At 43.8% G+C, this 143,420-nt stretch overlaps 6 protein-coding genes and 2 pseudogenes across 6 annotated transcripts; 4 read left to right on the top strand and 4 right to left on the bottom strand.

The window, feature by feature from the left end:
- Nucleotides 1–4,478: 4,478 nt before the first annotated feature.
- On the top strand, nt 4,479–6,672 carry GIMAP5 (GTPase, IMAP family member 5). The gene is made up of 2 exons (XM_068972464.1): nt 4,479–4,521; nt 5,792–6,672. The coding sequence occupies exons 1-2, from the start codon at nt 4,479–4,481 to the stop codon at nt 6,670–6,672; spliced, it is 924 nt and encodes a 307-aa protein (XP_068828565.1).
- A 10,583-nt stretch (nt 6,673–17,255) lies between these two features.
- Nucleotides 17,256–41,527, bottom strand: LOC138079791 (GTPase IMAP family member 8-like). Its single transcript, XM_068972463.1, has 7 exons — nt 41,375–41,527; nt 38,928–38,976; nt 37,133–37,992; nt 26,784–26,983; nt 26,423–26,561; nt 20,924–21,002; nt 17,256–18,206 (listed from the first exon to the last, which is right to left on the bottom strand). The coding sequence occupies exons 2-7, from the start codon at nt 38,968–38,970 to the stop codon at nt 17,350–17,352; spliced, it is 2,178 nt and encodes a 725-aa protein (XP_068828564.1). The 5' UTR covers nt 38,971–38,976; nt 41,375–41,527; the 3' UTR covers nt 17,256–17,349.
- Nucleotides 41,528–43,835: 2,308 nt separating this feature from the next.
- On the bottom strand, nt 43,836–56,810 carry GIMAP2 (GTPase, IMAP family member 2). The gene is made up of 4 exons (XM_068972462.1): nt 56,775–56,810; nt 47,189–47,249; nt 46,264–46,299; nt 43,836–44,845 (listed from the first exon to the last, which is right to left on the bottom strand). The coding sequence occupies exons 1-4, from the start codon at nt 56,808–56,810 to the stop codon at nt 43,836–43,838; spliced, it is 1,143 nt and encodes a 380-aa protein (XP_068828563.1).
- Nucleotides 56,811–74,814: 18,004 nt separating this feature from the next.
- LOC138080419 (GTPase IMAP family member 7-like) lies at nt 74,815–75,705 on the bottom strand. The gene has a single exon (XM_068973411.1). The coding sequence runs from the start codon at nt 75,703–75,705 to the stop codon at nt 74,815–74,817; it is 891 nt and encodes a 296-aa protein (XP_068829512.1).
- Nucleotides 75,706–91,364: 15,659 nt separating this feature from the next.
- Nucleotides 91,365–98,569, top strand: LOC138080112 (GTPase IMAP family member 6-like). Its single transcript, XM_068973053.1, has 3 exons — nt 91,365–91,508; nt 92,994–93,078; nt 96,472–98,569. The coding sequence occupies exons 1-3, from the start codon at nt 91,494–91,496 to the stop codon at nt 97,248–97,250; spliced, it is 879 nt and encodes a 292-aa protein (XP_068829154.1). The 5' UTR covers nt 91,365–91,493; the 3' UTR covers nt 97,251–98,569.
- Nucleotides 98,570–107,005: 8,436 nt separating this feature from the next.
- Nucleotides 107,006–113,259, bottom strand: LOC138080286 (GTPase IMAP family member 4-like). The gene is made up of 4 exons (XM_068973241.1): nt 113,240–113,259; nt 111,852–111,946; nt 110,512–110,565; nt 107,006–107,916 (listed from the first exon to the last, which is right to left on the bottom strand). Exons 3-4 carry the CDS (start codon nt 110,549–110,551, stop codon nt 107,006–107,008), a joined length of 951 nt encoding a protein of 316 aa, XP_068829342.1. The 5' UTR covers nt 110,552–110,565; nt 111,852–111,946; nt 113,240–113,259.
- A 2,425-nt stretch (nt 113,260–115,684) lies between these two features.
- LOC138079789 (sulfate transporter pseudogene) lies at nt 115,685–116,790 on the top strand (annotated as a pseudogene).
- A 163-nt stretch (nt 116,791–116,953) lies between these two features.
- On the top strand, nt 116,954–117,806 carry LOC138079788 (sulfate transporter-like; annotated as a pseudogene).
- Nucleotides 117,807–143,420: the final 25,614 nt, after the last annotated feature.

Here is a 143,420-nt window from a genome sequence, read left to right as displayed (position 1 = left end):
TAGAACATAATGAGCTCAGACAGTAGCCCTCTGGTGATACTAGCTTGCTTATGTCTTGTGTTTGCGCAAAAGAATTTTCACATATGCACCTAGTGGCTGCTGCGTGCATGTCTGTGTTAGTTGCTCAGTCATGTCTGGTTTTTTGCAATCCCATGGACTGTAGCCCACCAGGCTCCTCTGTCCATGGGATTCTCCAGGCAAGGATACTGGAGTGGGTTGTGATTCCCTTCTCCAGGGGATCTTCCCTACCCAGGGAACCTGGTCTCCTGCACTGGAGTCAGACTCTTTACTGTCTAAGCCACTAGGACCTATAGAATTTTCTGCACATTGCTGGGAGGAGGGTCTGACCTGCTCCCTCAAGTCATAGGATGTCCTTTGAAAAATGGGCTGAAAAATTGCCTTGCGATTTTAATCTAACTTGATGTCTGTTGCTTCTCTCTCTCTCTCTCTTTTTTTGGATGTAAAAATTTTTTTTATTGGAGTATAGTTGATTTACAATATTGTGTTAGTTTCTGCTGTACAGCAAAATGAATCAGTTATACATATATCCACTTTTTTAGATTTTTCTTCCATATAGTTCATTACAGAGTATTGAGTTCAGTTCCCTGTGCTGTATACATTAGGTCCTCATTTGCTATATATACATATATACATGTCAATCCAATCTCCCAATTTGTTCCTCCCCCCACACCACCATCCATCTCCAGAGTTTTCCCACTGGTAACCACATAAATTCAGATTTTTAAAGGTCAAATCCCTTATCTTTAAAATGTTGGTGGCTAACTTTTATTTATTTACTTTTTAACTTTCTTACTTTGTATTAGGGTATAGACAATTAACAATGTTGTGACAGTTTCAGGTGAACAGTGTAGAGACCCAGTCATACAATCACATGTATCCATTCTCCCCCAAACTCCCCTCCCATCCAGGCTACCACACAACACTGAACTGAGTTCCATGGACTCTATTGTAGATCCTTGTCGGCTATCCATTTAAAACCTAACAGTGGGTACCTGTCCATCACAAACTCCCCAACTATGTGTTGCTTGTTTCTGTTGCATGCACTGCTTAACTGGAAGAAAAATTTCTACTTTCAAGAGGGGAGGAATTTTTAGGGACAGGATTCAAGATGATCTGCTCAGGTAAAGCATTTGCTTTGTTTCTGAGAAAGAAATACAACTTGCTGATTAAAAAATGACTTGTCTCCCTCATTAACCAGAATGGGGTCATGAGGGTGTTATTCTGGAGGATTATCCTGCTTGGCTCCCTGTGATGGTAACAGTGTCTCACCATGCTACCTTGTCTGTGATTCTGAATCAGCATGTCACCCTCTCCAACACTCTCCCATGGGGCCAGTAGGGGGAGATTCTGAATGCTTTTGACAAAGAGTAAGATAATCTGGCTTCCCTGGTGGCTCAGATGGTAAAACGTCTGCCTGTAATGCGGGAGACCCAGGTTTGACCCCTGGGTCGGGAAGATCCCCTGGAGAAGGAAATGGCAACCCACTCCAGTATTATTGCCTGGAGAATTCCATGGATTGAGGAGCCTGGTAGGCTACAGTCCACGGGGTCGCAAAGAGTCGGACACGACTGAGCCACTTCACTTCAAGATAATCTGCCCAGGTTTTGGTCCATTTCAGGCCCTGAAACTGAATCAGTTTCACAATTTTTGCAAGGGTGCCTCTATCTTTGCTGTCCCCATGTGCTCCTTTCAGCTCTGCCCAGTGGAAACGTGGTGGCAAGTGGGGCTATCCAAGCATGGTAGAAGGAATCACCTTCTTTCCCAGTCTCCAGAAGGACTGCTAGGTCACTTCAGTCGTGTCTGACTCTGTGTGACCCCATAGAAGGGCAGCCCACCAGGCTCCCCTGTCCCTGGGATTCTCCAGGCAAGAACACTGGAGTGGGTTGCCATTTCCTTCTCCAGTGCATGAAAGTGAAAGTGAAAGTGAAGTTGCTCAGTTGTGTAGCACTTAAATGGATGAATGAAGGGATGATGGCTTTAAAATGAGGGAGCTGGGTTGTTGGCAGGAGGAAGCATGATGATAGTGATCTTGGGAGGGGACTGATGGGCACAGGGGTCTTCAGGGGACAGAGCAGGGGAGAGGTGCAGCTGGGACGTGTTGGCAGCCTTCTTTCCAGAGGTGTGGCCATTTGCACTAAACTAGAGAGAAGAAACAAATCTTCAAAAAGTAGTTGAGAAAGATGGTTCTTGAGGAGGCCCCCCCCCCCCACTTTCCCCACCTTTTTTTTTAATTTCCCTTTCTGCTCAGGCTAGGCTCAAAGAGAGCAGCAATTTAAGCCTCTCATTCTTGGAAGAGATGGCTGGCTACCAGTTGCTTAGTCACATATATCATGTGAGTAGCTCTGCTTGACCTGTTCCCAAGCGACTTAGGGGCAGCTCGAGGGAACCAGTCTCTTCCAGCACGCAGGGCAAGTGGCATTCTCTGGTCCTGCCTGCATTCTAAATTGGCCAGGAGACACAATGAAGGAGTTGCCATCTCTCTCTGATATCCCTTCAACACCAGTCCTGGGTGAAGGCAGCTTCATGTCATTGCTGTATTACCTACCCCCTGAAGCCTCAGTTTCTTTATATTTAAAAGATGTGGACAGTGTCATTTGATTTCTCTATGAGTCCAGGTGTATCATCTCGAGCCTCCTCCCCTCCAGTTCCCCTTTCTGCAGCTCTTTCAGCATCACTTTCTCTGCCCCTCATCACTCTAGTCACTTACCTGGTACCTGTGTGGTACTCTCAGCTGCTCGGGAGCCCCTCCTCAGTGGTCCTCTCTGGAGATCACCATTCAAGATGACCCAAGGGCAATACGTGAGAAAATAGAGCATCTTGGTTTCAAGATCATCAGCACAGAAAACAAGCTGATACCTAAAAAAACACCCAGTTCTCCCATTTGTCACCCCTATGCAATATGTTTAAAAATCCTCCTTGAAAAGATCCAGCCAAAATGAGAATTATTTTCAGATTTGTTCCTTTTCCAAGTTTCAACAGAGAGAATTAGCTGAACTGATGTATCAGTTTTCTCTAGAAAAACAGAACCAATATGATATATGTATGAAGAAATTTATTTGAAGGAATTGGCTCACACAATTATGGGGGATGGTAGGTCTGAAATTTGCGGGCAGACTGGCAGGCTGGAAACTCAGGCAGGAGGTGACAATGAAGTCTTGAGGCAGAATTGTCTTTTGGTTTGAAAAATACAATACCATTAGAACGAATTACAAAATGTTATCAGGAAACTGACAGAAGCTGAATGTTGACCTTCAAATGAAAATAATTTATTTATTAAATTATTTTTCCTTCAAAGGTAATCATTGCAGCCAATTTCACAGATGGTTAGATAATATTCTATATGGTGTGATCCCACGGATGGTGGAGGAAATTCACTTATTCCAAAACGTTATTATTATTATTATTTTTTGATTCATCTGTTGTAGATGCTGAAATTCCACAATTAGAGATTCATTCTTTAGCATTAACTCCTTGAGCTTTAGAAAATAAAAGTTTGCATCCAGCAAGGTCCTGATGTAGTTTTGGAAAGGGTTGTGAAGAACTTTCCCAGTAATGAAGCTTGAGTAGTCATCCTTAGGTGGGGCCTCAATGGACCCCCTCACTGAGCACAAGAAGTAGGAGGTGGGAAAAAGGAGAAAGATCAAGAAAAAGGCATATGGGGGAAGGCGAAAGAAGGAGAGTGGGCAGGAGAGAGATGGCCCTGAGGGAGTTACTGGTCAGGACTGTTTGAGCTGAGAACATAGAAGCATAGATCTTTGGTACCATAACAACTGGTCTGAACCTAACAAATCAGGTGTTCCCTCTGTTTACTGAATGTATGGTCCACCCTCCTACCCACCTGGACTCATGACCATCTCTTACTTCTGCCATGAGCAACTCATCCCAGTTTGCCTGGGACTCTCCCAGTTTCAACACTGATACTCCTTTGATCAGGGGATCCTCTCTGTCTAGGGCAAACTGGGATGATTGGTGACCCTCTACACCACCATCACCATGGAAGAACTTAGGCAAGAGCTTCTTTTGTGAATTTACCAAAGGGAGAAACTTTGCCAGGCAATCTTGAGTTTGGAACTCAGGACAGGACTGAGACCCTCAAGGGAGAGAGCCAGGATGCCAGGAAATGACCAGGATGCTAGGAAATGGTCTTCTGGGTTGACAGCACGTTTTTCAGTGCATCTTGTCAGTAACTAAATACCGGTGGTGGGAAACCACGTGTCAGTGCCCTCGTGTTGGGACTGCCTATATCCTCTTCACTAGGAACCTCAGTCTAGTGCCAAGAGTGGCTGAGGGTCAGCAGACTTCGGTTTTAGTCTCAGCTCATCCATCAGATTATGTTGACCTTCAGTAGTAGTTCTTCCCCCACTTCAGTCTCCTAGTCTATAAAATGTGGTGTTCTGTGCTGGATGTCACATCCAACTTGTCTGAACAATCCTTGCCTGTTCTCTCCCTAGAACAAAATGGAAGGGCTTCGGCAGGGTGGAGGAGACAGCTGCACCACAGGTAAGGTCTGGAGGAGCCCTTCATGACACTGGGGGGCCATGGGCTCAGCACTGGGGCAGGCAACTTCCCACCTGGAGTGCAAGGTACAAGACTAAAGACACCTGAAGACAAAGAAAATGCATTTCCCCAGGAAATGGAACTTACTAGGCTATTTGCTGTCATATTCTCCTTAGTGAGTATATGTTTTTTTCATAGAAAACCAAGCCATGTGATAAAACAGAGACCAGACAGGGATAGGAGGAGTTGAAAGTATGGGACAAATATTTAATTCAGTGGTTGTAGGAAGCTCGGAGCATCAAAAAGACTTCTGGGTGGGAACTGAATAAGGAGAAGGTTCTGGAAAGGTTGGAAAAGTCCAGCATCCTGGAAGGATCAATCCTAAAGACTTTGGCCATCCTGGGTGATTTATTCTACCAGCCCTGTGTGAGCTCCCTTCTCTCTATGTAAGAATACTCTGAGCCCAGGCCCGAGGTGAGAACTGAGGGTGTGACAGCCAAATTGATCCAGATGTGCTAGTCCTCTGAGATCTTTTCCTTTTTTTCTTTTGTTCTCTTCCTCCTCAAGAGGCATGTATTACTCTTTTTGTCAGTTAAAACTGCTAAAACAAATAGAGACTGGGTGGTAATCAAGAAATATTTATTTCTGACTGTTCTGGAGTTTGGGAGGTCCAAGGTCAAGATGTGGGGGATTTGGTGTCTGGGGAGAAGCCACTTCCTGGTTGCTGTGTCCACATCTGATGGAGAGAGAGTAGTCTCTTTCTTTTCTTTGTTGTTGTTCAGTCACTAAGTGGTGTCTGACTCTTTGCGACCTCAAGGACTGCAGCATGCCTGACCTGGATAGGGTTCCCTGTTCTTCACCATCTCCCAGAGTTTGCTCAAACTCACATCCATTGAGTCAGTGATGCCATTCAACCATCTCATCCTCTGTCACCCCCTTCTCCTCCTGCCCTCAGTGTTTCCCAGCATCAGGGCCTTTTCCTGAGTTGGGTCTTTTCCAAAGAGTTGGCTCCTTGCATCAAGTAGCCAAAATATTGGAGCCTCAGTTTCAGCATCAGTCCTTCTAATGAATATAGTCCTTTCTTTCTTAGAAGGAAACTAATTCCATTATGGAGTTCCATCCTCATGCCCTCATCTAGACCTCACCACCCCCCAAAGATTTGACCACCAGTGACCATCACGTTGAGGATCAGTGTTTCACATATGAATTTTTTTGGGGGGGAACACATTCAGTCCATAGAGATTGCACATTAACTTTTCATGTGCTCTGACAGGTGGAGGAGGAGAGAGCTTAAATCCAGGATCATCTACATTGAGGATCATCCTGGTAGGGAAAACAGGCAGCGGGAGAAGTGCCACCGGGAACAGCATCCTCTGCCAGCCCGTGTTTGAGTCCAAGCTGGGGGCCCAGTCGGTGACCAGGAAGTGTCAGAGGGCAACAGGCATGTGGAATGGGAGGACCATCCTGGTGGTGGACACGCCCCCCATCTTTGAGGCCGAGGCCCAGGATCAAGAGGTGTATGAGAATATCGGAGCCTGTTACCTGCTGTCGGTGCCAGGGCCCCATGTGCTGCTGCTGGTGACCCAGCTGGGGCGCTTCACTGAGCAGGATGTGGTGGCCGTGACCAGGGTGAAGGAGGTCTTTGGGGTAGGAGCTGAGAGACACATGGTCATCTTGTTCACCCGCAAGGAAGACTTAGAGGGTGGATCCTTGGATGAGTATGTGGCAAACACAGACAACCTCAGGCTGAGGAGCCTGGTCCGGAAGTGCGGGTCGAGATACTGCGCCTTCAACAACCGGGCCTCCGGGGATGAGCAGAGAGAGCAGCTGGCCGAGCTGATGGCCGTGATCGAGGGGCTGGAGTGGGAGCACCAGGGCGCCTTCCTCACCAATGAGCTCTTCTTTGATGCACAGATGCTCCAGCAGATGGGGGGTGGCGCCCATGGAGAAGGTCAGAGGCACTACCTGGACAAGGTACGGCTCCAGGTTGCAAAGCAAAAGCAAGGCCTGAAAAAGGCCAAGAGAAACTGGGTCTTCAAGACAGTCTTCCAACTCAGAGCCTGGATCGTTGTGAATTATGAGCTTTGTGTTTGTCTTGTTTGGTGCAGTTTACTTTTTCTTCTTATTCTGCTGATCATCCTGTACCATCTTTAATTCTGTGTGATATCTGTGTGGCAGAGCCATTTCTCAAATATCACCTCATGGATTCATTGTTTAACTCAGAAATAAAGTCTCCCGGTCTGCCGAGGACATGGTTTGTTGTCTCTGCAGCTCCCATGACCCTCTTTCCTTGTAGATTTCTGGCTTGGTTCATGCCTCCACTGCTTCCTTGGTGGTCATGTGCTTCAGAGCAAGACAACAACAGAGTTTCAGGGATGCCTGGCTGGTGTGTGCACCATCCCACTTACTTTGCAGTGACCAGCTCAGTCATGGGCCTGAGACCAAAGTTGGGCCAATGGGAAGTGAGTAAAAGTCTGCAGAGGTGGGGCCAGGAGGCATCTCCTTGCCCAGGAGAGACCCCCATAGAGAGACAGTCTCTTCTTCCTCAGGACACTATGGGATCTGAGTGCAAGGTGTGGAAAGACAGCAGCCATGTGAGGTTGAAGGCAAAATGTTAGGGTTCACAAAAGGCTCATAGCATATAGTTAAAATATGGCCCATTGTGGTGCCCTGACAAACAAGTGATGAAGTCACAGTGGCCACATTGCCTGGGTGGGCGACCTATTTTTCCTGAAGGCAGTATCCTGTTTCTCCCTGCTGGTCCCCATTTCTCAAGACTATGTGACCCCTTAACTGTGAGACCCCTTCAACTGCGTGACCACAAGACCCCAGCTGCGGGCTAAAGATAAACTAAGGCCCCCTCCCTTCAAGGCACAATTACCCACCAATAAGTATAAGAAAGGTTGTCTGTAAAAGGAGGGCACTGGTTTTTCTCTAAAGCCAGTTACTTTCTTTCTTTCTTTCTATAATGAATCTTTTTCTGCCTGAATGCCTGGCTTACTCTCTTTTTCTTTGTATTCGCCTTGCATTCCTGGTGCCGAAACTCAGGAGGGAAGACCCACCATGGCTAGGTGGGCTCCTCTCCTGAGCCCATCTTTGGTGGTTCCCTCCCTTGGACCTCATTGAGAAGCTGGGACGAGCCCCCGGGACGGGATTCTCCACTTGCCTTGCTGGACTGACTTCCACACCCTGGTTCAAATTTCATTGGCTGCACGGGTGGGTGAATTTGGCTCTCTTGGATCCTCTTTCTCTGGTCTGGTTTTTGAAGCCCTAGCACTAGGTGGAGGATCCCCATGGCCCTTGGGCTCTGGTCTCACTTTGAAATAAGGGATATCCATTTCAAGGTAGACCCTGTCACTGTCTTGAGAAGGCTGTGAGAATGGGGATGCCTTTCCTTCCGAACTTTCTTCTCGTTTTTCACTCACCCTGGTTTGCCCTCCTTCCCTTTCGATTGTAACAGGAATTTCTCAGTCCCAACCTACAAAGCTATGGTGTTTTCAGTAGTCATGTATGGATGTGAGAGTTGGACTGTAAAGAAAACCGAGAGCTGAAGAATTGATGTTTTTGAACTGTGGTGTTGGACAAGACTCCTGAGAGTCCCTTGGACTGCAAGGAGATCCAACCAGTCCATCCTAAAGGAAATCAGTTCTGAATATTCATTGGAAAGACTGATGTTGAAGCTGAAACCCCAATACTTTGGCCACCTGATTCAAAGAACTGATTCATTGGAAAAGACCCTGATGCTGGGAGAGATTGAAGGTGGGAGGAGAAGGGGATGACAGAGGATGAGATGGTTGGATGGCATCACCGACTCAGTGGACATGAGTTTGAGTAAACTCTGGGGGTTGGTGATGGACAGGGAGGCCTGGTGTGCTGCACTCCATGGGGTCACAAAGAGTCAGACACGACTGAGCGACTGAACCGAGCTGAGCTGAACTGAATCTACAAAATCTACCCTTTTAGGCTGCCTTCTCCGAAATTTAAAAACCTTGGGTTTTCAAGGAGAAACAAAGCCAAAGAGACTTACTTATTATTCTCACACTGTATGGCCACAATATTGACTGGAAAATAGGTCCCAGTGGCAAGAAAAAGGAACTCTCAATTACAGTACTTTATGGGACCTCAGTAACTTCTGCCGCCACAATGCAAGTGGTCACAGATCCCTTCTGTTCAGGCTTTCTTCACTTTCTGCCCTTGGCCCTCTCTCTGTACTTCCTGTTCTACTTCTCAGATACTTTTAGCCCATTCTGGGCCACATCCCCCTAAACTATATTTCCTGATCCTTGTTGGGATTTTCCCTCCTATTCTTTTGACCCTTCTGACCACAGTGCATCTCCTATCCCCTCTAATCCTATCGTAGCAGATCCGGTTCCATGTTCCCCCTCTCCTCTTGCCTTCTGAACCTCCCCCACCCCTACTTCTGAAAAGGGCTCTGGGATTTCAGCTCCACCTCCACTTTCTATGACCAGAGTCTCAAGTCCCCATCCCGACCTCTCTAAATCCCCTCCTCAATCCTGGCTGCATGGCCTTAAAGAAATAGGACTCTGAATCCCTTCTCACTCCCTTTCTTCCCTTGCAAGAGGTGGCTGGTACAGAAGGCATTGTTTGGGTACATGTCCCATTCTCGCTTTCCATCCCATTCTCCCTCTCTGATTTATCTCAAATCGAAAAATGTCTTGGCTCTTTGTCCTCTGACCCTGACACTTATTTAAAAGAATTTAAATACCTCACCCAGTCTTATGACTTGACCTGGCATGATATTTACATTTTACTCTCCTCTATCCTCCTCCCAGAAGAAGAATGAGTCTAGCAAGCTTCTTGAGCTCATGCCCATGAAGTGCATCAAACTGATGATACTAATCCTGTAGGCTCAGCTGCCATTCCCAGGGATGACCCTAACTGGGACTACCAGGCAGGGCGTCTGGAGTGAACAGCCCATAATCATATGGTGACTTGCCTTATTGCAGGCCTCCAATAAGCAGGACATAAAGCTGTTAACTTTGATAAATTCAGAGAAATAACTCAAAGGCCAGGTGAAAATCCAGCATAATTTCTAGCTAGATTAACAGAAGCCCTGAAAAAATATACAAAATTAGATCCAACTTCAACAGAAGGTACTATTGTCCTTAATAGCCATTGATGGCATCACCAACTCGATGGACATGAATCTGAGTAAACTCCGGAATTTGGTGATGGACAGGGAGGCCAGGCGTGCTGCAGTCCATGGGGTCGCAGAGTCGGACATGACTGAGCGACTGAACTGACTGACTAAACTGACACATTTTATTTCCCAATCATACCCAGACATTCAAAGAGAGCTAAAAAAGGCAGAGGAAGGCCCTGGAACCTCTCAACGAGATCTTTTAAATTTGGCTTTTAAAATTTTCAATAACTTGGAAGAACAGGCAAAACTAGAAAATGCTCAAAGAGATCAGGCCTCAGCCACTGCCCTACATGGCTCCAAACCTCAATCCTCTGACAGAGAAAAGAAATAACCTAGGCCCTGTTACAAGTGTGGTAAAGAAGGGCACGGGGCCTGCTCATGCCCAAAGCCCAGGCCCCCTCTGGGTCCAAGTCCTAATTATGGCATAAAGGGACATTGGAAGGTAGATTGCCCTAATCCCCCTCTAGGGGTCCAGACATTGCCTCCTGGTCCCAAGGAGGAGTCCTTGGACCCAGCTCTGCCTAGCCTCGGACTCATCACTGAAGACCAAAGGTGCCCAGGGCCCCAGGCCCCAACTCTCATCACCTCTATGGAGCCCAGGGTGACTCTCACAATGGCAGGTAAGCAGATCTCTTTTCTTATCAACACAGGGGCCACCTATTCTGCCATGCCTGCTTATTCCAGAAAAAGCCTCTCAGATCTCTGTTGTGGGGGTTGATGTTTAGTGTCCACACCACAGATTACCAAACCTCTGCCTTGCACACTTCAAAATACCTCATTCTCTCATTTTTTTCCTCATACTCCAAAAATGCCCCACTCTAATCCTTGGAAGGGATCTACTCTCCAAATTCAAGGCTTTCCTCACTATTCCAAATCTTTCTCCCCGACCTGGCCTGGCTACTGCTCCTCAAACCTACTATTTCCTCACCTCCCCCATTACCCTCCTTCTCCATAAACCCTACAGACTGGGATACTGATAACCCCTCCATCGCCTCCCACCATACTCCCGTTTATATTCATCTAAAAGATCCAACAAAGTTTCCCAGTCGACCTCAATACCCTATTTCCCAAATACATCAACAGGGATTAAGCCCATCATCTCTAAGCTGCTGCTTGTGCCCTACTCACTCTCCTTATAACATGCCTATCCTGTTAAAAAGCCAAATGGCTCCTACCGCCTGGTTCAAGACTTGAGACTTATTAGTGCTGCTGTTGTCCCCATTGACCAAGTAGTCCCAAATCCCTATACTCTTCTTTCCCTTATTTCTCCTTCTACCAACTATTTCACCATCCTGGACCTCAAGGATGCACTTTTCACCATCCCTTTACACCCAGACCCTCAAGATCTTTTTGCTTTTACCTGGACTGATCCAGACAGTCATTGCTCCCAGCAATTAACCTGGACTGTCCTTCCCCAAGCATTCTGTGATAGTCTTCATTTCTTTGGCCAAGCCCAGCCTCAGACTTAACCTCCCTCAATCTTGCCCCAAGCTCTATCCTCCAATACATAAATGATCTTCTCCTTTGTAGCCCCTCACTTATACACTGTCAGTGACATACAACTCCTCAACTTCCTAGCTGATCGGGGTTATCAAGTATCCCCTCCACTTCCCCTTCCTGAGGTCACCTATCTTGGAGTTCTCCTGTCACCAACAAAGAGACATATAACTACTGGTAGAAAGACCCTTATATCTGCCCTAATCACTCCCTACATCAAAAATGGAAATTCTGTCCTTTGGGGGCTTGGCTGGGTATCTACACCTCTGGATCCCCAGTTTTGCCCTCCTAGCACAACCCAGGGGGATCTTTCGGAGACTCTTGAGCCTAAGTCAAACACCTGTTCAGCCTTTAATGCTCTAAAACGAGCTATTCTGTCAGCCCCAGCTTTAACACTGCCTGATCTTTCTCGCCCTTTTATACTCTACACTACTGAGAGACATACAATTGCCCTAGGAGTCTTAGGACAGATGCAGGGCCTTTCCTTTGCCCCCACTGGTTATCTGTCAAAACAACTGGATACCACCATGCAGGGATGGCCAGCCTGCGTGCGTGCTCTTGCCGCAGCTACACTTCTCACTCAAGAAAGCAAAAAACTTACTTTGGGGACACCCACAGTCATTTGCTCACAACATGACCTTAAGGACTTAACTCTCACACAAGACCATAGCTCTTCTATCACCTTCTCGTATCCAACTAATTCATGTCACCCTCCTAGAATCTCCCGAGTTCTCTTTTGAATGCTGCCCTACTCTCAACCCCACCACCCTCATCCCTAATTTTGCTGAACCTCCAAGTCACACTTGCAATGAGACATTAGAAGACTTGATGCCTCATTTCTCCCATATCTCTTCAGCCCCTTTCAATAACCCTGATCTCACTTGATACATCTCTATTCCTCCTAACAACCAAACCTTCCTTATCAGACTAATCCACAACCGAAACAAACAAACAATTCAATTCATTCTCTTATTGATATACGTAGGAAGACCAGCGGGAATTGGAACAGGGACTGCAGGGCTCACGACCTCTTTAAACTACTATCACAGCCTCTCTAAGGATCTTACTGAGAGCCTAGAAGTAGCTGCTGGCCTTATCACTCTTCAGGGCCAACTAGATTCCCTGACAGCTGTGGTCCTTCAAATCAGAAGAGGATTAGACCTTCTCACAGCAGAAAAAGGAGGCCTTTGTCTTTTCATAGACGAAACCTGTTGCTTCTACGCCAATAAGTCAGTTCAGCTCAGTTCAGTCACTCAGTCGTGTCTGACTCTTTGCAACCCCATAAATCGCAGCATGCCAGGCTTCCCTGTCCATCACCAACTCCCAGAGTTTACCCAAACTCATGTCCATCGAGTCGGTGATGCCATCCAGCCATCTCATCCTCTGTTGTCCCCTTCTCCTCCTGCCCCCAATCCCTCCCAGCATCAGGGTCTTTTTCAATGAGCCAGCTCTTCGCATGAGGTGGCCAAAGTATTGGAGTTTCAGCTTCAGCATCAGTCCTTCCAATAAACACCCAGGACTGATCTCCTTTAGGATGGACTGGTTGGATCTCCTTGCAGTCTAAGGGACTCTCAAGAGTCTTCTCCAATACCACAGTTCAATAAGTAGGGTGTTGCAAAACAGGCAGCAAGGAATCTGACAAATAGGGCCTCAAGAATACATCATCATCTTAGTAAATTATGGGAAAACTGGCTAAGCAATTGGGATTGGATGCCATGGGTCCTACCTTTACTGGGCCCCCTTCTCATATTAACCCTTATTCTGCCTTTCGGCCCCTGTCTAATGTGTTTTTTTTTTTTTCTCCAGGACTGCCTATGAGCCTTCACCAGCCAGACTGTTCATGAGCTACTTCTAACTCACTTCAATTATCACACGCTTTGAGCCCACTCTGACTTCCCTTAACCCACATTCCAGCCTATTCTTATCTTACCCCATGACAACACCCCAAACTTTTGCAGGAAGGAGGTCCCCTTCCAGGGTCTGAAACTAGGCTCTTGTCTAACACTTGGAAATGAATTGTCCAAGGAGACACATGTGCTGACAAAGCAAGAGATTTTATTGGGAAAGGGCGCCCAGGTGGAGAGCAGTAGGGTAAGGGAACCCAGGAGAACAGCTCTGCCACATGGGTTTCAGTCTTGGGTTTTATGGTGGTGGGATTAGTTTCCTGGTTGTCTTTAGCCAATCCTTCAGACTCAGAGTTCTTCCTGGTGGTGCAAACCTTGTTCAGCTAAGATGGATGCCAGGGAGAAGGATTCTAGGAGGAGGTTGGAAATGTGGTGTCTCCTTTTGACCTTTCCTGAACTCTTCCAGTTGGTGGAGGCTTATTGGTTCTGTGTTTCTTACCAGGACCTCCTGTTGTAAAACAACTCATGCAAATGGTGCCTGGCCAGGGTGGGCAGTTTCAATCAGTGTGTTTCCCCTAACAAAACCAGTGCAAAGCAGATACAGAAGACTGACCTTCAGCTCATACCCTATATCAAAAAGGCTGGAATGTTAGGGTTCACAAGAGGCTCATAGCATATAGTTAAAATATGGCCCATTGTGGTGCCCTGACAAACGAGATGAAGTCACAGTGGCCACATTGCCCGGGTGGGCAACCTGTTTTCCCTGAAGGCAGTATCCTGTTTCTCCCTGCTGGTCCCCGTTTCTCAAGAGTACATGACCCCCCAACTGTGAGACCCCTTCAACTGTGTGACCACAAGACCCCAGCTGCGGGTTAAAGATCAACTAAGGCCTCCTCCCTTTGGGGCACAATGACCCATCAGTAAGGTATAAGAAGGGTTGTCTGTTAAGGGAGGGCACTGGTTTTTCTCTAAAGCCAGTTACTTTCTTTCTTTCTTCCTATAATGAATCTTTTTCTGCCTGAATGTCTGGCTTACTCTCTTTTTCTCCATGGTCACCTTACCCAACACTTCAAAGCTGAGCAGAGTAATGGAATCAACCCTAGCCCCTGAATCAACCAGCCCTGAAGCCCGCCCCATCTCTGATTTCTGATTATGTCAGCCAATAAATTCCTTTATTACTTAAGACATTGGAGTTTGGGGTCTCTTTTATCTGCATTTGAAAACATTTGAACTGATAAAGAGTTCTTCATATCTCTTTAAAAGAAATCCTGAAATTTATCAGAACACCCGTGTTTTCATGCTTCCTGCCAAAAAAGTGAATCGAGAATAAATAAATGAATTTCTCTTTTATCAGGTGACAGGGAGGACCTCTGCCTATATCTAAAGCTCTCACTTCAAGAAATGGAAGTTCACTGCATCCCAAGAATGTGAAAAACCCCTGGAATGAATTATTCTGAAAATGACAAAAGGAGGGGCAGAGGAAATGGGATGATCCCCAGGTGGGTTTTTCTGTGCTTCCTTCACCTTTTGAGGGAGAATCAGTGCTCATGTTTGAACACTTTCCAAGAGATCACGTTGGGGAACATCCATGTGTGAGTCAAGGTGGAGCGCGACCCTGTCTCCTTCTCTGCTGCAAAATATTCCTGGGTTCACCCTCCAGCTTTACTCCCCTAGAAAGTCAACAAAGGTGGAATGCCATCTGGCTCACTGAGAAACGCTGCTTCTGGGGTGAGAGATGCTTTCTCATTGCGGGGAGGCCTGGGAACCGACCATCTGCATCCCTGGAGGGAAGCCATCCTCCAGCAGCCCTGCTCCCAAATACTTTCTTTAGTGAGTTTCCCTGGTCCAGTGCCTTCCCTGGAGGGAGGAGGAGACTGCCCAGCCCAGAGGGCTTCACGTTAGACTCCACCAGATCTGAAGTCTCCGCCTTCCTCTACTCAGCCCAGTCTCCTCTGAGGCCCGGGCAGTGGGGGGAGCCAGGGTCCCCGGGAGGCCGACAGAAAGCTAGCTCCTTCCCAACCTTGATATCAGTGCTACTCTGTGTCAATTCACCCTCTCGGTGTCCCAATTTCTGTCGTGTCCTCTCCATCCCCACACCTCCCATTACAGCTCAGGCCCCGATGGATGGCTGAGATGGAATTCTTTTATTCTGAGTGTGATGCCATGTACCTAAGCTCACACTTATTTAGTCCAACCACCACATTGCTGCAGCTTGATCTTCCTGAAATTCCTAACATGCTTAAAATCCTCGGGGAGAAAGCCCTTGAACCCACCCAGCCAGGTCCCTCCCTACCTCTTCCAGTGATTCTCAGTCTCCTCCCTGACCCAGCATTACTGGTTGGGGCACAGACTTGGATTACTGTGATACCGAATGGCTTGCCTGCTCTCTCTGCCTGAAGTCAGTCCTGGAAGGAGGGGCCGGCACATTTCTAGAAGCACCGGCCCCACCCTGGCCAAGGCGCCTCTGCCCCCCAAGCCTGTACTCTCCTTCTGGTTGACATCCCACCGTGGACAAATTTCTCTCACACCCATTTTTAGTTTAATTTATTCATTGGCCGCACTGGGCTTTCGTTGCTGCCCAGGCTTTCTTTAGTCATGACCAGCAAGGGCTACTCTGGCTTCCCTGTGTGGATGCTCACTTCTGGCTCACCCTCATTTTTATATGCCTTCCTCCCTCTACCACACAGGTGCCTTTAGCCTTACTTCTCTCAGATCCCTGGTGCCCAGCAGAGACCCCAACATTGGGCACTCAGCTACATGTGGGTGGAGCGGGACTGGATGAAGTCAAGGAAGGGAGAGGCCAACTTGGGTCAGACAGTGTGGGAAGACCACACTGAGGAGGAGGTCCTTGGTCTGAGAACTCCGAGTTGCTTGGTGTTTCAAGGGTTTGGGGAGCTCACACATAACACTCCTTGCACAGATTGGAATTGGTTATGGAATAGCACTGTTGAGATAAACCACACCTTTATCACCAGTGGGGACATGGACAATGAGCTTGGGCATCACAGAGAGTTCATCATTTACCTACCCAGTCACAGGCTGCCTATGTGACCGTGGGTCTCCCCTACAGGGTATGAAGGCATGGGCAGCTATCCCATAGAAGTTGGGAAGGGGTCACCAAGACCCTTCCTCATCTGATTTCCTCTTTCCACTGATTTGGTGGCCTCCACTCAGACTTCACTCCAGTGTCTGCCTGCTTCTCTTTTCTACAATGTGCAATGCCACCTTTCCCCTAAATTTCTACAGATATCACACGTGATTGTGCTGACCCAGGGTTCAAGATGTTCCACTACATCCCAGCTCAACCCATGATGGAAAATCTCCTCTAAAACAGGAGTGGGCAAACCACAGCCTGCAGAGCAAATCAAGGCTGAGGCCAGTTCTGTATATAACCTGTGAGCTGAGGAGGGCTTTTACATTTTTTTTAAAGGGTGAATAAATCAAAAGAAACAGAATGTTTCATCACCACATATGAAAAGTTCATGCGATTCAAATTTCTAAACTTGTAGGGAATGCAGCATTACAGGTCACTTCCTTCTTGTCCAGAGTGGCTTTCTTGCTCAAGAGGACGGTTGAGTGTTGAAGGAGACCAGATGGCTGGCTAAGCCTGACTTCCTACACTTATCATCTGGCTCTCATCCAGCCCTGCTCTAAGGATTTCCGGTTCTTAATTTCCCAGTGGCTGACTATTGGAGATCTTCCTCCCCACCTCATCTCCAGGGTCTTCTTCCTTTCTCCCCTAGCCTCTTCACATCCCAGAGATGTCCCAGAACATCCTAGTCTTTCTCTCTTGTGGAGTGTATAATTTTTTTTTTTTACAACCTACAAGGAAGTCAGAGTGTCTTTCATATAAAATAAGCCATTTCAACTGTAAAAAGTAGGTCCCCGGTAAGATGCTCGCTCACACAGCATGTCAGTCCACTCACTTTCCTTTATGCAAACTCCTCAATACTTCTTGATGATGTACATTTAGTTTATTATTTGCCATCACCATTTTTAACACAACAGAAAGGGAATTTTTTCCCCCTTTGGATTTTATTTACCTAGAAAGCAACTGAAGGAAAGGGATGGCATGTCTGATGCAAGGAAGCAAAATTGTAAGTGAAATTATGTAAAAAGCAAATAAAGTTCCTGATCAACATAGATATCAGTTCAGTTCAGTCACTCAGTCGTGTCTGACTGTTTGCAACCCCATGAACTGCAGCACACCAGGCCTCCCTGTCCATCACCAACTCCCAGAGTCCACCCAAACCCATGTCCATTGAATCAGTGATATATTGACTCTGAAAAAAATGGAAGCTGACAGCAGATGTCATCTGAAAATGCTCAGCCTTGATGGGTATTACACAAAATAATTACAATGGCAAGAAAAATCAAAAGGCACAGGACAAGAAGAACAAATATTTTGACATGAGAAACAATCCAGGCTTTGAGTCGGAGGAGCGCCTTAGAGGCACAGTTTCTCTCAGCCTCTTTCAGGTCTTGCTTTTGCTTTGCAACCTGCAGCCGTACCTTGTCCAGGTAGTGCCTCTGACCTTCTCCATGGGTGCCACTCCCCATCTGCTGGAGCATCTGTGCATCAAAGAAGAGCTCGTTGGTGAAGAAGGCACCCTGGTGCTCCCGCTCCAGCCCCTCGATCACGGCCATCAGCTCGGCCAGCTGCTCTCTCTGCTCATCCCCGGAGGCCCGGTTGTTGAAGGCACAGTACCTCCGCCCGCACTCCCGGACCAGGCTCCTCAGCCTGAGGTTGTCTGTGTTTGCCACGTACTCATCCAAGGATCCGCCCGCCAAGTCCTCCTTGTGAGTGAAGAGGATGACCATGTGTCTCTCGGCTCCTGCCCCAAAGACCTCCTTCACCCTGGTCACGGCCACCACGTCCTGCTCAGTGAAGCGCCCCAGCTGGGTCACCAGCAGCAGCACGTGGGGCCCTGGCACTGACAGCAGATAACAGGCTCCGATATTCTCATACACCTCTTGATCCCGGGCCTCGGCCTCAAAGATGGGGGGCGTGTCCACCACCAGGATGGTCCTCCCATTCCACATGCCTGTTGCCCTCTGACACTTCCTGGTCACCGACTGGGCCCCCAGCTTGGACTCAAACACGGGCTGGCAGAGGATGCTGTTCCCGGTGGCACTTCTCCCGCTGCCTGTTTTCCCTACCAGGATGATCCTCAACGAGGAGGAGGGTTCAAAGCCCTGATGTTCTATTCCACCTGTTAAAAAAAGAATTTTCTTGTTTTACCATCGTAGTGATTCTTTTTTTTCTCCTTAATTTAAAATTTTTATTTACTCTTGGAGTAGATAACGAGCTGGCTTAAAACTCAACATTCAGAAAACTAACATCATGGCACCAGTCCCACCACTTCATGGCAAATCGATGGGGAAACAATGGAAACAGTCAAAGACTTTATTTTCTTGGGCTCCAAAATCACTGCAGATGGTGACTTCAGCCATGAAATAAAAGATGTTTGCTCTTTGGAAGAAAAGCTATGACAAACCTAGACAGTGTGTTAAAAAGCAGAGACATCACTATGCCAACAAAGGTCTGTTTAGCCAAAACTATGATTTTTCCAGTAGTCTTGTATAGATGTGAGAGTTGGATCATAAAGAAGATTGAGCACCGAAGAACTGATGCTTTCAAACTGTGGAGAAGACTCTTGAGAATCCCTTGGACTGCAAGGAGATCAAACCAGTCAATCCTAAAGGAAATCAACTCTGCATATTCATTGGAGGGACTGATACTGAAGCTGAAACTCCAATACTTTGGCCACCTGCTGCAAAGAAGAGCTGACTCAGTAGAAAAGACCCTGATGCTGGGAAAGACTGAAGGCAGGAGGAGAAGAGGACAACAAAGGATGAGATGGTTGGATGACATCATGGACTCAGTGGACGTGAGTCTGAGTAAAGTCTGGGAGATGGTGAAGGACAGGGAAGCCTGGTGTGCTGCAGCCCATGGGGCCTCAGAGGAGGACATGACTGAGCGACTGAGCAACAACAAGATGGTGAGCACTGTTGTTTCAGTTCCCGGTGTGCAGCAGAGTGAGTCAGTCATTCCTATGTGTGTATCTTTTCTTTTTCAAATTCTTTTCCTATTTAGATTATTTAGAATATTGAGCAGAGTTCTCTGTGCCATACAGTAGGTCTCTGGTTGGTAAAGTTAGTGATTCATAAGATTTTTCTGTCACTGACCTTTCATGGTATCTCATGAAAGCTATGGACCTCTCTCTGCCCAACAGTGATATGAAAATCGTACAGAAGTTTGCGTACAACTTTGGGTGGCTCTTGACTGGTAGGAAGCCCACACTGGGAGCCCAAGCTTGGACCCATAGCCAAGAGCCAGAACGGCTACACTATGAAGGATGCTCCAAGGACTTCTTCAGGACCAACGAAAATACAGGTTTTCGGAAAGAAAAGTGATCCTTTGCTTTTCCCATGACGTTACTTAGGCCAGTTTCACGCTAATCTCAGGTGAAATTACAAGGAGATGAGGATAAATCATAAATGAGAAAATATTATCATCTGCTTTTCACCCACCAGTTCCCAGGCACGCAGACTGCTCATTACAGTCATTTGAACCCTGGGAGTAAAGGAAGTCTCAGATGTTAGAGTCTCAGTGACCTCTCACTGAGGACCAGCTGAATGTCCCTGGGTTTCTGCTCTTAGGGTAGGGATTTGAATATTGGAAAGTGAGCCTACGGAAGGCCTGTGGTTAATGTCAGAGACAGAGTCTGACAGATGACCCTGGATGGGTGGCTGAAGAAGAGATGATAAGAACATTAACAATACATATTTTGGAAAGATAATTGATGTGGCTGATAGAATTATAGGAAATTATAATAAAAGTGGTGTTGGTGAGGGTCACTCTGTACCAACAGCTAAGTCTTCTAGGGATGAAGAGAGTGAGAATGCAAGGATTTCTGGAGTTCTTATAAAGCCCAAATGAATTAAATTCATTCTAGGCTCCTAAAATCTGTTATTTTACTCGTTTTACTCTGTGTTGGTTCTGCCTTTCCTTAAGTATTCTGGATTTTTTTCAAACATGATTACTAAATCTCTGTGGGGGAACTTTGGGTTTCCCAGGTGGCACTAGTGGTAAAGAAGCAGCCTGCCAATACAGGAGATGCAAGAGACCCAGGTTTGATTCCTGGGTCAGGAAGATCCCTGGAGGTGGGCATGGGAACTCACTCCAGTATTCTTGCCTGGAAAATCCCACGGACAGAGGAGCCTGGATAGCTACAGCTCCAGAGGGTCGCCAAGAGTCAGACACAATTGAAGTGACTTAGCACACACACATGGGGAACCTGCCCTCTTTTCAGCTGAGCACAGGTAGGGAAAAACATTTCCACAATTTGGTTCCAAATCTCCTGACTTCTGACTTGAAGTTTTGTTTCCACATTTCCCATACATCACTGCGCAGAGCAGAGCTTCACACTTGGGTGTGTGGGCTGTGCCGATGGTAGGGAAGATAAACAACAAGATGAAAGTGAAAGTCACTAAGTTGTGTCCGACTCTTTCCTACCCCATGGACTATACTGGGGTTGCCCTTGTGGCTCAGCTGGTAAAGAATCCGCCTGCAATGCAGGAGACCTGGGTTTGATCCCTGGGTTGGGAAGATCCCCTGGAGAAGGGAAAGGACAATACAGTCCATAGAATTCTCCAGGCCAGAATAATGGAGTGGCTAGTTATTCCATTCTCCAGGGGATCTTCCCAACCCAGGGACTGAACCAAGCTCTTTCTCATTGCAGGTGGATTCTTTACCAGGTGAGCCACCAGGGAAGCCCAACGAACATGATAGCTACCTTTTTCTTCTGCAGTTTAAAATAATTGGGTTTCTCTTCTGTCTCAATATTTGAGGTCAGGGAGTGGAGGAGGGAAGATAGTGATTTTCCCCTGGTGCCCAGAGGGCTTGAGAATTTGGAGGGTTTCTTACCTTCAGCCATGGTTCCATATCTGCCCCTCTGAGGCCCTTCCATTAGCTTCTGGGATAAAAAGAAGAAAGGAATTAAAGCAAGTGTCCTTATAGGAGTTGGTCCAACCAGTCCATTCTGAAGGAGATCAGCCCTGGGATTTCTTTGGAAGGAACGAGGCTAAAGCTGAAACTCCAGTACTTTGGCCACCTCATGCGAAGAGTTGACTCACTGGAAAAGACTCTGATGCTGGGAGGGATTGGGGGCAGGATGAGAAGGGGACGACCGAGGATGAGACGGCTGGATGGCATCACTGACTCGAGGGACATGAGTTTGAGTGAACTCTGGGAGTTGGTGATGGACAGGGAGGTCTGGCATGTTGTGATTCATGGGGTTGCAAAGAGTCAGACACGACTGAGAAACTGAACTGAACTGAACTGAACTGAACTGAAGGCCTGAGAACACCTCCAATTTAGACAGCCAAAAATAATTATCTTTACATGAATCATTTCCATTGCTAACTTTCTAACTTATATTTTGCTTTCAGTTATCCATATATAACTTTAAGCAAGCCAGGGGATGCTAGGTTATGTTAACATAGTGAACTCTTGCTATTCTTCCTCCTACAGGAAAGCAAGAAATGTTTGAATATGCATCAGTTGTTTATCTCCCTTCAAGCTGAAAAGGCATGAAATAAAGAAAGCCTTCTTCTAGGAATGAGAAGCTGGACTTTTTATTATTTTATTATTGTTATTATTAGAATCAAGGTAGGCAAGTTGCCTTACTGTAGGCAAGTTGCCTTACTGTAGGTAAGTTGACTACTGTAGGCAAGTTGCCTTACTGTAATTATTTTATTATTATTATTAGAATCAAGGTAGGCAAAGTTGCCTTACTGTAAATGAGTAGTTGTTTGTTTGAAGTACTGGGCATTTCCAGTCCCAGAAACTCTTTGTATCAGACGGACATCCCAGTGGCAAAGGGGAAAGTACAATATACCTTCCAGTTGGAGTGTGGAATTGGGGTCCAGGGCTCCTTTGAGGATGGACATGAGAGGGAGAAGGGGAAGAGGGCCAAATATGGTCATCATCCTCCCTTCCTCTGAGCAGCTGGGGGAAGAGAAACTAGAACCATAACTGGGGGACAGAAGCAAGATTAGGGACAAATTCAGGATAAAGTCATTGCCTGCTCAGTTTTAAATCAAATGTCTTTAAATCAATAGCCACTTTAAAAAATCCCAGTCGATGTCACCAGAAATTGGCAAAACTGTGGAGATAAAGGTTTCATTCAGCTGAGGCATGCGGTTGTGTCATTCTTCTTGGTGCTAGAAAAGATAAGCGTCCATTAGAAAAGGCAAGCCTGCAATGTGCAACTATAATTAAGATGAACTCTGAGCCTGTATTTTATTTAGTCAATTTGAAAGATTATGCAGTCATGAAACAAACATTTTAAGGAGAGAAATACACAGAGGAATGAAATGAATGCCCACTATTTGCAATGAACAAATCTCAGTATTTTGGCATTGTTATTGCTGCTATTCTGTTGGACTGAAAACATTAAAAGAACTTTACACATATAGCTCCATTTCTTTATTTTTTGACTCCTCCACTTCCCAGTCTCATTCTCACTCTTCCTTTCAGAGGTAATCAGTATTCCGAGATGTTTATGTCTCTTTCTCAATTGTGTATTTACACTTGTACACACATCGGTCTATAGTTAAGATATAGTACTTTTTGGTATTTTAATCTTTTATGGAAGTGGCATTATTTATGTAACATTTTATCCAATTCTTTCTTAACAAACATGTGGAGTTCCACATACATCCTTGCTGCTACCAAGAGTGCTGCAGAAGAGTCCTGCACACATCTTGTGCACGTGACAATCTCTGGGATGGACAGCTTCCACCTGACTAGACGCTGCCAAGTCCCACTCCAGGACACTTCTGCTATCATGCTGGCAGCAGCCACATGTGAGCATCCCTTAAATCTTCACTTACACTTGGTAATGCCAGATTTTTAATTTTTTGGTTACCCTTTGGAGCATACATTAAAATCTCTTATGTCTTAATTGGTTTAAACTTGCATTTTATTGATTCGCATTGAATTCAGAACGGTTTTCATAACTGATTTGCTTATTTAGCTTGATTCTGGTATTCCTACCTTTTTTACATTTTTCTATTCACTCAGTCTGGATGCATAGATATGGTCCCCATTAGGGAAACCATCCCTTGTCACACTGTCAGAATATATTAAGATAACTTCCTTCCTTTCCCTTTCTCCCACACCCCTTTCCCTTCCTTCACCCCCAGAAGAGCATTTTCCTCACCACTTTTCCCACATGCTGTCCTTGCCTCTGATAAATTATACTCAGTTCAGTCACTCAGTCCTGTCCAACTCTTTGTGACCCCATGAATCGCAGCACGCCAGGCCTCCCTGTCCGTCACCAGCTCCCGGAGTTCACTCAGACTCATGTCCATCAAGTCGGTGATGCCATCCAGCCATCTCATGCTCTGTTGTCCCCTTCTCCTCCTGCCCCCAATTCCTCCCAGAATCAGAGTCTTTTCCAATGAGTCAACTCTTCACAGGAGGTGGCCAAAGTACTGGAGTTTCAGCTTCAACATCATTCCTTCCAAAGAACACCCAGGACTGATCTCCTTTAGAATGGACTGGTTGGATCTCCTTGCAGTCCAAGGGACTCTCAAGAGTCCTCTCCAACACCACAGTTCAAAAGCATCAGTTCTTTGGCACTCAGCTTTCTTCATAGTCCAACTCTCACATCCATATATTACCACTGGAAAAACCATAGCCTTGACTAGACGGACCTTTGGTGCCAAAATAATGTCTCTGCTTTTGAATATGCCATCTAGGTTGCTCATAACTTTCCTTAAGCGTCTTTTAATTTCATGGCTGCAGTCACCATCTGTGGTGATTTTGGAGCCCAAAAATATAAAGTCTGATACTGTTTCCACTCTTTCCCCATCTATTTGCCAAGAAGTTTTGGGACTGGATGCCATGATCTTCGTTTTCTGAATGTTGAGCTTTAAGCCAACTTTTTCACTCTCCTCTTTCACTTTCATCAAGAGGCTTTTTAGTTCCTCTTCACTTTCTGCCATAGGGTGGTGTCATCTGCATATCTGAGGTTATTGATATTTCTCCCGGCAATCTTGACTCCAGCATGTGCTTCTTCCAGCCCAGCATTTCTCTTGATGTACTCTGCGTATAAGTTAAATAAGCAGGGTGACAATATACAGCCTTGACGTACTCCTTTTCCTATTTGGAGCCAGTCTGTTGTTTCATGTCCAGTTCTAACTGTTGCTTCCTGACCTGCATATAGGTTTCTCAAGAGGCAGGTCAGGTGGCTTTTGCTAAAACTGAACAAATTCTCTGACATTGTTTCTACCTCAGATGAGATTTTCTATATAATGGAATCAGTATATCAGTGTGGTAAAAATGATGAAGATAGTGGTGACAATGTTGATGAACTTTACCATCATAATAATCCTCTGTACATTTATTTTAAATTTAAAGTTTCTTTTATGTCCATTATTTTAATTGTTCTTCAAAATTCCCTATGATGTGACCAAGATAGGTATTAACTTTTCTATTAAAATATTGGGAAACTGAACCTTAACTGATCTGCCCATGATCACACAACTGCCATGGGGCTAAGAGCAAAAAATGACAGATTTGCCTGGATATTCTCTTAGATTTATCAGGGCAGAAAAGCAATTATAAGGTCAACCAGCCTCTTGGAACATCACATACCATGTTGCCATCTCTGATCAAGACAAAACTGAAGCCAGCAGGCTCGAAGCTTGCCCTAAAGCCAACAAAGAGAAGTGTGTTGCAAAATTTTGGGTGCACTTAAAAAAAAATTCAAACATAAAATTGCAGGGGACAGAAGTTGCTCAGAATGGAAGGATTTCAGTTTTAAATGATCTGGTGTTTTTCTGTGGCTTGATGATCAGTGTGATCCAGATGGAGCTCTGTGGCTGCCACAAAATGCCATCAAATTTCTGGTTGGTGAGCAGAGGTGCAGCACCGTCCTCTTGAACCATCTTCTGAGTGGGTCAGGCTGCCGGGGAGACACATCCCACTGAAGAATGGAATTTTTGGGGATGGGGTGGATATTAATAAGTACCAAAGTGTCCAGAGACTAGTCAGAAAGGATATTAATGGAGATGCTGAAATGACAGGATATTAGAAGGACTGAATCAAGCCTAGGAAGACATCCGGAAGCATTGTAAACCTGAAGCAATGTGACATGTGTCAGTCGCAGAGTAGACAAAAGTGGGGAAATGAAGAATGGAGGCAGATTTCTTCTCCACAAAGAAAATCTTAATCCTCCTCAAATGGGGTCAGGAATCATGATAGAGACGATGTGCAAGCAGAGATTACAAGGGTATCTGACAGGAACAGCAGGAGGAGCTAACTTAGGGAGGAAGCTGAAGCAAATGAACATCATATACCTTCTGATCTTTAAATTGGACGAACCTGATGTTATCTTGACAATACATTATTTTATCAAACCACGAGAAAGCGGGCTCTCTCATTATGCTGTTTCTGGAAAGGTAAAAATATTTTTCATTTTCCTCATTCATGAGGCTCTCCTTCCTGGTGTGCCCCAGTCCCTCTGTTTCCTGGCATCACTGGTTTCACAGTTTAGCATCATAATTTCATAACACAGCTCTTACAGGGGGTTGACAGCAGACCAAGGATGGTTCCTGTACACGCTGGTGTCTCTTTGCCATAGAATTGAGTTCTACATCATGTCGCAGGAAACATGTGGTATCTCTGGGGGAGAATGGGGTGGCTTTCAGAAGATCAAGGTCTTGGAACAATGTCCACTGAGAGGTTTCATTGGGAACACGTGACTCAGCGAGGGTACTCGTCCTGTGGAGCCCTACGAATGGATTCCTGCCCCCTGCCATCTCTGGGAGGTGGTGCTTGTCAGGGATGGGCCGGGGGTGGTATCGGAGAAATTAAGAAGGTAAAACTTAAGATGTACGTTCTACCTATCTTGTGAATTCACCTTGTGAATTTGAGTTTTTCTCATCTATCAAATGAACTATTTGTGAAGCTCTATGGAAGTTTCACAAGCTATGAACTATTTGTGAAGACTATTAGTGAAGCTCTATGAAACCCTGTGAAGCTTATGAAAATCAAAGGAGCTAAGAAGTAAGCCACAACACGGAAAAGATCGCAGCCCTGTGGAAAGCGATGGGCTGTGAACGCGGAGTGAGCGGTTCCCAAACCCGCTTCAGTCACACTGGAAATCCGCCGTTGTCCATAACGCTCTCCATTGGCGCCGGGTTTCACTGACAGAGGAGCCCAGAGGCATGGAACCGGTGTGAGGTCGCACCAGAAGTCAGTAGCCCTGATTCAACTGCTGGCTCCAGACGCCCTCCCCAGCCCCAGCTCCCCTCCTGCTTTGCTCCTCGCCGCCCACCCCCCGGCCTCCCCAGAACCCCGGGACCCCCGCCAGGGTCCCCTTACCAGGCGCGGTACTGCGGGCTGGGTGCGGGCGGGTCGGCGAGAGCGCGCGGCCGAAGGCTGCAGGGCACGGCTGTAGGATAAGAAGGCAAGTGGGGCTGACGGAGGGCGCCCCCTGTCCCCTCCGGGCGGGGAGAAACTGCTGCCCGCCGAAACCCGAGAGCACTGGGTTCAGAGCGTGGCCAGCCCCCGCCCCCCAACCTCTACCCGCCAACCCCCACTGCACCCAGGGATGCTTCCTGTCGGAGACCGCGAGCGGCTCGCCCCCTCTCATTTCCTCTTTAAGACGTGAGAGAAGAAAAGAAGTGATGTTTGGATTGTGAGAGAGCAAAATACGGACCCCCTCCAACTCTCCGTCCCTCACCCCCTCGTTGCTAAAGCCCACTGGTTGCCTCCGTGGGAGTGTTGGGTTTTCGCGGAGAACTTCTTTACCCTCAGCGCAAAGCTGGAGCAAGGTGCAGAACAGGATAGAATGGAACCCTCTTCCTTTCCAGAAACTCCGCAGAACTGGGAGGCAGAGAGCCACTGTCCTTGTCTTTTGTTTTTGGGGTTGGAGTGTCTGTTCTTAGAGAGAGAGAGAGAGAGAGAGAGAGAGAGAGAGAGAGAGAGAGAGAGAGAGAGGGAGGGAGGGAGGGAGGGAGGGAGGGAGGGAGGGAGGGAGGGAGGGAGGGAGGGAGGGAGGGGGAGAGAGAGAGAGAGAGAGAGAGAGAGAGAGAGAGAGAGAGAGAGAGAGAGAGAGTGTGTGTGTGTGATTTTTGAGGAGTGGTAGGCAGTTCTTTTTGACTGTGTGGATCACAACAAACTCTGGAAAATTCTTCAAGAGATGAGAATACCAGACTATCTTATTTGTCCCCTGAAAACTGATGTTTTTGAACTGTGGTGCTGGTATGTGGGTCAAGAAGCAACAGTTAAAACTGGGCATGAAACAACTGACTGGTTCAAAATTGGGAAAGGAGTACATCAAGGCTGTATATTGTCACCCTGTTTATTTAACTTATTCGCAGAATGTGCTGCGCTTTGCTTAGTTGCTCTGTCCTGTCTGGCGTTTTGCAACGCCATGGACTGAAGCCCACCAGGCTCCTCTGTCCATGGGGATTTCCAGGGAGGAATACTGGAATGGTTGCCATGTCCTCCTCCAGGAGATCTTCCCAATCCAGGGACTGAGCCCAGCTCTCCCTCATTGCAGGTGGATTCTTTACCATCTGAGCCACCAGAGAAGCCCAAGGATACTGGCGTAGGTAACCTATCCCTTCTCCAGGGGAACTTCCTCAGCTAGGAATTGCACTGGCGTCTCCTGGGTTGCCACGGTAAAGAGTCTGCCTGCAATGTGGGAGACCCGTGTTCGATCCCTGGGTTGGGAAGATCCCCTGGAGAAGGGAATGGTAACCCACTCCAGGATTCTTGCCTGGAAAATCCCATGGATAGAGGAGCCTGCTGGACTACAGTCCACAGCATCGCAAAAAGTCGGACATGACTGAGCAACTTCACTTTCACTTTCTCCTGCATTGCTGGCAGATTCTTTACTAGCTGAGCTACCTGGGAAGCCCTATAAGCAGAATACATCATGTGAAATGCTGGGTTGGATGAATCATAAGCTGGAATCAAGATTGCCAAGATGAATATCAACAGCCTTAGATATGCAGATGATGACACTCTAATGGCACAAAGCTAAGCGGAACTAAAGAGCCTCTTGATGAGGGTGAAAGAGGAGAGTGAAGAAGTTGGCTTAAAAGTCAGCATTCAAAAAACTAAGATCATGGCATCCAGTCCCATCACTTCATGGCAAATAGAAGGGGAAAAAGTAGAATCAGTGACAGATATTATTTTCTTGGGCTCCAAAATCACTGCAGCCACAAAATTAAAGGATGTTTGCTCCTTGGAAGGAGAGCTATGACAAACCCAGATAGTGTATTAAAAAACAGAGACATCACTTTGTCATTAAAGGTTCATATAGTCAAAGCCATGGTTTTTCCAGTAGTCATACATGGATGTGAGAGTTGGACCATAAAGAAGGCTGAGCACTGAAGAACTGATGCTTTTAAATTGTGGTGCTGGGGAAGACTCTTGAGAGTCTCCTGGACACCAAGGAGATCAAATCAGTTAACCCTAAAGGAAATCAGCCCTGAGTATTCATTGGATGGAAGGCCTGATGCTAAAGCTGAAGCTCCTATATTTTGGCCATTTGATGTTAAGAGCTGCTGCTGCTAAGTGGCTCAGTCGTGTCCGACTCTGTGCGACCCCATAGACGATAGCCCACCAGGCTCCCCCATCCCTGGGATTCTCCAGGCAAGAACACTGGAGTGGGTTGCCATTTCCTTCTCCAATGCATGAAAGTGAAAAGTGAAAGTGAAGTCGCTCAGTCATGTCCGGCTCTTCTCGACCCCATGGACTGCAGCCTACCAGGCTCCTCCACCCATGGGATTTTCCAGGCAAGAGTACTGGAGTGGGTTGCCATTGCCTTCTCCAGTTAAGAGCTGAGTCATTGGAAAAGACCCTGATGCTGGGAAAGATTGAAGGCGGGAGGAGAAGGGGACAACAAAGGATGAGATGGTTGGATGGGCATCACCGACATGAGTCTGAGCAAGCTCGGGGAGTTGGTGATGGACAGGGAGGCCTGGCATGCTGTGGTCCATGGGGTCACAAAGAATCGGACATGACTGAGTGACTGAACTGAACTGAACTGAAACTTAATGGGGGTAAAGAGTGAAAGAAATACAACATAAGAATTGGGCCAAGAATGAGGCTGAATATGAGATACTCCCTCATAGCTTAGTTGGTAAAGAATCCGCCTGCAATGGAGGAGACCCCTGGTTTGATTCTTGGGTTGGGAAGATCCACTGGAGAAGGGATAGGCTACCCACTTGAGTGGGTACCACATGGACTATACTGGGGTTTCTCTTGTGGCTCAGCTAGTAAAGAATCCGCCTGCAATGCGGGAGACCTGGGTTCGATCTGTTACGTAGTTGGAATAGAAAAAAAGAATCCAGAATGGTGGTGGCTAAGAGACAAGGAAGGGAAAAGCCTGATAAAAAAGAACAAAGGAAGGTCTGAGGACTGGAGTGAGGACCTCAGGTAGAACAAAGAGCACCCCTGGCTAGCCCAGTTTACGTAGCAGGCCCAGGGGAGGAAAAAACATAAGAGGAGCCAAAGGGCCCTGGGGGGTGGGTGGGGGTGGGGTTGTCTTTCCCTTCTTCCCCCTCTCTTTCTCTCCCTCCCTCTTTCTCTCTCTCCCCTTTCTCTCTGTCTCTCTCTTGCTCTTTCTCCCTCCTTTCTTCCCTCCCTTGCTCTCTCTCTCTCTCCTCTTCGCAATCTTTTGGGTCAGCATGCCCCCTCATGCCTGGAGGATGTATTTTCATTTATTTTCTAAATAAAACTTAGCTGTAACACGGAGCTGTGACACTGATCTGTCCGAGAGCTGTAACACGGTCTCTCTGACAGCTGAGACATGGTCTGTCAAAGGGCTTTAACGTCTGTTGCTTCAAATTTTTGTTGTGACGAGACAGAACGGAGGAAATTACACACACCCTTGACAGATCCCTGGGTCAGGAAGATCCCCTGGAAAAAGGAAAAGCTGCCCACTCTAGTATTCTGGCCTGGAGGATTCCATGGACTGTATCGTCCATGGGATCGCAAAGAGTAGAACACGACCAGGCGAATTTCACTTTCATAAGATATAAAATAAAACAAAATACTACATTACTTTGGAAGACAACTACTTTAAAAGAAAAAGTAAACAACAAATTTAGAAAAAAAACTTAAAATATTTATTGCTGAAATAAGCAAGCACAAATCCAGTTCTGTTAGAAAAGGCATATATTACCACTATCAGATGAAGGCAGGGCAGGAAAAAAAAAGTCTTGGGTCATAGTCTAGCTCTGGCTTCCTCAAGGACTTATAGGAATTCCTCTTCTAGGGCATTTAGCCCACATGGTATTCTCTGGAAGGAGTAGTGGCATCTGTCCAGCCAGGCTGATGAACACTGAATATTGTGCATAATTATTGAATATTGTACAACACTGAATATGGTACAAGACTAGGTAAGAGGGTATGCATTGTTTGAAATCTGCTTGAAAACCTCATCATGGCCAAAAACAACTCTCAGAAGTAAGCCAAAGATGAACCTCTCTGTGTAAAATGAAGCTGATTCAGGCAGTAGGGGCATGAAAATACGAAAGAAGCTGATCAACACACGAACAAGGAATTTTTGTGCATGAAGAGATATGAGAGGAGACCTATGTAAATGATATGAATATACATTCACTTAGAGCATTTTTGAGAAGTTATAGTGTTTTGATCCTGTGTTTGGTTAAGGAAGCTCTTTTTATATGACAGTAAGGAAAAATAATTTCAGGTTCTGATTTGCCACTTTTTGCCTTTAGAAAATCACTTGATTCTCAGTAGATTACTTTCCTCTGCAAATAAAAGGTTCTTAATGATTTTCCTCATGAATTGTTTTCCTCATTCCTACTGATTAATTATCCTTCATACTTCATGAGGTAGTTTTTATCATAAAATATTAAGCAATAAATTGTTATAGTATTCTCTCTACAATTATGTTTTCTATTTTATGGTCAATCTTGCATTCTTCTGCTTTACTGTCTATTTTGTATTTAGTTCAGTTCAGTTCAGTCGTTCAGTTGTGTCCGACTCTTTGTGACCCCATGAATTGCAGCATGCCAGGCCTCCCTGTCCATCACCATCTCCCGGAGTTCACTCAGACTCACATCCATCGAGTTGGTGATGCCATCCAGCCATCTCATCCTCTGTCGTCCCCTTCTCTTCCTGCCCCCAATCCCTCCCAGCATCAGACTCTTTTCCAATGAGTCAACTCTTCACATGAGGTTGCCAAAGTACTGGAGTTTCAGCTTTAGCATCATTCCTTCCAAAGAACACTCAGGGCTGATCTCCTTCACAATGGACTGGTTGGATCTCCTTGCAGTCCAAGGGACTCTCAAGAGTCTTCTCCAACACCACAGCTGCATCAATTCTTCTATGCTCAGCCTTCTTCACAGTCAAACTCTCACATCCATACACGACCACGGTATTACATCTGTATTATTAAATTATATATATTTAAACTTTTTTTGGCTGTGCTATGTAGCATGTTAAATAAGCAGGGTGACAATATACAGCCTTGACGTACTCCTTTTCCTATTTGGAACCAGTCTGTTGTTCCATGTCCAGTTCTAACTGTTGCTTCCTGACCTGCATACAGATTTCTCAAGAGGCAGGTCAGGTGGTCTGGTATTCCCATCTCGTGAAGAATTTTCCACAGTTTATTGTGATCCACACAGTCAAAGGCTTTGGCATAATCAATAAAGCAGAAATTGATGTTTTTCTGGAACTCTCTTGCTTTTTCCATGATCCAGCAGATGTTGGCAATTTGATCTCTGGTTCCTCTGCCTTTTCTAAAACCAGCTTGAACATCAGGGAGTTCACGGTTCACGTATTGCTGAAGCCTGGCTTGGAGAATTTTGAGCATTACTTTACTAGCATGTGAGATGAGTGCAATTGTGCAGTAGTTTGAGCATTCTTTGGCATTGCCTTTCTTTGGGATTGGAATGAAAACTGACCTTTTCCAGTCCTGTGGCCACTGCTGAGTTTTCCAAACTTGCTGGCATATTGAGTGCAGCACTTTCACAGCATCATCTTTCAGGATTTGAAACAGCTCTACTGGAATTCCATCACCTCCACTAGCTTTGTTCATAGTGATACTTTCTAAGGCCCATTTGACTTCACATTCCAGGATGTCTGGCTCTAGATCAGTGATCACACCATCGTGATTATCCGGGTCATGAAGATCCTTTTTGTACAGTTCTTCTGTGTATTCTTGCCATCTCTTCTTCATATCTTCTGCTTCTGTTAGGTCCATACCATTTCTGTCCTTTATTGAGCCCATCTTTGGATGAAATGTTCCCTTGGTATCTCTAATTTTCTTGAAGAGATCTCTAGTCTTTCCCATTCTGTTATTTTCCTCTATTTCTTTGCATTGATCGCTGAAGAAGGCTTTCTTATCTCTTCTTGCTATTCTTTGGAACTGTCTCAGAGTACATCATGAGAAACGCTGGACTGGAAGAAACACAAGCTGGAATCAAGATTGCTGAGAGAAATATCAATAACCTCAGATACACAGATGACACCACCCTTATGGCAGAAAGTGAAGAGGAACTAAAAAGCCTTTTGATGAAAGTAAAAGAGGAGAGTGAAAAAGTTGGCTTAAAGCTCAACATTCAGAAAACAAAGATCATGGCATCCGGTCCCATCACTCCATGGGAAATAGATGGAGAAACAGTGGAAACAGTGTCAGACTTTATTTTTTTGGGCTCCAAAATCACTGCAGATGGTGACTGCAGCCATGAAATTAAAAGATGCTTACTCCTTGGAAGAAAAGTTATGACCAACCTAGATAGCATATTTGGAGAAGGCAATGGCACCCCACTCCAGTACTCTTGCCTGGAAAATCCAGTGGACGGAGGAGCCTGGTGGGCTGCAGTCTATGGGGTCACTAAGAGTCGGACACGACTGAACGACTTTACTTTCACTTTTCACTTTCATGCATTGGAGAAGGAAATAGCAATCCACTCCAGTGTACTTGCCTGGAGAATCCCAGGGATGGGGGAGCCTGGTGGGCTGCCGTCTATGGGGTCACACAGAGTCGGACACGACTGAAGTGACTTATCAGCAGCAGCAGCAGCAGCAGAAAGCATATTCAAAAGCAGAGACATTACTTTGCCGACTAAGGTCCGTCTAGTCAAGGCTATGGTTTTTCCTGTGGTCATGTATGGATGTGAGAGTTGGACTGTGAAGAAGGCTGAGTGCTGAAGAATTGATGCTTTTGAACTGTGGTGTTGGAGAAGACTCTTGAGAGTCCCTTGGACTGCAAGATCAACCCTGGGATTTCTTTGGAAGGAATGATGTTAAAGTTGAAACTCCAGTACTTTAGCCACCTCATGCGAAAAGTTGACTCATTGGAAAAAACTCTGATGCTGGGAGGGATTGGGGGCAGGAGGAGAAGGGGAAGACTGAGGATGAGATGGCTGGATGATATCACTGACTCGATGGACGCAAGTCTGAGTGAACTCCGGGAGTTGGTGATGGACAGGGAGGCCTGGCATGCTGCGATTCATGGGGTTGCTGCGTACATGACTGAGTGACTGAACTGAACTGAACTGAACTGAACTGAACTGATGTGGGATCTTAGTTCCCAGACCAGGGATTGAATCCATGCCCCCTGCAGTAGAAACAGGGAGTCTTAACTTCTGAGGTGCCAGGGAAATTCTTAACTTATTACACTTAAAAAACTAAAAATTGTGTCTTCCATTTACTTATGAGTCTATGCTATGCTGTGCTTAGTCGCTCAGTCTTGTCTGACTCTGCAGCACCATGGACTGTAGCCTGCCAGGCTCCTCTGTCCATGAGGATTCTCCAGGCAAGAATACTGGAGTGGGTTGCTGAGCCCTGGTCCAGGGGATCTTCCCAACCCAAGGATCGAACCCAGGTTTCCTGCATTGCAAGTGGATTCTTTACTGTCTGGGCCACCAGGGAAGTCCCACTTATAAGTCTATATAGCTCTAAATCTAAGAATTAGAAATTAGCAAATTTAGAGAATAAATACAACTTTGTACTTTGTAAATATATTTGATGACTAATCATACAGACCTTTTATTACTGCTAGCACCCAACTCTGTGGAATAGAATAATGTGGAATAGTTATTATTACAAATTCTAAATGTGGAGAATTCACAAGTGTGAAATTCATGTATTTCTGAGTATGAAATTTATTTATGAAGATTATTATTATGATATTTCCTCTACACTTTTCATTTCTGTATCATATTCTTTTGGAATTCAACCTACAAAGTGCTTTCTTTTGCATTAGTTCATCATACATATTAAGATTAATTTTAATATAACATCTCAAGAAAAGATGAAGCCCCTTGGCCACAAAGTCTCTGAGCAAGTTCATAGGGATGAGTTTTAGAACATAAGCCCTCCGCACATCTCCTGCTCTTTCTACTGTGCCCCACAGCAGTCCCACTAATACCCAAACAGGGCATTTTACCCACAATGTCAAGGCTTCTTCTGATCCTATACATTTCTAGATGCTACAGTTTGCATGAGAATTTGGCAGTCCTAATACTGACTTGATGGACGTGAATCTGAGTGAACTCCGGGAGTTGGTGATGGACAGGGAGGCCTGGCGTGCTGCGATTCATGGGGTCACAGAGTTGGACGTGACTGAGCGACTGAACTGAACTGAACTGAACACTCATATTTGGGGCTTCCCTGGTAGCTTAGATGGTAAAAAAAATCTGCCTGCAATGCAGGATACTTGAATTCAATCCCAGGGTCAGGAAGATCCCCTAGAGAAGGGAATACAACCCACTCCAGTATTCTTGCCAGGAGAATTTCAAGGACAGAGGAGGCTGGCAGGCTGCAGTCCATCAGGTCACAAAGAATCTCATACAACTGAGCAACTAACACTCATATTTGTCTTAAAAATTGTATTTACATCTACAAACAAGACAAATAACAAGTAATGATAGAAACTGGAGGGTATAGATGTACATTCAGATGTGAGAAAACGAAAAACTGAAAGAACAGCAGGTTAAATTCAGCCCTGTGGTAAGCAGTCTTGGCCCACAGCGCGTGCTCATGCACACGTGGCCCTGGATGGGCAAGCTGCAGACCTGGCGATCCCCGCCACAACGGCATTTTCCTGGGCACCTCAGGTTGTAGAAGGATTTTCTGTCTGGCTGACAGTCTCTGCATGGGCCCAGCAGGCAGCTAAAGAAGGAATTGATAATAAATTTTTTTCCAGCTAAACTTCACTAAGTCTAAGTCATTGCCCTCAGGCTCCCCAACTGCAGGCAGCCTTAAGGCCAGAGTTCATCCCGAGTCTCCCTCTCCCCAGAGCTTTACTCTGAGGTGGTATTGAAGCGCATGAGCATAGACTCCTGCTCCACGGAACTGGGATGGCCCTAGGGTGCCTGCGCACAACCTCACTCCTCCCACCCTCCATTATCCCTCTGGCCTGTTCCATGCCCCCCCCGCACATCACCCTCCCCCTTAGCACGCTTGAGCCCTGATAGTCTTGGGGTATCTGCATCCTGCCGCATCCACACCTCCTAACTAGGGCGTGGCTGATAGAAAGGCTTCCCTTTGAAGTGTTGTTTCAGAAATAAGGAAATGATAATGATAATGATTGTTTACACAATGTAAGGACAGGGTTCAAGGACTTAGGTGGGTTGACCCACCCCATGTAAAAACCCACAGCGGTGCAGCCACACCTAACCGCGAGTTCTCTGTGCCTCTCTGCTGACGCACCTGCGGCTTCCTGTCTTCTCTGAGACAGGAACTTTATTATTATTTGCATAAAAATCCAGATAGAAAACTACATTGAAGACATTGCATGTTATTTTCCCCAAATCTTACTTCATTTGGGACAGACATGAACCATAATACATGCTAGAAAATTTGAAATTGTGTTATTTTCAGTATAGTCACATTTAACTTCTTGGTTCTAAGTCATCGTACTGGTAAATAAACTGATGCATGTGTGCATGCTCAGTCATGTCCAACTCTTTGCAACCCCATGGACTGTAGCCCACCAGGCTCCTCTGGCCATGGGATTTTCCAGGCAACAATACTGGAGTGGGTTGCCATTACCTGCTCCAGGGTATCTTCCTGACCCAGGGATTGAATACACAGCTCGTGGGTCTCCTGCATTGCTAGGTGGATTCTTTTTGTGGCTCAGCTGGTAAAGAATCTGCCTGCTATGTGGGAGACCTGGGTTTGATCTCTGGGTTGAGAAGATCCCCTGGAGAAAGGAAAGGCTGCCCACTCCAATATTCTGGCCTGGAGAATTCCATGGACTGTATAGTCTCTGGGGTTGCAAAGAACTGGACAGGACTGAGTGACTTTCACTTGCAGTGTCACCTGGAATTAAACATTTACATGTTTGACTGTGACTTCTCTTTCCTTGATGATAATAAAAATCTGCAAGAACACTGAAGGGAGATAACTACCTGTAAGAACTAGAAAATATCAAGAAGAGTCTGTATAGGCTATGGTCTGAATGTTTGTGTCCACTCCCTCTCCCCTCAACATTCACACGTTGAAAACCTAGTCTGGAGAGGAGGATATTAGGAGGTAGTCTCATTGGGAGGATCTTAGTTTAGGAGGGTAGATTCCTCATGATTGGACTTAAGTGTTTTGTTCTAATTGAGTGTGAGGGCACAGTCAGAAGTTGGCATTCTGCAATCTCAGAGAGGACTCTCCCCCAAACCTGACCATGATCATGGACTTCCAGCCTCCAGAACTGTGAGGAATAAACGTCTGTTGTTTTTAAGCCACCCAGACTCTGTGTGTGTGTGTTTAAAATAGCAGTCCAAAGAGAGGAAGGCAGTGTCTAAACAAACAAACCAGCAAACTGACACACACAAGCTCAAAATAAAGAGTGGGATTCCTTGGCTAGGAATCCATTTTCTACCCAAAACTGCCAGTCATTTTACGATTTCTCACAGATGACCAATACCTCAAAATAACTAAACACATTTTTAAGGATGTTTTAAAGTGGTACAACTTTATTTTAAAACTATGTGCTGGAGTAAGCATGAAATTTCCGAAAACTCTGATTCCTTTGAAATCCCCCTTCAGATCTAAGTGTCCAGGTCCTTTCTTGCCAGGTGACCTGCAAGACTGAGGTCACACCGTCACCGCCTCGGGCCGGCGCCTGCAGAGCAGGTACAGCAGGACCAGGGCGCCCAGCAGGGCGGCCAGGCCCAGCTTACACCGGGTCCCCGGCCCCACCTTCGGCCACCGCCACAGCCCAGCCAGAGGCCAGCGCTCCGGCCACGACGGCGCGCGGGCAGCCAGTCGCTCCGCCACCCTGCGCAGCCTCTCCTCGGGGCTCAGCCCGCCCAGGGTCTGCGCCAGGCGGTACACGTCGTTGGTGTAGGGGGCGCCGCCATGGTCCCTCACCAGCTCCTCCACCAGCCTCATCAGCTCCCGGACCTGCGCCTCCCGCTCCCCGTCGGCCGCTCGGTTGTCGAAGGCGCAGCAGCGGCCCCCGCACTCAGCCACCAGCTCCCGGAGCGCGCGGTTGTCAGTGTCGCGCACGTACTGCTGCAGCGAGCCCCCCGCCAGGTCCTCCCTGCGGGTGAAGACCACGACGGCGCGCGCCGCGATGCCCGCCCCGAAGAGCGCCTTCACCCCTTGCCAGGCCCGCAGGTCCTGCGCGGTGAAGCGGCCGAGCTGGGTCACCAGGAGCACGGCGTGGGGCCCCGGGGCCGACAGCAGGTAGCAGCGGCCTCTCTCCTCGAAGCCCGGGTCTGCCTGGGCGACCTCGGGGCTGAAGAGGTCGGGGGTGTCGAGGACTTCCACGTCCCACGAGGCCCAGCGGCAGCTCCCCGTGGCGCAGGCCCTGGTCACCGCTGTGGCCGCGAGCCTGGAGAGGAAGTGCTTCCGCTGGAGGACGGTGTTGCCCGTGGCGCTCTTCCCGGTACCCGACCTCCCGGCCAGGAGGAGGCGCAGCCTGCGCTCCTGCAGGGCGGACCTGAACTCCTGGAAACCTGTGGGCACCGGTGGTCTGTAAGCTTCGGAACCTGAGAGCAACATGTCCCGGTCCCCGGGTCTCCTGGACGCCTTGCGAGCAAAGAACAGAGCGCTTCCACGATTGTGTTTGGGGCCAGACCTTTACTGAGTGACCTGGTGTGAGATTTGGGCACTCCAAGGGGTCTCTACCCTTCTGTTTCTCCCGTCTTTGGCGTCACACGTGCACCTGTAGGTGCTCCAGCAGCTGCTGAACGTCTCTCTAGAGGATGCGCCTTTGTAATACAGGCCATTACTTCGTCTGATATGATCTGTCATCCAGGCTGTGCAGAGCTGGTCCCCAATAACAATTTCTGTCTTATTTTCCCTGATACTGTCCCACTGGAGAAAGGGGTGGGGCAGTGGGCCCAGCCGGGAGGGCTATCTGGAGTCCCAAAGCCGGGGTTTGAATCATAGACCTGTCCTCTACCAGCCTTGTAATCTTGGGAGCTGCTTAATCTAAGTGTTAAACCTCTTCTGCACAAACAGAATCAATATTGTAGCGCTGTCCTCATAGGCTGTTGGGAGAATAAGACCAGGCCATCTCTCTTCCCTCCCTCCTCCTCCTCTCTTCTCCTCTCTCTTAAAACTGCTGTCTAATAACTTCCATCTTTCCATCCGTGTTCCCTAACACTTTCTACCTGGTGAATCATGTTCTCTCTAATATTCATGTTCTCTCTCTCTCTTATTCATTTTACTTTGGGAACAGAGCTGCAGGTTAGTCAAAGAACTTAATATCTCACTGCAGGGCGGGGGTACAGATCCAGGTGAAGTGCCAGCCCCAGGCCTCTTGCTGCTTCACCCCAGCGTCGAGTCACCTCTCGACTTCTCTCTGTTCAGTCTTGAATTAGCCCATTCCCCTACTACCTAGAGCTCACTCCTGGGGACAAACACTCATTGTGAGACGTGTTCTTACCATAGGCATTTTCTTCATCTCTTGGCATCTTCCGTCCTCCCATGATTACCTGAAAGAATCCCAGATACAATTTGTTCATTCACTCATTCATCAAATAGATGTAACTGTCTACAATGTCAGGTCAAGTCCAAAATGCTGGTGACCCCACTGTGAGAAGGTCATAGTCCCTGCCCTCCTCTGAGCATCGGAGTTTAGGGAAGGAGTAGCCTGGTCTGGGTTGGGATGATGCTGTGAGAATACCTGGTGAGCTTGGCTTTGTCTTCTCAGGGCCCCCAAATGCAAAGTGCAAAGGGGAGATGATAACACTTAATCCCACCCATGCCAATGAGTGAACTTCAAATGTTAATTTCTCCAGGTGATTCTATGTCAGGTGGTGCTAGTGGTAAAGAATCTGCCTGCCAATGCAGGAGATGCAAGAGATGCGGGTTCGATCCCTAGGTCAAGAAGATCCCCTGGAGCAGGAAAAGGCAACCCAATCCAGTACTCTTGCCTGAAAAATTCCTGGACAGAGCAGGCTGGCAGTTTGCCGTCCAAAGGGTCAGAAAAAGTCAGACACGACTAAGAGACTGAGCACCTTCGTCAGTGATGTAGGCTGTCAGAAACAAGATTTCCCAGGCGTTTCAGCAGCGAGGGTGGTGATGGAGGGTGGGCTTCAGAAAACCCCGAGAACAAGAGTTTGCTCACTGACAGAGGAAGTACCTTAGGGTCTCTGGCCTATGAAACAAGCAAGAAGAAAATTGGAAAACAGACATATTTCCCAAACTCATCCAGAGAGTTTCTGCTCTTAGATAACCACATAGTTTGGCTTCTCCTTATGTATCTAAATATGGGGAGACTGGGATGCTCCCCTCTGTTTCTTTATGTTCTGGCCCTCGAGTCTGAGGCTTCTCAAAGTACAATGATTACACCCGCTCAAACATCATTTAATACAATTAAACATTTTGTGGTCGTTTGCCTGATCACGCAAGCTTCTGAACATGAGCCCACAGTCTCTGCTCAGTCTACTTCTCCAGCCTCATTTCCAATGAATCCCACCTCGCCTGCCCCCTCTTCACCCCTGCCCCTAGTCAGCCACTCCAGACACAGATTTCAGCGCCCTTTCCCAACCCACCTCGGGCTTTCCCTCCCAGGACCCTTCATCCCACCCCACATTTCTGCCTGAAAGTCCTGTCTGTACTTCAACATCCATTTCAAATTCTACCTCCTCACATCGCCCACCTGTTTTCTGCAGGTAACTGTATTCAACCCCATTTGGCACCAACAGGGAAGGAAAAACGAAGGGAGAGGCTGGGTGAATAGCCCCTCTCTGGCCAAAGGACTCAGAGGGCAAGTTTGTCCCGAACTCAAGCTGAAGCTGTTTGTGTTTCTGCTGTCGCTCTCCTGCTGCCCCACGCAAAGCTTTCAGTAAAGTTTACCCCAGGACAAATCACATGATATGATTAGTTATTTTGTGTCTAGGCATCAACAAACTCCCATAATTGACATCAGAGCAGAAATGAAGAAAGAGCCACAAGATTCAAACCCTAGAAGAGTAGCTAAAGCAAGAGGTCCTCGCCAAAGATGGAAATGAGAAAGTGTGCTACAGGGAATCCACAGAACTCTCGAGTAGGTCACTGGGATTTCCAGATAGTTTGAAATGTGGGTTAAAACCATTTAAAATAACTTTTAAGAAGGCGATAAGCTCTTCCTAAAATCTGGGGTGATAAATAGCTCTTTTCTTTATTGTAAAGCATGTTGAATTCCTGTATTCTGAATACTCTGAAAATTCAAAGTTCACGTAACTCAGTGCCTCTCAAATATATTGTTTTTCAGAACTACTTGAATGTTCTTTAAAAATGTCGATTCTGGGGGGACCATGCTCAGAAATTCTGATTTATGAATCCAGTGTATCTGATATCATCAGTCCACACATCAGAGTTTGGAAATGAACTGTTTATTCAGACCCCTTCATTGTACAGATGAGGAAACTGAGGTGTTCCTACAGCAGGGGTGGGAGAGACTTGAATTAGGGAGCCAGCATGTCAGGGGTCATGAGGATGAGGGGTTGAAGACCTGGTTCCTAACCTCTTTAGTCTCTTGAGGGTCCCTTATTGTGGACATAAGGGAGAAGGGGAATCTGGGGCAGGGTTGAATTCTGATGGTTTCCTGACTCAGCACACTGTAACTTGCTCTGAAGTTAGATGGCTTTGGGGCCACAAGAAAGATATTTTGCCTGTGCTGAATGTTCAATCTGAGCAATGTTGAATGCCTTTTAAAATGCATTTTACTCCTAGACATGAGTACAGACTTTTCTTACTGTATGGGGGAAGTGTGGATGGAGACAGACATGTGGGCCCTCCAGACTGGGGACCATGCTCATAAAACTTTTTTGAACTTCCTCTATTGGAAACTTTGAACATCTTCACAAATCTGGACGCCCCATCTTACTGGGTCCGGCTGTTACTCACCTGAAAGGTGCCTGGTGGAGCCCGGGTGCTCAGACAGTAAATGCTCTCAGAACCATGTTCCTTCTGGTTGGTTGTAGCTCCTGCTCCCTGCGGGGCTCACCTTTCCTGGTGACAGGCTCTCACCGGTGATCCAAGAAGGCCCTGATCTCTGCTTTCCCTTCAGTTTTGAGTTGGCAGGCTGTTTCCTTCCACTCTGCATAGAGGAAGTCTTTGAGACTCACAGTTCCTGTGAGCCCAGAGGGAGGGTTAGGTGGTGGTGATGATTTAAAGAGACAGGAACATTCATTGTAGGCTCAAAGCATTTATCTCACAAAACCTCTCTCCTATTGTGACTAATCTGTGTTCTCTAGCAGGGCCCTCCCCCACCCCCATACCAAATATCTTCTTGTAGGACCCCAAGGCCTGAGTCTCTTTTTAGAACTGCTTAGTGATCTAATTTTCAGTTACTTTTTACCATGTAAGCATTTCCCCCATATAAAAAAAGTCCAGGGTGATTCCTGCTCCAGAACAAACACATGATAGCTTTTCTCAACAGCTGTCCATTGACTGGATATCCCTATGGCCAGTGCCCCTCTAGGGTCCAGTCTGTCAGAAAAATCCAGAAGCAGAGTTTTATCTGAGAAAGGATGTCTTCTCAGCTGTGGAAGGACTTGAAGCTAGCCGATGTATTGAGGATGAGGATGAATTGCTGTTGCTGTTTAGTCACTCAGTCATGTCAAACTCTTTGTGACCCCATGGATTTAGCCCACCTGGCTCCTCTGTCCATGGGATTCTCTAGGAAAGAATATTGGAGTGGGGTGCCATTTCCTCCTCCAGGGGATCTTCCCAACCCAGGGATCGAGCCTGTGTCTTCTGCATTGGAGGGTGGATTCTTTACTGCCGAGCCACCATGCGTTTACACTATTCCTAAGTTAGCATTATGTAGAGCTTAGTCTGGTCATCTGTGTTGGTAGCACTGATTCTAGTTATTCTGCCTTCTCTCATGAGCGTCATGAGAGTGAGGTCAGTAAAAGACCCAGTGGTGTGGTGAACAGGTACCAAAGGACTGGCCCTAGAACTGGTCAGCTCACCAATCCAACTCAAGCCTCTTAGAGTTGACTGTTGCTGGATGTGGGAAGGACGACTGTCCTGAGCCCTAACCTACTGGCTGGGACCTGCTATTTCATCTTTCTTTCCAGCCCATTTTCTCAGGTAGGAAAGAGACCCAAGGTCAACTGTTTTCTGTTCTTTTTTTTTTCCAGGTACAGTGTCTCTTGAGTGACTGACACCTCCATTTTTTCCATTCAGCATTATTGAAGCCCAGGGTCTCATTCTCCCAGTAGGCTAGTGGGGCCAGGACTAGTGTGAAGAAAGTCTGGTGTCCAGGGCACAGAGTTGAAGGAGACACACTGCCAAGGTTTCTCAAGTGCCAATCCTGCAGGTGAATGACCCCGGCAGTATTTCCTTAAGACTGAGGTGAATATGGCTCCTCACTGGCTTCACCCGAGTCCGAACGACATAGATGAGTCTTGACTAAGTCTTTGCTACGCAATGTATACCTTTCATGAAGATGCTTCCAGTGTTTCTTCGATAACTCCTTGCCTTTCAGTGTTCTCATGCACGCATGTGGAGTCTTCCTTCACCACCTGTGACTTTGCCTGAGGGTTTCCCTGGTTACGAGAGCGTGCTTTTAGCTCTACATCCTTCTTACTTTTTCCCGCCTCTCTTTTATGTGTACTGTTTGCTGCTTCCTTGGAGTTTTCCTAATTATCTAGTGAGCTCATCAGTCATACAGACTGTGTTTATTTTAATAAATTCTAGTTGCATTTAACAAGAAGATGTTAAATGTAAACTACTGTAAAATGCAAAATACTAGGTCCACTCTTGTCTGAAACATAAGCCTCTAGTATGTTTCAATGCTGACTGGGATTGGACACAAGGGATAAAGTCTAGTTGAGCTTCTTTTGATGCACATAAAACAGACTATTGATGTGTGTGTCTGTGTGTGATTGTTGAGCGTGAGTTGGTTGTGTCAGAGAAATAAGCCATATGTCCATTTACCATCTTCGGAGGATAAAACCATAGCATGGAGTTAAAGTCATGTGATCTTAGGAACTTTACAGCTCACTTGTTAATTTACTATACCTTGTAGAAATTTTACTGCCATTTTTGTTATATTCAGAAGCAATAGTGATAGTATAAAGAAGAAACGGAGTTTTCAGGAGCATAAAACTGACTTTAGATAGAGACTTGCAAATGAGAGGAATTTTATGTTTATAACTTTCAGAAGGTTTTGGTATTATATTTCAAAACAAACAGGAAATTTTAAAATCATTTGATTCATTAACAAATAGGATGAGGTTGAGATCTAAACAGTTCACAGAATCTCAAACATTTTGCGATATCAGACACTGACTATCTGGGGCGGGCAACTGTAACTTACTCAGGATATGACAGCGAATGAAGAGGCACTGATTGGTAACTATGACACAGGAGTCTTGCATTCCAGTCTACCGGTCTTTCTAAACATCATCACTAATTTTTTGGGGACGACTAACAGTAAACTCCAGAATAAACTGCACATACTAAAGGGTAAGCGGCAAAAGAAATCACACGTCCTGTGCAATACACAAAATAACTGAGTGAGCAATGCGGCAGACACCTGAGCACACCATACAATACACAGCACAGCTTGGATTAGGGCTTTTCTCAGGCAGTTCGCTTTGGCCACGATTGTACCACGTCTCTGAATTTCCATGTATTTTACAAAGCTCCTTTTGACATCTTGCAGTCTTTCCTCTGAGTGTACAGGCCCACAGTCTGACTGTGTTAGAAGGCTGTACAGCCTGTTAGTGTAGTGGTCACCCCTTTCCACTGTCCCCAGGCTCTCAATCAAGTCCATGAGCTCCTTCACTTGGTCATCCCGGATGCTCCCTGTAGCACGGTTGTCAAAGGCACACATTCGCCCCCCACACGCTGCCACCAGCTCGCTTAGGGCTCTGTTGTCTGAGCTTTGGATATAATCCCTCAGGGAGCCTCCTTCGAGGTCTTCCTTGCGGGTGAAGACAATAACTGTGTGCTTCATGGCACCCTCTCCGAAGATCTCCTTCACCCCCTGAACAGCCTGCTGGTCCTCCGTGGTGAATCGGCCCAGTTGTGTCACCAAGAGCAGCACGTGGGGACCTGGGGCAGAGAGCAGGTAGCACCTCTGCACCTCTTGGTACAGGGAGTCAGAGAGGTCCTTGCCGCAAAACATATCTGGTGTGTCAATAACCACCACTTCTCTGTCTCCCCAGCTGCCCCGACTCTCACTGCAAGTCTGCGTCAAGGACCGGGCACTCAGCCTGGACTCAAATGCTGGCTTCTGGAGGATGCTGTTCCCTGTTGCACTTTTGCCAGTTCCCGTTTTGCCCACCAGAATGATTCTCAGCTCTGATCCTCTGGCACAGTGAGCTGGGTGACTCTTTAAAGGTCCTGCTAAGAGCAAGTTTACTTAGAAGAGAAAGACAAATACCACATGATATCACTTATATGTGGAGTCTCCCCGCCAATAAAAGGATACAGATGAACTCACTTACAAAAAACAGCTATAGGGGCTTCCCTGATGGCCCAATGTAGAGGACGCAGGTTCAATCCCTGGTCGGGGAACTAAGATCCCACATGCTGCAGGGCAACTAAGCCCATGCGCTGCAAGAAAAGGCTGTGTGCTGCACCTAGCGAACCCTGCACAATGCACCGAAGAGTCCCATGTGCCGCAACGAACCTGATGCAGCATAAATAAATCACAGAAACCAGACGTGGACTCACAGACACCAGACGTGGACTCACAGACATGGAGCACAAACTTCTGGCTACTAAAATGGAAAGGGGCAAGGGAGGGATAAATTATGAGTTTGGGATTAAAATGTACACATTATTATATATAAAATAACAAACAAGGACTACTGCAGAGCACAGGGAGCTGTACTAAATATCTTGTAATAACCTGTAATGTAACAGTATCTAAAGAGAATATATTCGTGTTTGTGTGTATACCTAAATCACTTCGTTGCATGCCTGAAACTAACACAGCATTGTAAATCAACTATATTTCAATTTAAAAAAAAAGGAAAAAAGAGCAAACTTATTTTGTTATTACCATACTGTCATGCCAATGGAATATTTTTAATGATAAGGAAATATCTGGGAGAAGATACTCTCATAATAAATATATTGTATTTATAAAGTAGAAGCTGAGTCTATTATCAAACAAGATAATGATTTTAAAGCATCTAGCTTTCTCTAGGTCTGCAGGGCATTGTCATATTGGATCCAAGAAAACTGGGGGATGAGATAGAATTAGAAATGTATCTTGTCATTCAGCTTGTCTATATCACTCAGTTCTGGCCCCCTAAAAGGCAAATTTTCTGAAGATCAGAAATGTGTAGCCAAGATGGTGGTTCCATCTCCAGGTGGATAAGTAACCTGCCTGTTCCAGGGCCAGAGATGGTTCCTCTGACCTTGGCTGGGCAGAGATGTGGTCACGATCACCAGTGAAATGATTGGACCAGGGAAATTGAAATGAACAGTGCAAAGTTATTCCCTCTGATGAAGAAACAGTTGCTGGCTCATATTGTGATTCTAGAGGATAGCATGATTTTTATACAAACTAGGCACAGAATAGGGCTTCCTTGAGAGCTCAGTTGGTAAAGAATCTGCCTGCAATGTGGGAGACCTGGGTTCGATCCCCAGGTTGGGAAGATCCCCTGGAGAAGGGAAAGGCTACCCACTCCAGTATTCTGGCCTGGAGAATTCTATGGACCATGAAATCAATGGGGTCACAAAGAGTTGGACATGATTGAGTGACTTTCCCTTTCACTTCAGGCGCAGAGTAGGGTAGAAATGCCATGCACAGGAGGTCACTTACTCACCAGAGGGACTGCTTTCATTTTGGCCCATGGCTGTTCCTGAGAGACAGAGAGACCAGAAGTCAATTAAAAAATGGTCATTTTTGAGTTATGATGCACGAAGGAACCTTATATTTCTTGAGCATGTTCACAACCATGCCCCAGTTGTCTGCACAAAGCTGAGGAGGGGGGTGGAAAGAATTACGATTGCTGGTTTACAGAGAAATGTAGTCACTTGGTCAAAGTTCACTCAGTGAGTCAGAAGATTGGGTTCGTTTGTGGCCCCACTTGCTGCGTCTTACCCCCACGCCCACCTCTCCTCTAGGGTCCCTTCTCCGTGGGGAACTCCCCCCCGCCCCCCCTCTTGCTTTCCGTGGCGGCCTTCTTTTGTTTCCTTTCCAGGTCTGCCATGGTTGTCCGAGGCTGAGTCCTCTTTCCTTCCCTCCTCCCCACCTGCTCCCATCCTTAGTTCTCCACTTGCCGCCAAACCCCTGCCCTCACACCGAGGGACTTTCTGAGAGACTCAGTGAATTAAAAACGCGACTCGGGAAAGTGCACTCTTCTTCAAACCAGAAATGTGCTTTATTTGATCTGTTAGTTACTTGAATTTTCCTCTTTCCACAAGAAGCCTTGCCATTTAGTTCCCTTTCCTATGCAGAGGGAAGTATCTTAAAAACTGACAACCTGTACCAAGCTACATGGCACAGAAAACTCTTGTGTTAATGAGCAAGTTCTTCCCAGTTAGCCCTTTTGTGTAATGTTCTCTTTGCCACTATTGGGTAAACCAAATTCCAAGAAGATTACAGGTCCTGCAAACTGGCTTCACTTTAGCATCACTCTGTTTCCCTGAAAACAGGGCAAATTTGTTTAGACTTTTTTTTTTTCTTTTTCAAGCATTGCCTGAAAACTAGGAATGAACGGCACAGAACTCTCACAAGTGTGGGCTTACCTGAGTTATCGTTGAAAGAAACAGATGCCTCCTTGTTCAAATCTGCGGCTTGACAGTTCAGCTTCGAGAGAGAGAGAGAGAGAGAGAGAGAGAAAGCTGAAAATCTAGTCTGCTTCTTCCTCTCTTGAATCTCCAGTGAGCTTCTGTGCTGCAACAGAGCCCCTGCACCATGACTGTCTGAAATTCTCTTTTTAAAAATAAACAGTTAAAATGGCAAAATTTAATGAGCCATTTGTTGTCGTTTGTTGTCCTTGCCTCAGTTGAAAAAACAAACAACACTTGAATTGTTTAAAGTGGAATAAAAGGGCGGCTGACGATGCTGGGAGATTTAATTCCTTCCCCCATCCCAAGGCTGTGTCCCTACACTTACAAGTTTGCCTGAATGCAACCCTCCAAGGCCTCCCAGGAGAAATAACCTTATCCACACTTAGCAGTGACTGTTCTAAAGGCAAGTGCCACTGCAGGGGCAGAAAGTATGGGCATGGGGGCAAGGACAGGGCGCTGTGCAAAGGGAGAGTACAGAAAGGGGAACTGAGAGAGGGAGATGCCTGTCTGAACGCATTTGGAAATGACTCATTCGTGGTTTCTTTGCTTTTCCTTTGCTCAGCTACACAGTTCAGGGCAGACTCCCTGGGGGAGCAGTGATCCAGGCAGTGTCTACAATGATCTAGGCAATGTCTACAATAATGCTCTGAGTGTCTACAGTCAGGGGGAATAAACCAAAGGGTTAAATTTGAAATCACTCAAATGTTTTTATCTTTATTTCTGTGACATTCAGCGCAGTAGGGACAGAGGAAATGTGGGACTTCTTAGGCAGCCTTTAAACATCCCAGATCAGTAGTGATGCACTTCGCTTTCCCTACCAACTGTTGATGAGAAACGATTCCCAGGCCCGGACCTCATCATATGAGAGGCTGGAAAACACAGTGCAGCCGGGACCCAGGGGGACACCACTGTCCTTGTCACACACTATTATCACTGTTTTGAGTTCTTCCACATCCTTTACTTTGTAGTCTTCTATTTAATAACAGTAATCTCTTCCTAAAAACAAAACATTCTGTGTCAAAACACTAACAGGGACCTATTTCCAATTGTTTTATATGAAAACAAATATAATGCAATATCGAATTCAAAGCCCACTGATTTTCTAAATCATATGTAAAATTCAGTAAAGCACCTCTATAAAAACTTTCCATAGAATAAAAAAGTGTAAAATATTGCTATTTTGAATACCCAAAATGTTTTTGATTTATGAAAGAAAGGTATTGGATAATGTAAGTATCCTGACAAATAACTCAATTAAAAATGGGCAAAGGACCTGAATAGATATTGTTTCAAAGAAGACATACAAATGGCCAACAGGTACTTGAACACAGGCTCAGCGTCACTATTTATCAGGGGAATGTAAATCAAAACCATCCTGAGATTGCATCTCACACCCGTGAGGATGGCTATTACTACAAAGACAGGAGAGGAGTGTTGGTGAGGATGTGGCAAATTCATGTGTTGGTAACATGTATCACTCAATATGAATGTGGTCAAATTATTTTTCCATTGTTAAAGAACTATGTCTTTTTAATTGATATCTTCTCATATATTTGTTTTTTGTGCTGTGCATGCTTGGTAGCTCAGTCATGTCCGGCTCTTTGTGACTCCATGGACAGTAGCCCACCAGGCTTCTCTGTCCATGGGATTTTCCAGGCAAGGATACTGGAGTGGGCTGCCATTTCCTCCTCCAGGGGTTCTTCCTGACCCAGGGATCACACCCTCATCTCCTACATCTCCTGCATTGGCATGTGAATTCTTTATGACTGAGCCATGTGAGAAGCTCAGAATATATTTGTTGCTCATGGTTAAATTCTGTTAATCCTTTTGATATTGATTTGGAGAAGTTCTTTATGCAGTCAAAATGATCATTTTACCTCCTTTTCTTGGATTAAAAAAAATCTAATTTCATTTGCTGTTAGTTTATTGTGGCTAGTATCTAGAAGAACCCACAGTTTGTTGTGATCCACAGAGATGATAGAGGATGATGTAGTTGAATGGCATCACTGACTCAATGGACATGACTTTGAGCAAACTCAGGGAGATGGTGAAGGACAGGGAAGTCTGGCGTGCTGCAGTTCATGGGGTGGCAAATAGTCAGACACAACTTAGTGACTCAACAACAACAACAAAATCTAGAAGAATGTTCAATAATCACAATATAGTAGGCCTCCTTAACTTGTTTCTAACTTTTGTGGCAATAGCTTAATGCTTCCAGTTAAATAAAGTACAAGCTTTGAGATTGAGATGGAAGTTATTATAGTAAAAATGTAACCAATTATTTAGTTCAGTCTCTCAGTCACGTCTGACTTTTGCAACCCCATGGGCTGCAGCACGCCAGGCTTTCCTGTCCATCACCACCTCCTGGAGCTTACTTAAGCTCATGTCCATTGAGTCAGTGATGCCATCCAACCATCTCATCCTCTGTCGTCCCCTTCTCCTCCTGCACTCAATCTTTGCCAGCATCAAGGTCTTTTTCAATGAGTCAGTTCTTTGCATCAGGTGGCCAAAGCATTGGAGCATCAGATTCAGCATCAGTCCTTCCAATGATTATTCAGGACTGATTTCCTTTAGGATGGACTGGTTGGATCTTGCAGTCCAAGGGACTCTCAAAAGTCTTCTCCAACACCACAGTTCAAAAGCATCAATTCTTGGGTGCTCAGCTTTTTTTTATAGTCCAACTCTCACATCCATTGGAGAAGGCAATGGCAACCCACTCCAGTACTCTTGCCTGGAAAATCCCGTGGATGGAGGAGCCTGGTAGGCTGCAGTCCATGGGGTCACAAAGAGTTGGACACTTACTGAGTGACTTTGCTTTCACTTTTCACTTTCATACATTGGAGAAGGAAATGGCAACCCACTCCAGTGTTCTTGCCTGGAGAATCTCAGGGACGGTGGAGCCTGGTGGGCTGCCGTCTATGGGGTCGCACAGGGTCGGACATGACTGAAGCGACTTAGCAGCAGCCGCAGCTCACATCCATATAAGATTACTGGAAAGACCAAAGCTTTGACTAGACAGACGTTTGTTGGCCAATTATTAGATGCTAAATTTTTACCAAATTACTTTCCAACAGCTAAGGCCATGATTGGATTATGTTGCTCCATAGCTTCATAATACATTAAATTATATGAAAATATTTCCTCATATTGAATCTTCTTTGAACACCTAGGACAAATCTTTATCATCTAAGTTATTGCTGTATTTTATTTGATAATAGCTAATTTTGAGGTTCTGCATTCCTTTGTGAGTAATTTTATCCCTTTCTAAAACAAAGAGATTCTTTTTCTTTTGATTACCCTGGTTTTGGGGTCTCCTTTTCCTTCTGAACATATCAACCATGGTGTTTTCCTTGATTAGATACTTGCACTACAGAAGAATCTTGGTTCTGTCTTTTAAGAAAATAAGATTTTTACCATCACCACCTTTCTCCATCATCTCTTCTTTTCTTAGGCAAGTCTGACATTGAATGAAGATTATACAGCATAGCGATTATTTTTTTAATAAAAATGTCAGTGTGCATCAGGAATGTATAACAGATGAGTTTAACTGATTGGAGTGGGGTTGTCAGGAAAGACTTCTGAGAAAAAGTAACATTGTTTGAAAGTGAAAGTCAGTCAGTTGCATCTGACTCTTTGTGACCTCATGGACTATACCAGTTGGTGGAATTTTCCAGGCAAGAATACCGGAGTGGGTAGCCTATCCCTTCTCCAGCAGATCTTCCCAGATGAGGAATTGAAACAGGATCTTCTGCATTGCAGGCAGATTCTTTACCAACTGAGCTGTTGGGGAAGCCCAACATTGTTTGAGATGAACTTGAAAAGTGAGGGAGGTGGGGATTGGAGGTATTTCCAGGAATAAGTCACACCACATTCCAAGGCAAGTGACCACATGGAGTTCTCAGGTATTTAAAGGAAGCCAAGGATGGCTAGAACCCAGAGGCAGGAAGTCAGATTATGTAGAAATGAGGCTGGAGATCAAGGCAGGGATTTGTCAAGTTTTGGTCCTAAATGTTTTCTTGCAAAACAATGGAAACTCCCTCTGGGACTGACTTGGGGCTGTAGTGTCCTGGCCCCGAATATGAGTTGTGTGAAGAATGGGTAGGAAAGTCCTGTCCCTTGTCCTTCTTTATATGATCTGCATTTGGGGATCTTTCCTGGGGTCTTCCTCAATGTTCTCTTTCACTTCCCCTGCCTCCCCACTCACTTCACTCAGGGCGTGGAAACAGACCTATTGTGGTTCAGGTGAGCTGGAGAAGTACCCTGGCTGTGACTTCTGAGGCGAGCCCTCTGCCTCAACTATTTCCTGACACCCTCCCCCATGCTCAGGACTCTGTCAACCCTTCACTTTTTTCCAACCACTTCCTGCATAAAATGCTTTCTTGTTTCACCTCTTGTTCTAAGTTCAACTATGTCTTGAGAAGAGCTTGGTTTTGGGGCATTTCTTTTGAACCAAGAGAGAAAAATAACTGTTTGTTATTCTGTCTGCAAAAGGAAACCACAAGACCCAGAGCTACTCCTGAGGCAAGCTCCTTCCTCTGAGAGGAAAACCAATTTATCAGGTGTGATCCAAAGGGGCTGAAACCCCCTCTACCAAACACCACCTGCCTTTCCTCTCTTTCTAGTAAAGCTCTTCCAGGAGGTGCTTAGCAAAGAAAGCAGCATACAGGGAGAGAGACTGAGAAAGAAGTCAAACGGGGCTGAATACAGGTTGAAGGAGTTCAAACGAAGAGTTAAAGCTGCAAGTCCTCCAAACACCATTATATAGTCTGAAAGTTTTGGCTGTTGTAGCCTATGGCCCTTTACTCTCAGATGTACAGGGTATTTTAAAAGAGGTGGATACCTCAGATCTAACTTGCTGCCAGATCCTGGGTTTGAATATTGAAACTGTATTGAAGTATTCAACTCCATTGAAACTGTATTCAACTCCATTCAACTGTATTCAACTCCATTGAAACTGTAGGGATGGCTCTATTTGCTCTAGTTCTAACTTGCTGTCCTCACCTGCCCACCCCCACCTTCCATCAGTTTTAGTTTCCCAGGGCCCATCAGTGACCACGGATGACCAAAACACATCCTCTGTATACTCAGTGGGGTTTGGGAAACAGGCCATTTCAATTCCTGTTTGGTCACTGACCAGCTACGTGCTCTTAAGGCAAATCTGACCTTAATTTCTTTCATCTTCAAATGATAAAAAAACTTCAACTATTGACAGAATTATCAGAATTAAGTGGAAAAATGTATGGAAAGTATGCCACCCCAGTGCCTACCACTGTGATTTCTAAGCGTTAGCTTGCACCAGTGTGCCTGAAGAACTTGTGAAAACACAGAGGGCTAGGCAACATTCCTAGAGTTTCTGAATTAGGAGGATTTGGTGAAGCCTGAAATGTGGGAGTTCTAACAAATTCCCAGGTGATATGAGTGCTGTTGTTCTAAGGACCTTACTTTGAGGACGACTGCCCTAGGTCATTGTCATCATTTGCATTGAAGCTGGGTTACCATCATGTGCCCAGAACCAACTATAAACAGAAGTAGGAGTTTTATCCTTGAGGCACTTTTAGTTTCTGGTTTCTCCATACATGGGTCATCTAGGACATTTCCTGGTTGTCCAAATCACTCCTACATTTTCTTTGAGGTTCATTATAGATGAGACGGTCCAGGGCTGACTTTCTCACCCAAAGCCTTTACATTTCACATGTGCTTTGTCTATCCCCTTTAAGATATCCTGGTAGCTGATTTAATCTGAAGTGAAAGACCTTTTACAGAAAATGCCTTAGCCCTGTGGTGCTCAGATTTTTACCTTGCATCAGACTCACTTGGAGGGTTTGTAAAAACACAGATGGCTACACTCTAATCCCAGAGTTTCTGGTTCAGTAAGTTTGGGATGGAGCTCAAGACTTTGCATTTCTAACAAGTCTCCAGTTCAAGCTGATGCTGCAGGTCCATGGCCCACACTTTGAGAAGCCCTGGTCTATTATGCAGTAAGTCTGCAAAGTAGTTGATAGTAGCATTTTCCATGACTCAGGAGATGATCAGAGTAAGTAGCCATTTAGATAAACTATAGGTAGATTCAGATGTCTCTGATGTGCCTGTCATGTGTCAGAAGATGAGGTCAGGGAAAAAAGAAGAAACCTATATGACTTCCTTTCTACAGGTGTCTTCATATATTGATGAGGAGACAAGAACTGACACTGGTGGAATAGTGGCATCCAGGAGGCAGTGTCTGATTGATGGGAGGAGGGCTGATCAGTGATCTCAAGTTGTCACGTAGGAGGTCATGGAGATTTTCTCTAAAGGATGGGAGGATGGGATACATGGAGTGCTTTGGGGATAAACAGACAGGTGGGAGGAAGTGGCATGAATGGTGATTTGGAGGTAGAAGCATTATATGGGTGGGAAGAAGAGCACAAGTGAACTGTGTGAAACAGACACCACTACCATTTAATTACTTTGGACTAAACACTATGCACACGAGTTTGGGTGAACTCCAGGAGTTGGTGATGGACAGGGAGGCCTGGTGTGCTGTGGTTCATGGGGCTGCAAAGAGTCGGACAAGACTGAGCGACTGAATTGAACTGAACTGAACTGAAACACTGTGTTTTATATCTTCTTCTTACTTAATACTTACAGCCACACTGGGAAGTACAGATTATTATATCCATATCTACATAAGTAAAAACAAGGTTCAGAAAAGTGAATAACTTGAACAACTTAGAGAATAAGTGTGGGGTTAGAGCCAGGAAGGGGACTTTGAGGACCCCAGGCCTATTGCTGTGTCCCCAGGGCTATTGTGTGTAGCAAAATGTAAGGAGATGGGGCTGTGAAGAAAAGTTTGCTGCCTGAGGTAAATCTGTCAATTCCAGGCCAAGGAGTATGACCTGAGATCTACAATGGGGGTCTGTTGAGCAACAGACACAGGATAAAGCTGAGTTTCATAATCTTGATTTGGTAAGAGGAGATTAAAGAAGTGAAACTGAGACAATAGGAAGTTACCATCTATCCACTGAAATTCCTGTTTTTGTTTCCCTTATCCCTTTTTTTCTGACTCCACCAATCCTGGGTTACCCAGTATCAGTCTAGGTTTCTCTTCCACTTCCTCTCCTATCTTTCTTGCACAATGTCTTTTTTTAAACAAACAAAGAAAACTGAAGTACAGTTGATTTACAATGTTATCTTAGTTTCGTGGGGCTTCTTAAGTGGCTCAGTGAATCTGCCTGCTGATGAATCTCTTGCAGAGGACACGGGTTCAATCGATCCTTGGGTCAGGAACATCCCCTGGAGGAGGAAATGACACCCCACTCCAGTATTCTTGCCTGCAGAATCCCACGAACAGAGGAGATTGGCAGGCTACAGTCCATGGGGTTACAAAAAGTTGGACAGGACTGAGTGACTGAGCATGTATGTGCTTAGTTTCAGGTGAACAGCAAAGTGATTCAGTTATACATACATACGTATTCTTTTTCAGATTCTTTTCCATTATAGATTATCACAAGATATGGAATATAGTTTCCTGTGCTACAAGTAGGCCCTTGTTAGTTATCTATTCTATATATAGCAATGTGTATCTGTTCATCCCAAACTCCCAGTTTATCTTTCCCCTCTTTCCCCTTTGATAACCATGTGTGTTTTCAATGTCTGTGAATCCATTTCTGTTTTGTAAATGAGCTCACTTGTATCTTTTTTTAGATTTGACATATAAGTGATATTATGTGTCTTTGTCTGACTTGCTTCACTTAGTGTGATAATCTCTAGGTTCATCCATGTTGCTGCAAATGGCAAGATTTCATTCTTATTTAGGGGTGAGCAGTATCCCACTGTATATATGTGCCACATCATCTTTATCCATTCATCTGTTGATGGACTTTTAGGTTCACACAATGTCTTTTTAACTCTTGACCCCAGTTCTTGATCCCACTATACCAGGGAGTCTGAGAGACCCAACCTCACGAGAACACCCTTCCCTTCAGTCCTGGTTTGGGGTCCTGGCAGGTTTGAGAACTGGTGAGTCTGAGGGTCACAAAGAATACAGAGGCACTAGATATTCTGGAAAGGCTGCTCCAGACTCTGCCCAAGCTGCTCCTCAGAGACTTCTTCAACTGAAGTACACACACACACACACACACACACCACACAAACTCTGGTGCTTAGCCCCCAGCCCATTCCCAGCCTGTCCTGCTTTCAGGTCTTATTCTTTCTGAAGATTAGCATCCTTATGGAAGAATGTTTTTCAAAGGTTAATTTAATCTGGATACTGGCAAAGATGTTCTTTTTTTAAGAGACGAAGGACATTTCAGGGAGCAGACTGACTGTTAGGCTAGGGTGGTCAGAGATTGTTGCAAAACCTTTCTTATAAGCATGACCTACTGGCAGTGAGACACACTGACACAATGGCAGGAACTTGAATTCCTACCTAGAAAAAACTGTATTGTGGTTAACAAGGGGGGCTGTATTAACTCCAAAAGCCCTTTTTCTGCTGCATTAAAATATATAGGGGCTTTCCCCCAGTCTTCCCCTAAAATCATCTCTGCCTCTTCCTATTAAGACATTAGATCTTCCCTCTCTGAGTGTCCTTCAGTATTCATTATGCCTGTGGGTGACTTTAAGACTTTTGCATCAGCTCACAGTTGCTGGTTTGCTCCTGTGAGCCCCCTCAGCATTGGACATTCCCACTGTCATCTCAGCACTTGTGCCTCTTGTTAACACAAATAGAGTGAAAAAAAATGTGTTGAGATCAAAAGATGGAAGTTGTGGGCATCAGGCTGCCACTGTATTTTATGGGCAAGGCTCATAAAGTTTCTGAGCAGCATTTGTTTATGGTTAAAATGAAGGTTGTGGCCAATGGTCTGAGGTCTCTTCCTATGGTGACATTAAAGTTCCCCAATATTTCTTAGCATACCCAGTGAGCATGACAGTCCAGCTCACCCAAGAGCATGATCTCTTCCTCACAAACCCATAAATCCTCATAAAGCTGGTCAGAATGCACTTTTCACTTTGCAGGGCTGGCTCAGAGGACCAGTGCTCCCTGATGAGAGATCCTAAGTGGTGACCAGTCCAGGGGAGGGACAGTGACAAATCTGGGAAACTTACAATAAAGAGTCCTACCAGGGCAATGGCAATAAAAGCCAGCCTTCTGGGTCCTGGGGTTTTGATTCCTAGATTCATCTCAGAAATGTTGAGTTGGAGACAGAGGGTAAATTAAGTCATTTATACTCACCTTTTGGTACAAGCTTCCCTGATAGATCAGATGGTAAAGAATCTGCCTGCGATGCAGAAGATCCCTGGGTTTGATCCCTGGGTCAGGAAGATCCCTGACAGAAGGGAATGGCACCCCACTCCAGTATTCTTGCCTGGAGAATTTCATGGACAGAGGAGCCTGCTGGACCACAGTCCATGGGGTCGAGAGAGTCGGCTAAGACTGAACAACTAACACGTTCACTTTTTCAAACAAGGAGACAAGGGTGTACATGGCCCCTTCCAGGTAGCCCCAAGTTTCTCACTTCCCCACAAAGCACACTATTCACTTTAATAGCCCTTGAATTCTTACCGATTCCTTAATGTCGGTGATGGGAGCAGACTCCATCCAGGAGATCCTGGACAGGCATGGAAGAATCACCAGTCTAGTGATGTGCCACCAGCAAGGTTCCACACTAGGTCTGGACAATGTCTTCTACTGTCTGCAGTTCTCCCCTCTGCAAATTACCATCTTTGCTTGATGCAGATTCTCTATCACTCATCAAGGTTTGTACCTCTTTACTACTATGGATACTGTTGAAAGTTCAGAAACTACAGAAGTAAAACCAATGAATTGCTGAAATGGTCATTGTAAAGGTTTATTTTGCCCATACCAGAAAGACAGTTTGAAAGCTGGGAGCACTCAAAGCAGAACATGGAAGGAGCTCAGGGGTACGTTGTTACAAGACAGCTTAGGTTAGTGACAAGGCAGTGACTATTTTTCAAAGTGATGGTAATAATATTAGGATTTTCTTAAATGATGGGGAATTGGTGAGTGATTGCCTCATATCAGTTTTGGGGCACAGTTTAAGGTTTGCTTGTGAGTTCCAGAGACATAAGCAAGAAATGACCCAGTCCAAGTTAGTCTTTCAAGAGAAGATAAATTAAACTTTGTATGACAACACTGGTTTTGTCTGCCAGGGAATTTCTAAGGCTGGTCTATATTTGTTTTTGACCTTAACAGTATGATGAGGGGTTTTGTTTGTGCATCTCAGCATGTCCCCAGGAAGTCTGTGTGTACAAGTGAGGTTAGGGCATTTCCCAGAACCGTCTCACATAGTAGGAACGAAACTTGTCACTCTATCTGTGTGCAGCTACATTACTTCCTGTCTCTGCCACAGCTATTTTCTACCTCAACTCCTCCACCATTTTCCTTCCCCATCACAAAATGTTATGGTCATTTCACAGGAGAGAGTTAAAATGCTGGGCTATGTGCCTTTTACTCTTTGTGTGAGATGGGACTTAGAATGAGGGAGAGTGGGAAAGCTGGGGAGAAGAGAGATCTTACTATGGAAAGGACAATTGATCTCACCATAGAGATCTCATTGAACTGTTTTTTTTCCCCCCCCAAATCAGGAATGACACCTAAGGAGAGGGATCAAGACAGTAGAGTAAGAGGACGTGGAGCGCACCTCCCTCCTGCAACAAACACGTTAAAAATACATCTACATGTGGAACAATTAGCTACCTTTTGATCCTGCAACCTCACTTCTGGGCAGGTATGCAGAAAAGATGAAAACTAATTAAAAAAAATACACACACCACAGTGTTCATAGCAGCGCTATTTACAATAATCAAGGCACTGAAACAATCTAAAAGCACATCAACAGACAATTGGTTTAAATAGAATATAGATATTCTCAGTGAAATATTTGTTGTTACTGTTCAGCTGCTAAGTCATGTCCAACTCTTTGTGACTGCATGAACTGCAGCAGAGGCTTCTCTGTCCATCTTTATCTCCCTGAGTTTGTTTAAACTCATGTCCACTGAGTCAGTGATGCCATCCAACTATCTCATCTTCTGTCACCCCCTTCTCTTCTTGCCCTCAATTTTCCCCAGCATCAGGGTCTTTTCCAATGAGTCAGTTCTTCTCATCAGGTGGCCAAAGTACTGGAGATTTAGCTTCAGCATCAGTCCTTCCACTGAATATTCAGGACTGATTTCCTTTAGGATTGACTAGTTTGATCTCCTTGCTGTCCAAGGGATTGTCAAGAGTCTTCTCCAGCACCACAGTTTCAAAGTGTCAATTCTTTGGTCCTCAGTCTTATTTATGGTCCGACTTCTCACAGCCATACATGATGACTGGAAAAATCATAGCTTTGACTACACGGACCTTTGTTGGCAAAGTGATGTCTGCTTTTTAAAAAATACTGTCTAGGTTTGACATACATATTGTTCCAAGGAGCAAATTTCTTTTAATTTTGTGGCAGCAGAAATATTACTCAGCCATAGAAGTGAATGTAGTATTGCCATTTGCAGCAACATGGATAAAGCTAGAAATTATGATACTAAGTGAAGTAAGTCAGACAGAGAACGATAAAATTATAGGATATCACTTATATGTGGAATCTCAAAAATAATACAAATGAATCTATGTACAAAACAGAAACAGACCCACAGACATCAAAAACAAACTTATGATTACCACAGAAGAAACGGAGGGAATGTGTTATATTAGGAGTATGGAAGTAACAGATGCAAACCACTCTAGGTAAAACATATAACAAGGGTTTATTGTATAGCAGAGGAAACTATATTCAATATCTTGTAATAACCTATAATGAAAGAGAATCTGAAAAATTATGTATATATTTGAATCACTTTGCTGTAGACATGAAACTAAAAATATTATAAATCAACTAGACTTCAAAACTATACTTAAAAAAAAAAGAAGTAAAGAAACAAGACAAAGAGAAACAAAACAAACAAACAAAAGACTGACACCCAAGATCTCAAAGGGACCTAAGAATGTCACTGATGGGGAGCAGCGTAGAGCTACTAATTGACTTCAATTCTCATTAATTTATTTGAGTAGATTTTAAAAGAATAAAAATATAATCTATAATTTACAGCATAAAGGAGAGTTAAATAAGTTAAGTAATCTATAAGGCAGAAAGTAGGAAAAAAGAAAGAAATCAAAGTCCATATTTATTTATAATTTAATGCTGAAACACCTGAAGTTTTCCCTTTCAAGTTAGCAACAAGGCAAGGATGTCTTCTACCACTTCCTTTATCCAATATTACACTGGAAGTCTTAGCCAATGCAATAAGACAGGAAAAATTAGTTACAACAATTGGAAAAGAAAAAAGAAATCTGCTACTACTTGCAGGTGGTATAACTATCTGGAGATTCCCTCAGGTTGGTGGTGGCCCAATGATGAAACAGGATTATTTTCTTCTGAGTCTTCAAATACCACCAGGGCTTCATTCAGAGCAGGCATGGCAATGAGCATTTTAGACTCTTGTGGGCAAGCAGATGGCTACTTAGTTGGAATGAGTTCTTCTGCCTTCATTATGCCTATTAGCCTGAGCCAAAGTTGTGACTAGAAGGACCTGAGCTTAGCCTGTGGGAAAACAGGTAGAACAGGTGGGCACAGTTTAGTAAATGTATACCATCAACTGTTCATGTCAGGAGTTAGAGATGGAATCTGTCAGCCAAGTTTCTGGGTAATTATTTTTTTACTGGCAGTTTGGAATATAACTGTTCCCTTGGTATGTGTTTGTTCATGAAATAACACTGCAAAAATGGGCAAATGCTGACAATATGGACAAAACTGGGCAAAAATCACTGAAGAACAGAAAACAGGATCTCTAATAGTAAAGTGGGGCTATAGGGTGCAAATTTCCACTGTATATTCCAAATTGTCAATACCATCCAAGATCTAGTCCCTGGAATTGGCTTTGTGTTTCTGTGCATTGCTTGGTCAACTCAGAGAGTTGGAAGTACTATGTCCTATTAGATTTGGACTACTGCTAATAAAGTCTGGGTTAGGGAGAAGAAGGAAGTTCTTTCAGAGACTGTGACACCCGTTTGGGGGGATAATTGGAGATGGTTGCAGCCCAGTGTCCCTTCCCAGTACCCCACCAGAAGAGGAATACAAGGAAGGTACAAGCTGCACTAACTCCCCTGTCATAGTTGTGGAACCTGCACCAGGAGAGAGGAGATAGTGACACAAATTATTTAAAAGAAAAAAAGCAACACCTTTGCCATAGTTGACGTTCCTGTGTTTGAAGTCAAGCCCTGAGCCTTTGGAGTGGGAGAACAAACATTCAAATTATAGGGGTCCCAGAAGAAGAGAAAAATAAGGTTTTGAAGAGATTATAGTTGAAAATTTCCCCAAGATGGAAAAGGAAATAGTCAATCAAGTTCAAGTGGTGCAAAGAGTCCCACACAGGATAAACCCAAGAAGAAGCATGCCAAGACATGTACTAATCAAACTAACATATACTTAGCACAAATAAAGAATATTAAAAGTAGCAAGGGGAAAACAACAAGTAATATACAAGGAAAACCCCATAAGTTTAACAGCTGATCTTTCAGCAGAAACTCTGCAGGCCAGAAGGGAATGACAGGATATATTTAAAGTACTGAAAGGGGAAAAATATACAACCAAGATTACTGTACCCAGCAAGGATCTCAAAATTGATGGAGAAATAAAAAGCTTTTCAGACAAACAAAAGTTAAGAGAATTCAGTACCACCAAACTAGCTTGACAACAAATGTTAAAGGGACTTGTATAGTCAATAAAACAAGAGACGAAAAAGATATACAAAATCAATTCCAAACAAGAAAATGGCAATAGGAACATATATATCAATAATTACTTTAAATGTAAATGGATTAAATTCTCCAACCAAAAGACAGACTGGCTGAATGGATACAAAAACAAGACTCATATATATGCTGTCTACAAGAAAGCCACTTCAGACCTAAAGATACATAGACTGAGAGGATGGAAAAATATATTCCATGCAATGGGAGACAAAAGAAGTTGGAGTAGCAATCCTCATATCAGACAAAATAAACCTTAAAGAGTACAAAAAAGATCTTCACAACCAAGATAATCACAATGGTGTGATCACTCACCTAGAGCCAGACATCCTGGAATGTGAAGTCAAGTGGGCCTTAGAAAGCATCATTATGAACAAAGCTAGTGGAGGTGATGGAACTCCAGTTGAGCTATTTAAAATCCTGGAAGATGATGCTATGAAAGTGCTGCACTCAATATGCAAGCAAATTTGGGAAACTCAGCAGTGGCCATAGGACTGGAAAAGGTCAGATTTCATTCTAATCTCAAAGAAAGGTAATGCCAAAGAATGCTCAAACTAGCACACAATTGCACTCATCTCACATGCTAGTAAAGTAATGCTCAAAATTCTCTAAGCCAGGCTTCAGCAATTCGTGAACTGTGAACTTTCTCATGTTGAAGCTGGTTTTAGAAAAGGCAGAGGAACAAGAGATCAAATTGTCAGCATCTGCTGGATCATGGAAAAAGCAAGAGAGTTCCAGAAAAACATCTATTTCTGCTTTATTGACTATGCCAAAGCCTTTGACTGTGTGGATCACCACAAACTGTGGGAAATTCTTCAAGAGATGGGAATAGCAGACCACTTGACCTGCCTCTTGAGAAACCTATATGCAGGTCAGGAAGCAACAGTTAGAACTGGACATGGAACAACAGACTGGTTCCAAATAGGAAAAGGAGTATGTCAAGGCTATATATTGTCACCCTGCTTATTTAACTTATATGCAGAGTACATAATGAGAAACGCTGGGCTGGATGAAGCACAAACTGGCATCAAGATTGCCAGGAGAAATATCAGTAACCTCAGATATGCAGGTGACATCACCCTTATGGCAGAAAGTGAAGAGGAGCTAAAAAGCCTCTTGATGAAAGTGAAAGAGGAGAGTGAAAAAGTTGGCCTAAAGCTCAACATTCAGAAAACTAAGACCCTGGCATCCGGTCCCATCACTTCATGGGAAATAGATGGGGAAACAGTGTCAGACTTTATTTTCTGGGGCTCCAAAATCACTGCAGATGGTGACTGCAGCCATGAAATTAAAAGACGCTTAAGGAGAAGGCAATGGCAACCCACTCCAGTACTCTTGCCTGGAAAATCCCATGGACAGAGGAGCCTGGTAGACTGCAGTCCATGGGGTCGCTAAGAGTCAGGGACGAGTGAGTGACTTCACTTTGACTTTTCACTTTCATGTATTGGAGAAGGAAATGGCAACCCACTCCAGTATTCTTGCCTGGAGAATTCCAGGGACAAAGGAGCCTGGTGGGCTGCCGTCTGTGGGGTCACACAGAGTCAGACACGACTGAAGTGACTTAGCAGCAGCAGCAGCAAGGAAAGTTATGACCAACCTAGATGGAATATTCAAAAGCAGAGACATTACTTTGCCAAGAAAGGTCCATTTAGTCAAAGCTATGGTTTTTCCAGTGGTCATGTACGGATGTGAGAGTTGGACTGTGAAGAAAGCTGAGCACCGAAGAAGATTCTTTTGAACTGTGGTGTTGGAGAAGACTCTTGAGAGTCCCTTGGACTGCAAAGAGATCCAACCAGTTCATTCTAAAGGAGATTCGTCCTGGGTGTTCTTTGGAAGGACTGATGTTGAAGCTCAAACTCCAATACTTTGGCCACTTCATGTGAAGAGTTGACTTATTAGAAGAGACTCTGATGCTGGGAGGGATTGGGGGCAGGAGGAGGAGGGGGTGACAGAGGATGAGATGGCTGGATGGCATCACTAACTCGATGGATATGAGTCTGAGAGAACTCTGGGAGTTGGTGATGAACAGGGAGGCTTGGCGTGCTGCAGTTCATGGGGTCACAAAGAGTCAGACATGACTGAGCGACTGAATTGACTGAACTGACTGAACTGAAGAGATAAGGAAAGACACTGCCTAATGATCAAGGGATAAATCCAAGAGAAAGATATAACAATTGTAAATGTCTATGCACCCAACATAGAAGGAACTCAATATATAAGACAAACACTAACAGACATAAAAGGAGAAATTGACAGTAACACAATAATAGTAGGAGAATTTAACACCCCACTCACACCAATGGACAGATCATCAAAACAGAAAATTAATAAGGAAACACAAGTCTTAAATGATACATTAGATGAGATGGATCTCATTGATATCTTCAGAACATTCCATCCAAATGCAGAAGAATACACTTTCTTCTCAAGTGCATGTGGAACATTCTCCAGGATGGACCACATCTTGGGTCACAAATCAAACCTCAGTAAATTTAAGAAAATTGAAATCATATCAAACATCTTTTTGAACCACAATGTTCTGATACTAGATATCAATTACAAGAAAAAAATGTAAAAAACACAAACACATGGAGATTAAACAATACATTTCTATATAACCAACAGGTTACTGAAGAAATCAAATGGGGAAATCAGAAAATTTCTAGAAACAAATGACAGTAAAACATGACAACTCAAACCCTATGGGATGCAGCAAAAGCAGTTATATGAGGGAAATTTATAGCAGTACAATCCTACTCAAGAAACAATAAAAACATCAAATAGACAACCTAACTTTTCACCTAAAACAACTGGAAAAAGAAGAACAAAAAAACACCCCTCAAAGTTAGTAGTAGGAAAGAAATCATAAAGATCCAAGCAGAAATAAATGAAAAAGAAATGAAAGAAACAATCAGTTCAGTTCAGTTCAGTTCAGTCACTCAGGCGTGTCTGACTCTTTGCGACCCCATGATCTGCAGCACGCCAGGCCTTCCTTGTCTATCACCAACTCCTGGAGTCCACCCAAGCCCATGTCCATTGTGTCGGTGATGCCATCCAACCATCTCATCCTTTTTCACCCCCTTCTCCTCCTGCCCTCAATCTTTCCCAGCATCAGAGTCTTTTCCAATAAGTCAGCTCTTCACATCAGGTGGCCAAAGTATTGGAGTTTCAGCTTCAACATCAGGCCCTCCAATGAACACCCAGGACTGATCTCCTTTAGAATGGACTGGTTGGATTTCCTTGCAGTCCAAGGGACTCTCAGGAGTCTTGCCAACACCTCAGTTAAAAAGCATCAATTCTTTGGCACTCAGCTTTCTTCACAGTCCAACTGTCCAGCACATCCATACATGACCACTGGATAAACCATAGCCTTGACTAGACAGACCTTTGTTGGCAAAGAGATGTCTCTGCTTTTTAATATGCTGTCTAGGTTGCTCATAACTTTCCTTCCAAGGAGTAAGTGTCTTTTAATTTCATGGCTGCAATCACCATCGCAGTGATTTTGGAGCCCAGAAAAATAAAGTCAGCCACTGTTTCCACTGTTTCCCCATCTATTTGCCATGAAATGATGGGACCAGATGCCATGATCTTAGTTTTTTGAATGTTGAGCTTTAAGCCAAATTTTCCACTCTCCTCTTTCCCTTTCATCAAGAGCCTCTTTAGTTCTTCTTCACTTTCTGCCATAAGGGTGGTGTCATCTGCATATCTGAAGTTATTGATATTTCTCCCGGCAATCTTAATTCCAGCTTGTGTTTCCTCCAGCCCAGCATTTCTCATGATGCTCTCTGCCTATAAGTTAAATAAGCAGGGTGACAATATACAGCCTTGATCTACAATAGTAAAGATTAATAAAGCTAAAAGCTGGTTTTTTGAGAAGGTAAACAAAATTGACATAAAGAGAAAAGAATCAAATCAACAAAATTAGAAATGAAAAAGGAGAGGTTACAATATACAGTGCAGAAATACAAAGGATTATGAGGCTATTATGAACAACTATATGGCAATAAAAAGGATAATTTGGAAGAAATGGACAGATTCTTAGAAAAGTTCAATCTTCCAAGACTGAACAAGGAAGAAATAGAAATTATGAACAACCCAATTACAAGCACTGAAATTGAAGCTGTGATCAAAAATCTCTCAAAGAACAAAAGCCTATGACCATATGGTTGCACAGGAGAATTCTATCAAACATTTAGAAAAGAGTTAATGCCTATCCTTCTAAAACTGTTTCAAAAAATTGCAGAGGAAGGAACACTTCAAAACTCATTATATGAGGCCACCAGCACCCTGATACCAAACCAGACAAAGACAACACACAAAAAAAGAAACCTACAGGCCAATATCACTGATGAACATAGATGCAAAAATCCTGAACAAAATTTTAGCCACCAGAATTCAGCAACACATCAAAAAGCTCATACACCATGATCAAGCTGGGTTTATTCCAGGGATGCAAGGATTACTCAATATATGGAAATCAATCAATGTGATACACCATATTAACAAATTGAAAGATAAAAACCATATGATCATCTCAATAGATGCAGAAAAAGCCTTTGACAAAATTTAGCATCCACTTATAATTTAAAACACTTCAAAAAATGGGCATAGAAGGAACTTACCTCAACATAGTAAAGGCCATATATGATAAACTTACAACAAACATTATTCTCAATGGTGAAAAACTGAAAGCATTCCCCCTAAGATCAGGAACAAGACAAGGGTGTCCACTTTCACTACTATTACTCAACATAGTTCTGGAAGTCCTAGCTACAGCAATCAGAGAAGAAAAAGAAATAAAAGGAATCCAGATCAGAAAAGAAGCAAAGCTCTCACTGTTTGCAGATGACATGCTACTGTACATAGAAAATCCTAAAGATAGTATCAGAAAATTACTAGAGTGAATCAGTGAATTTAGCAAAGTTGTAGGATACAAAATCAATACACAGAAATCACTTGCATTTCTATATATTAACAATGAAAAGTCAGAAAGAGAAATTAAGGAATCAACCCCATTCACCATTGCAACACAAAGAATTAAATATCTAAGAATAAACTTACCTAAGGAGACAAAACAACTGTACACAGAAAATTATAAGACACTAATGAAAGAAATCAAATATGACATAAACAGACGGAGAGATATTCCATGTTCCTGGGTAGGAACAATCAATATTGTGAAAATGACTATACTATCAAATGCCATCTACAGATTCAATGCTATCCCTATTAAATTACCAATGACATTTTTTTACAGAACTAGAACAAAAAATTTCACAATTCATATGGAAACACAAAAGACCTTGAATAACCAAAGCAGTCTTGAGAAAGAATGCAGCTGGAGGAATCAAGCCTCCTGACTTCAGATTATACTACAAAGTTACAAGTTACAGTCATCAAGACAGTATGGTACTGGCACAAAAATAGAAATATAGACCAATGGAACAAGATAGAAAGTTCAGAAATAAACCCATACACCTATGGGTACCTTATTTTTTTACAAAGAAGGCAAGAATATACAATGGGGCAAACAGCCTCTTCAACAAATGGTGCTTGGAAAACTGGACATCTACATATATAGAATGAAATTAGAACACTTCCTAATACCATACACAAAGATAAACTCAAAATAGATTAAAGACCTAAAAGTAAGATGAGAAACTATAAAACTCTTAGAGGAAAACATAGGCAGTACACTCGATAGCATAAATCAAAGCAAGATCCTCTATGACCAACCTCCTAGAGTAACAGAAATAAAAACAAAAGTAAACAAGTGGGACCTGATTAAACTTAAGTGCTTTTGCAAAGCAAAGGAAACTACAAGCATGGTGAAAACACAACCCTCAGAATGGGAGAAAATAATAGCAAATGAAAGAACAGACAAAGGATTAATTTCTAAAATATACAAGTAGCTCATACAACTCAATACCAGAAAAACAAACAACCCAATCAAAAACTGGGAAAAAGACTTAAACAGACATTTCTCCAAAGAAGACATGCAGATGGCTAACAAACACAAGAAAAGATGCTCAACATCACTCATTATTACAGAAATGCAAATCAAAACTACAATGAGATATCATCTCACACCAGTCAGAATGGCCATCATGAAAAAGTCAACAAAGAAAAAATGCTGGAGAGGGTGTGAAGAAAAGGGAACACTCTTGCACTGTTGGTGGGAATGAAAATTGATATAGTCACTATGGAAGACAGTACAGAGATTCCTTAAAAAGCTAGGAATAAAACCACCATATGACCCAGCAATCTCACTCCTAGGCATATACCCTGAGGAAACCAAAATTGAAAAAGACACATGTATCCTATTGTTCCTTGCAGCACTATTTACAATAGCTAGAACATGGAAGCAACCTAGATGTTCATTGAGAGATGAATGGATGAGGAGGTTGTGGTACATATACATAACGGAATATTCAGTTGAGTTCAGTTCAGTCGCTCAGTCGTGTCTGACTCTTTGCAAACCCATGAATGGCAGCAGGCCAGGCCTCCCTCAGTTCAGTTCAGTTCAGTCGCTCAGTCGTGTCCGACTCTTTGCGACCCCATGAATCGCAGCATGCCAGGCCTCCCTGTCCATCACCAACTCCTGGAGTGGACTCAGACTCATGTCCATCGAGTCAGTGATGTCATCCAGCCATCTCATCCTCTGTTGTCCCCTTCTCCTCCTGCCCCCAATCCCTCGCAACATCAGAGTCTTTTCCAATGAGTCAACTCTTCCCATGAGGTGGCCAAAGTACTGGAGTTTCAGCTTCAACATCAGTCCTTCCAAAGAAATCCCAGGGTTGATCTCCTTTAGAATGGACTGGTTGGATCTCCTTGCAGTCCAAGGGACTCTCAAGAGTCTTCGCCAACATCACAGTTCAAAATCATCAATTCTTCAGCACTCAGCCAACGGGAATTTCCTGTGTGTCTCAGGAAACTCAAACAGGGACTCTGTATCAACCTAGAGGGGTGGGATGGGGAGGAAGATGGGTGGGAGGTTCAAAAGGGAGGGGATAGATGTACACTTTATGGCTGATTCATGTTGAGGTTTGACAAAAAACAGCAAAATTCTGTAAAGCAATTATACTTTAATTAAAAGTAAATAAAAAAGTAAAGTCTGGGTTAAAGGGCTTATTTTTTGATGAAAGACTTTAAGTTATTTATTTTTTGACTGCACTGGGTCTTTGTTGATTTGTACGGGCTTCTCTAGTTGTGGTGAGCAAGAGCTACTCTTTGTTGTGGTGTGTGGGCTTCTTATTGCCACGGCTTCTCCTGATGCAGAGCACAGGCTCTAGGCACACAGGTTTCAGTAGTTGTGGCATGCAGGCTCAGTAGTTGTGGTGAACAGACTTAGTTGTTCTGTGTCATGTGGAATCTTCCCAGACCAGGGATCAAACCCATGTCCCCTGCATTGGCAGGTAGATTTCTATCCACTGCATCACCAGGGAGGTCTTGATGAAAGCTTTTTTTTGCATCACTAGCCCATTTTCAGTGTTAGCTCACAGAAAAATTTTAGATTATTATATAGTGAAAATATCTTATTTGTAACACCTCCAGTCTGTTCTTTAAATTTATTTTTGAAGAGATATCATTTAAGAATTTTCAAAATAATTATTCAGCTGCTTTCAGTGCAGGGTTCTAACTTCTCAATATCACTTTCATTCCAGGCCTAAGGATGTCTTGTTGCAAATATTATTTAGAATGATAGTTGTTTTCTGGGGAATGAAAGAGAACAGAAAAATAAATACAAAAAGGCAAAATGGTTGTCTGAGAAGGCCTTACAAATAGCTGAGAAAAGAAGAGAAGCTAAAGGCAAAGAGGAAAAGGAAAGATATACTCATTTAAATGCAGAATTCCAAAGAATAGCAAGGAGAGATAAGAAAGCCTTCTTCAGTGATTAATGCAAAGAAATAGAGGAAAACAATAGAATGGGAAAGACTAGAGATTTCTTCAAGAAAACCAGAGATACCGAGGGAACATTTCATGCAAAGATGGGCACAATAAAGGACAGAAATGGTCTGGACCTAACAGAAGCAGAAGATATTAAGAAGAGGTGGCAAGAACACACAGAAGAACTGTACAAAAAGGATCTTCATGACCCAAATAACCATGATGATGTGATCACTCATCTAGAGCCAGACATCCTGGAGTGCGAAGTTAAGTGGGCTTTAGGAAGCATCACTATGAACAAAGCTAGTGGAGGTGATGGAATTCCTGTTGAGCTATTTCAAATCCTAAAAGATGATGCTGTGGAAGTGTTGCACTCAATATGCCAGCAAATTTGGAAAACTCAGCAGTGGCCACAGGACTGGAAAAGGTCAGTTTTCATTCTCAACCCAAAGAAAGACAATGCCAAAGAAGGCTCAAACTACTGCACAATTGCACTCATCTCATACACCGGCAAAGTTATGCTCAAAATTCTCCAAGTGAAGCTTCAACAGTCCGTGAACTGAGACCATCTAAATGTTCAAGCTGGATTTCGAAAAGGCAGAGGAACCAGAGATTAAATTTGCCAACATCTATTGGATCATAGAAAATGCAAGGGAGTTCCAGAAAAATACCTATTTCTGCTTTACTGACTATGCCAAAGCTTTTGACTGTGTGGATCACAACAAACTGTGGAAAATTCTTAAAGAGGTGGGGATACCAGACCACCTTACTTGCCTCCTGAGAAATCTGTGTGCAGGTCAAGAAGAAACAGTTAGAACTGGACATGGAACAACAGATTGGTTCCAAATTGGGAAAGGACTATGTCAAGGATACATATTGTCATGCTGCTTATTTAACTTATATGCAGAGTACATCATGTGAAATGCCTGGCTGTATGAAACACGAGCTGGACTCGAGATTGCCAGGAGAAATATCAATAATTTCAGATATGCCAATGACACAACCCTTATGGCAGAAAGCGAAGAGGAATTAAAGAGCCTCTTGATGAAAGTGAAAGAGGAGAGTGAATAAGCTGGCTTAAAATGCAACATTTAAAAAAAATGAAGATCATGGCATCTGGTCCCATCACTTCATGGCAAATAGATGGGGAAACAATGGAAACAGTGACAGACTTTCTCTTCTTGGGTTCCAAAATCACCACTATCATGGCTGCAGCCATGAAATTAAAAGACGCTTGCTCCTTGGAAGAAAAGCTATGGCCAACCTAGACAGCATATTAAAAAGCAGAGACACTACTTTGCCGACAAAGGTCCATCTAGTCATAGCTATTGTTTTTCTGGTAATCACGTATGGATGTGAGAATTGGACCATAAAGAAAACTGAGCACCAAAGAATTGATGCTTTTGAACTGTGGTGTTGGAGAAGACTCTTGAGAGTCTTTTGGACTGTAAGGAGATCAAACCAGTCCACCCTAAAGGAAACCAGTCCTAAATATACATTGAAAGGACTGATGCTTAAGCTGAAACTCCAATACTTTGGCCACCTCATGTGAAGAGTTGACTCCTTAGAAAAGACCCTGATGCTGGGAAAGATTGAAGGCAGGAGGAGAAGGGGGTGACAGAGGATGATATAGCTGGATGGCATCATCGACTCGATGGACAGGAGTTTGATCAAGCTCAGGGAGTTGGTGATGGACCCCCATGGGGTAGCAAAGAATTGGACACAACTGAGCGACTGAACTGACTGGTTGAAGGAGAACATATGAAAAATAGAAGCCTGGATTAGATGTCAACTCCATAACTAACTGTGTTACCTTAATATAGCATTTGAATTCATGTTCCTAATATGTTAACAGGAATCGTAATATCTAATTGGACCATATCACAGGGATTGCAGAAGAAACTTAAAATAATGAAAATAAGAGCATTTTCAAAAATATAAACTGCTTCATGAAGAAGGACAAGTAGGAAAGTGATAAAGACGATGATAGTCATTGCCATCATGATCATCTTCTGCAACATGGTACTTTGTGGATCCCAAAGTCCAGAGAAAGTAATCCAAGTTTGATGAAATTTTAGGAAACAGAATACCATTGACCATGGAGCAGGACACTGTAAAATGCATTGTATGGCTCTGTGATGAGAACTCCCATATCTTGGCCTGTGACCAGAAAACACCATAGGAGAACTTTCTAGAACATCTGGCTTATCTTTACATCTTCCTCTGTGAGATTCTATTTCTGAGGGCAATGCCTCATCTCCCAATCTTCACCCCTGCAAACCCAGAGCTCACAAGCTCCCTTTTGGTGTCTTGGTTCCCAAAGAGAGAGGGTGTGGAAACCATTGCTGGTGTCTTCCTGGCACACCTCAGGTAGCCCTTCTAGATGATCTGGCTCTGGAAGACAGAGGGAGCCTGGTCAGGAGGTCCTGAGGCTTTGGCCAGAAAAACCTGGATGCTGAGGACAAGAAGGGACCTTAATGCATCACTCAAACCTCAGCTCAAAAAGCCCTGGGGACCTGAAGCAGTGAGAGGAGAGGAGGCCCGGGGGATGTCTGTCAGGGAAGGGGTCCTGGTTAGACTGTAAGGAGGGATGGGGTGTGGGTGCAGTGGGGGCAGCCCAAAGAACAGGACCACACACAAGACGAGCATTTCACACATTTTTTTTTTGCCCATGGCTACTATTTGTCAGCAAGTTTATATCTCATAAGGGACATGGAGGGCATGGTGTCCACACAAAAGTCCTCATGAGCAAGGGGTTCCCTGCAGGAGTCAATGGAAAGTCCTGCCTCTGCTCATGGACTGGACAGGCTCTGTCCATTCCACCCTTCCCTCCTCTTTCCATTTTGTTCCATTTTATCACATTCCTTCACACCAGTATTCACTGCACACCTTCTATGTGGTCAGCTCTGGGCACTGGTGTTTATAAGAGGAGATCTCAGCCTAGTCGGGGGGAGAGTCTCAGCACAGGACATAGAGGGTAAAACAAAGCAGTGATTTGTGTGGGACCCAGAATGCATGAAACAGAAGTCAGGGGCTAGGGGAGGAGAGCAGCAGGAAGCCGGCCTGTGTTACAGGGACTGGCCAGGTGAAAAGGCAGCTGATAGTTCTTCAGGGAGTAGGGCCCTGCTGGGGGTTCTGAGAATCTCAGACTTGAATCCCACCCCACCTGCCTTTTCTGCTTCTCTGCACATCACCCTGCCCTGGCCCTGCAGGGAAGGCTGAAGGAAGACCACCCAGTTAGAACTGGTGTGAAGTTCAAGTCAGTGCCGTGTGTGGATAAACCAGGGCTCCCACCCCATTCTGTGCCTGCCCCCCTTCATCCCCTGTGTATGTCCTTAAACTACCTTTATATTTCCTGCTCATTGATAGACTTCTTACTGAAATTTTAAAGATGTAAGTGAAAATGGAGTAGAGGGAATTCATGTTTTATTAGAAATCAGAGCAGTTTGTAATTCTCTTAATGAATGAAACTAGATGGAGAACTGAATAACAACGAGATAAAACTTTTGGACTAAGCTACAGACAGTGTGTTAAAAAGCAAAGATATCTCTTTGCTGACAAGGACCTGTATAGTTAAGGCTATGGTCTTTCCAGTAGTCACGTACAGCTGTGAGAGTTGGACCATAAAGAAGGCAGAGTGCCAAATAATTGATACTTTTGAACTGTGGTGTTGGAGAAGACTCTTGAGAGTCGTTTGTAAAGCAAGAAAATCAAATCAGTCAATCCTAAAGGAGATAAATTCTGAATACTCGTTGGAAGGACTGATGCTGAAGCTGAAGCTCAATAGTTTGGCTGCCTGGTGTGAAGAGCCAACTCATTTGAAAAGACCTTAATGCTAGGAAAGACTGAGGCAGGAGAAGAGGGCAACAGAGGATGAGATGTTTGGATGGCATCCCTGATGCCATGGATGTGAACCTGGGCAAGCTATGAGTGATGGTGAGGGACAGGGAAGCCTGAGGTGCTGCTGTCCATGGAGTCTCGAAGAGTCGGACATGAGTTGGCAACTGAACAACAGCAACAGCAATATTTAGATGAAAATTCATAATCTTCAATATAAGAAGGCAATAAAAAAGAAGAGCAGAGTAAGACCAATGAACTTAGAAGAAAGGATATAATAAAGAAAGGAACAGAAATTAATGAAATATAAGACAGCACAAACAAGCATATCAAAATTTGAAAACTAAAGTTAATTCTTTGGAAGGACTGACAAAGTTCTGCTAATATTGATTGAAATACAAAGGACAGTGAACACAATAAAAATACTAAGCATTATAAAAAGGATTGCAGGTATATATTCAAGGAGATTAAAACATTTTTAAAAAGAATTCTGTGCCATAAATTTTGATGGCAATAAATTTGAAAATATAAATGAATAGATGATAATAAAAAAAGATAAATAAACAAGCTATAGAATTTCAGGTAGCAAAGAAAGCAATGGCATTATTAATTGTATGGGAAGAAATACTTTCTTGATATTTCCCAAATTGTGTCCTTTAAATATCTGATTCTTTTAAGTTTTTCTAGAAATCTAGACAAACAAATGGTAAACAAGACCATTGTGTTAAGAAACATATTAGAGATTATGCATGCATTTGCAACAATTACTTTTTTAAAACAAAGCTTTCTTTTGTTTTTGTCAAATTATTACCATCCTTCAAACTTGTCCCCGTTGAGCTATAGCCTGTGTTCTAACCCTCTTTCCACTTCTCACAACACATTTGAAACTTTTCCAGAAACATTGACTTTAGAGTTAGGGATCCTAAAAGAGAATTAGTCTTTTTATTTTATGGCTACCTCTTACAGCTTTACCATTTACCTGAATCACTTGACTGGGCATTTTTGAAAATTAAAATTCATTCTCAGGTCAAGCTATGATCTCTGGAAACAGTCAGGAGTTTTGCTTCAGACACACCACAGGCTTGGCAGGACAGGACTCCTGCACAGGTGTACTTTACTGGTCAGATCCGAGAGCCTCCAATGCCTGTGGCTGGACCTTTGGTTGGAGGTGACAGCTGGTCAGATAGGACTGGGCAGAGAGGGATCCAGGAGACAAATGTCCTCATCTAATTCTCTGGCTCCCATGGATCCTCTGTTGGCCTCCCCACTGGTGGTGTCTGAGAGAGAGTCAGAGAACATTGCACCCCAGGATGTGGTTCCTGGCAGGGCCAAAGGACCTAAAAGGGAAGAGAGTGGATCTGCAGGGGGAAATGGAACATTCTGGCACAGGGTGATCTAAATTTATAGGCAGAAGAACTTTAAGCCAGCACCTAGAAAAGGAAAGCAGAGACAAATAAGACAACCGATTTTGAAATGGGCCATTGAAATTATTGTTTATTTGAGGCTATTGCAAATGTTATTATTTGTCTCTTTGTTCATTTGTTGGATAAAATACATACTGAAATAGATTAAAAGGTCTATAGTCAAAAGTAAGTTTCCTCCCACCCCTGATTCCCAGAATCTGAAATTCCTTTCCCCAGTGGCAAGCAGAGTGGCCAATATTTAAAGAAATATTTTGTATATACACATAAACATACATTACACCTTGTACTAGTTATCTACTGCTGTGTAACAAATTACCCAAAACTTAGTGGCTAAAAACAACAAACATTTATCATCTCATCTCTCATAAACCAGAGAACAATGCTGCTGGGGAGGACTGGAAGCTTTGCTGATATTTACACAATATTTAAAAGGGGCCTGTGTAATGTGGTTCCAGGTAGTGCTAATGCTCAATGCAAGATGCATTTCAGCCTTGTAATTCCTTTCATTTGAGTCTTTGAACCATGTCCAATGAACCAGAGCTCAAACTAAGCAATTTTGTACTTGGTATTTGTTGGAGGGGAGGGAGGCATGGAGAGCAATAGGGAGTGAGCTGGAGAGATGCTTTGCTAACCATAGTAAACTGAAAAAATAGTTACTTCTTCAACAAAGGGAATATTCTTGAAAGGAGCTTCATAATTTCATCATATACATGGCTAAATATATTGTCTTGAGCCTCCTTCCAAATGTTTCTTAGTTTTTCTTCATATTCCATATTTAGTGATTTAATTTTGTTCTCTTTGTCCTGAATAATCTTCTTGCATGCTTGAGCACACTCCTTTTCCACTTTTTGGATTTCTATTATTAATTGATCAGCATCTCTTTTCAAGACTTCCTCCAGCTTTCTCAGGTTTTCAAATGTGCCTTTGTAAATGGGGTCAGAAAAGTAAGCCCCTTGGTTGTTCTGCACCATCTTGTCTATCAGCTCCACCAGCTCCTGCACCTGAGCTTCCTTCTCAGCCTCCTCTGTGCTTCTGCAGTTACTGATGGCATAGCAGCGGTCTCCACACTCCTGGAGGAGGCTTCGTAGGTTTACATCTGCATCCTTCAAAAAGTCGCTCAGGCTCTGGTCCTCCAGCCACTCTTTGTGAGTGAACAAGATGATCATATACTTCATGGCTGCTTCCCCAAACAAAGTCTTGACCAACTCCACAGTTTGCTGCTCTTCCCGTGTGTAGCGGCCCAGCCTCATGACCAAGATGATGGCATGAGGCCCGGGACAGGAGGCGAGGACACATTGGCTGATTTCCCTGCAGGTGGTGCTCAGACTCTCCCTGGTGTCAAAGAACCCTGGGGTGTCAACAACGAGAACGTCTCTCCCCTTCCATTTCCGGGATGCTTTCTGACAAGTTTTGGTAACAGCTTGCGCAGAAATCCTGGAGTCGAATACTTTTTCCCCGAGGATGGTGTTTGCAGTCGCACTTTTCCCACTTCTGACCTTCCCGACCAGCACGATCCTCAGACTGATGTCCTGGGCAACAGCCATGTCCACATCAGAGGCTGTGGAGTGAAGGCAAGTCAGCTATAGTTTACAAAGAAAAGAAAAAAAGTGTTTAGATTAAGTTGAAACCATTCCCAACCCTGATTTCTTACTCTACTGAATATATAAATCATTCCAAGTCTTCTAAGCCAGGTGAAGTATTTTCACAGAGGATTCCTTCTTTGATATCTTCTATTTATTATTCTAATTCCCACTAAATGCCTCTCCTGTGTTGCTGTGATGAAGTAGCATTTTCATGTTTAAAACTTTTTTTTTTAACCATAGTTTTTTTCCATTTAACAAAATAATATATACATTTTGTTTTCGAAAAACTCCAGGTTTAAAAATTGAATTCGAGAAATCCTGGGGGCAGTAGTTAGCATCCTATCCTATGAAAGAGTGCTCATTAAAAAGCACTAACAACCCAGACTCAAACAGAAAGAAAGCATGAATGGAGGAGACACAATGGTCCTGCATGGAGACTCTCAATATGGAAGAAAAACAACCACATGGTGAGATGTGTGAAAACTGTCCTGAAATTTGCACATGCCACATAGAGCTAACCTAGTCTTATTTTTCAAATTGCATGAAGGAAGATAAATTTGATGTTCTTATTGTAAAAGTACTCTAATATTTAGAAGCAATAATGGGTGCCTTATGATTTATTGTAACATAAAATGTTTGAAGTGGGTTTGATGGTCATCGGGCTACATGCTGCTGCTGCTGCTGCTAAGTCGCTTCAGTTGTGTCCGATTCTGTGCGACCCCATAGACAGCAGCCCACCAGGCTCCCCTGTCGCTGGGATTCTCCAGGCAAGAGCACTGGAGTGGGTTGCCATTTCCTTCTCCAATGTATGAGAGTGAAAAGTGAAAGTGAAGTCGTTTAGTCGTGTCCGACTCCTAGCGACTCCATGGACTGCAGCCTACCAGGCTCCTCCGTCCATGGGATTTTCCAGGCAAGAGTACTGGAGTGGGTTGCCATTGCCTTCTCTATTGGGCTACATAGTTGAGACAATAATTCTGTAGTGACTGAGGAAACAGATCTGCTATTGTTGAAATTTTAAATTACATACATCTATTGTGGGTAAATAGAGCTTATCAATATTGACCCTCACCAGATGGTCAATACTGAAATCAGATTGATTATATTCTTTATAGCAGAAGATGGAGAAGCTCTATACAGTCAGGAAAAATAAGACCTGAAGCTCCTTATTGCAAAATTCAGGCATAAATTGAAGAAAGTAGGGAAAACCACTAGACCATTCAGGTTTGACATAAATTAAATCCCTTGTGATTATACAGTGGAGGTGATGAATAGATTCAAGGGATTAGATTCGGTACCCAGAGTGCCTGAAGAACTATGGACAGATGTTTGTAACACTGTACATGATGTGTAACCAAAACCATCCCCAGGAAAAAGAAATGTAAGAAGGGCAAAGTGGTTGTCTGAGGAGGCCTTACAAATAGATAAGAAAAGTAGAGAGCCAAAAGGCAAAGGAGAAAGGGAAATATATACCCAACTGAATGCAGAGTTCCAGAGAATAACAAGGAGAGAGAAGAAAGCCTTCTTAAGTGAACAATGCAAAGAAATAGAGGAAAACAATAGAATGGGAAAGACTAGAGATCTCTTCAAGATAACTGGGCTTCCCTGGTGGCTCAGACAGTAAAGAACCTGTCTGCAATTCAGGAGACCAGGATTTGATCCCTGGGTCAGGAAGATTCCCTGGAAAAGGAAATGGCTACCCACTCCAGTATTCTTGCATGGAGAATTCTATAAGCAGAGGAGACTGGTGGGCTACAGTGGACTACAGTCCTGGGGTTGCAAAGAGTTAGATATGACTGAATGATTTTCACTTACAAGGGAATATTTCATGCAAAGAAGGGAAAAATAAAGGGAAGAAATGGCAAGGATCTAACAGAACAGAAGAGATTAAGAAAAAGTGACAAGAATACACAGAAGAACTATACAAAAAAGGTCTTAATGACCCAGATAATCACATGGGGTTAGTCACCTAGAGCCAGACATCCTGGAGTGTGAACTCAAGTGGGCCTTAGGAAGAATTACTATAAACAGAACTAGAGGAGGTGATGGAATTTCAGCTGAGCTATTTAAAATTCTAAAATATGATGTTGTTAAAGTCCTGTGCTCAATGTGCCAGCAAATTTTGGAAACTCAGCACTAGCCACAGGAGTGGAAAAAGTTTTCATCCCAGTCTCAAAGAAAGGCAATGCCAAAGAATGTTCAAACTACTTACAATTGTGTCCATTTCACATGCTAGCAAGATAATGCTCAAAATCCTTCAAGCTAGGCTTCAATAGTACATGAAGCAAGAACTTCCAGATGTACAAGCTGGATTTAGAAAAGGCAGAGAAACCAGGGATCAAATTGCCAACAATGCTGGATCATAGAAAAAGCAAGAGAATTCCAGAAAAACATCTACTGCTGCTTCATTGACTAGAGTAAAGCCTTTGAATGTGGATCACAACAAACTGGAAAACTCTTAAAGAGATAGGAATACAAGGCCACCTTACACGTTTCTGGTTCTAACTGGTCAAGAGGCAACAATTAGAATCAGACATGGAACAATGGACTGGTTCAAAACTGGGAAAGGAGTACCTCAAGGCTGTACATTGCCACTCTATTTATTTAACTTCTTTGTAGAGTCCATCATGTGAAATGCTGGGCTGACTGAATCACAAGCTGGAATCAAGATTGCTGAGAGAAACATCAACAGCCTCAGATATGCAGATGATGCCACTTTAATGACAGAAAGTGAAGATAAACTAAAGGGCCTCTTGATGAGGGTGAAAGAGGAGAGTGGAAAAACTGGTTTAAAACTCAGTATTCTAAAAACAAAGATCATGGCATCCAAGTCCCGTCACTTCATGGCAAATAGATGGGGAAAAAGTGGAAACAGTGCCAGATTTTATTTTGGTGGGCTCTAAAATCACTGTGGATATTGACTGAAGTCACAAAATTAAAAGACATTTGCTCCTTGAAAGAAAAGCTATGACACACCTAGACAGCATATTAAAAAGCAGAGACATCACCTTGCCAACAAAAGTCTATATAGTCAAAGCTATGGTTTTTCCAGTAGTCATGTATGGATGTGAGAGCTGGACCATAAGTAAGGCTGAGCACTGAAGAATTGATGCTTTCGAACTGTAGTGATGGCGAAGACTCTTGAGAGTCCCTTGGCCAACAAGGAGCTCTAACCAGTCAATCCTAAAGGGAATCAACTCTGAATATTCACTGGAAGGACTAATACTGAAGCTGAAGCTCCAATACTTTGGCCACTGATGCTGAAGCTGATGCTGTAGTACTTTGGACGTCCTTTTGTGAAGAGCCAACTCACTGGAAAAGACCCTGATGCTGGGAAAGATTGAGGGCAAGAAGGTGGTGACAGAGGATGAGATGGTTGGTGGCATCACCAGCTCAGTGGACATGAGTTTGAACAAACTCTGGGAGATAGTGAAGGACAAGGAAGCCTGGAAGACTGCAGTTCACAAGGTCACAAAGAATTGGACACAACTTAGCAACTGAAAAACACAACAGAGATATAACACTGAAGTAGAACAGGATTCATGGAAGGAAGAATAGAGAAAGTAGTGGAAAAGCTCCTCACAAGACAGCATCAGCTCTCACATGGTTTCACAGGAGAATTCCATGAAACACTCAGCAATCATGGGCACTTGATTCCTGAGAATCCCAATTTTACTTAAATTATTCCAGAATATAGGAAAATAAGGTAAACCTTAAAATTCTAAGAGGTAAATGTAACTTTGAGCCACAAAGTTGACAAAGGTTTTATCAAACAGAAAGCTATAGATGAATCTCATGTATGAATATCAATACAAAAATCCTAATAAAGTATTAATGAAAACAGAATCTGACATTTAAAAAATTATTTTAAATATTTATTTATCTATTTGGCCACACCAGCACATGGATCTTCAATCTTCATTGTGACATATTTTTTAAATGCAGCTTGTAGGATCTTTAGTTATTGCAGTTGAACTCTTAACTGTGATATGTGAGATGTATTTCCCTCACCAAAATGAATCTGGGGCCCGTACATTGGGAGTGTGAACCACCAGGGACATCCTCAGAATCTGACAACATTTTAAAAAGGGTTATATCATAACTAAGTGGGATTTACTCTGGAACACTAGAATGAGGGGGGAGGCTCGATAAGAGGAAACTTACTATACTTATTAGCCTTTCACAGTAAAAACATTTCATAAAATATGAATTGACACATACTTTCTTATTTATTTCTCTACTCATCCTGAAAGCCAGCAGCTTACTTAGTGAAGAAATACTTTCTCACTAAAACTATAATCATTCCACCTCAGTTTCCAATGGTTTCTGTGATATCCATCAATGCAAACAGAAGAGAAAGTGATTATAGGAATGAGAATTAGAAAAAGAAAAAAGGAGAGGCCAGATTGTAAATAACATCATTGAGCCTCTTAGAGTATTGGTGCACAAATAGGCCAGTGTGGGGGTGGTGGTGCAGAACAACAGAAAATCTCTACAAATGCTCATTTGCATAGGGAAATTCAGTATATAATAAAGGCAACATTCCATATCAGTAGAGAGAAGATGGACATTGTAATGAGAAGAATTGAAATAGCTGAATAACCATTTGAAAAAGCATAAAATTGGATTCATTCCTCATACCAATGCAAGAAGTATCTCAAATTCATTATTTGTTAAAAACTATATTCTATTGGAAGAAAGCAAACAATTTTTTTCAAAACATGAGAGTGAGGAAAATATTTCTAAACTGAGCCCCAAATACAGATACAATATGGAATCCAATTGATAAATTTGACTTTCAGTTTCTGGTTACATGTCAGAAGCTTGGAAGTCACCACTCCATCCTAAGAATAAGTGAAAGTTGAATGGACTGAAAAATCAACTTTTCTCGAATACTTCAGAGATTGCTTTGAGGATACTGGGCAAGGTGCTGCCCCCAAGACTGGAGAACAGACAGGCAAATACAGGGAGTCATGGCTCAGGAGAGCAGAGACTCAGCGTGGGCACCAGTGCTGGGGCAGCAAAACTGCGATTGACCAGTTGCTCGATGGTCAACATGGACTTAAAATTCCAGGAGGATCCTGTCGTAGAGCGACCCCATACTTTGTGAGTTTTACTTCTGGGAGCCCCACCAAGTTCTGATAGTAAATATCCAAAAAATCCCCTGGTGCTTCCTGCAGGGGAGGGGAAAATAAATCATTTCGAAACAGGGCAAAGCACCTTGTTCTTTTCAACAAAGCCTGCCCTCAGAGGAAAGCAGTTAACCAGAGCCTGACCTGCTGGGGTTTTATCAGAGCCTAACTCACTTAGAGGAAGAAAAATATACTACTACAGTCAGTTCTAAGCCGTTCACATAGGAAAAGGGAAATAGCCACCTCCAGTCCACTAGAACGCTCGAACCCGGGATGGGGGAGAAAAACGCTTGTGAGGCTCCCAGTCCAGAGGCAAAGGCTCACTAGAACAGAGATGTGCTCGTGGGATGAAGACAGTGTCACCTCCCTCACCCCAGCACCACAGTACTAAAGTCTTCTTTACAGCAGCAGTTCTGTTTACCCAGGACATCATGTCCAGCTGATGAGAAAAATTACCAGACATACTAAAGAGCAAAAAACATAATTTGTAAAGACAGAGCAAGCATCAGAACTAGACATGGCAGGTGTCGACCGAACAAAAATGCACAACCTAAAAGTTGAGAATGATGTTGTATTTGAGGAAGTACTGAGGACTATAGCTTGGGAGACACTCTCTCAGATGGCTCTGAAGAACTGTTCCAAAGAGGTAGTGGAGGAGACAGGATATATAGGAATCTTTGTTGAAAACAAAACAAAAGAAAACAAAATGTATGGTCAAACATCAAAAGATTACTTCTAATCACAAAAAATCAGACACTCAAATTAATGATTATAGTGCTTTTCTACATATGGGAAGATGCAAGAGTCTGGGCTCATTGAAACCATTCCTTTTGATATGCATCTTAGCTATTTAGGGCCAGTATCCTGTTTTTCTACAATCTAAATTCCCCTCAGGGCACACTGTCTGGGGCTTAAATGCTGATAACTTGATAGTGGGCAACATTCATTACTTATTGAAATGGCAGGCAAGGTTTATTTGTCCACCTAGGGATCTTGGAATAATTAGACCAGGAATTCAAAACAACTAAGATGAATATTCTACGGCTCTAATGTAAGAACAGATGGGCCATGTAAGCAGAGATATGAAATCCTAAGAACCAAAAATAAATGTTTGCAATAAAAAATAGTGTAACAGAAAAGAAGAATGCCTTGGATGAGCTAATCAGACCAGCCCAGATTATAGTCTTCAGGATCAGTTTCTGCTCAAATAAACCAGGATCTCTTGGAGAAATGACTGATTTAAAATCTGAGGCAGGAAATGCATAAAATGACCTTGGACCATTTTATTGGACTTTTTTTTTTTTTTTTTGCATTCTGATGCAAACAAACTAAACTATAAATAAATTATGAGATAATCCATGAAATCTAATTAAAGGCTATTTTATAAAATTAAAAATTTATGCTACCTTTGATATTGTGATTATATTTTTTAGAAAATAATCTTTCTATTTCTATGCATCCTAAAACATTTGCAGCCACCTTCTAGTGAAGTGTGGGACTCTAGATGAGAAGTCAGTAGGCAAGGTTCTCACCTCTTGTCAACCTCTTTGAGTCTTGCAGAGTCACCAGTTCTCTGGTATTTGGTTCTCTTTTCAGTGAATAAAGAGAATTAGAGTAGGTTTAATGGAATGCTGCCCAAATGGCTTTCCAGTTCTGAAGGTCTGCCTTGGGGTCACTAACCTGTATTGAAGGAAAACAACAGGTTTCCAGGTAACATTATCACAACATACACTGGCTAAAAAGTACACTATGAAGACAAGCTCAGCCCCACTGAACAAAAGAGTAAGTATATAATATATTACCTATGTTCCAGCCTCTGGCAACCAGCATTCCACTCACTGATTCTATGACTTTGACTATTTTGTATATAAATGGAATCACACAGTATCTGTCTTTCTGTGACTGGCTCATTTCAGTTAGCATACTGTTCTCACATTTCATTTGTATGGTCTCACATGGCATGATTTTCCTTTTTTAAGGTTGAATAATATTCCACTGTATGCATTTTTTTAATCCACTCATCTGTTGATGGATATTCAAGCTGTTTCCACCTCTTGAATATTGGGAATAGTGCTCTAATAAATGTGGAAATGCTAGTGTTTCTTCAAGATTCTGATTTCAGTTTTTTGAATCAATGCCCAGAATTGAAATTGCAGGATCATTTAGTATCTCTATTTTTCATTTTTGAGACACCTCCAGACTTTTATGGTTAGAGCTCATCTTAAGTGTTCTTATCATAATAAAATAAAGTTAAAAAAATTAAAACTATGAGTAATGCGGTAGTTATAGCAATGAATATAGGACCATAGGACTGAGAGGGGGAACAGATCACAATACTATATAATTAGAAAACAGAAAGTTATCAAAAACAAAACAAAACAAACAAACAACCCAATGCATCAGCTGGGCAAACACCACTCAAAAAATGAGAAAGGAAGAAGTTAAACAAAAATGTTTGCGCACTATTTCTCTACACATAAAGGAATATGATACATAAAAATGGAATCAAATCACAGGAGAACATAACCCAATGTAAAGAATATTCCCTCATGTGCTTTAGGCTATGAAACACTATAATTAGAATACAAACCCAAAAACAAAATTCCTAAGAGGAGTTGTTAGAATGAAGAATGAGAAGAAAATGCAGACTCAAAGAAACAAAGTGAAGATAAAAAGTGTAATCCTTTTAGGACCCACAAATGAATTAGAAGCAAAGAGGTCAGAAAAGTTATAACTCAGAAGTAAATGTCTTATTAATAGGGAAGCTTTAGTAAGAAACACAACAAATGAAAATCTGAAAGAACAGAAGATTCAACAGTTAGAGAACAACTAACATGTGAGTAGGAGCAACAACACATCCTGCTTAGAAAGGATCGATGTTGCTGAAGTCAACAAATCAATAAATAAAACCTAGGAAGCATAATCCAGTAGTTTCTCTGAAATGGGAAATATAACCCCCTCAAAAATCTAACTCTTTAGGAAAAAGAAGACTACATTTCATTCCCTGGAAAGTTGATGTAAGATATTTAACAGTGAATTCTCATTTGATATGGCATACCACATTCCAAGCACAAAGAAGGAATTCTTAAGTTACTCAAGGAAAAAAGTAAATAATAGGAGGGTTGGGTTGGCGTCACAATTTTCCACAAGCAACACAGAAACAGTAGAAACAGTGGTTTCATAACAGAATGTTAAGATTCCTAGAAAATGTAAATATAATACATAATACATAATAACAATACATAACAAATAGTAAGAGGTTGGAGAAAGGAGGTTAAAAAATGTCTGCAGTTTTTCACTGTCTAATGTCTAAAAGGAAACCACTAGGTATTTTGCATAAGTTTTTAGTCCTGAAAGATCTTTCTGGAATAAATAAATCATCAGCTTATCAAGGACCAAGGTCAGGCTCTGAATATGAATGCATGCATGTTACAAACTAAGGATGACCTCTAGCTTGTCCTGTTGGTTTTGAGTTGCATTTGCTCCCAGAATACACATTTGAAATCGGGCATATTTTCAAGAGAAAGAAAATGACATCACAGTATGAATTCATTTATTAGGATTGCATTTGTTACTCTTCTACAGGAGTTGGCAAACTTGAAAAGGACCAGCAGTAAATACAATATTTTAGACTTTGTAGTCACAGCCAGTCAACTCTGGTTGGAACACAAAAGTGGCCCCAGATCACAGTAAACTAGTAAATGGATTAGGTAGCTCTGTTACACTGTAACTTTATTCACAAAGAAGTGGCAGGCTGTATATGGCCTATGGAGGGTAGCTTGTGCACTCTTGCTCCAGAGTCAGAAATTTGTGTATATCATGCAGGGAAAAAAAAAAAAGTTTTAAGTGGTAAATGTTCTAAAAACACTAACCTTTTTGTGCATTTTGTGATAAATGTTCATCACTAAAATATGGGTGCATTTTTGAAAACTCAGTGAAATAGAGAGCAGTCTGCAAAGAGAATAAATAAAAATTATATATAGTTCTACTCCCAAATTAGAGGCTATTCCATATGAACATCTTTCTCTCTTTTTGTTATGTCTTGTTTTCCAAAGGTAACGCATTAATGATTTTATATCATGATACTTATACCTAACATTATAGCATAAAGACTTTTGAGAACAACTAAAACTTTTGTAAGCAAACAAAACAAAACAAAACAAAAAACCAAACACCTGTCTGGTTAAATATGAGATGTGTGGACATCACGTGAATAAATCCCTCAGCTTCCCCTCCTATAACCTTTCCACTCCCATGTGGGCCCCCGTCTATTCCTCTTCCCTCTGCCCCCTCCTGTAGCCCCCTCCCATAGCCCTCTCACAAGCTCCGTTGCCCTCGTCTTGGCCAGTCTCACCTTCTCTTGCAGAACTGGTGAGATCTCAGCTCCTCTCCAGGAAAGCTACCAGAACTGGTATTTGCTTTCATTTGAAGAAAAGTGTGTTCATTCCCTCTGCAGTCTCTGACCACAGGAAGCTGAGGTTGGGTGGGGTGATGAAGAGGTAGTCAAATAGAAAAAGAAAGCATTTCCCAGTAATGCGATTGGTGCTTTGGTGTTGCCTCGCAGGGACCTTTACTTCCATGTACCTACTGAACTACCAAGATTCCAAAATCTGAATCATTGCTTTGGATTATAGTGTTGGCTTCAGAAAACCCATTGAAGTGGCCCCAATTTTCAAAAGGACAACTAAACTTGCTTCATAATGTTTTGTTTCAGGTGTACAAGAAATTGATATATATAGGGCTTCCCTGGTGGCTCAGACAGTAAAGAGTCTGCCTGCATATACAGGAGACCCAGGTTTGATCTGTGGATTGGGAAGATCCCCTGGAGCAAGGCATGGCAACCCACTCCAGTATTTTTGCCTGGAAAATCCCATGAACAGCGGAGCCTAGTGGGCTACAGTTCATGGGGTTGCAAAAAGTCAGACATGACTGAGTGACTAACGCTTTCACTTTATATATATATATGGTTATATATAGGTTAAGATTATATATAATAACCATTATAGGTTAAGCTATTATATATAGCTCCCTGTGCAATACAGTAGGTCCTTGTTTATCTATTTTATATACAGTAGTTTGTATCTGCTAATCTCAAACCCCTAATTTATCCCTCCCCACCATCTCCTCTGGTAACTCTGTTTTCTATGTCTGTGAGTCTATTTCTGTTTTGCAAATAAGTTCATTTGTATTTTAGAGTCCACATGTAAGTGATACTATAAAATATTTTTCTTTCTCTGACTTACTTCACTTACTATGATAACCTCTAGCTCCATCCACGTTCCTGCAAATGACATTATGTTATTCTTTTTTATGGCCAGCAGTCCATTATATGTGTGTGTGTGTGTGTGTGTGTGTGTGTGTGTGTGTGTGTATGTATATAATGAACATTTAGGTTACTTACATGTCTTTGTTATTGTAACTAGTGCTGCAATAAACACTGGATGCATGAATGTTTTCAAATTTGGGTTTTTGTCTTTTTCAGATATATGTCCAGGAGTGGGATTACAGGATTATATGGCAATCCCTTTTCTAGTTTTTTTAAAGCACCTCCATAGTGTTTTCCATCGTGGCTGTACCAATTTACATTCCCACCAACAGTGTAGAAGGGGTCCCTTTGTTCCACACCCTCTCTGGTATTTGCATTTTTGGAGATGGTGAAATGGCCTAAATTTGGCTAAGTATAGTATCTGCTATGATCTGCCACTGAGATCCACCTCCACCACAGTTTTAGAACTGAAGCCCCCAGTCTCCCTGCTGACAGGAGTGTTCAGTTCAGTCACTCTTTGCCTTTTCATACTGTTCATGGGATTCTCAAGTCAAGAATACTGAAGTGGTTTGCCATTCCGTTCTCCAGTGGACCATGTTTTTTCAGAACTCTTCAACATGACCAGGCCTTCTTGGGTGGCCCTGCATGGCATGGCTCATAGTTTCATTGAGTTAGACAAGGCTGTGATTCATGTGATGAGTTTGGTTAGTTTTCTGTGATTGTGCTTTTCATTCTGTCTCCCCTCTGATGGATGAGGATAGGAGGCTTGTGGAAGCTCCCTGATGGGAGAGACTGACTGTGGGGCAATCTGGGTCTTTTTCTCATGGGTCAGGGTGATGCCATCCCATAGGCATCCCCTTAAGGCATCCCCTCAGGATTATTCTCAGCTGAAGAGATTCCTCTCTTCTGAGATGGTCCCCCCCACCACTCCCAGGGCACTCACATTTTAGGACTGGTCTCTGCAGAGGCACAAGGACACCAGTTTGGGATGAGTCTGCCCTGCCCCCCCCCCCCCCCCCGACCCCGCCCCCAGCTCCAGTGCCAGGTGATGCAGCTGCGGCCTTGCTGTGACTCATCACAGCCCAGCGTCTCCTTCTGCCCCATCCTACGTCCTTCAGGGTCTCACAGGTTTCCATCCCAAGAGTTCTCCTAAAGAAAGTTCACGCCTGCAGCATTTTAATCTCAGAACCTGCTCCTGGTGAACTCAGGCAGTGACACCTGTCCAAGCACATGGTGTGATCTTCCCTAGTTGAGCTGAAAGCAGGGAAGAATTGGGGAGGCAGGGCCCAACTTAGCATCCTGCAGACCCTGTTGTGGACTCTGTGGTGGAACGTAGGGCTTGGGGCATTTTCTGGTGGCTGCGTCCTTTGAGATTATTTTAGTCCTTCTGGAAGCTGGCTATCCTTACAAGTGTACTTTCATACTTCAGAACCAACGCCCCTATCCAGTATACAAAACCAAAGTTACAGAGGCCTTAAAAAAATCAGCATTGAATTAAATGCATTAGTATACCTAGGAAGGTGTATGGGGAGTTTCATGATTTTTTTTTTTTTTCAGGCATGTTGCATTTTTTGGTCCATGCACTTTGTGTGTGTGTGTGTGTGTTCATTAGTTACTTTCTTTTTTGTTTGTTTGTTTTCAGTTTTGATTGTGTGTGTGTGTGTGTGTGTGTGTGTGTGTGTGTGAAGTATGGTGTTAATAGAGGAAAGGGCTCATATAAGTTTACAGGACACTGAATTTTCAGTTGTCATAAATGGAACATACCCAAGTAACAAGCACACAGTTCAAGACACGGAATGTTGCTGGCAAATTAAAGGCCCCAGTTATACATTCTAGGGGTGACCTCTCACTGAACTTGTGATAGCATAGATTAGCTTTAGCTGTTCTTGTACCTTTTACAAATGAAATCTTTCAGTAGGTATTCTGTTGTATCTGCCTTTTCTTTTTTCTTACCATTATGTTTTGAGATGCATCCACGTTGTTATATGTAGCAAAAAATCATGCAGTTTCATTGCTATGTACTATTCCATTGTATGAATAAAACCCACTATATATAATTTATAATGTGTGTGTTCTCAGTCGTATCCAACTCTTTGCTACCCTGTGGACTGTAGCCTGCCAGGCTCCTCTGTCCATTGGATTCTCCAGGCAAGAACACTGGAGTGGGTTGCCATTTCCTTCTCCAGGGGATCTTCCCAACCCAGGTATTGAGCCTGCGTTTCTTGTGTCTCCTCCACTGGCAGGGGGATTCCTTATTGCTGAGCCCCTGGGGAAGCCCCATAGTTTATAATATAAAGATATAATTTAGATAACCACATTAATTTGGATCAGCTACTTTATTCTCCTGGCTTTGTGGTTGTTCAGTCACCCAGTCGTGTGCAACACTTTACAATCCCATGGACTGCAGCACACTAGGCCTTCCTGTCCCTCATCATCTCCAGAGTTTGCCCAAATTCATGTCCATTGAATCAGTGATGCCATCCAGCCATCTCATCCTCTGACACTCTCTTCTCCTCCTGCCCTCAATCTTTCCCAGTATCAGAGAATTTTTCAATGAGTCTGATGTTTGCATCAGATGACCAAAATTCTGGAGCTTCAGCTTCAGCATCAGTCGTTTCAACAAGTATTCAGGGTTGATTGACTTGTTTGATCTCCTTGCTGTCTAAGGGACTTTCAGGAGTCTTCTCCAGCACCACAGTTCAAAGGCATCAATGCTTTGGCACTCTGCCTTCTTTACGGTCCAGCTTTCATAACCGTACGTGACCACTGGGAAGAGCATAGCCCTGACTATATGGGCTTTTGTTGGCAGAGTAATGTCTCTGCTTTTCAACACACTCTCTGGGTTTGTCATAGCTTTCCTGCCAAGAAGCAATGGTTTTCTGATTTCATGGCTGCAGTCACCATCAGCAGTGATTTTAGAGCCCAAGAAGAGGAAATCTGTCATTACTTCCACCTTTTCCCCTTCTATTTGCCATGAAGTAATGCAGCTGGATGCCATGATATTAGTTAAAAAATTAAAAAAAAATTTTTTTAGCTTGAAGCCAGCTTTATTGGAGGTATAAATAAAAAAATTATAATTATATATGTTTAAGGTACATACAACCTGATGATTTGATACATAGTTTGTGAAATAGTCACCACAATCAAGCCAATTAACATATCTATCACCTCACATAGTTACCATTTTTCTTTCTTTCTGTTTTTTGTGGTGAGAGGATTGATACTATGTCCAGTGGTTTGCTATTCTGGATATGTTGCTATAAATATTGTGTATATTACCTTTTGTTGGCAAGCACACATTTCTGTTGCTTTGCACCTTGGGGTAGAATGGGGAAGGTTGACTATGTGTAATATTCAGGTTTCTGAGATACTACAGAGCATTTCCCAAAGTGGTTCTACTAATACACATTTTCACTAAGCATGGGAAAGTTCTGTTTGCTTCACATCCTTGAAAGTTTCTCAGAGTTTTCTTCATTAGATTTTTATGCAATTTGAAAGTTTATTCTCATACTTTTTATTTTTTTATTTTTATTGTTGTTGTTGCTTTAAAAATCACGTCAGATCTAATTGACAGTTGTTTGCATGGTAGACAATTTTTATGGTTTTTATTTACTTTTGCATCCATCAGTTTACTAAATTCTCCTATTGTTCGTAATAGTTTATCAGCTTACTTTGTTAATTTTCCCCAGACTTATAAACAAATTGTCTACAAATAATGATAATTTCACATCCACCTTTACATTTTATACATGCAGTTTCTTTGTCTAGAAGAAATATTGTTTACAGTATATATTTCCTCTAGAAAAAAAATTAAAATAGTGTTAATATTGAACATTTGAATCCTCCATACATCCTTAAACCTCCAAAATATTTATTGAAATCTTTTTATTAATAGAGTACACTCCCTGAGAAATATTTTGGTTTTAGCTCTTAAAAGCAGTTCTAGAGAATAAAGATGGGAATGTGGCATTCAAGTAACTGAAAAAGTTCTTCAAGGTCCAAGCATCAAATAAAAGAAAGATCCTCTGAGAAAACAAAGAGGAAAAAGTCAGAAGTGACTAATACTTGGCCAGTATCACCTAAAGGGGGAGAAGAGGAGGAAAAGCAAAAAAAGGAAAGAAAAATTGTGATGTCCACAGCCTAGGAACACAGACCCACTGCGAGAGTAAGACTCAGTCCCTAAGTAATGCTTCCCTCCTCGCTCCTCCCCACATCACAGGACACAGGATGAAAACAGTGAATAAAGAGGAGTGAACAGCAAGATACAAGTTCTATTTAAGAAGGGGTTTTAGGGAAACCCACAGACAACTGGGGAGACAAACAAGGGCACCAGAAGAGAATGAAGCTCCAGCAAACGTTAAACACAGCCCAGCTCCCAGCCAGGTCAACATAAAATCTCACACTGCAGGCCTATTCACTTTAATTCCTCATATCTGATATTATCATGTCCGAGTTTCAGCAACATTACAGGATGTGCTAAAGGCAGGAGAAAACACAGAAAGCAAACCTTAGACCCAGACTCTGATGTGACACAGATCTTGGAATGTTCGGGCACAGAATGTGTGTGGATATACCCAAGTATAGAGAGACACTTATTGTAAAACATTGACTGGTGAGGCTCATGGGATTATGGAGGTGACGAGTCTCAAGATCTAGGGTCAGTAAACTGGTGACCCTGGAGCCAATGGAGCGGCTGAAGGAGGAGCTGGGGGAGGAAGAGAGTCAGGGAGTATGCATCATGATGGAGAAGACAGAGGACGTCTGCAGGAAGGGGAATTCTCAAAAAGGGAGGAAATCAGGAAAAAAGCACTCTGCTGGCAGCATGTTTTCTGAAAGATCTGCTGCTTTGGTTTAAGCCTCTGAGTTCCACTTGTCCTAATTCAGGATAAAAGTAATAACAACATTCGTGTTCCTGTTTCCCCTGTTGATGTTACCAGTGAAGTCACTCAGTCGTGTCCCACTCTCTGTGACCCCATGGACTGCAGCCTGCCAGGCTCCTCTGTTCATGGGTTTTCCAGGTGAGAACACTGGAGGAGATTGCCACCAAGGCTGCAGACAGGTGCAGCCTGAAGAGCTTTCGGCTTGGGGGCCCTTGCTGGAGAGCTCCGCCCACTTCCTCTTCCCTCTTCTCAGGGTTGAAGGCTGCACTCTCAAGTGCAGTTCTTGAGCTGAGCTTCTGGATCACGTATTACTGAAAAAATATCCGCCATGTCCTCTACGTGTGCATACGTTTGGGCACTGTCTCTGATCTCCTCCATTCAGCCTGCAGTGTGTTAGCTCTCAAAGGAGACACGGAGAGTTCAGGAGAGCACACAGCCCCAGGAGACGCAAGACATGGGCATTCCTCCTGCCCCATGGATAGCAGGGCGGTAAGTCCAAGGCCGTGGTGACCCTGCCTGTGTGTGAGTCTGTGTCTGTGTGTGTATTTTGCTTGAGAGTGTGTTGTGGGGATGCTGTGCATAGTATGTTTGTGTGTATATGCGTTTGTATGTATATGTGTGTGTGTTATGTTGGTGTGTATCTCTGTGTTCAGTGTGTCTATTTGTGTATAGATGAATGTGTTTTCCATGTGTGTTATGTTTGTATGTGTTGTATGTATGTTTATACATGTGTTTGTATGTTTGTGAGCATATGTGTGAATGGTGTGTGTTGTGTTTCTGTGTATGGGTTGTTGTGAATATATGTGTGTGTCTTATGTGTCTCTGTGTCTTATGTTTGTGTTTGTGTGCTGTGTATGTATGTTCATATGTTTGTGAGTAAATGTGTGTTCATGTGTGTCGTATGTGTGTGTTATGTTTGTACTTTTGTATGTGTATGTGTGTAAGTAGTGTATGTGCTGTGTTTGTGTGTATCTTTTGCTTGTATGTTTGTGAGTGTGTGTTTGTGAGAGGTGAGAGTGTCTGTGTGTGTGTGCCTGTTTCAGGAGCAATGGGAGGAGCCAGGGGAATCAGGGGGACCTTGCAGCCTTTGGGCTCTGCCTGGCACTCCCCGCTTAACCTTGGGCAGGACACTCTGTGAGTCTCACTTTTCTCCTGTGAAAGCTCACAAGGTGACAGATCTGCTCCATGCTGGAGACAAACACTGGCACGTGGCCCACGTGTGGTGATGCACAGTCAGGCAGGGTCTGGGGTGAGGTGGCCGGGGGCTGGGCAGACTGCTCTCTGGGCTTGAGAGTGGATGACAGGAGTTCCTGGTGGGCGACAATGCCCTCCTTGGCAAAGAGGACTGGGAATTGCTCTAGAAAATATTGTGCAATGTCCTGGAATCTTCCAGGGGGACAAGATCTCAGGAATGTTTAGTTTGGACTCAGCATCCACATCTCCAGGGACACGGAGGCCCTGGCAGCGTGACCACCCGAGTCGGTAGCCTAGAGCTGAGTGCCGAGGACCCTGGCCTCCCAGCAGGACTGCACCCCATGTGGAGAGGGAGCCTGTGCGTGTCTGCTGCCCTCCTCACCACCCAGTGCTCGGCCTCTGTGGCCCTCACTGCCAGGCTCACCCCACAAATAGTTCTGGCCCCATGAGCCCCTCACCAGCCTCTCCAACAATGTCCTGCTCACGTCACCTGGCACACTGGCCACTGCTCCCGGGACAGTGTCTGTCAGGACGTGTCTCTGGTCATTTCTCCGCATCACAGAATCCCCCTGCTTCTCAAGTGGAGAACAAGTGCAGGGGAAGGAAGGCGGAAACAGGGTCCTTAAAGGAGATAGAGGGGGATATCTCAGACATCCCCTCACCCAGTCCCATGCCAACGAACCGATGCAAACAGCTTCCACGGGCAAGAGAAAGGCAAAAGTCGGGAGCCCCTGAAAACTCAGAGGAAACATCAGTAAGACACATTTTGTTTTTTCCTAGATGGAGGAAGAAGAATTCGAAATCCTTTTCCCGGAGGAACCTGAAGAAGGTGCATCTCAGGATCCTTCTCCAGACGGGTCAGGAGGTAAAACAACTTTCTAGCAGACATGAACTTGGGGGGGGTGGGGGCTGGGGCCTGAGGGGCAGGTGACTTGCTGGGAGGGGCAGCGGGAGTCCCCCCTGTCAGAGATTTGCCCACCGGAGTGGCCATCATTGGGCGTTTGGGTTGGGCCTCCCTTCACCCCAGCCAGACAGAAGGGAAGGCACCCTGATGGTGCCGTGGGTCAAAGGGGGTGACAGACCACAGCCACTGTCCCTTCACTGAGTGTCAGGAAGGATGTGTTCATGGGTGTGACAAATGGCTCGCCCCAGGCCCCTGGTGGTGTCGCGCTGGCTCTGCGGTGAGACTCTCAGGACCACGGGGGCTGCAAAGCACTAGTGAACACATAGGATGCAATCAAGGGCCCGCGGGTCTGGGCTCTGTCTTCCCAAGGGGCTCCCTCTCCCCAAAAGCTGTTTCATCAGAGTCAGGGGCTTCACTTTCATGGGCTCAACTTTCCATCTAACCTGGGGAGACAGAACTTAGGAATTTAGGAATGCTGGAAATCCGTCACTTTCCTGGACAAAGGAATTGATTGGCAATTTATTATGCAGTTCCATGCACCTATGTTTTTATTAGAAGAACTTCAGTGGCCTGAACCATTGGGAGAAACCCATAATATTAAGCTGCATAGGAAAGCGACAGTCCCAGTGTTCACACCTGATTTACCCTTTTTGCAGCAATTGGGGTTAAGTATTACTTTAAAATTCCCTTCTGTGCTCAATGTATTTTGCTTTTAAGTCCAAAGGTGTGGCATGAGTGTCTCCAGGCTTGCCCAGATGGGGAACCACTGTCTTCCTCCAGCTTTGCATTTGAGTACAGATGGACGTTGCCCTTCCTTGCTTCTGTGGAACTCCCAGGCATTCACTCAGGTCACGTGCAGAAGCTGGAGGGATACGATATCTTACAGTTGGAGCTGGTGGGTGGGACAGCCCATCAAGGCAGAAAGGCAGGAGAAACACACCCCTGCTGGGGAGAGCTGGAAGAAGACGGTGCCAGTCCTGGCCTCAAGAGGCTGAGGGCTCTGCACTGAGACACAGCAGTGTCTTCCCTGGGAACAGACTGGAAACTAGCTAGGGTTTGGTGCTTCTCTATGTGCTGTGGGTCCTGGGACCTGCAAGGCCAGGAGAAGGGAATTCCCTTCATGCCCTCCAGCCGGGGTCATTTCTAAAATCTGGACTTGGGGTCCTCAGTATTAGATGGGCATGAAACACCTACTTGCAGCTGATAGTTCTGATATTCTCCTGGGTGAGAAAATCCAGCCCAAACTTCACTGGTGGAGCTTAGGACTGTGACCCCAGTGTGAGTTGTGCTGTGGAGCTGGGAGTCTGGCTGAAAGGCCCCCACCCTCACAACACTCCTTGTTGGGAAAAGTGAAGGTAATGTGGAGTGTTCCATCACAGCAGGGAGACGACAGACACAGAGGCTGTGTGCTTCCAACTTCACCATCTTCCTGGAAAAGGTCTCCAACCAGAGGTGCTCAAGGAAGCTCAGGCTCCCAGTTCATGAGGGAATGATCCCACCTGGTGGGAATATGTGGTCCGAGAAGAAGTTTCAAAACAGAAGCATGAAACGTGGCATTCTACCATATGATCCCACAATTCCACTTCTGGGGAATATACACCATACAGTTGAAACAGATATTGAATATAAGTGTGCTGAGGTACATAGCTGCATTATTCACAATAGCAAAAAGTGGAAACAACCCCCCCAACTCCATATATTTCTGAATATGGAATCATATATACACCTACACCTACAGTGGAATATTCAGTTCAGTTCAGTTCAGTCGCTCAGTCATGTCCGACTCTTTGTGACCCCATGAATCACAGCACGCCAGGCCTCCCTGTCCATCACCAACTCCCGGACTTCACTCAGACTCACGTCCATCGAGTCAGTGATGCCATCCAGCCATCTCATCCTGTCGTCCCCTTCTTCTCCTGCCCCCAGTCCCTCCCAGCATCAGAGTCTTTTCCAATGAGTCAACTCTTCGCATGAGGTGGCCAAAGTATTGGAGTTTCAGCTTTAGCATCATTCCTTCCAAAGAAATCCCAGGGCTGATCTCCTTCAGAATGGACTGGTTGGATCTCCTTGCAGTCCAAGGGACTCTCTAGAGTCTTCTCCAACACCACACTTCAAAAGCATCAATTCTTCGGTGCTCAGCCTTCTTCACAGTCCAACTCTCACATCCATACATGACCCCAGGAAAAACCATAGCCTTGACCAAATGGACCTTAGTTGGCAAAGTAATGTCTCTGCTTTTCAGTATGCTATCTAGGTTGGTCATAACTTTTCTTCCAAGGAGTAAACGTCTTTTAATTTCATGGCTGCAGTCACCATCTGTGGTGATTTTAGAGCCCCCCAAAATAAAGTCTGACACTGTTTCCACTGTTTCCCCATCTATTTCCCATGAAGTGATGGGACTGGATGCCACGATCTTCGTTTTCTGAATGTTGAGCTTTAAGCCAACTTTTTCACTCTCCACTTTCACTTTCATCAAGAGGCTTTTTAGTTCCTCTTCCCTTTCTGCCATAAGGGTGGTGTCATCTGCATATCTGAGGTTATTGATATTTCTCCCGGTAATCTTGATTCCAGCTTGTGTTTCTTCCAGTCCAGCGTTTCTCATGATGTACTCTGCATAGAAGTTAAATAAGCAGGGTGACAATATACATCCTTGACGTACTCCTTTTCCTATTTGGAACCAGTCTGTTGTTCCATGTCCAGTTCTCACTGTTGCTTCCTGGCCTGCATACAGATTTCTCAAGAGGCAGGTCAGGTGGTCTGGTATTCCCAACTCTCTCAGAATTTTCCACAGTTTATTGTGATCTACACAGTCAAAGGAATATTATTCAGCCTTAAAAAGGAAGGCAATTCTGACACTTGCTCCAACATGAATGAAGCTTGAACATATTATACAAAGTGAATAAGCCAGACACAGCAGGGCAAAAATTGCCTGATTCCAGTAATGTGAGGTCCTTAGAACAGTCAAACACATGGAGACAGAAAGAGCAGTGGACGTCAAGTGGTGGGGAGGAAGAATGGGGAGTTAGTGTTTAATGGGGACAGGGTGTCATTCGGGAAGATGGAAAGTTCTTGAGATGCTCAAGTGATGACTGCCCAGCAATGTGAATGTACGGAAGGCTACACCTAAATATGGTGCAAACAGTACATTTTATGTTATGTATTTTCTACCTAATTTCCCCCCAAAAAAAATTCAGAAAAAAGAAAAGGAAGGATAGCCTGTGAACCTAGGGCATATCTCATATGCAGACGCTGGGCTTCCTTTGTCCTGCCCGCACCAGGACCGTCTGGCCCCGGGGAGGCTAAAGCGGGGGACAGGCTCTAACCACGGGCCCCACCTTCTCCTGATGCTTTCAGGGCTGCGGGGGGATGAAGGGACCCCGCAGACGCTGAGGCTCATCCTGGTGGGAAAATCCGGGAGCGGGAAAAGCGCCACGGGAAACAGCATCCTCGGGAGGAGAGTGTTCGAGTCCAAGCTCAGCGCTCGCTCGGTGACCCAGGCCTTCCAGGAGGGGCGCCGCGTGTGGGCGGGGAGGGAGCTGCAGGTCATCGACACCCCCGACATCCTGTCCAGCTGGGCGGCGCCCCGGGGGACCGCTCAGGGCGGAGGTGAGGCCGGCGCCCGCTCCCCACCGGGGCCGCACGCGGTGCTCCTGGTGACACAGCTCGGCCGCTTCACCGAGGAGGACCAGCGGGTGGCCAGGCGCCTCGAGGAGGTGTTCGGGGCCGGCGTCCTGGCCCGCACCGTCCTGGTGTTCACGCGGAACGAGGACCTGGACGGCGGCTCGCTGGGGACGTACCTGCGGGAGACCGACAACCGGGCGCTGGCCAAGCTGGACGTGGTCTGCTCAAGGCGACACTGCGGCTTCAACAACAAGGGGGATGGAGCCGAGCAGGAGGCCCAGCTGAGGGAGCTCATGTGGCACGTCGAAGCGGTCCTGTGGGAGCACGAGGGCCGCGCCTACAGCCCCCCGGCCGCCCCCCAGCCCCACGCTGCGCCCCGTGAGAGCTGGGGCCCCTGGCGGCCTGGCGCCGAGGAGGGGCGTGGGGACCAGGCCTGGCTGCGGGGTCTTTGCCACATTCTGAAGGAGCCCGAGCAAGCTGGACACCAGCTCCCACCCAGCGCGCCCATCTGAGGCGCACGCCTCCGTGGCTTCCTGCCTGCCTCCCTTGGCCAGTGTCTGGCTCCCAGGCTCCTCACTTGCCCGCTCCATCCCAGGGGTCCCTGGCCCCTCCTGTCTCCAGGGCAGCCTCTGGTCAGGCAAGAGGAGGTGGGTGGGCTCCTGAGTTCTCAGGTCCTTCATCACACCTTCCAGAACACAGGGGCCCTCCTGCTCTGTGCCCCCAGCCATTCCTCGAGTGTCGCTGGCGTTCCCTCTCTGCAACAGAACTCTGAGAGAAGCCAAGCCTCCTGATGTGGGCCTGTGCTCCCTTCTGCCGTGGAACCCGGCAGCATCCGGGCCACTGGAGTCTCGGCTTAAAACTTGATGCAGCAGATCAACGTGGAACGTGGACCAGGCAACTCTGCCTCTCTTGGGCTGTGTCCTTGCCCCTTAAGAGGGCAGGCACGATGGCTTTTAAAGCCCTGTGCCAGTGGGGCAGGGCAGGCTCTGGGCTGGGGAGGAGAGGGCAACTAGAAATGGGGGAGGGCCACAAGGAGCTGCTCTTGATTCGCTCTTGAAAGAGGCCATCACCGGCAGCAAAGGGGCCCCATGGGAAGGAGCGGAGCAGGGCAGGCATATCCAGGGGCCAGGTCTGCTCAGGAAATGGGGCATAGACCTGGCTGCAGGACACACGACCCCCGGAGGTCCAAGTGGACTTGGATAGCAGAGGAGCTCTTCCCAGGGAGGCTTGGACAAGGGAGGTCAAACACCTGATACCACCCTTCTGATGCCCACCCTCCTGCATGGAGAGCAGAGACTTCCAGCCCAGCCTCTGTCTGACCTGCAACCCCTTCCCTTCTCCCTTAAGAGAGAGGAGAAAGTGAGGGGTGTCTGGGCGTGTAAGCAGGTTCCCCAGCCAGGTGTTTGGGGGTTTAGAATGGAAGGAGGAAGGAAGAAAGAAAGGGAAGTTGCAAAGAAAGAAGCAGACCATATGAACGTCCTCAGGAGCAGCATACGGGCCTCGGAGAGTCCTGCAACTCGGGGTGTCATCTCGTCCTCACCCAGAGGACCCCTGAGAAAGCTGGAGCAGGTCTTTAGCTAAAAGGGTCTGGAGTCAGAACAGAGACACATTGGAGTATGCTTAAGATTGCCTTTGTGCCAGACCATTTACTAAGTAGGTGATCATCTCCTGCTGAACTGAAACAGCAGTTACCATATGGTGAATTTTCATATTCCCTATGATTTCTGTGAGAATTTTTGCTTCTCTTCTTGTCTTCCATCTTCTCAACTCCTATATGAATAAAATATTGACTTGATTCCTTGGCTTTGATTGTAATGTGAACTCTCCCCTCCACCTCCGATTTCTTCCCCAGCCACCATTTTTGTATTTTTTTGTTATTTTCAGACATTTCTTCTTCTGTGTGAAAATTAAAATTACTTGTTGAATTTTCTAAAAAGTACACTGTTGGTATTCCAGTTGGAGTTGTCTTATGTTCATGTATTGAATTTGGAAGAATTGGAAGGAAGATAAGTCAGAGAAGGACAAGTACTGTGTAATACGTGGAATCTAAAAAGTCAAACCTGTTTTAAAAAGGAAGAGAATGGTGGTTACCAAGAAGTGGGAGCACAGGGGATAAGATTGATGATGTTCCAGGCACAGACTTGTCACAAGCACTAAAAAGCCATAGAGGTCTAAAGTACAGTATACTGAATGTAGACAATAATATTATAGTATAAGTATGTGATGTGCTGAAGATTGTTAAAATGGCAGCCGTACTATGATACACCAGTCTACCAAAGTAACACTCAGCACACCTTAAATTTACACAATGTGAAAAGAAGAAATTTAAAGTCACATTAAAAATCTGAAACATTAAAAAAAAAACTGGGAGAGTCTGTAAATTCTTCAAGGATAAGTGAAATAAAGTCATTTTGTTTCTAAATGAATAGGCCCATTACTTCATAGCCACTACATTGACAGCTAAAGTCATTCGCATTTCCTTTAAGAAGATAAATATCTTTAAATTAGTTACTTTCCTTTTAACCCTGTTGGCCTAATTGATCTCAGGCACTGTCACTCACAAAATGTCAAGTCACTAAACGACAAATGGCAAGTCACTTAAAACACATCATTCATTAAAAATTCTAAAGGCAGATGAATGGATAAGAAAGCCGTGGTGCATATACACAATGGAGTATTACTCAGCCATTAAAAAGAATTCATTTGAATCAGTTCTAATAAGATGGATGGAACTGGAGCCGATTATACAGAGTGAAGTAAGCCAGAAAGAATAACACCAATACAGTATACTAACACATATATATGGAATTTAGAAAGATGGTAATGATGACCCTGTATGCAAGACAGCAAAAGAGACCCAGATGTGTAGAGCGGACTTTTGGACTCTGAGGGAGAGGGAGAAGGTGGGAAGATTTGGGAGAATGGCATTGAAACATGTATACTATCATGTAAGAAACGAATCGCCAGTCTGTGTCCGATGCAGGATACAGGATGCTTGGGGCCGGTGCAGGAGGATGACCCAGAGAGATGTTATGGGGAGGGAGGTGGGAGGGGGGTTCATGTTTGGGAACGCATGTACACCCATGGTGGATTCATGTCAATGTATGGCAACACCAATACAGTATTGTAAAGTAAAATAAAGTAAAAATAAAAATTAAAAAAAAATTCTAAAGGAATTTCTTAAAATTTTACGGAATATGGGGTTTTCTCTCCTTTGTTACTAAAAATCAAAGAAAATCTCTCCCACGACATTTCAGAAGGAAGGGGAGCTGTTGCTTCACACCATCACTCCCTGAGCATCAGAGAACAGAGAGGGCGTGGTCCGTTTATTCTGGAAATCCCATGGTCTGTGTACCAGAAAGAGAGCTTTTGTGGATGAGGTCATGGGTAGGGGGAGGAGAGGGGTTTGTCTTGGCCAAAGCTGTGAAAATAGTGACCTTTGGAATTCACTATTCTCAAAAAAACAAAACAAAACAAAACAAAACCCTACACTGGAGCAAAGCATGAAAGAGATCTGGAGAGTCCGAAGTGACCAGTGAGTCCATGGGCTGCTTCCTCCTTGGTGGGTCAAAGCAATGGCTAAAAATCTCAGGGAAGTTTTCCAGCTCTGAATTCTCCTGTAATAACTTTCATACACTCTGTGGAAAATTCAAAATAATGAGAGTTTTTAAACAACTGTTGGAAGACACTGAGAGTGACCAAGTACAGGGAGAGGCTATGGGGAACTTGACACTTCACTCAGGGGCCATGTGGCTGTCACATGTATGTGGTTCCCCCTGAGAGCACGTCCCCATCCTGCTGATCCAGGATGCGCTCAAGCAGAAATTCACAGGGACCTGAGAGTAAGAGGATGGAGTTTGGGGGCAGCCAGAGAGGGTAGATATTGACGGAGATGCCCACAGAGGGCACGGGTGGGAGCATGAGCAATTCTGTATAAAAACTCCCTTCAAGTCTTTGGATGACCCAGGAACTGCGGTCTCTAAAGGGTCCAGGGGAGACGTTTTGGAAGGATGAATAAGCTGGTCAGAGATTTCAGCAGTTGCCCTCAGCAGCAAAGACAGAATTTTAGATTCTAGTCCACCAAGTAGTCCACTGAAATACTAGTGGGAGTAAAGATCCCCTCAGGACTAAGGGACTTGCCCTGAAAGAGCAAAACTGGAACAGTTCCTTGCTAACGACATTAATCCTTCCCAGGTTAAGTTCAAAGACATTGACCAGTAATTTAAGTGCCTGCTGGAGCAAACCCAGGATCCTTCAGAAGAGCATAATAATATCCCGAGTCTCTACAACATGCTATGGACAATATCCTTTAAACTATTAAAAGTTCTTATTTTCTAACACAAAGGTAGAAAGTTATAAAACTTCCCTCTACACATGTTTACCTGCATCTTATTATGTTTTGTGTGTTCTCTTTTCACTATCACTCAGTTTAGGATATTTTGCAAATTCTTTGTGATATCTTTTATCTCTCATGGATATTAAGGAGAATGTATTTAATTTCCAAATATTTGAGTATTTTCTAGAAATTGCAGTATCCAGTATGGTAGACACTAGCCATATGTGGTTATTGGGAATTTGGAATATAGCTATACCTGGGAAACTGAACTTTTATTTCATGATAATTTGTTTTAATTTAAATTTAAACACTGAAACACGGTAAAATATTTTACTGTTCAACACAGTTCTGTTGTTTGGGTAGAAATACACTTCACTCTAACTGTTGTTTCACGTATTATTCTTGTATTGCAATGTAAACCTTGGGCACATTTACCATTTCTAGTGTCAGAACATAATAAACACATCATCACTGATTTAGTCGATGTCTGAAGACTGTTTCCCTTTAAACAATCTTCCTAATGAGTGTTGTGGTACTTTTATGAACACTTTGTGTAGACAACATGGGTTACAGTGATACAGAGCTACATTTAGTTGGTTATTAAATTTAAATCTTGATGATTATTTTACTTATAATAGATTCCGATTAAGTTTTAGTTAAAAGTAAGCATGGGGAAAATTTAAGCTTCAAAATGAAGGCATGATATTGGTGCAGAATGAATGGAGATGACAAAGCAGGTACTAAACTGGAACAGGAGAGAGAAAAAGAGCCGGGAAGATGTTTTACAACATTCACCATGAATGGTAATTGCAGTGTGCTGCAGTGCAGTGAAACCAAGAAAAAAGAAACAAAAGGTGTTAGAGATCTTTTCAATCAATACATACAGGGTTTGATAAAAGGGTTCCTTTTAGCCATCAAAAACAGACTTGACAAAACTAGTAACGGAAGCCAGAATTGAATGGCCAACAAAAAACACTCTGGACGGCTTTTAACAGACTCAGGACTTGCAACTTGGACCAGCTATAAAACAACTTGGATTATTGTGTGAAAAAAAACATTTTCAATTGGAGAGATGATGAAAAATATTATTACTTTGGTTATGCAAAGTTTTCTTGCAAATGTTTAAAGAAAAAACTAAAAATGCTAATGTATACAAAACATGAAAGACCTTCTACCAAATAATTGCCCAGAGAAGAAAAGACCTTTAAAATAATATCAAAGATTAGTGGACTTAAAGTTTTAAAAATTGCAAGTCTTTTTCTTTAGAGCTACATGAGAAGTGTTACTTTAGACACAATCGACATAACACTCTGAGTATGTCTTTATTTTCTTCTCTATGTGATATTTGACTTGCTCAGTTCTTGCCTGATTGTGTCACAACCTCTTCATTTAGCTGTGCTTAGTCGCCACTGCAGATGGTGACTGCAGCCATGAAGTTAAAAGACGCTTACTCCTTGGAAGAAAAGTTATGATCAACCTAGATAGCATATTGAAAAGCAGAGACATTACTTTGCCAACAAAGGTCCATCTAGTCAAGGCTATGGTTTTTCCAGTGGTCATGTATAGATGTGAGAGTTGGACTGTGAAGAAAGCTGAGCGCCGAAGAACTGATGCTTTTGAACTGTGGTGTTGGAGAAGACTCTTGAGAGTCCCTTGGACTGCAAGGAGATCCAGCCAGGAGATCTCCTTCTGAAGGAGATCAGCCATGGGATTTGTTTGGAGCTGAAACTCCAGTACTTTGGCCACCTCGTGCAAAGAGCTGACTCATTGGAAAATACTCTGATGCTGGGAGGGGTTGGAGGCAGGAGGAGAAGGGGATGACAGAGTATGAGATGGCTGGATGGCATCACTGACTCAATGGACATGAGTTTGAACAAACTTCAGAGGTTGGTGATGGACAGGGAAGGCTGACATGCTGCAGTCCATGTGATTGCAAAGAGTTGGACACGACTGAGCAACTGAACTGAACTGACCAGGCTGAATGCCTTGTTTATTGTTTGGAAATGACTGACTACACAGCATCAGTAAATTGGTTAAAAAAAAAAAAAAAAAAGACAGACACCGGAGTGGGAGACTCTTCTGCTGCATTAATAATATACATATATTATCTATCTATCTATCTGTATTGATATATAAGTATATATATATATATATATATATATATATATATATATATATATATATATAAGTGCACCCCATGGACTGCAGCACACCAGGCTTCCCTGTCCTTCACCTTCTCCTGGAGCTTGCTCAAACTCATGTCCATTGAGTGAGTGATGCCATGCACCATCTCATCCTTTGTTGTTCCCTTATCCTCCTGCCTTCAATCTTTCCCAGCATCAGGCTCTTTTCTAATGAGTCAGTTCTTTGCAACAGGTGGCCAAAGTATTGGCCCTTCAGCTTCAGCTTCAGTCCTTCCAAAGAATATTCAGGCTGTTTTCCTTTAGGTTTGACTGATGTGATCTCTGTGTAGCCCAAGGGTCTCTCAAGAGTCTTCTCCAACACCACAGTTCAAAAGCATCAATTCTTTTGTGATCAGCCTTCTTTACAGTCCAACTCTCACATCCATACATGACTACTGGAAAACTCATAGCTTTCTCTATACAGACCTTTGTTGGCAAAGCGATATCTTTGCTGTTTAATACACTGTCTAGATTTGTCATACCTTTCCTTCCATGGAGCAAGCATCTTCTAATTTCATGGCTGCAGTCATCAACCACAGTAATTTTGGAACCCAAGAAAAGAAAATCTGTCACTGTTTCTAGTTTTTCCCTTTCTACTTGAGATGAAGTGATGGGACCAGATGCCATGATCTTTGTATTTTGAATGTTGAGTTTTAAGCCAGCTTTTCCACTCTCCTCTTTTACTCTCATCAAGAGGCTGTTTAGTTACTCTTCGATTTCTGGCATAAGAGTGGCATCATCTGTGTATCTGAAGTGATTGATATTTTCTTGGCAATCTTGATTCCAGCTTGTGCTTCATCCAGCCCAGCATTTCTCATGATGTTCTCCACATATAAGTAAAGTAAACAGGGTGACAGCATACAGCCTTGTCGTACTCGTTTCCCAATTTTGAACCAGTCTGTTGTTCCATGCAAGGTTCTAACTGCTGCTTCTTGACCCACAAACAGATTTCTCAGGAGACAGGTGAGGATGTCTGGTATTCCCAACTCTTGAAGATCACAGTTTGTTGTGATCCACACAGTCAAAGTCTTCACCATAGTCAATGAAGCAGAATTAGATGTTTTTCTTGAACTCCCTTGCTTTCTCTATGATCCAACGGATGTTGGCAATTTGATATCTGGTTACTCTGCTTTTTGTAAACCCAGCATGGAAAATTGTAAATATTATTATATATTTATTATATATGTGTATATATATCATGCATATCTTTTTAAAAAGTCATGTGCCTTCAGTATCAGGGAAGGGAGCCAAATCCTTGGTAATTAGTAAAGCTAGTGGAGGTGATAGAATTCTGGCCAAACTCTTTAAAATTCTGAAAGATGATGTTGTTAATGTGCTGCACTCAGTGTGCCAGCAAATCTGGAAAACTCAGCAATCGCCACAGGATTGGGAAAGGTCAGTTTTCATTCCAATCTCAAAGAAAGTGAGTGCTAAAGTATGGCGAATAATTACATTGAATATATTTCAATCCATTCTTGGATGTGTCTCAGGGACATTTACACTGCACATTCTTATTACAAAACAAGTATTCATGTACCCATGTTCACATTATTTTGATGAAATGATTAAAGTAATGAGATGGGAAATAAATAGCAGAACGATTTTCTTTGTCTCATCTACAGCATTAACCTGGGATGCAAGTATAAGAATAACTGAATGTATTTATACTGAAAATTACCACTGCAGCTAGCTTATTTTCTTTTTTCATCTTAAGCCTGAATTTAATTTTCTTTGAGGGGTATGCATGGTTCTTTGGTTGAATATTTGCTTGTGTTGTAATACAATACAACACAAGTTTTAATATAATAAATACAATATTACATTATTAATTAACAATTTCTTATAATTTACATTATAATATTACATTACTAATGCAATATTTATTGTAATACAATAAAGTTGTAATACAATAGCATGTTAAATTCACACCTAACAATTTTGATTGAGACACTGATGATGAAAACCGTAGAGACCAAGTCCTCCCACATTCTGCAGAGTGAAACAGAATCTGTCCACTCAGAGTGACTGCCTCTGCTGGAGCCCTGTGCTTCTTTGCCAAGTGCTTCTCATATCTTTGAGCCTTTGCTAAATTCCCAGGTGGCTCAGATGGTAAAGTGTCTGCCTACTATGGGGGAGACCTGGGTTCAATCCCTGGGTCAAGAAGATCCTCTGGAGAAGGACATGGTGACCCACTCCAGTACTCTTGCCTGGAAAATCCCATGGACAAAGGAGCATGGTAGGCTATAGTCCATGGGGTCACAAAGAGTCGGACACAACTGAGTGACTTCACTTCACTTTAGCGACGGAACAACAACAGCAATATTTTCTTTCCAATAGTATGTTAGTTTCTACCGTACAGCAAAGTGAGGCAGCTATAGATAGATAGCAGCTGTGTTAAAGGTATAGTCCTGTTTGTTTGGGGGAAGTCAGGGCAAGGCATATGTCCTCTTTTGGACAGAATGGGTGAGGGCATGGAGAAGATGATTTTAAGATGACCAAGCAAGGAGAGTTGGCATAGGTCACATGTGACCTCCAGACCATGTTGGAAGAACATGGGAATGTGCTTGGGGAAAGCCTATAGTTACTAGGTGAAGAGGACCCATTGGAAGAGGAGAAAAGGGACAGGCATGTCTCTATTTTATCCATAGATTTAAAAGAATTTTTGTAGAAGGAAAGCCACAATGGTCTCAGAAACCTTGGTTACACATAATTTCTACCAGTACATAATGATGAATCCAAGGAGAATGTAGACTTTGACTGACAGAGGGGTTGAGAATGTGGCTCAAACCTTCCGGGGGAAAAAGGGGATGGGAGATGTCTGGAGGGTGGACAAAGTCTACGCCAAAATCATCTTGGACTTTCACAAAAAAAACTGAAATTCATCCCTGTGTTCTTAGAAGGAGTAGTGGTGCTCTCCAAGGGGCGGTGGAGGGGGGGAATTCAATTTGCACAAATATGAGAGAACAGAAAATTTTTATTAAAATAACAATAAGCAAACAATTCATCTGCATGGGGCAGCTGTTAGTTTCACAGGAAAAAGAGAGAACTGGTTATTCAGCAAACTGGTTGTTGTTGGTCGAAGATTTCCTACAGATACATCTGAATACACCAAGCATTATTCTCTTATCTGTTGAATATCTTTTGGGACTTTTGGCATTTCAAGTAGTTGAGTTCTGAAAAATCTATTTGCCAGAGAACTCTTTGTTCATAATGGTCAGTTGATAAGGAACACTTTGAGGCCTTCAGTAAAATTATAAGTGAACAAATTTTCACTCATCTAGAAGGATTTCTATCAGTACCTCCTTCTGTAAGTTTAACTAAAGGAAAGAATTGATGTTTCTAATAAACTAAAAGGGTAAGATGATCAGCGCCGTCTAAAGACAAAATAAGTGAGAAAAGCTGTAGGGGAAGATCACCCACCAATCTAGAAAGAATCTAGAGGAGAAATCTCATCTAGGGATAAAGAGAGAAAGCTCAGGGGCATCTTCTTTGGTCTCCTGCATTCTCTGTCTTGGTGTCTCTGAGAAAGAATTCACAAATAGGGAGCATCAATACTTTCTGTTTCAGAGTTTCACAAGTTGAGAATTTATCCCTTCCCTGTTAAATCAATCAAACATATACCAATTATCAATAGTGAACTTACTCTCCTTAGCCCTGAGAGTCTCAGAGAAAAGGGAGAATTCTCTGAGTTACATGGGGCAGGACCACCCGAAAATATGCAGGAAATATAGACTTATTTTCATGAAGTTTAATCCTTAAACAGAGAAAAAAAACCTTGTAACACATTAAGGATGATTTCAAGTATCTTATTCTGACTCAAAACATCATCTCTGGCTGTTTGCTGCCTTGAAATCCAGTAAGCTTCCCTTTCTGCCAATTGCCTTTCCATTTCCACCTTCTGCTCTTGCTGTTCTAGTTCATCCTTCAGCTTTCTGATTTCCTCTTCGAACTCCTGTTTTATCTGAGCTTTCGCTCTCTCAAGCTCTGCTCTGTAATATTCTTGTAACACTTGGATTTGCTTCTGAATCTCCTCCTCGGTCTTCTGATACCGGCTATTCGTGTAGTATCTCCCCTTGCACTTGTCCACCACATCCTGGACCAGGGTCAGCAGCTGCTCCCTCTGGTCCTCCTGCTCAGCTCCTGTGGCCTTGTTGTTGAAAACACAGTAGCGATTTCTGAACTTGCGAATCAGCTCTTGGATGGCTCTAGGAGCTTGTTTTAAGTAATCATGGAAATCCATGCCATCTAAGTCATCTTTCCGGGTGAATAAGAGAATCATGTGTTCCCTAGCTCTCTCTCCAAACATCGTCAGGATCTTCTCTGTGGCTTTCTGGTCTTCCAGTGTGTAACGGCCCAGTGGGATGACCAGGAGCAGAGCGTGAGGCCCTGGGGAGGTCAGCACCATGCAGCGGGTAATCTCCTTGACAGTCTCAGCATCTGGGGCCTCCGTGTCAAAGAGGCCAGGTGTGTCCACGACGACAACTTCTCTCCCCTTCCAGGTGCTGCTTCCTTTCTCACAGTGCTTGGTGATGGATACAGCCGAAAAGCTAGACAGAAACACTTTCTTTCTGAGGATGTTGTTTCCTGTTGCGCTTTTTCCTGCCCCAGTTTTACCCACTAAGACAAGTCTCAGCTGGGAATTTCCGGAGTTTGCAAGCCCTGGAACATAAGGAAACAGAAGATCCAGTGTTTGAATGAACTTCAAATGTCTCCCCTGCAAGGCTCCTGCCCACTGAATAAATATTCAACCCTGAATATTCATTGGAAGGACTGATGCTGAAGCTGAAGCTCCAATACTTTGGCCACCTGATGCAAAGAGCAGACTCACTGGAAAAGATTCTAATGCTGGGAAAGGTTGAAGGCAAAAGGAGAAGGGGGTGGCAGAGGATAAAATGGCTAGACAGTATCACCAAATCAATGGACATGAATTTGAGCAAACTCCAGGAGAGAGTGGAGGACAGAGGATCCTGGCAAGCTGCACTCCATGGGCATGACTTAGCAACTGAACAGGAATAACAACAGATATTTTTCAGGATCCCTTTCAGCTCTTACTCTGATCTTGTGGAAGCAAACAGCTCATAGAGGAGGAAACAATGTGATTCAGAAGAGGATTCTGAGTTGCTACCAGAAGCTGTTCTTCATAAGATAGGAGGTAACACAAAACTGATTGTGCATATTCGACTTCCTAGGAAAGTTGAAAGTTAATATCAGAGCAGTAGAGCACAGCAATTGAAACTTGAATTTAAACACCAAATCATCTACCAGCTCTTTCTGTGCTGGTATTTAGCAAGTCTCTGCATATCTCTGCAATGTCAAAGTCCTCTGGATTTGTCAGGCATAGACCCAGGACCAGAGGGAAGGCAACTGACAATCACACTTGAAAGCTTGTTTTTCTGAGAAAGCAAACTTTGCTGTCGGGCCCTTGAACTTAAGGGTCTGATTTCTGCACGAGGAATTCTATGTTATATTTACTCATTTCTGCTTTGAGACAATGCCTACATTATCCCATGTACAACATCATAGACATTGTTACCAACTCCAGGTTATTTTCAGAGCCATCACCATTCACCCAGGTCCTCAGACTGGAAAGCTAGGAGTCACCCTTGACTCCTCTCTTTCCCCACTTTCCAGACCCAGCCTATCAGCATGTTCTCTTGGCTCCAAATCTGTTCGCCTGTCTCTGGTTTGAATATCATCATTCCAGTCCAGATTCCATCACCACCGCTGCCTCAGCAGTCTCCTAACAGATGTCTCCACATCTGCTTTGTCCCTTTCAGTCTATTCTGTGAGGTGGGCTAACCTTGAAAAAATATCAGTCAAATAGGACCAGGAACTTGCAAAAACCCCTCCTGTGATGTCCAGAAAAATCTGTAGTTAATCTCCATCTCCCACACACTTTCTGATGAAGTGTTTGCTGCTCCCTGAATCCCTAAGGCAGAGTTTTCCCCATTTCAGAACCAGAATCCTGGGATAAAAGAAGTAAATTTCCCAGTGCTGCAAACACTGGATATGGGATGGCTAAGATTTATCTAAGACAAAATGTACATAAGAATTCAGAGTATTCTTAATAGTTAGCTTCACAAGAGAAGCTCCAACCTAAGGAGATCCCAGGGCATTGGTTGGCCTTAGAGAGAGGGTGTAGGAAATTCATGGCCTGGCAGTGAAAAGGCACCAAGGCCAGTGCCAACACCACAACCATTGGCCAGTGCTGATAACGAATGGATGGCAACCTCTGAAGATGGCAGCCATAGCCATGAAGGAGTCCATCTCTGCACTCGTGCCTCTTGGGAAGGTGGATTCTCAGCTCCTCTCATCAGGATGCTGAGTCTGTTTCTCCAACCCTTCAGTCTGACTGTGCCATGTGACTTGCTTTGGATCATAGGATCATGGAAACATGGTTATGCAGAGAATCCAAAAGCACTGACACATTGTGGTTTGCCTTCTCTCTGATTTTTGGAACCCTACACCTGCCCTGGACTAGCCTACTTGATGAGGGACACAAGGCCCTGTTACCCTGTCTGCCTGGCCAACCCAGAGCTTGCTGATCACCAGACACATCTGTGAGGCTATCCAAGATTCTTGTGTTGCATCCTGAACCACCAGCTGAGCACCCACACATGAGTCAGTCTGGCTGAGATTAGCCAGGTTGGTCCAGACCCAAGCACAGCCCAAATGAGTGACCCTCAAAATTAAGAGTCAAGTAAATTGTTGCTGTTTTAGGTTCCTAAATTGCAGAGTGATTTGCTGAACCAGCAAAAGCTCAAATGATAGAATCTATTCCTAGGACAAAGGGGTAGAGGGAGGGTTATATGAGAAAGGGAGTGATCAGTCTGTTAAGTTTGTTGCTTAGAGTGAGGCCACTGGGAACAAGGAAATTAGGGGCCTGAATGAGGCATTGATCACCCCCATGTTCCTTCTTCCCAGTCCTCTCGGGCCGAAGAGAGGGGCAGAGAAACCACCTGGGAGGCCACAACCCCTGATTCGTGTGCCCACATGGCAGGAAGTAGCAAGTAAGAAACCTGATCAAGCCCGGGAGCAGTCAGGGTACTGGAACTCTTCTCCTGCTCGCTGTTAAGCTACATCACAAGGAAGATGCAGAGAGGGTGGAGAGAATGAGAGAGCAGAGCAAATGAAGGGAAACTGAGAAATGTGGTTGAAGATGTTTTGCTCTTATACAGGTTGGCTGGATGACAGGGCAGGAGAGTCCCAGCTCTCCCCACCAAGCCTGGCTGCCCTTCCCAAGCAGCGTCTCACCGTGGCTGGTCCTGGGGTCACTGAGGTACTGGGATGCCATTGTGGTTTGGATTCCTGGGAATAAAGAGACAGAACTGTTATGTCAGGGACATGCAGAACAAATGGGAAACATCGACCTCCTGTAAACAACATCTTCTGTTTATTCATAAACTTGCTAGTTGATCTCTCTTCTATTTCTCAATACTTAATTCTGCTCTCAGTCTCATTTTCAGACTGCCAAACTTCTTTACACAGATGTTAGTGCTTCAGGTGCTTCCTTGGCACTGGTTCTGGGTGCCCTTCCCTCCTCTATTCAATTATTGCTCTGAATGCCGTTTATATGTAGTCTGCAGCCTGGACCCTTCCCAGTGTTACAACCTTTTCTATCCCAGTCAAATTCTCCATTTGGCAATTTTGTGGGCATCTCAAACCGATTTGGACAAAATGAAACCCTGACTTCCACCCCCAGCCTGGTTCGAATTTCAGTAAGTGGCATCACAAAATGGCTCATGAAGAACCTCGGGGTCATCTCTCAAACACTTCTTTCCTCACTTGCTCACAGTCCATCACCAAATCCTATAGGTTTTAGTTCCCCAAATGAAAAATTATCCATTTCTCCCCATCTCCATGTGAATCCAATCCTATCATTTGATTGCAATGTAGTAGGCTCCCAAATGATACTGTATCTTCAATTCCTCCTCTACTCAATAGTCAGATGCCTTTTTAAAATTTATAATCAAAGGATAATTGCTTTACAGCATTGGGTTGGTTTCTACCAAACATCAACATGAATCAGTCATAGGTTTACCATGTTCGCTCCAACTTGAACATCCCTCCCACCTCCCTCCACATCCTGCCCCTCTAGGTTGTTACTGAGCCCCATTTTCAGGTCCCTGAGTCATACAGCAAATTCCCATTGGCTACCTATTTTATATATGGTAATTATATTTCCATGTTACTCTCTCTATACATAGTCAGATGCCTTTTTGATATTTGGCTTTTTTTCCCATTAGATTTTCTAATGGATTGCTTTTGTTTTTTTTATTTTTCAAATAGTTGAAAGCCCTTGGAATGATCCCAAAGGCCTTGCACGATCAATTTCTCTCTCAAAAAGCTTTAATCATACTGGCCTCCTCAGTGTCCCCTGAGTCCTCTAAGCTCCCCTCAGCTCCTAGGTCTTTGAGGAGCACTTGCCCCTCCCCAGAGCACTCCCACCCCCATCCAATGGCCAACTGGTTTCTGCTCAGCGCTTAGGCGTCAGTGTTTTGTTATTTCTCCAGAGGGGTCTCTCCACCCACATCATCAACCAACAAGACAGGTTTTGTTCTAACTACACCCAAGAGTTTCTATAGAATACATACCACGATAGGAAGTGGTTTGATTTTTTTTACTGTCTCCTTGTAGACTGCTAGCTTTGTGATGGTGAACCGTCTGTGTCTTGCATACCCCCTTGTTCCTGAGGAAAAAAGCACAGTATTGGACAAAGCATGGATCTCAAAAAATGTTTGTTTAATAAATTAATTGATTAAAAAATATCCCACTGTTTCTTGCCTCCTCTGTGACTGAGCTTTATATCTTGCTTGCATCTGACTGTGAAAAAAACTTATCTTTTCTTTATTAAAAACACATTGCTCTTGAAACATGGCATTACATTTTAGATGTTTTATTTTCTCACTACCTTCTAAGGTTGGACAATGGAGAAAGCCATGTGAAGAATTCTTAGCACAGCAGATTTTAACTAGAACAGGCTGAAAATGCTATTTGCTAAAGATAGAGTCATCTGGTAGAAATGCATCAAATACAAATCTGAAACACTTTCTTTTGAAAGTTGATTAGGAATAAGAGTAGGAAACAGCTTCTTACAAACTGGGAGGTGAAATCACAGAATTTTAAAGAATAAGCTTTGTTCATAAAGCTGATATTGGTTGTGGGCGTTAGGAGAAGGAGTAAGATACCAGAAATAGGAACACACAAGGTTTTGGTTATTTCTTAAAGTCTGCTGTCCAGTCTGTGGACTCTGTCTTCAGCATTCTTTAATGCTGTTCTGTTTATCCTAGTTCAGATATTAAACCAGAGAACTGACCTTGTCTACACACTGACACTGGATGGCTGAATTCTCCTCCTACTGTTTAAGGAACAGGGATCAGTTGGTTCCCTGTTTCTCCTGAATGGTAGACAGTAATATGGGTTGGTGTCTCCCTCCTCCTGTCTTCCAGAAGCTTCTCTTCCCCAACTCGGGGTGAGGCCCAGGAAGAGGCTGTCCCTGAGGAGGCAGGTCCAAAGGGGCAGCTCTGAGCAGAGAGTTAACTGGGTAACAGACTCACTGGTCCTGCTCTGTGTGCTGGTTTTGCAACAGGGGAAGTGCTGAGCTGTGCCTCTTACATCTCCTCGAGCTCTTCTCACCACCAGCTTCCCACAGAATGAATTCTGTCTGCTTGGTCAATGCTAATCCTGAAAACTTCAAGTTTTCTTATAAATTCTATGAATGGTGAGAGGAACCATTTGTTTGTACAAGAATCCTCTGAGCCATCACCATGGAAAGAGGCATCAATTTGTAGGGCTCGGCCTTCAAAACAGATAACAGCCTAAAATCATCAAAAACAGCAAAGAGAAACCCAATGAGACATATATTTCGAGAGCAAGTTTGCAAGGAGGTTTAAGATATAGATCCAGGGGAGGAGTCCACGTCCATCAGATCACACATTTCCCTCCCTCCCTCTCACCCTCACAAACACACTTCTTCCCTTACCTAGAAAATCTGGGGCCGGCTCCCTTCTCTTACTTTGAAGACAAGGCTGAACCAGGAGGTGCTGCAAAGCTATTAAAAGGAGGAGGCAGGAGGAGACAGGAAGTGAGGGCGGAGCCATCCAAACTCTCGCAAAAGACCTGCTGCCCCTGTGATCATCTAGGAGAGTTAGAACTCTTTGCAAAGATGAAACTGTTTTCTGTGGTTCCGTAAGGTTGCCCTGAGCCACATGGGTTACTGAGCTCATGAAATGTAAGGAGTGTAATTGAAGAACTGAATTTTACATTTTATTCCAAATTGTTTAATTGAAAGTTACAGTTGAATGGCCACACCTGCCTAGTCACTACCATATTAGACCATGCAGAGAGTACAAAAGGGAGGTAAACAAGATGGGGCATGCTGTGAAAGTTGAGAAAAAACTACTGGGTCAAAACCAGAGTGCTGATGCTCAGAGTCTGGCCAAGATGGCCGGGCAGGAAGACCCTGAGCGCAACTCCTCCTATGGCCACGCCAGAATTATAAGCATCTAGAAAATAACTATGATCTAAGAACTAGTAGAAAAGATTTTCCACAGCTAAAGGTAAAAAGAAGAAACCACAACAAGACAGATAGGAGCGAGTAAGGTCAAGACCCACATCCCTAGGTAGGCGACTTGCAAATGGGAAGATAATCAGAACAGAGGTTTTCCCCAAGGAGCAAGGGATTGGGCCCCACTTCAGGCTCCCCAGAGAGGGGGGGTCCTGTAGAAGAAAGGTGACCCACCAAAATATCTGACTTTGTTATGTCATTGCTATGTTGTGTCTGGCTCTTTGTGACCCCATGGACTGTAGTCCGCCAGGCTCCTCTGTCCATGGGATTCTGCAGGCAAGAATCCTGGAGTGGGCAACCATTCCCTGCTCTGGGGGACCTTCCTGACCCAGGGATCGAATGCACGTGTTCTGCATTGTGGGCAGATTCTTTACAACTGAGCCACCTGAGAAGCCCCAAAACATGCAACTTTGCAGGCTACAGGGCTTACACATGGGAGAGCGAGAAGGCATGGAAAGCTGACAGCCCACTCTCAAAGGGCGTGGACAAAAATCTCTCATGCTCTGAGACCCAGTGCAGAAGCAGTAATATGACAGGTGCCTGAGGGAGACCCATTGCTGATCTTGGAGAGCCGCCCAGAGAGGCAGGAGGCAACTGTATATATATATATATGTTCATGGTTTGGAAGAATCAGTATTGTGAAAATGTCTGTCATGATACTGTTCTATACTATCCAAAGTTATCTACAGACTCAATGCAATTTCTATCAAGTAACCAATGGAATTTTCACAGAATTAGAACACAAAATTTTACTATTTGTATGGGAACACAAATGACCCTGGATAGCTAAAACAATCTTGCCAATAAAATGAACAACATGGAAGAAGTGGACAAATTCTAGGAAAGGTACAATCTCCCAACAGTGAACCAGGAAAAGATCAAATATATGAATACACCAATAACCAGTTCTATAGTCTCTCTATTGTGAAATCTAACCCAGTCTCCCACTTGACAGGTGGCGATACTGGTAACAATCCACCTGCAATGCAGGAGACCCAGGTTGAGAAGACCCCCTGGAGAAGGAAATGGCTACCTACTACAGTATTCTGGCCTGGAGAATTCCATGGACTGTATAGTCCATGGGTTCACAAAGACTCGGATACAACCGAGGGACTTTCACTTTCACAATAACTAATCATGAAACTGAATGTGTTATTCAGACCAAGAAACAAAGTCCAGGACCAGATGGCTTCACAAGTGAATTCTACCAAACATTTATGAAAATGTTAACAGCTATCTTTCTCAAATGATTTAAAAAAATTGCAGAGGAAGAAATACTTCTGAACTCATTGTATGAGGCCAGCATCACTCTGATATCAAAATCAGAAAAGATAACACACAAAAAGAAAAGTATAGGCCAATATCACTGATGAATATATATGCAAATGTCCTCAACAAAATATTAACAAACCATGCCGGGCTTTCACTCTTGAGTCACCTTCTGCATCTCTTAGATGGTGCCTGCATGCCACTCCCCTGCCCTGCCTGGCTGGGCCCTCCTCTTCCAGGGACCAGGCAATGGGTGGGCAAGGGGTCGATGGGTTAAAGGGACGCTGGCCTGGAGGTAGGCTGCCTCTGCCCACAGCACCTTATCCCCTCAGTCCCGCCATGGTGGAAGATGCTCCTTGAAGGCAGGTTGTGTGTGGGTGGCCCAGAATCAAGCGGTTGGGAAAAGTTTCTTGACCCAGAAATCACAGAGAGCTATTCCAAAGTAGAAGGAATGCACTCAAACTAGCTTGGCCTGAAGGTAGAAAGTGAGATGAGAGTCCTTCACCAGTTGCATTGAGAAATATAGAGCTCCTGTGTGAATTCGCCAATCTGATTTCTTGCTCAGGGAGGCTGGAACATCTATCTCCAGAAATGTCTTTGAAAAATAAAAACCAAGATAACCTTTCATCTGAGGACTCCGTTAAAGGAAATAACCAATGCAGGTCTCCATGTAGGATCCCCCTGGAGCATGAAGAGGAATAAAATAACAACTTTCAGCAATTTGAGACCAATGATCAATGCAGACCTCATCCTAGGGCCCACTTGAAGCCTTAAGAGAAACCAGATACTAACTTCAGGCAATTTGCCACAAAACCTACAGTTTCCAGTGCAATCCAACCAAACCCCAAAATATCATTTTTGGTTTCCTTCCTGTTTTGCAGTGGCTCCCAAAATGCACTCTGGAGGAAAACATTTTAGGGGATGTGATGTCTGTCTTGATTGTGGGCATCTTGTTGGTGCCCCAGCCCACTGCTTATTCTCTCTTGCCTGGCCAGGAACATATTGATGGTCTACACACATCTTTTGTCGGCTTCATTTACTTCCTACTGGGGACCTCCATCACATCTCTGTGGGCATTTTGCAGTGTTGTGCCTTATGATCAGTCAGCTGTAGTTGACTGAGAACTGTACGGAGCTGTCTATGATGCTGCCCATGTTGCTCCTTCTTTGGGAATAGTTTCAGGTGGGAGCACATTATTAAGCCAGACATCAGGCAAGATATGTAACACAAGTAGCTATGACATTATAGTTGACAGTACGGTAACCTTGAAGGTTGGAGTGTATCAGGCAGCCATGGGCTCTATCAAGCAGGCTTTGTTTCAGTCTATCCTCAAATGCCTTGCTGAGGGGATTTGTCACCTGTGCCTCCTTCACAGCTGTTACATCTCAGGCCAAGTATCTCCCTGGACTCAGGCTCCTTTGGAGTAATGGCAGGGATCATTCATTACTGAAAGTGAAAGTGTCAGAAGCTCAGTCATGTCTGATTCTTTGTGACCCCATGGACTGTAGCCCACCAGGCTCCTCTGTCCATGAAACTTCTTCAGGCAAGAATACTGGAGTGGGTTGCCATGCCCTCCTCCAGGGGATCTTCCTGACCCAGGGATACAGCCCATGTCTCTTAAGTCTCCTGCATTGGCAGGCACATTCTTTACCACTAGTGCCACCTGGAAAGCCAGATCTCTGGAGAGCCCTATGTAAATTTAAGAATCTGCCCAAGATGTGGGGCTTTCCTGGAAGCTCAGCTGGTAAAGAATCTGCCTGTGATGCAGGAGACTCCTGTTCGATCCCTGGGTTGGAAGATCCCCTGGAGAAGGGAACGGCTACCCACTCTAGTAACATGGCCTAGAGAATTCCATGGATGATGTGGAGAATAAGCTGAATGGATACAGTTATCTCATTTGATACTGTGTTGTCCTCTGAACTGAGTACTGAAATAGGCCTGCTTGTTGGGGTTGGTTTTTCTATGTTTTGGCTCATCCTCTACACTCAGAAGTAAAGACTTCATTGCTTGGCCCAACAAAAGAGCCTGAAATCTTTGAATCCATGTCTGCCTACAAGACCTATCAGGCTAAGTCAGCCATCAAGGTTGTCCACTTTGATTCTGCTTTCTACTACATGAACAGAGAATATTTTAAATGTTCTTTATAAACCTCCCCATTCCCCAATCCAGTCTTAGTAACTTCAGTTCAGTTCAGTCGCTCAGTTACGTCCTACTCTTTGCAACCCCATGGACTGCAGCTCTCCAGGCCTCCCTGTCCATCACCAAATCCCAGAGCTTGCTGAAACTCATGTCCGTTGAGCTGGTGATGCCATCCAATCATTTCATAGGCAGCTCAGAAGAAGGTAGCAAAGAAAAAGATCAAAAGGGAAATAGCCGCTCTCACTGGAATCCAGGATGAAGTTTCAGTGCGACTTTCCCATGATTCCTTAGAGTTCCACACCATTGTGACTGACTGCTGTGCAGCACAGCTTTTAGATCCAGCAGGGATCCACATGATGAAAGAAGTTCTCAGGGTTCATGAGGCCATTGGCATCCAGGTTCTGCTGGCTAAGTGCAATCCCTCTGTGAGGGACTCCCTGGCCCAGGGAGAGTACTGGAGAGATGAAGAGGAAAATCTCTTTTACAGTGCATGTGAGGCATGACTTTTGTAGAAGACTCTCAAAATTTGAAAGATGTGCATGTTCCTAATGGTCTCAGCTTTTCCAGTGATTGAGAGTAGATGGAAGGGAGGAGTACTGTCTAGCCAGTTGTTTAAAATTTCAGGTGTGCAGCATTTTGTACCGTGGACCTGGAAATTGCCATACCCCCCTGCCCCCCCAGGAGATTTTGGCCTTTTGGCTGGACAGAACTGTTCCTTTGAAGCTGATGGCCATCGTCAGTACATAAATGCAGCAGAGCTTTTAGTTAGGCAGAATCAAAAAGAAGAAACTACCGAGGTTTTCAGCTTTCTTGCACATATGGAATTAAATGAGTATCTGTTGAATGGAACTGTAGTTCAGTGCAGTGGCTCAGTCGTGTCTGACTCTTTGCCACCCCGTGAACTGCAGCATGCCAGCCTCCCTGTCCATCACCAACTCCCGGAGTTCACTCAAACTCACATCCATCAAGTCGGTGATGCCATCCAGCCATCTCATCCTCTGTCATCCCCTTTTCCTCCTGCCCCCAAATCCCTCCCAGCATCAGAGTCTTTTCCAATGAGTCAACTCTTCGCATGACCGAAGTACTGGAGTTTTAGCTTTAGCATCAGTCCTTCCATAGAACATCTAGGACTGATCTCCTTTAGGATGGACTGGTTGGATCTCGTTGCAGTCCAAGGGACTCTTAAGAGTCTTCTCCAACTGTAGAGTAGCTCCCAAATTTAATGACCATCTTGTTTTAGGAGATAAGCGTCTGGACTCTTCCTTCCTCGGGAGGTGAAGGGGTAGAGATGGCATTTACATGAGAAGTACTGAAGCCTGTCCCAGGGCTCCCTAGAGAGGGAGTAGAAAGGAAATAGGGAAAGAATACTGTGTCTGCTCCTGTAAGAGCAGGTCAAGAGGCTTCCTGAGTGCAGTTTAGTAATTAGACAAGCTTGTGGGAGAAGGCAATGGCACTCTTGCCTGGAAAATCCCACGGACGGAGGAGCCTGGTGGGCTGCAGTCTATGGGGTCGCTAACAGTCGGATACAACTGAGCGACTTCACTTTCACTTTTCATTTTCATCCATTGGTGAAGGAAATGGTAACCCACTCCAGTATTCTTGCCTGGAGAATCCCAGGGACAGGGGAACCTGATGGGCTGCCATCTATGGGGTTGCACAGAGTCAGACATGACTGAAACGACTTAGCAGTAGCAGTGGTCACTTTGGGCTTCCCTAGTCCTTGTCTCTCTGCCCACCCCACCCCTCCTCCCCACCCCCAGATGGCACTCAGGTCTCTGACAATTCCTTTCAGACAAAGTCTTACCAAGAGTCTAATGGCTGAGCAGGTTTGCAAAATCCTACCAGCCAGCCCCACTTTATACAGAACACTCTTGATGATATATTTGATGCTTTTAGTCAGGCTTTTTGTTTAGGGTAAGTAGGTAAGAAAAGAACTCCTCAAAATCAGCCAGCACAATGAGAATCCTCCCTGTCTCTTCTGTGATCCCTACCTGTCCCTGTTTCTGAGGTCTTCCCATTAAGTGCCATGTGCTTCCCATGGAATCTGTCCTAAACTGCTCTATCTGATGAGCAGTGAGTAACGAGTTGGCCAGGCAAAAGGAAAAATGGTGGCTGGGTAATTTTGTGTAGCCTTTACTTTTTTTTTTTTGGCTGCACTTGGTCTTTGCTGCTGCACCTGGGCTTTTCTCTAGTTGCAGAGACTGGGGCTAATCTCCAGTTGCAGGGAGTGTGGGTTTCTCTTGCTGGGAAGCATGGGCTCTAGGGCATGTGGGCTTCAGTAGTTGTGACACGTGGACTCTAGAGCACAAGCTCAGTACTTGTGGCACACAGGCTTAGTTGCTCTGCAGTATGTGAGATCCTCTCAGACTAGGGATGGAACCTGTGTCTCTTGCATTGGCAGGAGGATTCTTTACCGCTGAGCCACCAGGGAAGCCCATAGGTAGCCTTTTAAATGACCCTGAAGCAAATTGTTCAGGATAGATTGCAAAAAAGCATGATTGACAGCTTCCCTCAAGAATTTATTTATTTAGCAGTGAATTGTTTTTTCCTTCCCATGATATTTTAGCAAGGATCAACTGGAAATTGACAGTCTTTTGCATATTGAGAAGCTGCTGGTCATCTTTATTTACTCCGCAAGAAAAATTTATTGTAACCAATGGAAAAAAATGCACATAAGTGATAGTCTGCTTCCCAAAGAACATCAATATTTAGTCTGTAGATGTTTTTAGTGAAAATAGAGTGAAAGCTTACTGCCATGCACCCTGTTGATGTACAAAGAATACTGATGACACTGACAGCTTTTAACTCTGTGAAACAAGGTGAAAATGAAAGTCACTTAGTCATGTCCAACTTTTTGCGACAGGAATTCTCCAGGCAAGAACACTGGTGTGAGTTGCCATGCCCTTCTCTAGGATGTTTTCCCAACCTAGGGATTGAACTCAAGTCTCCTGTATTGCAGGCTCTTTGGATCATCTAAACCTATTATGTAAGAGGATTTAGAAGCATCACGTTCATACAACCCAGATTCTGTGGGTGGATTATTTATGATAGCTGATCACAGGTTGTGGCATAGCAATATTTCCTTTTCAAAAGCAAGTACATCCAACATTGAAAGCTTACAGTTCTGTATCTGGACTTTCGTGGGTGAAGAAAATAAACAGATTTTCCAAAGTTAGGACTAGGAGACTAGTTTATGCGAAAATGAATAGCACATAATTTTAAACAAATGAGATAAAAATAGAAAAAATGCAACATCATTTTTAACCCACTCCTACATTCTAAAATGACTACTAGTTTTTCCAGTAGTCATGTATGGATGTGAGAGTTGGACCATATAGAAGGCTGAGTGCCAAAGAACTGATGTTTTCGAACTGTGGTGTTACAGAAGACTCTTGAGAGTTCCTTGGACTGCAAGGAGATCAAACAAGTCAATCCTAAAGGAAATCAATTCTGAATAGTCATGAGAGGGACTGATACTGAGGCTGAAGTTCCAATACTTTGGCTACCTGATGCAAAGAGCTATCTCATTGAGAAGACCCTGATGCTGGGAAAGATTGAAAGCAGGAGGAGAAGGGGAAGAGGATGAGATGGTTGAGGGTATCACCAACTCGATGGACACGAGTTTGAGCAAGCTCTGGGAGTTGGTGATGGACAGGGAAGCCTGGCATGCTGCAGTCCATAGGGTTGCAAAGGGTCAGACAGCACTTAGTGACTGAACAACAACAACATTCTAAAACGTTAAAGTATTTAGGAAAAGCAAAACTGATGAGTAGAGCAGCTATTAGAGGGGGAGACTTAAAAATTGTTTTTATATTTTGTTTTGGAGTATAGCTGATTAAGGAGTGGGACACTTTAAAAATATCTTTTTTGTTGGCTCCATAAATTGCAAGTGTTGCTTTTCTTTGTGGAAAGCTCTGCCCATCATGAAAAATGCCTTTCTGTTATTAAAACAAAGCATGAGCTAGATTTCTGTTTTGAGGTGATTGACATCATGATTACATGTCATAGGGTCCTGAGTGTTGACATCCTTTTAGAGCTTAAGTCTAGAAATTCAGAAATGTTAGCTGCTGTTTGTATTTGCTTTTTGTTCATAGTTTGTAGCCAATATTTGCTTTTTCTCTTCAGTCTTATGAATAGTAAAATTTTAAAAATTAGCAAACCAAATCAAATAATACATTAAAAGTGTCATATACCGGGATCAAGTGGAATTTATCCTAGGGATATTAGGATTTTTCGATTTCTGCAAACCAATCAGTGTGATACACCATGTTAACAAATTGAAGAATAAAAAAAATCCAATTATCTCAATAGATATAGAGAAAGTTTTTGATAAAATTCAGCATCCATTTATAATTTAAAAATCTCCAGGAATTGGACATAAAGGGAACATCAGTACAGTTCAGTCCAGTCACTCAATCGTGTCCGACTCTTTGCCATCCACATGCCAGGCCTCCCTGCCCAGCACCAACTCCCAGAGTTCACCCAAACCCATGTCCACTGAGTCGGTGATGCCATCCAACCATCTCATCCTCTGTCGCCCCCCTCTCCTCCCACCTTCAATCTTTCCCAGCATCAGGGTCTTTTCAAATGAGTCAGCTCTTTGCATCAGGTGGCCAAAATATTGGAGTTTCAGTTTCAACATCAGTCCTTCCAATGAATATTCAGGACTGATTTCCTTTAGGATGGACTGGTTGGATCTCCTTGCAGTCCAAGGGACTCTCAAGAGTCTTCTCCAACAATACTGTTCAAAAGCATCAATTCTTTGGTGCTCAGCCTTCTTCACAGTCCAACTCTCACATCCATGCGTGACCACTGGAAAAACCATAGCCTTGACTAGACGGACCTTAGTTGGCAAAGTAATGTCTCTGCTTTTGAATATGCTATCTAGGTTGCTCATAACTTTTCTTCCAAGGAGTAAGTGTCTTTTAATTTCATGGCTTCAGTCACCATCTGCAGTGATTTTGGAGCCCCCCAAAATAAAGTCTGACACTGTTTCTACTGTTTCCCCATCTATTTCCCATGAAGTGATGGGACCAGATGCCATGATCTTCGTTTTCTGAATGTTGAGCTTTAAGCCAACTTTTTCGCTCTCCTCTTTCACTTTCATCAAGCGGCTTTTTAGTTCCTCTTCCCTTTCTGCCATAAGGATGGTGTCATCTGCATATCTGAGGTTAGTGATATTTTTCCCGGCAATCTTGATTCCAACTTGTGTTTTTTCCAGTCCAGCGTTTCTCATGATGTACTCTGAATATAAGTTAAATAAGCAGGGTGACAATATACAGCCTTGACATACTCCTTTTCCTATTTGGAACCAGTCTGTTGTTCCATGTCCAGTTCTCACTGTTGCTTCTGACCTGCATACAGATTTCTCAAGAGGCAGGTCAGGTGGTCTGGTATTCCCATCTCTTGAAGAATTGTCCACAGTTTATTGTGATCCACACAGTCAAAGGCTTTGGCATAATCAATAAAGCAGAAATAGTTGTTTTTCTGGAACTCTCTTGCTTTTTCCATGATCCAGCAGATGTTGGCAATTTAATCTCTGGTTCCTCTGCCTTTTCTAAAACCAGCTTGAACATCAGGAAGTTCACGGTTCACATATTGTTGAAGCCTGGCTTGGAGAATTTTGAGCATTACTTTACTAGCATGTGAGATGAGTGCAATTGTGTGGTAGTTTGAGCATTCTTTGGCATTGCCTTTCTTTGGAATTGGAATGAAAACTGATCTTTTCCAGTCTAGTGGCCAGTGCTGAATTTTCCAAATTTGCTGGCATATTGAATGCAGCATTTTCACAGGATCATGTTTCAGGGTTTGAAACAGCTCAACTGAAATTCCATCACCTCCACTAGCTTTGTTCATAGTGATGCTTTCTAAGGCCCACTTGACTTCACATTCCAGCATGTCTGGCTCTAGATGAGTGATCACACCATCGTGATTATCTGGGTCATGATCTTTTTTGTACAGTTCTTCTGTGTATTCTTGCCACCTCTTCTTCATATCTTCTGCTTCTGTTAGGTCCATATCATTTCTGTCCTTTATTGTGCCCATATTTGCATGAAATGTTCCCTCAGTATCTCTCATTTTCTTGAAGAGATCTCTAGTCTTTCCCATTCTGTTGTTTTCCTCTATTTCTTTGCATTGATCGCTGAAGAAGGCTTTCTTATCTCTTCTTGCTATCCTTTGGAACTCTGCATTCAGATGCTTATATCTTTCCTTTTCTCCTTTGCTTTTTACTTTTCTTCTTTTCACAGCTATTGTAAGGCCTCCCCAGACAAGCAAATCCTAAATGAAACTCTGACCAAATTAACAATCAAACTCCATCAAGATTGGATTAAACTCCTCCCTTTAGACCTCTTAAAGGTCTGGGCCTTACCAAGAAACCCTCTAAATATCAGTCCATTCGAGGCCATGTATTGGTGGCCCATAGTACCTTTAAGACCCTCCCCTCCCAGGACAGTCCCAAACTGCCATCCCACCTTCCTTTTCCCTTACTTGCCCAGAAACACGATGCCCTTTGGCAACATATAGATAACCTCGACCACTCTCCAATCTCCATACGCATCCCTCCAAATAAGAGACAAATTCTCTATGACAGTTCAGTCCCACTCAGATCTAACCCCTAAATGGCAAGGATGCTACAAGGTATTCTGCTGGCCCCTACCGCTGCAAAATTAAAAGAATACCTGTGGTGGATTCATGTTGATGTATGGCAAAACCAATACAATATTGTAAAGTAATTAATCTCCAATTAAAATAAATAAATTTATATTTGAAATAAAAAAGAAACCACCCCTTGGGAGCACATCACTCAGCTTAAAAAGGTTATGCAGCCCAAGGATGAGAATGCTTACCAGACTAATACTTATCAAGTTTCTCACACAGACCCTACAACTCTAAAGTTCTCATGGCTTCCACCGGCCCCAACTGGTGATGGATGAGCCTGTTGATTTCACGGTTACAATTATTTCTGGAACAACTCCCAGCAGATATCTGGGTCTCGAGTCATCAAGGATCCACATTTGAACACGTTGAAGATTATATCTTCACCCTGTGGCTGCAGGGAACCATTTATAACTTGTACCCTTCTGAAATCCAATTTTTATCCATAGTCAGTTCAGCTCAGTTAAGCTTTTTCACTCTCCTCGTTCATGTTCATCAAGAGGCTCTTTTGTTCTTCATTTTCTGCCATAAGTGTGGTGTCACCTGCATATCTGAGGTTATTGATATTTCTCCCGGCAATTTTGATTCCAGCTTGTGCTTCTTCCAGCCCAGCATTTCTCATGATGTACTCTGCATAGAAGTTAAATAAGCAGGGTGACAATATACAGCTTGATGTACTCCTTTTCTTATTTGGAACCAGTCTGTTGTTCCATGTCCAGTTCTAACTGTTGCTTCCTGACCTGCACACAGGTTTCTCAAGAGGCAAGTCAGATGGTCTGGTATTCCCATCTCTTTCAGAATTGTCCACAGTTTATTGTGATCCACACAGTCAAAGGCTTTGGCATAGTCAATAAAGCAGAAATAGTTGTTTTTTTGGAACTCTTGCTTTTCCCACGATCCGGCGGATGTTGGCAATTTGATTTCTGCTTCCTCTGCCTTTTGTAAACCACCTTGAACATCTGGAAGTTCACGTATTGCTGAAGCCTGGCTTGGAGAATTTTGAGCGTTACTTTGCTAGGGAGTGAGGTGAGTGCCATTGTGCATAGTCGTCTATCTTATATTCACTTACCCAAATGCTGGTTAGCATCTTCTTACCTTTTTCCTTTCCTCTACCCCAAGAACTCTTTCAAAACCCTGACCACAACTATCTACTCCAGATCCTTAATGTAACCCATACTCTCAATGCTGCTAACCCATGATTGGCTAAAGACTGCTGGATATGTCTATCCATAACTCCTCTGGGAGATTCAGCCCTCCCCATATCCATCCTCGACTGGACACTGGTAACATATCCTTACAATACTCATATCATGGGGAGCCTTTATTCATCTCATATCTTAAACATCTTCACACAAGTGATCAAATCTGGATTCAGACAAAGTCTTAGAATCTTTACTCACTGACCTTCCCTCCTACAACAGTAAATCTCCTATGAGGCCCTATCACCTAGAAAGTAAGACTATTACAACCAGCTCCTTTTTGCATATTTAGACATTCCCAAAACAGTTCATATGACCAATCCCTGGGCATAATCCCTAAACCCATGTGTAACCATACCTTCACTTTACTCTTTGCCACTGGAAAGGCTATATATATTTCTGGTCCTACAGGACAATCTTTAAGCTTTATAGGACGATTTCCCTCAGCATAGTCCTCCACTTCTCCCATCGTTGGGGCTACTTTAGCAGGGGCCCTGACCATTCTTGAACGAAAGATCAAACCCCCTTCCCGTTGACTCCTCTTCGCCTTCGACTTCAGCTGTTGTGTTGAGACACCTGGCCTGTTTTTCTTGTGTGCGGCATCTACATATCTCTGTTTACCTACTGATTGGACTGGAACCTGCACCCTGATATATTCCAGTCCTAACATTTTTATAGCCCCCAATGATCAACCCCTACCTATTCCTTTCATTCACAAGCAAATGAAACAAGCCGTTCATTTCATTCCCCTTTTAGTGGGACTAGGAATAGTGGCTGGAAATGGAACAGGAATGGCCAGCCTAACCACCTCCATCCAAAACTACAGGCACTATCTAACAATCTATCAGACAGCCTCCAGGAAATGTCCCAAGGTCTAATAATTATTCAAAATCAACTCAATTCCTTGGCAGCTCTAGTGTTACAAAATAGAAGGGGATTAGATCTACTAACTGTAGAAAAGGAGGGGGGGGGTTGTGCCTTTTTCTGGATGAATCCTGCTGCTTCTATGCCAACCAGTTGGGTGTTGTCCAGGAAGCTGCAAAAAACCTTACAGATTGAGCCTATCAAATTGGCCAGAAATTAAGCAACTCCTGGCAGTCATGGTTGACAGACTGGAACTGGATGCCTTGGGTTTTGCCCCTTCTCGGACCATTCATATTCATTATCCTCCTATTCATATTTGGACCTTGTTTGTTTAATCTTTTCCAGGGATTCCTCCAGGACTGAATTTGAGCCATTTCTCGACATCAAGTCAGCACTGTTCTTCTGCTCAAGACCCTGGCAGCTAGGATGGAAAATCAACATTACGGGCCTTAGACTTCCTTCCTCCCAGACCACAAGCCCCCACCCCTCATTTACCAGCACAAAGAAGCCAAAACATTGACAACGCCCATCTCTCTTTCTCTTTCTATATATTCCTTAGGGCCAGGAATGAAGGAAAGCTACCTGGCTCAAAATAGCCTGGAGTTAAAACTCCCCTCTAGGTCCTCCCCACCATTTTATACAGAATAAAGAACTTTCTACCTGAAGAAAGGAATGAACATGAAGCTTGGTTACGTTCAGTTCCCAGCCGATCCCAGTCTCCGGCCCGTCTCAGGAATTTTTTGCCCCAGTGGTTGAAAGTGAACTAATCAAAAGTAATCTTGAGGAAAAACAGACCCCCTCAAAACAATATATCTCTGCATACATATGTTTTCCATATATACCGCTCTCTTCTTGACTTAGTTCAGCAGTTCCGTGGTCTGACTGCTGCCCCTTCTCGCCTTATTAAAGGTGATCTGTTTCTGTAGAGTATTGGTCTCATTCTTTCTCCGAACCTTGCCTTCTCTAGTTCCTTTACCTTACGATGACTACATCAAAAAGTCAAGAAACAACAAGTTTTGTGAGGATGTGGAGAAAAGGGAACCTCATGCACTATTGATAGTGTTAGGTAGTTAGAATAGGAAACAGGTGTCCAAAATGGCAGTGGCTAAAAGACAAGGAAGGGAAAAGCCCATGAAAATAGAACAAACCAAGGTCAAAGGAAGGTCCGAGGACCTGAGTGAGGACCTCAGGTAGTACAAACAGCACTCCTGGCTAGCCCAGTTTACATAGGGCAGGCCCATGGGCAGGAAAAAACATAAAAAGAGGAGCCAAAGGAGGAGCCAAGAGCCTCTCTCACTCTCTCTCTCTGTATCTTTCTCTCGGCTCTGGTTCACGTCTTTGGGCCAGCATGCCCTCACACCTGGAGGACGGATTCTCCTGCTATTTTCTAAATAAAATAGAGCTGTAACACAGAGCTGTAAAACTGATTTGTCTAAGAGCTACAACACGGTCTGTTCGAGACCTTAGAGCTGTGACACGCCAAGGACTTTAATGTCTGTCACTTCAAATCATTTTTGTGATGAGAGAGAACTGAGGAGCATACACTCGCCTGACATCTATGGTGCTGTGACTCGGATTTTACCTGGCTGAAAGAACCTCCACGTGGCCCCTGAGAGGTGGAGGCCAACTACAGCAGGAGCCCAACTCAGCAAAAGCTCCCACAGTAGAAGCAGAACAAGAAGAAACCTCAGCTCAAGGAAACTGACAAGAGGCCCATCGTGCTGGAAACTGGGACAGCGAAAAATGAACTCAGCAGAAAGCTCACACAGCTCAGTCTCAGACTCCAGAAGACCTCCGGTTAGGGTAGGAGGTCCTCGCTCCTATGGCTGTAGGGACAGATGCCTAACGAAATCTCAGTTCCTTTACAATCTCTCATTCCATGTTTCCTTGAACCCCCCATGAACAGATGGGCAGAGTGGGCACAGTTGAGGGACTCTCGAGAGGCTAGTCTTTGATATGTCCCAAAGGCACTATCTGCTGAGCCCCAGTAGCTGTTACCCAAGCCGGTGGGGGTTCAGCTGTCCTTAGTCTTCTTTGTGCCAAGGATCAGGCCAATGAAAACTGTGAGCACCGGTCAGATTTTGGATATTTAGCAGATTTTTAGCAGATATTTAGCAGATTTTCCGGCAGGCTATGAAGGGGATTCCTTGGCACGTTTTCCCCACTGCTTTTTCCTTCTTTCCTTCATATCTCTCCTGAGACTCGAGCCCAGCCAAAACCCAGGATGCCTGGCTTCAGGACCTAATGAAGCTCAGGCTCTGATGTCTCATTGCAAAAATTCAGTGAGAGACAAAGCGATAAGTAAGAGGTGGATTTGTTAGGATTCAGAGAGAAGTGCACTCTTTAGGGTGTGGGCCATTGCTAAAGACAAGGGCTTGGGCCATGGAATGCTGGCTGTCTAGGTTTTGCTAGCCAAAATGAATTCATATGCTGATGAGGGGGAGGATCATCTCAACCATTGGGGAATCACCCACTCCTCCATCTTTTGATAGTGCCTTAGAGCTGTCCTGCCACCTCTGGGTGTGTCTTTGGCTTACAGATTGGAGATTAAGGTTTACTTGAATTTGACTTGTCATCTTGGACACAACTGATTTCAATCGGTGTACGTTATGCCCTTGAGCTATGTGATTCTTTCAAAGGTTGTGCCCTGCCTCCTTCCCTCTTGTTTCATGCTCTTTTCCTGAGTCCCGTCCAGGCCCACAAGGTTACCTCTACAATCTTCTGGAGGGACAACCAGAAAACGGCTGGCCCTTGGGAGGGAAATACTGTATAATATCCAGTCCATCTAGATATTCAGGCCTTCATCTTCCATGTTTCCTACAACGTATGCAACATCAGCATCTCTCAGTGACCCCCATAGAGTGGGAGATAGGCACACAATACCTGCTAGAAGTCCATCAGTTGGCATCCCTTCAAAGGCAATTGGACTTCCAGGGATAATGTTTGCCACTTTGGGAGTTAGCCCTGCAGGCTGTTTGGGCTCAAACCTTTACCACCCTTCTCCTAAAGTTACAAACATATCCCTGGATCGAATCTCCACTCCAGTTTTATGGAACATTTGGTCTGTTGCCTCTTGACAAATTTGTTCTTAAGCCATTACTAACTCCTACAATCAGGACCCTGTCCCCGTGTAGGCAATGTTGCTCCACCCAGCCTATTATTAAAATACCTTAATGTCCGTAACAGGGCCACATAGCCCACTTCTTTGTCACTACTTCTGTTATTACCTAAAGTGGGTCTATGACAATGAAATGTTTACCTGTGGAGACACCCTGCTCTTAAGGAGGACTAGGGGAAGAAATCAATGACTTAAATCTCTTAGAATAGTAAGAGGACAAGGCTTGTGACTGTTTCACTGTTTCCCAGTCCCAGGGCTCAGGCTTGGATTGCTTTACATCATGATATCTCTTCCCATCTGTGGTGAACAAACTGGCAATGAGTTAAAATTACAACCCCTTAATCTTCCCCAGCACTGGTCACGCTGGAGACTTGGAGATGCCCAACTCCAGTCCGGAGGTCCCAGGAGGTTAACCTGCCTTGACCTGCCTAGGGGTCTGGTCCTTGAAAGGTTGTCACACCTCAACCTGCTAGGGGATCTGCCAGTCTGGGGTCCCAGGAGGTCGTCATGCCTCGACCTACCCAGGGACCCAATTCTTGGGAGGCATTGACGCCTTGACCTGCCAGGGGATTCCATATCCAGGAGGCTGTCACCCCTCAGCCTGCCTGGGGATCTACACCCTGACCTGGCTCTCAGGTTGCAGTAGTACTGGGTAGGATAAGCCTCAGAAAGACTCACCCCTAAGAAAGTCCACCCATGGAAATAGAAGGAAGCCTATTACTTGTTGGAGTATGCCCAGTCTCAGCAGTAACTCGGGAGCCCAATGAGAACCCCATTGCCTTTCTGGAAAGGCTAAAAGAGGCCCTCCTAAAGTTTACCAATCTGGACTTAGACTCTTACGAGGGACAGGTGATTTTTTTTTTTAACTTTATTTTACTTTATAATACTCTATTGGTTTTGCCATACATTGACATGAATCCACCACGGGTGTACATGCGATCCCAAACATGAACCCCCCTCCCACCTCCATCCCCACAACATCCCTCCAGGTCATCCCTGTGCACCAGCCCCAAGCATGCTGTATCCTGCATCAGACATAGACTGGTGATTCGATTCTTACATGATAGTATACAGGTTTCAATGCCATTCTCCCAAATGATCCCACCCTCTCCCTCTGAGTCCAAAAGTCTGCTATACACATCTGTATCTTTTTTGCTGTCTTGCATACAGGGTCATCATTGCCATCTTTCTAAATTCCATATATATGTGTTAGTATACTGTATTGGTGTTTTTCTTTCTGGCTTACTTCATTCTGTATAATCGGCTCCAGTTTCATCCATCTCATCAGAACTGATTCAAATGCATTCTTTTTAATGGCTGAGTAATACTCTATTGTGTATATGTACCACAGCTTTCTTATCCATTCATCTGCTGATGGACATCTAGGTTGTTTCCATGTCCTGGCTATTATAAACAGTGCTGCGGTGAACATTGGGGTACAGGGACAGGTGATTATAAAGGACAAATTCCTGTCCTAATGTGCATCAGACATCAAAATTAAGTTACAACAGCTACAGCAGCAGGACCCTGCTTCCTCTTTAGATGAGATGGTCCAGACAGCCACTTTTATAACAGAGAACAGGAGAAAGAGGCCAAGGCCCAGGAAAGGGAGAGAAGGAAAGAGGCAAGACATGCCCAGATGCTGGCTACCCTCCAGGGAAGCCCGGTTTCAAACCCTGAGTCCTTAAAGGACAAGGCATGAGGCAAATGCCTAATCTGTAAGCAGGTGGGGCATTGGGACAAAGAGAGTCTAAACTGTGACAAGTCTCCTAAAATGGCTTGCTACAAATGCCATCAACTGGGACATTGGGTGGCACTCTGCCCTGGGGACCCAAGAGCCTCAAGGTCAAGCACCAAGCCTTCCCTCACGATGGTTCAACAGGACTGAAGCTGTTCACCCCAGCCAGCCCACCTGTCACAGATAACCACCATGGGGATGGAGCCAAGGGCACAATTGGATGAGGCAGATAGGTCTGAGAATTTCTTGGTTGACACAGGGGCTGCCTACTCTACCTGACTACTCCAGAGCCTTCTCCTCCCAAATCTGTACTAGTTTGGGTGCTCCAGGAAGAACAATTACAAAAAGATTCACTTGAGCACTTCTTTGTTGCTGGGATGGACAAATATTTTCCCGCCAGTTTCTGGCAGTCCCTGAGTGTCCTACTCCCTTATTGGAAAGAGATATACTCACTAAACTGGAGTGCACCCTTGTGATGGGAAGCTTTTCAGCCCCTAGAGCCCTACAGCTCCTGGTTACTACTGAAGAACCCATTACATCTTCTCCAATAGAGGGGCCAAAAACTATGGGAGGACAAAATTAACCCGCACGTGTGGGACGAGGGGATTCTTGGACGAGCCCACCAAGCTGAACCGGTCACCATTGTCCTCCGAGATCCCACTCGGTTTTCTAACTGGAAACAATATACCCTCAGAAGAGAGGCTCGGGGGAGGGACTACAGCCTTTAATAAATAAATTCCTTGCTTGTGGGCTATTGGTCCCCACCAGTTCACCATGTAATACCCCAGTCCTCTCAGTAAAGAAAAAGGATGGAACCCGGCAAATGGTTCAAGATCTCTGGATCATAAATGAAGCTGTAGTCCCCTCCATCCCACAGTACCCAATCCCTATGTAATCTTGGGAGAAATCCCACCCAACGACAAGTGGTTTACAGTCTTGGATCTCAAAGATGCTTTTTTTTTTTTTTTTGCATCAGTTCAGTTCAGTTCAGTCGCTCAGTTGTGTCTGACTCTTTGCGGCCCCATGAATCTCAGCACGCCAGGTTTCCCTGTCCATCACCAACTCCTGGACTTCACTCAGACTCACCACCATCCAGTCAGTGATGCCATCCAGCCATCTCATCCTCGGTCGTCCCCTTCTCCTCCTGCCCTCAATCCCTCCCAGCATCAGAGTCTTTTCTAATGAGTCAAATCTTCTCATGAGGTGGCCAAAGTACGGGAGCCTCAGCTTTAGCATCATTCCTTCCAAAGAAATCCCAGGGCTGATCTCCTTCAGAATGGACTAGTTTGATCTCCTTGCAGTCCAAGGGACTCTCAAGAGTCTTCTCCAACACCACAGTTCAAAGGCATTAATTCTTCGGTGCTCAGCCTTCTTCACAGTCCAACTCTCACATCCATATATTACCACAGGAAAAACCATAGCCTTGACTAGACGGACCTTAGTCGGCAAAGTAATGTGTCTGCTTTTGAATATACTATCTAGGTTGGTCATAACTTTCCTTCCAAGGACTAAGTATCTTTTAATTTCATGGCTGCAGTCACCATCTGCAGTGATTTTGGAGCCCAGAAGAAAAATAAAGTCTGACATGGTTTCCACTGTTTCCCCATCTATTTGCCATGAAGTGATGGACCGGATGCCATGATCTTCATTTTCTGAATGTTGAGCTTTAAGCCAACTTTTTCGCTCTCCTCTTTCTCTTTCCTCAAGAGGCTTTTTAGTTCCTCTTCACTTCACCCCGAAGAATTGATGCTTTTGAACTGTGGTGTTGGAGAAGACTCTTGAGAGTCCCTTGGACTGCAAGGAGATCCAACCAGTCCATTCTGAAGGAGATCAACCCTGGGATTTCTTTGGAAGGAATGATGTTAAAGCTGAAACTCCAATACTTTGGCCAGCTGATGCGAAGAGTTGACTCATTGGAAAAGACTCTGATGCTGGGAGGGATTGAGGGCAGGAGGAGAAGGGGACGACCGAGAATGAGATGGCTGGATGGCATCACGGACTCAATGGACATGAGTCTGAGTGACCTCTGGGAGATGGTGATGGACAGGGAGGCCCGGTGTGCTGAGATTCATGGGGTCGCAAAGAGTCGGACATGACTGAGCGACTGAACTGAACTGAACTGAACCTGTTTTGCCTCTGACCAGGTCAAGCTGCAACATGCACTGCCAGTTCAACAAATATATAAAACTAAAGCTGACCAACAGAATATATTACTCACCCTTAGGTGGACACTGCTTTAAGGAGTCTGAGGCCTGCGACTAGCAAGAGGGGGAGGCCCAATTCCCCTCACCAACCCAGTTCAGGGGTAAGTAGCCAGAAAGACCTTGGCATCCCTGTTCTGAAAGAATTGGGCCTTCCCTTTCTTGAGGGGCTGAATGTTAGGTAGTTAGGATAGGAAACAGGAGTCCAAAATGGCGGTGGCTAAAAGACAAGGAAGGGGAAAGCCTGTGAAAGTAGAAAAAAAGAAGGTCAAAGGAAGGTCCGAGGACCTGAGTGAAGACCTCAGGTAGAACAAACAGCACTCCTGGCTAGCCCGATATACATAGGGCAGGCCCAGAGGGAGGAAAAAACATATAAAAAGAGGAGACAAAGGAGAAGCCAAAGGGCTCTCTCTCACTCTCTCTCTCTCTTTCTCCTGTGCACTTGTTTGCATCTTTGCGTTGACATGCAGGCGTTGCCTCACGCCTGGAGGATGGATTCTCTTGCTATTTTCTAAATAAAATAGAGGTGTAACACGGATCTGTAACACTGATTTGTCTAAGAGCTACAACACAGTCTGTTCGAGACCTGAGAGCTATAACAAGGTCTGTCCAAGACCCGAGAGCTGTTGCCGAGGACTTTAATGTCCGTCACTTCAAATCTTTGTTGTGATGAGACAGAACCGAGGAACAGACACTCACCTGACAATAGGAATACAAAAAAGTGCAGCCACTGCAAAAAACACTATGGAATCTCAAAAATCTAAGATAGAACTCCATATGATCCAGCAATCTCAGCTCTGAGTATTTATCTAGAGAAGATGAAAACACTGACAAGGAAAGATGTTTGTGCCCCCACGTTCATTGCAGCATTATTTACAATAGTCAAGATATGGAGACAATTTCCGTGTCATTGATGAATGAATGGATAAAGGAATTTTGGTATATACACACACATACACACATGAATAGTATTCAGCCATAACAGAGAAGGAAATCTTTCCCCTTTGACAACATGGATAGACGGGAAGGCATTATGGTAAGTGAAATAAGTCTAACAGAAAAACAAATACGGTGCAAACCAATTGATATGTGGAATCTAAACAAAACAAACGCCAAACTCATAGATGCAGAGAACATATTGGTGGTTGCCAGAGGTCGGGACTGACAGTGGAAATGGGAGAAATGGGTGAATGGGATCAAAAGGCAAAAATAATAAAATAAAATGCATACTCATTGCAACATGTATACACATATTTGCTAATGGGAAATACCAAGACTTAGAAATATTTTTGATTGATGTTTGAATCTCCTGGAAAATGCACGAATTTTTATTTCATGCAAACTGAAATTCAATAAAGTTGAAAAACTGCAGTCATTTAGGTACAATTGGATGTGAGCAGCATAGTCAAATGTAAGAGCTTGATAGTAAAATTGGTCTAAGTTGTCAAACTACCTTGTCTCCAGGCCCTTTTATGATGTTAATTTGGATCTCTTCTAATGCTGAGTTAGGACCTATTTTTGCACTTCTTTAAGCTCAAAGACTCAAAGGCTTTGCAGTTTCACTTTCAATAGTTTTTGGTCTTTTAAGCATTTGCTGGTTTTTTATTTTTCATTTCCTGTTTTTTTCAACCCACAGACAACCTTCTCATGCATGTAAAAATATCTGTACCTATTTGTTAGAAATTCTATGATAAAGAGACCAGAGGATGATTTTCACAGTCTGCAAGAAGTTTGTGGTTGGCCCATTTCTCAGAATCTTCTCACAATAACAAGAGTGGCTGTTATAAATTCACATGTACACAGGCACAACCATTTCCTTCCTGCCTCATCTTCTTCACCTTTGGCGTGACCAAGGTCCCCTTCCCCTCCTCTACGTGCAGTGATGTTCATCAGACTTGCTGAGGAGGCCTGACTGAGGGCAGTCGCAGCTCTGTTGTGAGCTGAGTGAAAGAACCAGTGCAATTAGTGGATGCAGGTTCTTCTGCCTTCCTGACAATGGAGTTTTAAAAGCCTGAACATAATAGAAAACTTAAGAAGCCATTTTTCTCTCTCTTTGCCTATTTTGAAGTAATAAAAAATTGAAATTAGCATTAGAAAGTCTTTATCTCCAAGTTGTAGATGACCACAAATAATTCTGTGTATTAATATGTAAGAGTAGTTTGCACATTCTCTCTTATTGCCCTTTATTTCTATGTAACAGGAGATCAGAGATTTCAGCATCAATTTAGCAAACTAGTCATATGCCAACCATTCTGAAAATGGATTGAGATCAATTATAGACCACAGACATTTCATTTTTGAAATCCCTAATAAAACTGGGATGTCAGAGTGAACTTAGGAGCATACATATGAGATACAAGAGGATGCAACAATTTCTGGAAGGAGCACTGGGGCCAAACATTCACAGTCAGCATGGGCCCAGAAAGGCTATAGCTGAGGCGTCCACAGAGGAGGCAGAAGCACCGTGGGGAGGTTGGCCTCAGACATTTCAGCTGCGAAGGGATGGGGCTGCGGATTCGTTGAGGATGTGACCATGAGATGGCTGGCCTAATTGTCTCTTCACATCCCCCTGTTCAGAGGCTCATACTTCAAGGTCTCTCTTCCCAAGTGCATAACTGAAGGATTCTGCCCTTTGATTAGAGCATCTCCAGAGAAAATCTTCCATATTTGGGCATTTTGTGTTTCGTCTCCATAACAGCCTGTCCCACAGTCACCGCAGGTGAGACCTGCACTTAGGACCCTTGCTCACAGGTGAAACTTGCAGCTTTTCGAATGATTTATTCCAAAATTTGAAAAGGTAAACAGGGAGAACTGCCATTTGAGGACAAACTGCAATATGATGGAGAGATGCAAGAGACAAAGATAAACAGAAAAAATAACCTAAAGGGGCCATTAACTCAGCAAACAAAACCATGAAAAAAACTAACCAAGGGAAAATGAATTTCTCTTTCAGATATCTAGATTAATCATCCTCCCACTGAAATCAACTAAAAACGCTGAAAATGTATTAGATACATTTTCTTAAAAGCACATATGAGTAGGCAAGTAATAAGTAATCTCAGAACTAAGTGGGTGACAAGTGGAGTGCAGCAGCAGGCTGTCTTTCTGAGGATGCTTTACCAGCTCTGGAGAATTTAAACTTTACTTCTGGAAGCCACTTTGACATGAAAATCATAGTCAAGGCAAAGGGGGAATTCAAGGTGGGTAGCTAATAGAGGAACTTGTATCTCTAAGTCCAAAGGGATACTCCCTCAGTGAAGAGTGACATAGGGGTCCGTGACTTCTAGTCAGTGAAATGGATGAGAGATTTGAAAAAGAAAAGATCAGAATGAAGTTTAAGGAGCAAAAGATGCTTATAGAAAAAGAGAGAGAGAGAATAGGCTAGAGGAAGACTTTAAAGTAATAATGGTTGGAATTTTTTCCTTTTTTCCTGAGCTGACAAATTCAGCAATCAACACATTCACAAAATCTGATACAAAAGAAATTCATTAGGAAAGAATTCACACCGTAATGTGTAGTAGTGAAACTGTGGGGAAAGAAATGGACCAGAATGAACAGACACATGACCTTTGAAAAAAGAAAGTAGGAACTGGGCTGATTTCTTGACAAGCTGCTGCTACTGCTGCTAAGTCGCTTCAGTAGTGTCCGACTCTGTGCGACCCCATAGATGGCAGCCTACCAGGCTCCACCGTCCTGGGATTCTGCAGGCAAGAACACTGGAGTGGGTTGCCAAATGACAAAGGAAGCCACAAAACAGTGGATCAGGCTTTCGGTGTGCTCAAAGAAAATAACTGTCAACTTAAAATTCTACACCCAGGGAAAATAGCTATCAAAAATAAGGCAAAAGAAACACATTTCAGACAATACAGACTGAGCATCTTGCCACCAGCAAAACTTAACTAGGATTTGTAAGAGTGTACTTGAGCAAGAGAAAAGTAATCCCAGATGAAAAAGAAGAAAGAAAGAAACAAAGAAGAGATACTATTAATAATTCCTAGGGCTTTGCTGGTGGCTCCGTTGGTAAAGAATCCGCCTACAATGTAGGAGTCCAAGTTTCAATTCTTAGGTCGGGTAGATTCCCTGGAGAAGGAAATGACAATCCATTCCAATATTCTTGCCTGGGAAAACTTATGGACAGAGGATCCTGGTGGGCTACAGTTCATGGGATCATAAGAGTTGGACTTGACTTACAGACTAAATCACCAGAGCTTAAAAAGGAAAAAAATAAGAAAATTAAAATACACAACAACAATACTGTAGATATAGGGGTGGCAAGTAGGAATAAAAACTAAAATATTCTAAAGTATTTGTTGTATAACAGAAAGATGAAAACATAGAATTCCTTTTAAACTTTGACAAATTAAAAATATGTTATATAGGGAATAAAGCCAAAATTTTGTTCTAACTGTAAAAGATATGTAACCTTTAAAAATTGAAGGAACATTAAAAATTTCCATACAAGTAAAGGAAAAAATTAGAAAGTGAAAAAAATAACCAGATAATCCAAATTAAGATGCAAAGAAGAAAGAAAACACAAATCATGAAACAGGTTGGTCATGTAGTCAGCAGAAAATAAAATTATGAATGCATCCAAATAGATTACAGATTATAATTATGATAAATACAGCACAGACTTCAGTTACAAAAATAAATGTGTTTTGAAGTGGACTGCAAAAGTAATCTGAATCTAAAACATGAAACTAGAGATAGATTGAAAGCAGAAGTAAAGGCAAAATACAGCAATACAATTCTAAACAAACACAAACAATATATCAAATGAAATAGACTTTTCATTCAGTGTCTAGTGAGAGCCTATTTCATGCCAAGTGCTGTTCTAGGCAACTGGCTATATTAGCACATGATAGCAGGTAAAGATCCCTGCCTCTCCAGACCTATCAGTGTTCCTTGAGGGGACAAACAATGAACAAAAAAGGAATAATTGATAAAATAAAGAATCATTATAGAAGATATTCCCCTATGTAAGAATAAGAACTCAGGGAGCATGGTAGAGAGGACCCAGGGTGGGAAGGCAGGGGAAACTTCAACAGTGTGGAAAGGGAATGCCTAGCAAGTCCTATTCTGCAACATGGTACCACTTGTTAATTCCAAATCCCAGAGAATGCAGCCCAGGTTAGGAAGGGATTTAGATAATTAGGATGCTGTTTCACAAGAATAAAGAACTTTGAGATTGGTTGCCCTGGATATTCCAACAAATATATGTTTATAAATATAGATGAGACTGATTTTTTAAAAATGTACGTTGGTTTGCAGCTTCCTTGGGATCTATCCAGGCTTCATCTGAAACCTGATGGTGAGGCAGACCACTCCAGGCTGCAAGCTGGCAGGTTTAATATACAGGGAACTGACTCAAGATGCTTGTCTTGGGCAGCCCCAAGAAAAGCAGTTCTTCACACCTGTCTGTCAGAATCTGAAATGCTTATAGAGAGGCCTTAAGTGGGTTCTATCGCATATACCATCCAGACAGTATCAGTTTCTTCTCGAGGCTGTATCCTTGGAAGGACTTCTGGAAGTGGGAAAGGCAAGCAGAAAGCACATTTCTAGGACAAGGAGTGGCTGGGGAGCCCTTGATTGCATGGGTGCAGTTTGCTGGTCCACCTCTCAACCCCGTGACCAGCTCTCGCGATCTCACGGGCTCCCCTCTCCCTGGGCTTTCACCAGCATGGAGGTGGCTGCTCTGGTGGCTCCCTGGCTGCAGTGCAGGCAGAGGCCACAGCAAGAATAGAGTCACATGTGAGAGAACATGGGTGAAGTCACAGTGATTCCCGACGGAATGACAACTTTTTCTGCCGAAAATCGTAGGACCTGAATCTTGGATTTACAACGTCCCCCATGTAGGGCGTGGGATCCCTCAGGTTGTTCACTTGTGCCCTCGTGTGACTTAATAAAGAGGACACATTAACAGTTTCATCAGTAGGAACACACTACATTCTGTTTGGATAATGGTTCTGATACTTCCTAGGGAGGAAGTGACCATGTCCAAGGCCACTTTTTCAGTTCAGTTCAGTTCACTCACTCAGTCATCTCTGATTCTTTGCAATCCCACGAACTGCAGCATGCTAGGCTTCCCTGTCCTTCGCTATCTCCTGGAGCTTGCTCAGACTCATGTCCATCAAGTCGGTGATGCCTTCCAACCATCTCATCCTCTGTTGTCCCCTTCTCGTCCTGCCCTCAATCTTTCCCAGCATCACAGTCTTTTCTAGTCAGCCAGTTCTTCTCATCAGGTGGTAATATTTGAGCTTCAACTTCAGCATCAATTCTTCCAATGAATATGCAGGATTGATTGCCTTTAGGATTGACTGGTTTGATCTCCTTGCAATCCAAGGGACTCTCAAGAGTCTTCTCCAACACCACGGTTCAAAAGCATACATTCTTTGGTGCTCAGCCTTCTTTATGGTCCAACTCTCACATCCATACAGGACTACTAGAAAAACCATAGCTTTGACTAGACAGACTTTTGTAGGCCAAGTGATGTCTCTCTGATTTTCAATATTTTGTCTAGATTGGTCATAGCTTTTCTTCCAAGGAGCAAGTGTCTTTTAATTTCACGGCTGCTGTCACTATCTGCATTGACTTTGGAGTCCAAGAAAAGAAAGACTGTCACTGTCTCCATTGTTTTCACATCTATTTGCCATGAAGTGATGGGACTGGATGACATGAGCTTCATTTTTTGAATGTTGAGGTTTGACCCAGCTTTCTCACTCTCCTCTTTCACTTTCATGAAGAGACTCCATAGTTCTTATTTACTTTCTGGCATTTGGGTAGTGTTTTCTGCATACCTGAGATTATTGATATTTCTCCCTGCAATCTTGACTCCAGCTTGTAATTCATCCAACCTGGCATTTCGCATGATGTATTCTGCACAGAAGTTAAATAAGCAGCGTGACAACATACAGTCTTGACATGTTCCTTTCCCAATTTGAAACCAGTCCATTGTTCCATGTCCAGTTCTACCTGATACTTCTTGATCTGCAAACAGATTCCTCAGGAGGCAAGTAGGGTGGTCTGGTATTCCCATCTCTTGAAGAATTAGCCATGGTTTGCTGTGATCCACACAGTCAAAGTCTTTAGCGTAGTCAATGAAGCAGATGTTTCTCAGGAATTCTCTTGCTTTTTCTATGATCCAATGGAAGTTGGCAATTTGATCTCTGGTTCCTCTGGCTTCTCTAAATCCAACTTGAACATCTAGAAGCTCTCAGCTGATGAACTGTTGAAGCCTAGCTTGGAGAATCTTGAGCATTACTTTGCTAGCATGTGAGGTGAGTGCAATTGTGCAGTAGTTTGAACATCTTTGGCATTGCCTTTCTTTGGTATTGAATGAAAACTGACCTTTTCTGGTCCTATGGCACTGCTGAGTTTTCCAAATTTGTTGGCATATTGAGTGCAGCACTTTGACAGAATCATTTTTTAGAATTTAAAATAACTCAGCTGGAATTTCATCACCTCCACTAGCTTTGTTCTTAGCGATGTTTCCTAAGGCCCACTTGACTTCACATTCCAGGATGTCTGGCTTTAGGTGATTGATTACTCCATTGTGGTTATTTGGGTCATGAAGATTTTTTTTTTTTTTTGTATAGTTCTTCTATGTATTATTGCCACCTCTTCTTAAAACCTTCTGCTTTTGTTAGGTCCATATTATCCCTGTCTTTTATTGTGCCCATCTTTGTATGAAATATTCCCTTGGTATCTCTAGTTTTCTTAAGGAGATTTCTAGACTTTCCTATCCTATTAGCTTCCTCTCTTTCTTTGCACTGATGGCTTAGAAAGGTTTTCTTATCACTCCTTGCTATTCTTTGGAACTCTGCTTTCAGATGGATATATCTTTCCTTTTCTCCTTTGCCTTTAGTTTCTCTTATTTTCTTAGTTATTTGTAAGGCTTCCTCAGACAACCATTTTGCCTTTTTGCTTTTCTTTTTCTTTGGGATAGTCTTGATCACAGCCTCCTGTACAAATGTTATGAACCTCCGTCCATAGTTCTTCAGGCACTCTCTCTGTCAGATCTAATCCCTTGAATCTATTTGTCACTTCCACTGTATAATCATAAGGAATTTGATTTAGTTCATACTCAAATGGTCTAGTGATTTTCCCTACTTTCTTCAACTTAAATCTGAATTTGGCAATAAGGAGTTCATGATCTGAGCCACAGTCACCTCCCAGTCTTGTTTTTGGTGATTGTATAGAGCTTCTCCATCTTTGGCGGCAAAGAATATAACAATCTGATTTTGGTGTTGACCATCTGGTGATGTCCATGTGAAGAGTCATCTCTTGTGTTGTTGGAAGATGGTTGTTGCTATGACCAGTGCATTCTCTTGGCAAAACTGCTAGGCTTTGCTCTGCTTCATTGTGTATTCTAAGGCCAAACTTGCCCGTTATTCCAGGTCTCTCTTGACTTCTTACTTTTTCATTCCAGTCCCCTATAAAAAGGACATCTTTTTTTTTTTTTTTTTTTTTTGCTGTTAGCTCTAGAAGGTCTTGTAGGTCTTCATAGAACCATTCAACTTCAGCTTCTTCAGCATTAGTGGTTTGGGCATAGACTTGGATTACTGTGATACTGAAAGGTTTGTCTTGGAAACAAACAGAGATTATTGTGTCATTTTTGAGACTGCACCCGTGTACTGCATCTCGGACTCTTTTGTTGACTATGAGGGCAAGTCCATTTCTTCTAAGGCATTTTTGCCCACGTAGTAGATGCAAAGGCTATCTGAATTAGATCTGCCCATTCCAGTCCATATGAGTTCACCAATTCCTAAAATGTAGATGTTCACTCTTGCCATCTCCTGTTTGAGCACTTCTAATTTACCTTGATTCATGAACCTAACATTACAGGTTCCTATGCAATATTGTACTTCACAGCATTGAACTTTACTTCCATCACCAGTCACATCTACACCTGGGTGCTCTTTTTGCTTTGGCTCAGCTTCTTCATTCTTTTCTGAGGTATTTCTCCACTCTTCTCCAGTAGCATATTGGGTTTCTACCGAATGTTCAGTGTCATATCATTTTGCCTTTTCATACTGTTCATAGGATTCTCAAGGCAATATTGAAATGGTTTGCCATTCATTTCTCCAGTGAACTAGCTGATTCACAAGGGAAGCCCAAGAATACTGGAGTGGGTATTCTCCAGTGGATCTTCCTGACCCAGGAATAGAACAGGGGTCTCCTGCATTGCAGGCAGATTCTTTACCAACTGAGCTATCAAGAAAGCCCCTCCAGTGGACCACACTTTGTCAAAATTCTCCGCCATGACCCATTCCTCTTGGGTGTTCCTACACGGCATGGCTCATAGTTTCATTGCATTAGACAAGGCTTGGATCCATGTGATCAGTTTGATTAGTTTTCTGTGATTGTGGTTTTCATTCTGTCTGCACTAACAGATATGGTTATTTTGAGGACAGCTTTTCTCATTAGAGGTATGTCAATGTTTATAAGGACAGGCTTTGTTGGCCACCATTCAAGACTTGCTGGGTGTAGTCATCAGGAGCTTCTATGTGTGCTATCTTCCAGGAATATATAATTTTGAGTCTACATTCAACAGATTGATTGTGACAAACGTTTGTTCATGGGTTCTGTACACAGCATTGTACAAATGACTGCTGCATTTCAGACATGCTTCCTTGACCTTGAGGACTCATTACTCAACATCTCTAGAACCCTTCTGGTGAAGTCATCTTTGAACTTAAATGCACAGTGGAAAGAAAACAAGTCTGTGATTTGTAGCTTCTTTTTATTTTCAACCAAAGCATGTATTCAAGCTTGGTCATTGACTTTATTCACCAGATTGAGACTCTGTCAAAAACTAAAGTCATTCTCATCAGGTCAAGTCATGATCTCTAAGACCAGTCAAAGCGTTTGCCAGAGTTATCCCCTACACTTGTTGTGAGAGTCTCCATTCACCTGCTTTCTCTTCAGTCACAAGGACCTGGAGACTCCACCACACAGATGCTTAACTGGTCAAGGCTGGTCTTTGGCTGATCTTGAGTACATAAGGATCAGGGAGGGACACTTCTACCATTTCACATATGCACATTCTACTTCTGACTGTGGGATTTATATATAAATACCAGTCTGAGAGGGATGTGGCCACCTCAAACTTCTTCCCATAATCTGAATGAGCACAGTGCTTCTCTGGACTCCTGCTACACCACTCAGAGCATCCAATGCTGCTATTTCAGGAATAGAAGGGGAAGATCTTGGGGTTCTTCTGTAGAGTGCTCTCCTCCACGGCAAACAAGGTGATCTATATCTAAGCCTTGCATTAAGTAAGAAAGACATCACAAAGAAGGAAGACATTTATTCTTGTCTCCTACAGACCCGTCATGCTGGCTCCATTTGTGTCTCATGAAGGAAATCTTGGATAGCTGCTACCCTAAGCAGAAACTCTCTCCAACCACTG

The sequence above is a fragment of the Capricornis sumatraensis genome, chromosome 5 (genome assembly GCF_032405125.1).
Source record: "Capricornis sumatraensis isolate serow.1 chromosome 5, serow.2, whole genome shotgun sequence".
Taxonomy (NCBI): domain Eukaryota; kingdom Metazoa; phylum Chordata; class Mammalia; order Artiodactyla; family Bovidae; genus Capricornis; species Capricornis sumatraensis.
The sequence above is the reverse complement of the archived record's forward strand: the minus strand, read 5'-3'. Positions and strand labels throughout refer to the sequence as shown.

What these genes read in the sequence shown, in the direction of transcription:
- GIMAP5 (XM_068972464.1), top strand. Translation starts at nt 4,479, where the DNA reads ATGGAAGGGCTTCGGCAGGGTGGAGGAGACAGCTGCACCACAG. An exon ending in AGGAGACAGCTGCACCACAG is followed by an intron (nt 4,522 to 5,791) that starts GTAAGGTCTGGA and finishes GTGCTCTGACAG; the next exon opens with GTGGAGGAGGAGAGAGCTTA.
- LOC138079791 (XM_068972463.1), bottom strand. Translation starts at nt 38,970, where the DNA reads ATGGGAGGACGGAAGATGCCAAGAGATGAAGAAAATGCCTATG. An exon ending in GCCGGCCCGAGGCGGTGACG is followed by an intron (nt 26,984 to 37,132) that starts GTGTGACCTCAG and finishes TCTCTCTCTAAG; the next exon opens with AACAGACACTCCAACCCCAA. An exon ending in TGGGCTTTAGCAACGAGGGG is followed by an intron (nt 26,562 to 26,783) that starts GTGAGGGACGGA and finishes TTCGGCGGGCAG; the next exon opens with CAGTTTCTCCCCGCCCGGAG.
- GIMAP2 (XM_068972462.1), bottom strand. Translation starts at nt 56,810, where the DNA reads ATGGAGTCTGCTCCCATCACCGACATTAAGGAATCG. An exon ending in TCACCGACATTAAGGAATCG is followed by an intron (nt 47,250 to 56,774) that starts GTAAGAATTCAA and finishes TCTCTCTCGAAG; the next exon opens with CTGAACTGTCAAGCCGCAGA. An exon ending in TTCTTTCAACGATAACTCAG is followed by an intron (nt 46,300 to 47,188) that starts GTAAGCCCACAC and finishes TCTGTCTCTCAG; the next exon opens with GAACAGCCATGGGCCAAAAT.
- LOC138080419 (XM_068973411.1), bottom strand. Translation starts at nt 75,705, where the DNA reads ATGGCTGTTGCCCAGGACATCAGTCTGAGGATCGTGCTGGTCGGGAAG.
- LOC138080112 (XM_068973053.1), top strand. An exon ending in TTCTCCAGACGGGTCAGGAG is followed by an intron (nt 93,079 to 96,471) that starts GTAAAACAACTT and finishes TGATGCTTTCAG; the next exon opens with GGCTGCGGGGGGATGAAGGG.
- LOC138080286 (XM_068973241.1), bottom strand. Translation starts at nt 110,551, where the DNA reads ATGGCATCCCAGTACCTCAGTGACCCCAGGACCAGCCACG. An exon ending in TGACCCCAGGACCAGCCACG is followed by an intron (nt 107,917 to 110,511) that starts GTGAGACGCTGC and finishes CTTATGTTCCAG; the next exon opens with GGCTTGCAAACTCCGGAAAT.